Genomic DNA, 144,179 nt, shown 5'->3' on the forward strand with positions numbered 1-144,179 from the left:
CCCGATGGAACAGTAGGCACAGCTTTTTAGCTTTGCGCAGGTGGTTGGTTGCTACACATGTTCAACTTCAAACACCCCTCCCTGTTATTTGCATAGGTGAGCAGGAGGAAGACTTCCTGATGATGCACGATTTGGCAGATCCCATTTATTGATTTCGTTAAGAATCTAACCGCGAGCTAAAAATAAATAAATAGAATGCATAAAGACATTTTAAAAGGTAGAGGGAAACAACAGGAACCATATGATCTGTTCAATAATAATAATAACAATAATAACAATAATAACAATAATAATATATTAATTATACCCCACCCATCTGGCTGGTACTGAAGTCTCATATCGAATATAACTGTAGAAAGGACTTTATGATATGAAAGTAGAGGCGATGCATGTACTTCCGTAACTCAAGAAAATATTTAATAAAAACAATTGGGAAAAACAACATTGTCATTGTCATTGATGCTTTAGATGAGATTCCTGCATCGCAGAGTGATGGACCAGACTGAGGTCCCTTCCAGCTTTGCCATTCTATGTTTCTATGATTCTATATGACAGCAAAATATAATTAAGATTACAGAACTATGTAACATATATGTAGATGGATGAACTTATTGTTTCCCTCAAATAGACATTGATGCATGACTCACGATGGTTTCAATAAATACGTTCATTCAATTTGTCCATGCGTAATCTTCCTCCAAAAGCAATCTGTTCATTGGTTGCAAGAATTCCCATGTCATCTATCCATCAATCAAAAGAGATCATCTTTTTGTTCTTCCAATGTATCAGTATCAATTGTTTTGCAGATGTACAGGGTGTGTAGACTCTCTTAAGCGGTCTGTGTCATCCATTCTTGGCTTTGCAAAGTCCTAGGTAGATCTCGTTGCTCCCTGTTCTGCCTAGGCTGAACAGGACATCTTGAGCTCTCTCGCACACACAAACCCAACCATCCACATTCTTCTTTTAAGAACAAAGTTTGACAAACCCAAGCCCTTGGTTTTTTTCCAGGTAGCTCAAGCCTTCAGCATTTCCTTGCATTCTGATACAATCACAAAATCCCAATTCTTCAAACCATTCGACCTTTCCCTGGGCGACAAGTTCTGCTCCATACATCACGAGGTCTTCCTTCTTCTGTTACACCGGGGTTAGTTGGCCCACAGTCTATAGACATTGGGCGGCCCTTAGGAATTTGGTGGATATATATATGGATTTCTAACCATGTTTCTTCCTCCTTCCCACTTTTTATCCATTTGGAGGTATTTGTGAGTGAGAGAGCGAGGTGCAAATGTGTATTATTATTATTATTGTCATACCTCGGTTACAGATGCTTCAGGTTGCGTGTTTTGGGTTGCACACTGCGCCAAACCCAAAAGTACCGGAGTGGGCTGATTGAGGACAAGCAATAAGGTTGTCTCTGCACTGTGAACTCGCATCAGGGCATATTATTATCATCATTATTATCATTATTATTAAAAAATAATAATATGTCAAGGAGATAATTGCACAACTTTTAGAAGACATCTGAAGGCAGCCCTGTATCAGGAGGTTTTCAAAGTCTGCCAAAGTGGGGGGGATATTATTATTATTATTATTATTATTAATAATAATAATAATAAATGCCACTTGAAAGGCCATAGCTTCCCCTCAAACGAGCCTGAGAATTGCAGTCTGCTCACTTGCAGTGAAACTCTTTTAACACAGAGCCTTAGTCACAGCCCCCTGAGCCTTGGAAGAAACACGCACAAGAAACATTTCTGTCAAGGAACGAATAAAACTTTAATACAGAAACCAGGAACTTCTCAACATCTATATGGGGCTCTCATTCTCCAAAGAGGCAGAATGCTAAACTTCTGCTGTCTATTGCAACAGCCTTGGCTGCTATAGTAACTGAAAAATCTTTCTTTCAGACTGAGAAACTCAAAGTTCAACAGCTGTCTCTGTTTTTATTAATCCAACATCTTTCATTTAACTGTGGTCCGGCTCACGCTTAACGTGGCCCAAGGCCACATTTCAAACAACAACAACACCCCACCATCACCCAAGCGAGGACTGGGGACGTGAATGCCACAATACGATGAGGACTAGCCGCTTGGTAAGTACTCGTCAGTATTAAAACCAGGGTGGAAATGGTTATGGTTTGGGTGGCTTCTCCATAGCAATTGTGGGCATGTGCCCGCCCACCCCGCACTGTTCTCTCTTCAAATTTTAGCATCCTAGCACAATCCAACCGGGGGGCAGAGAGGCTTAACCCTTCAACTGCCGCGAGTAGAAAGGTCCTCATCCTCTTCCTGACCAACTTGAGGCTGGCACTGGGGACACCACCAGGTAAGTCTTCTCGGTCCATCTGGGGGACCAAAGGCTTCTTTCCTCACCTGGTGCCCTTCAGGGCATCTCTCTTTCTGGTAGATCTGCCAATGTTGCCTCCCTCTCTGCTGCTTGTTGATGAACCACTCCGAGGTGAAGCGAACAGCATGGTCAAGTAGGGACCTGAGTTCCGGGAGTGGCAGGAGGGATCCGAGGGAGAGTGGATGGATCTTCGCTAGGTACAGGGCCTCGTTCTTAATGATATTCCCTGGCATGAAATGTTTAAAACAGGGCATTTATCAACATCAAAACTTGCTAAAATGTATAGGACAATATCTAGTGAGTGTTGGAAATGTAAAGAAAAGGTATCTTTTACCATATGTGGTGGACTTGTAAAGGGGTAAAGATTTTCTGGGAAATGATATACAGTGGTACCTCGGGTTACAGACACTTCAGGTTACAGACTCCGCTAACCCAGAAATAGTACCTTGGGTTAAGAACTTTGCTTCAGGATGAGAACAGAAATTGCGCAGCAGCAGCAGCAGCAGCAGGAGGAGGCCTCATTAGCTAAAGTGGTACCTCAGGTTAAGAACAGTTTCAGGTTAAGAACGGACATCCAGAATGAATTATAGGTGAAACTCGGAAAATTAGAATATCGTGGAAAAGTTCATTTATTTCAGTAATTCAGTGAAGCACAGTGGACCAACACCAGCTGATTACATGGCTCCCCAAATCAACACAGACTGTGGAAACTTCACACTAGACTTCAAGCATCTGGCATTGTGTGCCTCCCCATTCTTCCTCCAGACTCTGGGTCCTTGGTTTTCAAATGAAATGCAAAAGCTGCTCTCATCAGAGAAGAGATTTGGGGAGCCATGTCATCAGCTGGTGTTGGCCTATTGTGCTTCATTAAGTCCAGGGTCAACACAGCTGCCTACCAGGAGATTTTGGAGCACTTCACGCTTCCTTCTGCAGACGAGCTTTATGGGGATGCTGACTTCATTTTCCAGCAGGACTTTGGCACCTGCCCACACTGCCAAAAGTACCAAAACCTGGTTCAATGCCAATGGGATTACTGTGCTTGATTGGCCAGCAAACTTGCCTGACCTGAACGCCATAGAGAATCTATGGGGCATTGCCAAGAGAAAGATGAAAGACATGAGACTGAGCAATGCAGAAGAGCTGAAGGCTGCTATTGAAGCTTCCTGGTCTTCCATAACACCTCAGCAGTGCCACAGGCTGATAGCATCCATGCCACGCTGCATTGAGGCAGTAACTGATGCAAAAGGGGCCCAAACCAAGTACTGAGTACATATGCATGCTTCTACTTCTCAGAAGTCCAATATTGCTCTATTTGCAGTCCTTGTTTTACTGATTTCATTTAATATTCTAATTTTCTGAGATTGTTAATTTGGGGTTTTCATCAGCTGTACGCCATGATCATCACAATTATAACAAATAAAGGCTTGACATATCTCGCTTTGCATGTCATGAGTCTATCTCATATATAAGTTTCCCCTTTTAAGTTGAATTACTGAAATAAATGAACTTTTCCACAATATTCTAATTTTCCGAGTTTCACCTGTAAGTTCTTAACCTGAGGTACCACTGTATAATGAGTGAAATAAAATGTTTAAAAACACTTTTGTTAAAAAAAAACCAGAAGCCTTTTTACTGGGTATAGTAGGCAAAGAGATACAAAAAAAAAAAAAAAAAAGACACTCCTTCAGGTATACTGGGCCAAGGTCATTTAGGGCTTTTAAGGTCAGCACAACACTTTGAATTGTGTTCGGAAATGTACTGGGAGCCAATGTAGATCTTTCAAGACTGGTGTTATATGGTCTCAGCAGCCACTCCCAGTCACCAGTCTGGCTGGCTCCGTATTCTGGATTAGTTGTAGTTTCCAGGTAGCCTTCAAAGGTAGCTCCACATAAAGTGCATTGCAGTAGTCCAAGTGGGAGATAACTAGAGCATGCACCACTCTGGTGAGACAGTCTGTGGGCAGTTAGGGTCTCAGCCTGCGTACCAGATGGAGCTGGTAAACAGCTGCCCTGGACACAGAATTGACCTGTGCCTCCATGGACAGCTGTGAGTCCAAAATGACTCCCAGGCTGCGCACCTGGTCCTTCAGGGGCACAGTTACCCCATTCAGGACCAGGGAGTCCATCATACCCACCCGCCTCCTTGCCCCCCAAAAACAGTACTTCTGTCTTGTCAGGATTCTACCTCAATCCATTAGCCGCCATCCATCCTCCAACCGCCTCCATCTCACACAGGACCTTCACCACCATTCTTAACCTGAAACTGTTCTTAACCTGAAGCACCACTTTAGCTAATGGGGCCTCCTGCTGCTGCCGTGCCGCCGGAGCACGATTTCTGTTCTCATCCTGAAGCAAAGTACTTAACCCGAGGTACTATTTCTGGGTTAGCGGAGTCTGTAACCTGAAGCATCTATAATGTGAAGCATCTGTAACCCCAGGTACCACTGTACATTTTTTTATTGCTTTCATTTTATGGATCAATGGTCTCCTTAGATAGTAAAATTCATGTCAAATTGTTTTACAGGTTGTTTTTAACAGTCTGGAATGGATTAATCCATTTTGCCTTACTTTCTATGGGAAAGCACGCCTTGGTTTCAGATGGCTTTGGTTTTGGAACGGACTTCCGGAACGGATTACGTTTGAGAACCAAGGTACCACTGTACTGGGAAGAAAACTAAAGAGATACTGCACAACCCGATACATACCAAGCCCTGAGAAATATCTTTGGTCCAGGAGGGTGTGGCATACAGGTACAGCTTTGCACAGAGCCCCCAAAGCACGTTCCTGATCAAACTCCAAGCTCAGGATGTCAGTAGCCGGCTCAGCAGTAGGAGAAGAACAGCTATGGATCCGGCAGTTATAAAAGACGAGAAAGCCCCCTCCATCAAAATGCAGAACGAGCCTGAAAGTCGAACGAAGAATATCTTATTATCTTAGAATAGGGGTGGGGAAACATTTTGGTCTCTATGATCCAGAGTCTTATTGTGATCTGGCCAAATATGAGAAGCAGGGACCACCTGCATGTCAATCAATTGGTGTCAGATGATTGACAGGGGGGTGGCTCCACTCATCTTTCCAAATCCCACGTGCAGCATCTCCAAGTATTAGGCAGACATTGGGCTGTTGGTAGTCCCTCTACTGTTTGCAAAGGGATTTTAAGACAATTCACCCTGCTCTGCTGTCTGCGTCAAAGGGGACCTGTCTGGAACCCCTTTGCAAAAGTACTCTTTGAAGCAATGTGCTCAGCAATGTTTAGAATAGGGCTTTGCAAAACTGCAGACTGAAGCATCCTCCCCTCAACTCCACCCCGCCCAGCCAATGTTTGAAAGAGGTGGGAAGACTGCTTCTAAGGGCCTTCAGAGGTTCAAAACAGAGCCCAGGGACTCTTAAAGAGCTCCACAAAAGCGCTCTTTGAAGCAGCTGCACAGGAGAGAGGACTCTCCTGCAACAGGAGAGAGGACACACTGTACAGACTCCTCTGAATCTGGCCCACCTACTTGCTTAAATTAGAAGTCCAAGCCAGACGGGGCAGATTTTGGTAATATGGCACCCTGAGCAAGGAGGAAATTTTGTGCCCCCATACCTAAATATTTCCTATTTACACAACAATTCTTTTTGGTAAAGTTGCATTTTTGTGTATCTTCTCAGTAGGTACTCATATAAATGTTGTTGTTGTTGTTGTTGTTCTGTGCCATCTTAGCTTGATGCCCGGTACGGGGAACTGCCTGCACAACCCTAAATCTGGCCCTGACCCAGCCAATCAGCTGATGGGTGGCTGGACGTGTTTTTGCAAAAAGATTAGCCCGTGAACCAAAGGTTCTGCACCTCTGGTTTAGAAAAAGTATAAACTGCTGCCTTGGTCTATTTGCCAGTGCTTGAAATCCATGTCACTGTAGGCTAACACTTGGATTAGGACTTATGACAGTTTTTGCTCACAACTCTGTGCAAAGAGGAAGCTGCTTGGGCCGATGTTTTCGTGGCATCTGCACAGCGTAGCACTTATCAAATTCGTACCTGGGAACCGGATCTTTCCAGTCCCCTCTTTTATTAGCCTTGTTGGCCCTTGCAAACTCATTGGCACGGACACTCCCATACAGCCAAAAGTGGAATCGTAGCCATTTCCAAGGGGGTCCGGCAGCGTCGTCCATAAATGACGGCAAATCAGCTTCATGCTTCTCCTGCAGGGGGCGCCGCGGACTCCCAGAATTGGCCTTGCCTCCTTCCCAACTCTGGAGAATGGGACTGCCTCTGCCACGCCCCATCCCTTGGCTGCTTGACCCGGGTTCGGAAGGTTCTGTAGACGAGTCCTCGCTGCTGGACGCTGCTTCCTGAACTCCACCAAAAGCCAGGAACAAATTCTTCCCATGGACCTGAAAAAAATCGGGGATATCAGAAGGCATCATTTTCTGTTTCACACTGTATTCATCATAGAGATGTAAAATTTCAGAAGCTGCGCCTTGGTTTTCAAACGCTTTGGAAGTCAAACGGACTTCCGGAACAGATTAAGTTTGGCGCTTTTGTTTTTGCTATTTATTTTGCGTTTTTGTTTCCAATGCCTTTTGGTTCATTTGTGACTTTGTGGGTGAAGATTTTTATCATCTACAATACTGCCTTATTTATTTTATAGTACAGTACATTGATTATTGCTTTCATTTTATGGATCAATTTAGGTAAAAAAAAAGGTAAGGTAAAGGACCCCTGGACGGTTAAGTCCAGTCAAAGGTGACTATGGGGTTGCGGCGCTCATCTCGCTTTCAGGCCGGGGAGCTGGCGTTTGTTATGTTGAAATTCTTAATATTTTTTTTTTTAAAAAAAAAGAAAGGGGAAAAAAATAATAATATTGCTGTAAGTTGGTGGGCACTAGATTTGACCTAAATTACTGGAATCAAATGGGTGCTAGAATTTAATTAATGCTTGGAGTATTAAAACTAGGTTGGCACACCCAATGTGTTTTTAAGCTGTTGGGCACGTCAACAGAGACTAAAGATAAGTTTCTTTGACATTGGTATTGGGTGTTTCTAAATCCTCTGAAATTAGCATGTACTGTATTAAGTTTTAATTAGCTCAAGATGATGCTTTGAGTGATGTAAAGGTAAAGGGACCCCTGACCATTAGGTCCAGTCCTGGCCGACTCTGGCGAACCAGAGCAGCGCACGGAAACGCTGTTCACCTTCCTGCCGGAAGTGCTTCAGGTTGTGCGTTTTCAGGTTACGCTCTGCGGCGACCCGGGTTGCGTTCCTTTCAGGTGGCGAACGGGCCTCCGGAATGGACCCCGTTCGCATCCAGAGGTACCACTGTACACAAGGTATTTGGGGGAGCCAAATGGGTGCGAGACTCACCTGAGTGTCCCGCAGCACCAGCCCCTTCAGATCATCCGGGTTCATCTGCTTCGTTCTTCCCCCTACTTTGGTCACGGCCTGCCCCACAAATGAGGAGCACTGTAGCTGGAACCTCTTCACAGTCGGGCCCTCGGGCATCGCTGCAGGAGAGAGAGAAAGTTGGGGGGTGGCAGCCGAGTCCCTGAAGCTGAAAGGGGCCAAGTTAAGCACTCAAAGACACAGCTCTTGTGCAATGGACTTTCCACCAACAGGGCCAACTCCAAGCCTGTACTTTTTCTGCAAAATTTTTCAGTAGGGGGCCAGTCCACTGTCCCTCAGACCTTGTGGGGGGCTGGACTATATTTTTTTGGGGGGGAGGAATGAATGGATTCCTATCCCCCACAAATAACCCAGAGATGCATTTTAAATAAAAGTACAAATTCTACTCATGTAAAACACCAGGCAGGCCCCACAAGTAACCCAGAGATGCATTTTAAATAAAGGGGCACATTCTACTCATGTAAAAACACGCTGATTCCCGGACCGTCTGCGGGCCGGACTGAGAAGGCAATTGGGCCGGATCTGGCCCCCGGGCCTTAGTTTGCCTACCCATGATGTACAGGCACAAAAAATTGTGGAATATAAAGAATAATAGAATCGCAGAATCATAGAGTTGGAAGGGGACCATGGGTCATCTAGTCCAACCCCCTGCAATACAGGAATCTCAACTAAAGCGTCCATGGCAGATGGCCATCCAACCTCTGTTTAAAATTTGCAAGGAAGGAGAGTCCACAACCTCCCGAGGGAGACAATTCCACTGCTGAACAGCTGTTGCCCTCAGAAAGTTCTTCCTGACGTTTAGTCGGAATATCCCTTCTTGTAACTTCAATCTATTGGTTCGGGTCCTACCCTCTAGAGCAGGAGAAAGCAAACTGGATCCATCCTCCATATGAAAGCTGTTTAGATCAGGGATAGGCAACACTCTGACAGGTGCAAACTGTTTCACATTTGCAAGAAATCTGCCTTTTGGTGCAACAGCGCCTACACTTTGGAACTCCTTGCTGATTGATAACAGGCAGGTGGCTTCACTGTACGCTGTTCAGCACTTGTTAAAAGCATTTTGGTTTCCAGAAGACTACCCAGGTACAGTGGTACCTCCTGTTAAGTACTTAATTCGTTCTGGAGGTGCATTCTTAACCTGAAACTGTTCTTAACCTGAGGTACCACTTTAGCTAATGGGGCTTCTTGCTGTTGCCGCGCCGCCAGAGCACGATTTCTGTTCTCATCCTGCAGCAAAGTTCTTAACCCGAAGCACTATTTCTGGGTTAGCGGAGTGTGTAACCTGAAGCGTATGTAACTTGAGGTACCACTGTATCTGGTATGTTGATGTGGTGTCTCAATCTGCTTTAAGTTTATCACTTTTAACCATTTCATTCTTTTTGCAACTGACACTCTGACAGGTGCAACCTGTTTCACATTTGCAAGAAATCTACCTTTTGGTGCAGCAGCGCCTACACTTTTGTTGTTGAGTTTTTAAAAAACAATTAAACGGTGAAGCTCGTGCGGCTTACATATTCCTGTATTACAGGAGGTTGGACTATAAATAATCCTCAGGGTCGCTTCTAACACTGCAATTCTATGATCCTATCATCTCCTCCGATTTAGCAATCAAGCTCTGGCATGCATAGTACGTCCGGAAAGCTTCCACGTCCAACACGTGTACGTGTTCACATCCCTCTACGATTGCAGAGGTCAGATAGCACCCCCACCCCCCGCGAACACAATGCTTTGCCGAAGGAAGCCGTGCACACGTGTACCCCGCGTGTCAGAGCCGCCACGCGCATAAGCGGGAAGCAACTGAACGTGTGAACGCTCCGTGTGCTCAGCCAACCTGGTTTCTCTCTGGCTCTCTCTCTTTTTTTAGGCTTCTGCGCTCTGATCATGGGATTTTTTGGGGGGAAGGAATCCGGACTCGATACCTTTCCAGGGATGCGAAACTAACTTTCTCAAAGCAGCTGCTCCGGCAGACCCACTCAGCAGAGCACCGAACTGCGCGTCTCCGGAGCAATCGATGTCAGAGCGCCCTGCTCTCTCCGCCCTGCCCCACCTCTTTTGGGCTACGCTCCTTCCTTGCAGCTGTTCATGGTGATGTCTCTCTGAGCAGCTGATTTCTGCCAAAATGCCACCTAGAGGTCAGGACAAGTCCCTTCAGGGTTGTTGTCCTCTTGGTGTGTTTTTTTTTAAAAAACCACTTTAGTACTTACCTTGCCAACAAAGGTCCGTATAGTTAAAGCTATGGTTTTCCCAGTAGTGATGTATGGAAGTGAGAGCTGGACCATAAAGAAGGCTGATCGCCGAAGAATTGATGCTTTTGAATTCTGGTGCTTGAGGAGACCCTTGAGAGTCCCATGGACTGCAAGAAGATCAAACCTATCCATTCTGAAGGAAATCAGCCCTGAGTGCTCACTGGAAGGACAGATCCTGAAGCTGAGGCTCCAATACTTTGGCCACCTCATGAGAAGAGAAGACTCCCTGGAAAAGACCCTGATGTTGGGAAAGATGGAGGGCACAAGGAGAAGGGGACGGCAGAGGACGAGATGATTGGGCAGTGTTCTTGAAGCTACTAGCATGAGTCTGACCAAACTGCGGGAGGCAGTGGAAGACAGGAGTGCCTGGCGTGCTCTGGTCCATGGGGTCACGAAGAGTCGGACACGACTAAATGACTAAACAACAACACTTTTGCACTTTGGGCTTTGTGCCTCTGAGCACGCACAGAGCGTCCCCCCCCCCCGCGTGGGAGAAAGGTGCTTTTAAAAATAACCAAGGTCCAAGGGATTCTGAGCATGTGCAAATTGCTTTTATTTTTTTAAGGAAAAGAACTTTTAAGGGAATGTGATGAGAGAGGGTTTTCTGAACATGTGCAGTGTGCAAAACAACCAAAACTGCCCACCCCTTTTGTCTGCCTTCCTCTCCTTTACAACCTCCTGTTCTGGAAGTTTTGCCCAGACCCTAAAACTTTGTCCCTTGGAGAATCTACGATTCATGTCCCCTCCGGCTCACCTGCTCGCCACAAGCTCACCTTCTGAATTCCTTCAACTGTTTCATTTCTAAAACAGGAATAGGGGAACCTCAGACCTGGTGGCCAAATGTGGCCCTTGTCTCCCTTCTATCTGGCCCTCGGGACGTTCCCCTAGCTATACACCCTTCCCAAGCCGCAGCCCTCATTGGGCTTGCCCATTCCCTCCTCAAATTCTGTTGTGACCAGCTGGAATGTAGCCTATTGCACAAAGTGAAGTCGAAGATCATCATCATCATCATCATTTTTAATTTGTATACCGCCTTTCTATCTTACAATACTCAAGGCGGTTTACAAGCTGAATAAACAAAAAATGTACATCTTATAACAATCTAATGCAATACAAAAATGTGATAATAAAACATAACTTTAAAACGGGCAACCTCCATCAAAAAAGGAACATCCAACAATCATTAGAATAGTATAAAATAATATCAACATACAAAACTTAAACAGAAATCCACTCAACAGTTACAATATCTAAACTATAATCAGTAAAACGGCAAGCCACAGTACATAAAACAATACAAAATAGCTGTCAAGCGTCCCTTATTTGGCGGAACAGTGCCTTATCCCAGCGCCATGTCCCACTGCTGTCCCTTATTGATGAGGCTTGGTTTGGTTGCTGGCTGGGCTTTCTGCCTTTGGCTCAGAGGGGCTCAGAAGTTGAACATACCTGTGCCCGGAAAATCCCTTATTTTGGCTGCTGATCCCTTATTTTCGAGGCTGCTGGCCCCTTATTTTCAAATCTGTAAGTAGACAGCTATGCAATACAATACCCATTGAGAAGTAGATAGTGGGGCATGGCAGCTGGAAGGAGGCCTTGCCTGGTGGAGTCTCTCCCCTCACACCACACCACACCACACCCCCATTATTTAATTTATCGCATTTACAACCCACCTCTCAGTCAATGAGCTCAAGGTAGCATACTATGTAGTAATAGTAATAATAATAATTTATTATTTATAGCCCGCCCATCTGGCTGGTCTTCCCCAGCCACTCTGGGTGGCTTCCAACAAAATATTAAAATACAGTAATGCACCAAACATTAAAAGCTTCCCTAAACAGGGCTGCCTACAGATTTCTTCTAAAAGTCTGGTAGTTGTTGTTCTCTTCGACATCTCTATGGTTTTCCATCCCTCATTTTACCCTCATAACAACCCAGTGAGGTTACGCTGAGCAACAGCAAGTGGCCTAAGCTCACCCAGTGAGCTTCATGGCTGAGTGAGGATTTGAACCAGTATCTCCCAGGTCTCAACCTACTACGCCACATTCGCTCTCATCATACAATTCATTCTGGCTATTTTGCACGATCTCATTCATGAAAAGTGGTGGGATTAGCTCAGGGGCCAGATTCCCTCCTGGAAACTAACCAGGGGTCGCAGGACAGTGGTGGGCGGGGCCTAGATGCAAAGTGGGCGGGGCAACCCAGACCCTAAAACTTTGTCCCTTGGAGAATCTACGATTCATGTCCCCTCCGGCTCACCTGCTCGCCACAAGCTCACCTTCTGAATTCCTTCAACTGTTTCATTTCTAAAACAGGAATAGGGGAACCTCAGACCTGGTGGCCAAATGTGGCCCTTGTCTCCCTTCTATCTGGCCCTCGGGACGTTCCCCTAGCTATACACCCTTCCCAAGCCGCAGCCCTCATTGGGCTTGCCCATTCCCTCCTCAAATTCTGTTGTGACCAGCTGGAATGTAGCCTATTGCACAAAGTGAAGTCGAAGATGTTGCCCCGCCCACTTTGCATCTAGGCCCCGCCCACCACTGTCCTGCGACCCCTGGTTAGTTTCCAGGAGGGAATCTGGCCCCTGAGCTAATCCTACCACTTTTCATGAATGAGATCGTGCAAAATAGCCAGAATGAATTGTATGATGAGAGCGAATGTGGCGTAGTAGGTTGAGACCTGGGAGATACTGGTTCAAATCCTCACTCAGCCATGAAGCTCACTGGGTGAGCTTAGGCCACTTGCTGTTGCTCAGCGTAACCTCACTGGGTTGTTATGAGGGTAAAATGAGGGATGGAAAACCATAGAGATGTCGAAGAGAACAACAACTACCAGACTTTTAGAAGAAATCTGTAGGCAGCCCTGTTTAGGGAAGCTTTTAATGTTTGGTGCATTACTGTATTTTAATATTTTGTTGGAAGCCACCCAGAGTGGCTGGGGAAGACCAGCCAGATGGGCGGGCTATAAATAATAAATTATTATTATTACTATTACTACATAGTATGCTACCTTGAGCTCATTGACTGAGAGGTGGGTTGTAAATGCGATAAATTAAATAATGGGGGTGTGGTGTGGTGTGGTGTGAGGGGAGAGACTCCACCAGGCAAGGCCTCCTTCCAGCTGCCATGCCCCACTATCTACTTCTCAATGGGTATTGTATTGCATAGCTGTCTACTTACAGATTTGAAAATAAGGGGCCAGCAGCCTCGAAAATAAGGGATCAGCAGCCAAAATAAGGGATTTTCCGGGCACAGGTATGTTCAACTTCTGAGCCCCTCTGAGCCAAAGGCAGAAAGCCCAGCCAGCAACCAAACCAAGCCTCATCAATAAGGGACAGCAATGGGACATGGCGCTGGGATAAGGCACTGTTCCGCCAAATAAGGGACGCTTGACAGCTATTTTGTATTGTTTTATGTACTGTGGCTTGCCGTTTTACTGATTATAGTTTAGATATTGTAACTGTTGAGTGGATTTCTGTTTAAGTTTTGTATGTTGATATTATTTTATACTATTCTAATGATTGTTGGATGTTCCTTTTTTGATGGAGGTTGCCCGTTTTAAAGTTATGTTTTATTATCACATTTTTGTATTGCATTAGATTGTTATAAGATGTACATTTTTTGTTTATTCAGCTTGTAAACCGCCTTGAGTATTGTAAGATAGAAAGGCGGTATACAAATTAAAAATGATGATGATGATGATATGAATCATGCAAAACAACATAAATGATGTACCTATGCTGAACTTCTGAGTTCAGTTTCTCTTGGTGCAAAATTTGAGTTTTCAACCTGCAAAATGTTTGAAACCATATCAGATCCTGCTTAGCATTGCAAATGTGCTCGCAGTTGCAGTACGTACTATGGAGTTTTGTTGCTTTCTAATGTTGCTTTCTAGTGTGCGTGTGCATGCGCAGAACTCCGGATTTTTGGCATCCTCACCTCATCGCTGCAGCAAAGAGATTTTGAGAAGCGAAAGGACAAAGAAGAAAGACGTTCTCGATTTGGAAATGAATGCCTGTCCATTTATTTCCGTTCATTCTAACAGGTGAAGTCAGTATGCAGATCGGTAGTCATATTGCATCATAATACAGAGAGAGATATTCACACGTATATATTATAACTTTAAATAATCTTAAACTTGTTCGGGCTCCTGCCTCGCCATCGACCATTCAAACAAGCATCTTCTTGGAACAGCACCTTTCCACAGACTCTTATGCTAAAAATACATGGATTGTTATTATTATTATTATTATTATTAAAGAAATGGTATGAACGTCACTTAAGGTTACAAACCAGTTTATAGGCCCAAAGATGCTGGTCATTTGCCCTAGCCTAACCATCCAGGGCTGCCAACTAGGGCGAACTACGTTCAAAGAAGTTCAACTTGTAGTTCAAAGTAGTTCAACTTGGAGGTGGTCAACCTGTTTCTGGACTCCAGCACTTCCACCTGCAGGTGGGGCTCACATATTCAAATGCTTCAAACTCCCTGCACGTAGAAAACTAGCAAGTCAGGGAGAAACATTCCCCTCCAGCCCTCTCCCTGATAAGCTAGTTTTCTAACTGCAGGGGGTGTCTGTTAACTTGTTTATTTACAGCACAGTGGAAGTCTTGCGTAATACGACCTCCCTCCTGCAGCCTGGCATGGTAAAGGCACAGGTTTGAATCCTCTGCAAAACTCCAGCATGGGTCACCTAGAACACATCGAAATTTGGCTGTCACTTTCTTTTGTAAAACAAAATACATGGAAATTCAACAGGTGTAGCATTTCTTGGCAGAGAGTGATGAAAACAACGGGGAGGGTCACTTCCCCTTTCGACATTTCTCCAGCGTTCTGCAGCCTACCTAGTTACCTGAGCTTCCGGATTTATTTATCTTTAAGAAAAGCCCCATGGAAAGAGTCACAGATTCATAGAATTCAAAGGGACCCAAAGGGTCATCTAGTCCAACCCTCTGCAATGCCTTACTTATGACATCTACCCCTGGGCATTAACTGAAGCATAGAAAACTAGGGAAGCCAGCTACCAAGTGCTGGAGATCAGGGTGCCTGCTGATTTTGTTTTTAAGGGCAGTCTTCCCCTTTATACTTTTTTTTAAAAAATCCACATGGATTTGTTTAAAAGTTAATAAAATTTCATGCAACCCCCCCAAAAAAGAGCAGTTCCAGAATAGAGAGTACCTGACCTTCTCGTGCAAATGCGACAGCCAAGTTGAGAATGCCGTGAGGTTTGGGGAAACACAGGCAAACAGCAAAGCTGAAGAGTCCAACACATTCTTTTGCAGAAGGAAACAAACCCCTCAGTTACCCTGAGAGTAAGGTAAAAAAGGTAAAGGGACCCCTGACCATTAGGTCCAGTTGTGGCCGACTCTGGGGTTGCGGCGCTCATCTCGCTTTACTGGCCGTGGAAGCCAGCTTACAGCTTCCGGGTCATGTGGCCAGCAGGACTAAGCCGCTTCTGGCGAACCAGAGCAGCGCACGGAAACACTGTTTACCTTCCCGCTGGAGTGGTACCTATTGATCTACTTGCACTTTGACGTGCTTTTGAACTGCTAGGTTGGCAGGAGCATGGACCGAGCAACGGGAGCTCACCCCGTTGCGGGGATTCGAACCGCCGACCTTCTGATCGGCAAGTCCTAGGGTCTGTGGTTTAACCCACAGCGCCACCCGCATCCCGAGAGTAAGGTATGCACAGCAAAAAGCCACGATAATTTCACCCAAGATTTTCTACCCCTTTCATAATTTCAGAAAGCAATTTCTTTCCCCCTGTAAACTGATGGATGGCACCTCCCTCTGGGGATGGATCAGGTCCCTGCCTGTCTTTTGCCTCCTCTCCAGGAGGAGGAGCCACCCCTCTCCCCAGACCAGCTGTCAGAGCAAGGACAAATCCTGCACCCCATAATAAGCTTCTGGAAATGTCTGGAGCTGGAACACGGGATAAATTTTCAGCGCAGCTGAATTTTAGGGCACACGTTTTGAGTAACGTACTATATTAAAAAGGAAAGGAAAAAACAGCCCTGCGGGATGAAAAGCGTATGCCCGTTCCGTCTCCGCAGATCTCGGCATGCTCCGCATATGTACAAAAGGAGGCTCCCTTAGTGAAGCATCTGAATGATGCAAAACATTATTTTTAAAAATGAAAAATGCAGCCAAACCCTGGCACTGTCCCCTGGGTTTTGTAACCAGCGTGCTCAACTCGAATTAATGCATGGAAAGATTAAGACCAGAGTGTATGCTGTCCTGCAAGGTTTGACAAGGTCACCTCAGCTCACATTCAAAGGAAGGGCTATCAAACTCTCGGTTCTCCCACTTTCCACCACACTTGTATCATGTGAACCCTTCCGGTAAGGAGACCGCGTGGCTTAAGCAAGCCATCTTTGTGTTTCTATACAATTAATTTGGGAACTTTCACCACTTTGGAACTAATTTTAAGTTTGACTGCCCGTGTTTTCTGACTGATGTATGGAAAAGCACATGAATCTAACCTTTGAAGAGTTTGTAAGTAAACCATTTTTTGACTTGCCAAATGTATGGTCTCTTTCTATGCTAAGGGAATTGGGAGACTTTGGAAGCAACTTAGAAGCGGATATTTTAAAGGCTCCGTTTCCATGCTTGACTTTGCTGCATGATTTTGTGATTTTAAATTTCTGCTGGGGCTCTCTCACCAAAGAGTACTCGCCCCAAACCTGCAGCTAGGCATCCAGGGAATTCTCCTTTCAGTTTACTGTATCTATATTTTATTCTTTTCTTTTAACCGAAAGACAACATACCGACAGGTTTATAAGTCTTAATTCCATTCAAAAAATGACAGCCAATGTTCTGCTGGACATTTGGGTTGAAGTGTAGATGTTTGAAGGCTGGTCTTCCCATTTTGTGCTTGCACATGTAAATAATTTGCAGCCTCCCCAGCTGCTACAGTTCCTGGAATGTTTAGCTGGGAAGAAGTTACACCATGAGTTCATCCTTGCAAGTGTGACAGCCACAGAGGCTGCAAAGGCTATTTTTTCATGTTAGAAGGAAGGGACAACAGCCCTCAACAACGTAAATGATTAAGCTTAATGCCCCTCACAAATGTCTACCATCCACACAAACATGGCAGAAAAAACTACTGTTTCTTTCAGGGAAGGGGAATGAGCTGCATGAAACTGGCCAGCAGGGTTTGGCAGAGATTTTACAAAAGCTGTGATGTGTTTTAATTAATGTTCATTTGGTGGCAGAAGGGGATCAGGTCTTGGGACTCCCTAGCGCCTGAAATATTGGAGAAAATGCAAGTGGGCCCTTTATGAAATGCATGGACCTTAGGCAAAAATCATATGCCTGCCTTCTAAAAGCGTTCCTGCCGGAAAGGCCTTTGCCACCATCTTGTCGTTTCAGCGCTGGGCACAAACAGATCTAACTTGTGGCTTGCTAACCAAACGCTGCCTTCAGATTGACGGGAGTGCCACTGAGGAAGAACGCCAGCCAGGGTTCGGCTGGGAGAGTCGCACAAGGTTTGCAGCCTCAGTTAAACATCCAAACCGTGGAGCCAGACAAAAGTTCTCTTCGAGGCAGAACTGAAGACTATAACTGGAAAGGTGTTTGTGTCCATCTAGATTAGTATTGTCTGATGGGCAGCAGCTCTCTAGGGCAGTGTTTCCCAACCACTGTTCCGCGGCACACTAGTGTGCCGAGAGATGTTGCCTGGAGGGAGGCGGGCGAGTCGGGCGGCGAGAGGCGGGGCGGCGGCGGCGAGGAGAGGCCGCCCAGCGCGGGGCTCTCGCCGTCTGCCTGCCTGGCTGCCTGCGAGCTCGGCGGCCAGCGCCTCCGTCCGCAGCGCCCGCCTCGCGGCTCTCATTCCCTGCCCCTGCCAAAGCTCACCCAGCCAAGCCGCGCTCTCCTTCCTGCCTCGCTTTGCTGCCTCCTCCCCCCCTCACCCCCAAAGCTTGGAGGTTCCCCGGCAAGGGGGAGGGGAAAAAATTGAAACTTACACTTTCGTGCGTCCCTCCCGGCGTGACGCTGCGCGCTGACGTCACGGGGCTGTAATGGTGGTGTGCCTCGAGATTTTTTTCATCAAACAAGTGTGCCTTTGCCCAAAAAAGGTTGGGAAACACTGCTCTAGGGCAGCGTTTGCCAAGGTGGTGCCTTGCAGTGGCTGATGGGAGTTGTAGTCCAAAGACGTTGATCCAGGGACTCTCATATCTTCTCTATCCCTTGCCATCTGATTCAGTTAACTAGCCATGCTGGGGATCAAATCTGGCTTCTTCTGTATGCAAAATATGCCCTCTATGACTGAACCACTTTAATCTAAAGATTGAGCTGAACCATCTTCTCCATCAATTGATTACAGTCTGAAGCCTGTAAGATTTGCAAAGGAGGGCCAAATCGAACGAGGTCAAGTGTAAAATGCACCGAAAAGCTTTGAGGATTAAGCTTAATAAAGCCATTCTGTTTGCTCTCAGATAGGCAAGGCTGGGCTTGCTTTTGTTTAAATCGGCTCAAGCGCTTTATAGCTCCTTGATGTTTGCAGGAGTGGGAATGCCAGCCTTAAACAGCAGCTTTGCAATATTGTTTTTAAACATGCCAGGATTAGCGTAGGTTAAATGATGGTAATCGTTGTGTCCAAACAAAGCTGATCACCGATCAAGCGAGCTGCTGTTTAAGGACTGCGCCACCTGTGACCTATGTTTCACCTCTTCCTTTCAAAAAAGCAAGAGCGTTTTGTGTGAGAATGAAAGAGAATTTAATTTGGGGAGGCCATAGCGCAAGGAGAGAGCATTTGCCTTGCATGCAGAAGGGTTCAATCAAGGTTCAAAGTCTAGTGTCCAGATCAAGGGAAGTCATAGTACCAATCTATTCTGCCTTGGTCAGACCACATCTGGAATACTGCGTCCAATTCTGGGCTCCACAATTTAAGAAGGATGTTGACAAGCTGGAACGTGTGGAGAGGAGGGCAACCACGATGATCAATGGTCTGGAAACTATGCCTTATGAGGAACGGTCGAAGGAGCTGGGTATGTTTAGCCTGGAAAACAGGAGACTGAGATATGAGAGCCACCTTCAGATATTTAAAGAGCTGTCACACGGAAGAGGGAACAAGCTTGTTTTCTCCTGCTCTGGAGGGTAGGACTCAAGCCAATGGCTTCAAGTTAGAAGAAAGGAGAGTCCGACTAAACATTCGGAAAAACCTTTCTGGCAGTCAGAGCTGTTTGGGAGTGGAACAGTCTCCCACCAGAAGTGGTGGGCTCTCCTTGCTTGGAGATTTTTAAGCAGAGGTTGGATGGCCATCTGTCATGGATGCTTTAGCTGAGATTCCTGCATTGCAGGGAGTTGGACTAGATGACCATTGGGTCCCTTCCAGCTCTTAAGATTCTATGATTCTATGAATCCCCAGCATCTCCAGATAGGGCTGGTCGAGACCCCAGTCTGCAGATCCTGGAGAGCTGCTGCCAGTCCGTGTCAACAGTACTGAGATAAGATGGAGCGGGGGTCTGACTCAGGTCCTGTGTTCCTAAGGGCGATAGGAAATCCCTCTTTCGGATCCATTCCTGGTGGGAACAGCTGCTATGAAAATAATAATAATAATAAAGATTTATTGATAGCAATGGGTGGGGAGAGGAGGAAGAGGAGGAGGCATAATCAAGATGTCAGAAAAGCAATTAAATTAACACTGGCACAGTGCAGGCAGTTGCAAAACTGCTGGATGCACGAGATTCCTCTTGTGACAGTCACTAGCCGTGGTATCCAGCCGTGGTATTCTGTCCCACGCTTTTCAAAACAGCTCTCATGTCTTTTTCCAGACCCTGAAGTCTCCCACTTAGTGTTTATCTGTGGCATTTGCTGTACAATGCATCTCCTTTTCCATCCTGGCTTATTATGGGATTGCAGTCCTCCATTCAGGGAAGGAGAAAACCCCAAATAAATCTTAAGTATTCATTCGGCGTTGCAGTCATCGGCGACGGTAACTCGAGAGTCCTGCCCAGCAACAAGTGCTCTTTTGCGTTGTGGGTGGGGACATTTTGACAATCGAATGGGGGACATGAAGGGATAATGCCCCAACTAGTCCCCCGTGAGTCTACTCACCCTTCGTTTCAAAGAATCGACTGCTAGCAACCGAGTAGGCAAATATCACCACTGAGAGGAGCCAGATTTGTGTATGGGGGTCGCCAGCTGCTGACCGCCCCCCCCCATCACTCGTAATATTGGGGTATTGTTTGGTCCACGTGTTCTCTCTTCTCCTCCCGCCTTCGCACAATTCACGTCCATCGCTTTGCTTTTTCAAGATTCGATCACTAAGCTGTGTGGAAAAACCTGGCTGCCTTTCCAGGGACATTGGGCAAGGTGAAAGATCCGTCGGAGGGGATAGATCTGTTGACAGCTCAGACACATAATCTTGCAGGTATCTGACCTTGGGTATTTCAGTGAGGATCAGATGTCTGGAAAACACATTCACACAGCCAATCCTGCCCCAGGAAGATCTTGGAAATGATCGTCATTCCTGCACTGCAGCGGGTTGGACTAGATGAACCTTAGGGGTCCCAACACTAAAATTCTCTGGTTCTAGGATTCTGTATTTCAGGGAATGCCAGCACAAGGGAATCTTCTCTTCACCTGCTGGGCCAGAGTGGGGAATTTAATAGCAAAAGCCGACAAAGACTGCAGGGCCAGATTTGTCCATGTGTATACATACTTTTAACTGGAGTTTCTGTCAGCTTTTCTGAAGGCAGTTGTCATTCGAGGCTCTGAAGCGACTGAAGACCTCGTTCGTTCCAAGCGTGGTGGCAACTTCACCGAAGTCTTTTTCAAAGCAAGCCCCCAAACAAAACCTTTCGACGGCACGATCTGGAACGGTTGTGTACACTTCAGTCACCTCCGAAGCACATTTGTCCCCCTCAAAGATTTTTGGCATGGTAGTTTGCCAAAGGTTGCTTGGAATCCAGAGTCTGTGAGGGGCGAACCACAGTACCCAGAATCCTTTGCGAGAAAGAATGCGCCTCAGAGAGGCTTTTGAGGGACGGCCTGCGCCCAGCCCTCGGATCGGGATCTACAGCCTTCAGGAAAGTGGCCGGAGAAAGCAAGCGAAAGGAAACGAAGAAAGCATCCCGGTGTTGTCTGATGGTGGAAAGACGCCTTTGTATCCCGAGCCTGAAGCTGCGGTGCAGAGACAGTTATGCTGTGATAATGTCTCCATGGCTTTCGCCCAGAACCAGACTGTTCCAGGAGTCTTGCTTGGAGCTGGGCTGCGGAGATTGGCTCATAGTTACCGGGTAGCTCTGTGGGGAAAGTTTGAGGCTTGGCATGGGAGAGTGAAGAGCAGGTCCATGTCCAGACATGGCAGCGACTGAGAATGCCTGATTTTGGGTGTGTGTGGAGGTGGAACAGAGAAAGAGAGAGAAAAACAGATTATCAATGGAAGCGCAGGGGAAGGAAGTAATTAGCAGCAGCAACTCGCAATTATACACAATAATATGCTTAATAGTGCAAGGGAAGCGGGTGGCGCTGTGGTCTAAACCACAGAGCCTAGGACTTGCCGATCAGAAGGTCGGCGGTTCGAATCCCCGCAATGGGGTGAGCTCCCGTTGCTTGGTCCCTGCTCCTGCCAACCTAGCAGTTCGAAAGCACGTCAAAATGCAAGTAGATAAATAGGTACCACTCCGGCGGGAAGGTAAATGGCATTTCCATGCGCTGCTCTGGTTCGCCAGAAGCGGCTTAGTCATGCTGGCCACATGACCCGGAAGCTGTACGCCGGCTCCCTCGGCCAATAAAGCGAGATGAGCACCGCAAACCCAGAGTCGGTCACGACTGGACCTAATGGTCAGGGGTCCCTTTACCTTTACCTTTACCTACATTCTGCATGTGCAAATGGCTTGAGATACCTGTTAGGTCCATAAATTACCACATAGCATATATTCAACACAAAAATTGTTATTGACAAAGGACAGCTGGACATATAAAGGGCCCCATTACCTTCAGTAGCTGAGGACCACATCAAAGCTGAATCTGGCCCTGTGGGTAGCCATCCATCAGGGTCTCTTTTAGGTGTCTTCCCGCATTGCAGGAATGACCTGCAGGGTCCCCTCTAATTCTACAGTTCTATGATTCTATAATTGCCGCACGAGTTGGGCCCACAATCTTTCCCTTTTGCCCCGCTCCTCCTGCAGCGGTTCCTTCCTTCCTCACCTGTGGAATGGGCGCCGGGTGCCCGTAATGAGGGGAGATCCCCGGTTCCATTTTGATGGGGTGCATTTTTTCCATGGCAGTTGTGGTGGTTGTCGTGGTGGTGCAGGGGGCAGAGCTGACGGACGAGGGGATGCTGTCGCTACTGGCAGACCCTGGACATGGCAGAAGAGAAGGGAGAAGACAACAATGTGTTAAACTAGGTCTGTCTTCAGACTGCGCCAGATTCTGTTGTGGTCAATTTTTTCATCCGGGGTGGGGTGGGGTGGGGAGCCTTCCGTTCTTTTGCAAAGATAACAAACTGGGCATCTGGTGGCTCTCCCTTGGGCTTTTAGCACTGCAGCTCAAGTCCTCTGGAATCAGCTGAAATTACATAAATTGCAATGTTGTGATGTTTGGAAAGATGTTTGTGTATCATTTATGGAATATTCATTGTGTGGCGCAATGGGTTTTGCTGTTAACCAGAAGGCTGGTGGTTCAAATTTTCTGTTTTACAATTTAGAATACTCATTTGAACAACCTTAAAATATCAATGACTTCCCTTCTTCTTTTTCCATGGTTCATTTGGCATGCCATAGATCCCTGCGCATTTTACATAAACTAAACCATTCAGTATTCCATTATTACATCCATCAAAACTTATTTACATGGTTGAATTTATCTAAATGCTGCCAACCTTTTTCAAGTGTACACAATCCCCACCCCCACTATACTCAATAAACATTTTCCAGTCTTTTCTAAGTGTATGTTCTTCTTGTTGACGTTTAGAAGACATCTGAAGGCAGCCCTGTTTAGGGAAGTTTTTAATGACTGATGTTTTAATGTATTTTTAATCTTTTGTTGGAAGCCGCCCAGAGTGGCTGTGTTAATTTCATTGTGCACAGGTTGTACATTGACAATAAAGGTATTATTATTATCATCATCATCATCATCATCATCATCATCATCAGATGGGTGGGGTATAAATAATAAACTATTCTTATTAGTATATTATTATATGTTGAGTTGGCAAGTTGCGCATATTCCATCAGCTTAAATTGCCATTCTTCTTTACATTGGTACCTCTGGTTGCGAACGGGATCCTTTCTGGAGGCCCATTCGCAACATGAAAAGAGAGCAACCCGATTTGCTGCTTCTGCGCATGCGTGTGACGTCATTTTACTCTTCTGCGCATGTGCGAGTGGTGAAACCCGGAAGTAGCCCTTTCCGGTACTTCCGGGTCACAGCGGGACGTAACCTGAAAGAACGTAACATGAAGCGGACGTAACTTGAGGTATGACTGTAGTTGGGATTAAAAATCTATGGTTCTGTGATCTGTACAAATTGTTCCATTGTTTCTGACTTGGGCTGTGAAGCTGTATATACATTTTGCAAAGCAAGCAACCCTGCAGTCACCTGATGGCGCCTTGGATTTGTTTAAATTCTTCGGTTTCCGCTTCCTGGTTTGGATTCCTTCCTTCCGCATTGCTAAAGGCCTCGGTACCTAAGGAGACACCAACCTTTTAGAGCATGCACAAAAACCCAGGAACATGAACCCCTCCCAATATTACAACAGTCCATGGCTAACGGGAGCTGGGCTGCAAATCCAGGAACTGAGGCAGAACTGTTTCGTAGCAGGTTTTCATCTGACTGCAAGGAAGACAATCTATGAACATCTGAACGTAAGAAGTGCTTGCAGGATCTGACCAAGGGCTCATCTAGTCCAGCATCCTTTTCCCACAAGGGCCAACTGGATGCCTGTGGGAAACCCACAAGTAGGATTCGAACACAATAGCCTTTTCTCCTCCTGTGGTTTTCAAGCAACTGGTATTCAGAACCATTGCTGCTTCAAACTGTGAATTGCAGAGCATGGTCGCCGTGTCTAGAAGCCATCAACATCCCTCTCCTCTGTGAATTTTGTCTAATCCTCTTTCGAAGCCATTCAGCTTGGTGGCCATCCTGTGGCAGGGAGTTCCACAGTATTACCATATTTATTGCTCTCTATAGGACGCACTTTTCCCCCTCCAAAAATGAAGGGGAAATGTGTGTGCGTCCTATGGAGCGAATGCAGGCTATCAGCAAGCCTTCGGAGCGCTCCGAAGGCTTGTGGATAGCAGCCTGCAGCCAACTGCTGCTGCGCTCCCCGGGCTTCAGGCAGGTATCCACAAGCCTTCTGAGCGCAGCAGGAGTTCCCGCTGCACTCGGAAGGCTTGCGGATAGCTGCCTGTTTTGGGGGCTGGGGTCGGGGGAAGCTCGGACTTCCCCCGCCCCAGCCCCCCGACTGGAGAGGTTGTGCGTGGCTAAAGAGGAAGCCAAGACAGCCAGCGGGATGGATCCTGCTCGCTGTCTTGGCTTCTTTGCCCTTTGGGGCTGGGGGGGGAAAATATTTTTTTTTCTTTATTTCCCCCCCTAAAAACTAGGTGCACCCTATGGTCTGGTGCGCCCCATGGAGCGAAAAATACGGTAACTGTGCACTAATTGAATAAGCGTTTTCTTTTCATTTTATGGCTGAACAAAATTAAATAGTTCCACAACGCATGTCACGCCACAGAGAAAAGCCAAGCACGGGCAGTAGTTCCATGGTGCCATGTACACTACATATTCCATGTTCCAGAGAGACTGCATGACGTATGTTCTTCTTTGGTGTGTCGCTCTTACCTCGTGGAGGGAGGGTGAGGAAACAAATGGAAGGACTGAACAAAATAAAATAGTTCCCCAACGCGCAGGAAAAGCCATTTCCGTACACTACATATCCCATGCTCCAGAAAGACTGCAAAATGAATGCTCTGCTTTGGCACGTTGCTCTTACCCCGTGGAGCTTCATGTATAAACCGCAGGCGTTACAGACCGGCTCGCCTTCTGCATTCCGGCGCCACAGCGTGGTCGTAGTGGTATGGCAATTGGCGCATGAGAGCCCGATCCGACGGGAAGCTGACTGCAGGAACAAGGGTCGGGAGCGAGAACAAATGGCTGTTAACTCACCAGTGGTCTTGGGCAAACCATTCTTATTTAAGAATACCTAAAGTCTGCAGAGGGACGCGGGTGGCGCTGTGGGTAAAACCTCAGTGCCTAGGACTTGCCGATCGTATGGTCGGCGGTTCGAATCCCTGCGGCGGGGTGAGCTCCCGTCATTTGGTCCCAGCTCCTGCCCACCTAGCAGTTCGAAAGCACTCTTAAGTGCAAGTAGATAAATAGGGACCGCTTACCAGCGGGAAGGTAAACGGCGTTTCCGTGGGCTGCGCTGGTGCTGGCTCGCCAGCTGCAGCTTCATCACGCTGGCCACGTGACCCGGAAGTGTCTTCGGACGGCGCTGGCTCCCGGCCTCTTAAGCGAGATGGGTGTGCAACCCCAGAGTCGGTTACGACTGGCCCATAGGGGGCAGGGGTACCTTTACCTTTTAAAGTCTGCAGAGATCGGGTTCCTGGCTGTGGTCACCCCTAGATCTTACAAAAACCCCTGTTCTAAAACAGCTGCGTCAGCTTCTGGTTTGTTTCTGTGCCCAATTCAAGGTGCTCGGGCCCTAAGCATCTGAGAGTCCGGCTCCTTCCCTACAGATCCCCTCAGGTATTAAGATCCACAGAGGGGGCCCCCTTGGTCGTTCCTTCACCCTCAGAAGCTCAGCCAGAGTGGCCTAGGACAGGGCCTTCTCTGCAGCGGCCCCTAAGTTGTGGAATTCCCTCCCCACAGAGGTGCCTCTGGCTTCTTCGCTACACGGCTTTTGCGAATGCTGAAGATGCAACCTGGATAGCTCAGTTGGTTAGAGCATGGTGCTGATAACGCCAAGGTTGCAGGTTCGATCCCCTTACGGGACAGCTGCATATTAATACATTGCAGGGGGTTGGACTGGATGATCCTCAGGGTCCCTTCTTACCCTGACCTTGGAAATCTGAGACATGTGTTTTCAGGGCCCACCCTATTCCTGTCCCTGCAACCCCTTACCAAATGCGTTGTTCAGAATGTCAGTTTGCACGACCCACTAACAAGGCAATAAAACAATGCAGCAACCATCAATTGCACGTTCCTCCAAAATCCAATGAAAACTAGATTAATTAATTCAACAAAACTGATGAACTTGATCCAGGGATGTTCACAGTCTTGATAGTCATTTACATCTCCAGCAACTGCCTACTGTCTTTTTTACTTTACTTTTTACTGTGTTCAAGCATCTTAGCGCCTCCTAGGTAATCCCACCGCCACTAGGGGGCGCTACTGTCCACGTTGGGAACCTTTGTATTAAATCGTGTCCTCCCTTAAATAGGGCACGTATTGTGGTGAGACCTGGACAACCGACTCCCTGTGTTGTGGGTGGGTACGATTGGTCAGCCACAACACCTCGTAGCTGGGTGCAATCTGGCCAATGGGATGCAGTTCAAATGGTTCGAGGGACCTATTTATGCCCATGCACGTGACCCAGAGCTTCCTCTTTCGGCACGTGCATCAGAACTCCCGCCCACCTCTCCCTACTTTTAGGGCTTTGCGCTTGACCTTACTATGCCGTCGTGTGTCGTCTGTCGTTGGGACAGGGGGACGGCAGGAATTTTCCCCACTTGGCTGATTGGCTGGTGCCATTTGGGTTTCGCCTGCCGCGTAGCAAATTGTCACAACTTGTAAGGTTGCGGGTAGGCTCTGGTTCAGGTGATAGGGATGGGAGAACGCTCTCGCCATCCCTATGTGAAGGGTATTCCATTAAAGGAATCCAGGGACTCGATGGTTTGGTCATCCCCTGAGAGGGGGTTGTGCCCGTGCCTGAGTCCAGGGGGACATTTGGGTGGTGGAGATAGCCCGTTCCCGGCTTTCCGCTTATCCAGGTGTTCACCCTTGGCTGACCTATGCTGGAACCCTGGGTCAGCACTACCTGCAACGGTGCAGGGAGCTAGTTGAACCAGAGCCTATGCAATCAGTCACTTTCTGTAATCAATAAAGTTGTGGCCTAAATTCTGCCAAAAACCAAAATTTGAGTCAAGTGTGAATTTATTTAGGGGGGAGGTTTCTGGTCTGAACATGCAAAAATATAACAAGCAATGATGCAATATCATAAACTAGGGAATGGGAATTTCTAATTGGCCACCAGAAACTGAGATCGCACTTCTGGGCTGAGTTCAGAGTCAGCATCCTAGGTTGGCCTAGGCGTTTCCTTACCAGCCTCCTCTGGGGTTTGATCAGCGGTCGGTTAATGCCGTTTATCTTGTGGTAGAGACCGCAAGCGTTGCACAGGTAATGGCCGGTCCCGTCTCTCCGCCACAGCGGGGTGGACATCGCTCCACAGTTGACGCATTCCCGGCCTTCGGAGTAATCGTCATAAAAATCTGCAGGAGCAAGAGGGAAAGGGGGAGAGAAAGAGGAAGCAAAAGTTGGTCTCGCAGAATCATAGAGTTGTGGCATTGCAAGGAACCCCCTGCGATGCAGGAATACAGCGAAAGTATCCCTGACAGATCCAACCTCTGCTTTAAAACCTCCAAGGAGTCCACCACCTCCTGAGGGAGACCATTCCATGGTCAAACAGCTCTTACTGTGAGAAAGCTTTTTCTGATGTTAAGTCGGAATCTCCTTTTGTGTACAGTGGTATCTTTGTTCTCAAACTTAATCCGTTCCGGAAGTCTGTTCCAAAACCAAAGCGTTCCAAAACCAAGGTGCGCTTTCCCATAGAAAGTAATGCAAAATGGATTAATCCGTCTGCGCACATGTGCGTTGCGATTCGGCGCTTCTGTGCATGTGCAAAGCACAATTTAGTGCTTCTGCGCATGCGTGACCCCCGAAACCCGGAAGTAACCCATTCCAGTACTTCCGGGTTTCGGCAGGTCCGTAACCCGAAAAAACGCAACCTGAAGAGTCTGTAACCCGAGGTATGACTGTAATGCAAAATGCATTAATCCGTTCCAGACTTTTAAAAACAATCCCTAAAACAGCAATTTAACATGAATTTTAGTATCTAACGAGACCATTGAACCATAAAATGAAAGCAATAAAAAATGTACTGCAGTCACACAATCAATCGATCAATCAGTAGCTGAACTGGGTTCCACACAGTCACAAAAACAAAACCGTAAGAGCGGCAAAAACAAAAACGCAAAATAAATAGCAAAAACAGGCAGACCTCAGCATGAACACTCAGAACGGAAGTGTGGCACTCAAAACAAAGCACATTCGGCTTCTGAAAAAAGTTTGCAAACCAGAACACTTGTTTCCAGGTTTGCAGTGTTTGGGTTCCGAGTTGTTTGAGTACCAAGGCGTTTGAGAACCAAGGTATCACTGTAATTTGAAGCTGTTGGTTCGAGTCCTACCTTCCAGAGATGGAGAAAACAAGCTTGTTCCATCTTCCATGGGACAGCCCTTAAGATATTTGAAAGGTCCGTATAGTTAAAGCTATGGTTTTCCCAGTAGTGATGTATGGAAGTGAGAGCTGGACCATAAAGAAGGCTGATCACTGAAGAATTGATGCTTTTGAATTATGGTGTTGGAGGAGACTCTTGAGAGTCCCATGGACTGCAAGAAGATCAAACCTCTCCATTCTGAAGGAAATCAGCCCTGAGTGCTCACTAGAAGGACAGATCGTGAAGCTGAGGCTCCAATACTTTGACCACCTCATGAGAAGAGAAGACTCGCTGGAAAAGACCCTGATGTTGGGAAAGATGGAGGGCACAAGGAGAAGGGGACGACAGAGGACAAGATGGTTGGACAGTGTTCTCGAAGCTACAATCATGAGTCTGACCAAACTGCGGGAGGCAGTGGAAGACAGGAGTGCCTGGTGTGCTCTGGTCCATGGGGTCACGAAGAGTCGGACACAACTAAATGACTAAACAACAACAACATCCAATCTCCTCTCAGTCTCCTCTTCTCCAGGCTAAACGTACCCAACTCCTTCAACTGTTCCTCATAAGGCTTGGTCTGGAAATGCATTTCCAATTCAGGTGATACGCAGAATAATAGGCAAATCTGAGTCGACTGACTCTCCTGCCCCGAGGCCAATCAAGGTTAAGTGCATATAGCTCCAGGAAGGAGGATTCAAAGGGATTACAGTTCTTGATTTCACTTTTCAATTTAAAAATCTATAAGCCACCTTTCTGGACCGGGTAGACCCGAGACAGTGACCAAAATATTGGCACGGAGGGGGACGGGATGGGACAGAATTACGATACATATATATTATAAAATACAACTATAATAAAACTGTATTGATATATTACAGGAAGGTATTCTAAAAGCTGAGTGCCACACAAGACCGGTTCCTACATTGTATGGAACGGCTATCCTGATAAGATGATGGATGCAGGAGTGCAGATGGGTACAACATACGGAGATAAATTTCAAAAAAGTAAAAATCAGTTGACCTTTTTTTTTTGAGCTTTTTTGGGGGGGTGGGGTGGGCAAAATTGTTGCAATTTTTTTTCCTTCAGAATCTCCCCCCAGAATGAAGTTTCCGCCAATTTATTTAGGAAAATTGCCCCCCGAAAATCAACACTTCCAATACAGACTGCCATATGCCTGGGTTTTCTCAGGCATTTTAATCGGTTTTCAAAAATTCCGCCTGAATGCCATTTTCCACAGAGCAAATCCCGGCTATGTCCAGGAAACTCTGAATGTATGGCAGCCTTATCTTAAGTATCCTGCTCCCAAAGCTGTACAGTGGTACCTCGGGTTAAGAACTTAATTCGTTCCTGAGGTCCGTTCTTAACCTGAAACTGTCCTTAACCTGAGGTAACACTTTAGCTAATGGGGCCTCCTGCTGCTGCCGCACGATTTCTGTTCTCATCCTGAAGCAAAGTTCTTAACCCGAGGTATTATTTCTGGCTTAGCGGAGTCTGTAACCTGAAACGCCTGTAACCTGAAACATCTGTAACCCGAGGTACCACTGTACAGGACTTCTTTGTGCAGTGGTACCTCAGGTTAAGAACGTAATTTGTTCCAGAGGTCCGTTCTTAACCTGAAACTGTTCTTAACCTGAAGCACCACTTTAGCTAACGGGGCCTCCTGCTGCCGCCGCCGCACGATTTCTGTTCTTATCCTGAAGCAAGGTTCTTAACCTGAGGTAATATTTCTGGTTTAGTGGAGTCTGTAACCCGAAGCGTCTGTAACCCGAGGTACCACTCAGGGACGCGGACTTAGAAAAAATATTGGGGGGGCCCGGGAAAGCTCATGAATAATAAATAAGCTCATGAATATGCAAATAAAGTGGCTCCGGCCCTAAATAGGGCAAGCCACGCCCCCCCAGCCAGCCGATTGGCTGGCTGGGAGGTGTGGCCAGTCGGGATTCCCCTGTTCTCGCGGGATTTCCGGCAGTGCCTCCGATTAGGGCGCGCGGCTGGCTGGCTGGCGAAGGAGCAGGTGAGGAGGAGGCGGGGGACGGCGGCGGCGCTCTGCTGAAAGGGCGCCCGCCCGAGATTATTGGGGGGGCTGAGCCCCCCCAAAAAATTTTTTGAGGGGGCTCGAGCCCCCTCAAGCCCCATGGAGTCGGCGCCTATGGTACCACTGTACAGTGCTGCCGGAGCCCAAATTCTGTTCTTATCCTGAAGCAAAGTTCTTAACCTGAAGCACTATTTCTGAGTTAGCGGAGTGTGTAACCTGAAGCGTATGTAATCTGAAGTGTATGTACTCCGAGGTGCCACTGTATAGAATCACCAGCACGAATTAACTTTGCCTGCTTGCTAACAGTGCAGCCACTAGGGGGAAGCATCATCCCAATCTAGGCCAGAAGACTGGACAGGGCAAGTTTCATAGGGAATCATAGAATTGTCAGGTTGGCAGGGACCCTGAGGGTCACCTAGCCAAGTGGTGGCAAACCTATGGAACGCGTGCGTCCAAAACCTGCAGCCCTAGTGCCCTAGCAGGCAGGTAAGGGATGTCGCCCCCATCCCCGCCTCCCAGCCAGCTCCACTTCTGAGAGATCCCCGCCTCCACTCCTGCTTGCAGGCAAGGCTCCAAGTCGTTCGAGCTCTAAGCTGTTTGAAAACTGAGGTACCAGTGCGAAAAATAAGTTTGTGAGAGACTGGTGGAGGTTTACTGCTTAAACAAATGTTTCAGACAGCAGGAGAAAAGTCTCAGGGGTGTTATTCCTAGGTGCAGATGTGTAAAAAGTCCCGTCCCCACCACTTTTTTGTTGTCTTTCTGCATTTATTAGAAAGTTTTCTGCACATAGAAGCTCCTGGTGGTTTTATGCATATTTTTAGTACCCAGCTTATTTCTGTAGTCATAAGTGGCTTTGAACAGCTCTTAATACTGAAACTGCGAGAGGAGAGACTGCTTTTGTGCTCCTGTCCTGTTTGCCAGTTTCCCGCAGGTATTTGGGTTAGTCCAACCCCCCTCACTGCAAAAATTGCAATTACAAAACCTCTACTTAAAAGCCTCTGTCTGTTCTATCTATTACAAGCGTCCCTATTTTCCAGGGACAGCCCCAGATTTAGAGAAGCCTCCCCGATTTCTGATTTGATTGCCGAATGTCCCCCTTTTCCTTTGTTGTTGTTTAGTCGTTTAGTCGTGTCTGACTCTTCGTGACCCCCTGGACCAGAGCACGCCAGGCACTCCTGTCTTCCACTGCCTCCCGTAGTTTGGTCAAACTCAGGTTGGTAGCTTCGAGAACACTGTCCAACCATCTCTGTCGCCCCCTTCTACTTGTGTCCTCCATCTTTCCCAACATCAGGGTCTTTTCCAGGGAGTCTTCTCTTCTCATGAGGTGGCCAAAGTTACTGGAGTCTCAGCTTCAGGATCTGTCCTTCCAGTGAGCACTCAGGGCTGATTTCCTTCAGAATGGAGAGGTTTGATCTTCTTGCAGTCCATGGGACTCTCCAGAGTCTCCTCCAGCACCATAATTCAAAAGCATCCATTCTTCGGCGATCAGCCTTCTTTATGGTCCATCTCTCACTTCCATACATCACTACTGGGAAAACCATAGCTTTAACTATACGGCTTTTCCTTAGGATGCCCCTATTTTCATTGGAGAAATGTTGGGTGGGTAGGGAGTTACGCAACCCCTGAGCCATGGAGATCTTTAGAAGACACCTGAAGGCAGCCCAGTAAAGGGAAGGGGCTTTCTTTTGAATGCTTAATGTTTTATTATGTTTTTATATATGTGGGAAGCTGCCCAGGGTGGCTGGGCTAACCCAGTCAGTGCCGGATTTACGTATAAGCTAAACAAGCTATAACTTATGGCCCCACTCTCTTGGGGGCCCCCAAAAAAATTAAAGGGAAAAAAAACCCTGGATGTACGTTTCCAAAATATAAGATAAAAAACAAATAAAATAAAACCTACATGCAGCAACAGTGTTTTGTGTTGTGTAGGCTCCCATGATGTAAGTCATGGGCCCAGCCTGCTGGCCTGCTCCCGAAAATATCACTGGTTTGCTCATTTCTATATATAGGGTGCCTACTGGTTGCACGGCAACATGTGCAAATGGCTTGAGATACCTATTAGGTCCATAAATTACCATATAGCATATATGCAACAGAAAAAAGTGACAATTGTTTCTTGACAAAGGAGAGCTGGACATATAAAGGGCCCCATTACCTTCAGTATTCAACTCTAAATCCTCATCAAACCTAAATCCGGCCCTGGATGGGTGGGGTATAAACAGTACAATAACAATAATGATAGAATAGGATGTCCCTATTTTCATCAGAGAAATGTTGGAGGGTATGCTCTTCTTACGTTATTAGGAAAATAATCCTAAGCGATGCCCCTGCCATCTGATATGCTGTGGATTTATATGCGGCCCAGGATTTATAGCCATGCAGCAACAGAGGGCTGTTTGTGCTGCACACTGCAATTCTTAGGCAGAGCATACATAACATCCAGGCCCAAGCTGATAAGAAACGCATTTCTTCTTTTCTTTGGAAGAAATTCAGCCTCAGTCCTGTGCCAGACAGAAGCTGGAATCACTTGCAAAGGTGGGGGGGGGGGGAATGGCTATGGAGTGGAATGGTTTAAAAATAACAGCTGCAGGCCTTGGAGCCGCAACGCATCAAATTCCGCCCTGCTAATTGTGCTGTTGGAATGGACTCCCTCTCCTTTCCAAGATGGTGCAAAGAAGAAGTTGAGGTCCACCAAACCAAACATTCACCCAGCCTAGGGCTACCAGACGTCCCCGTTTCCCGGGAACAATCTCCGGATTTGCAAATTAAGTCCCTGGAGAAATCCCATCCCCGGAATGTCCCCGGATTTCATCTAATGTCCCTGGGAAACGCAGCGGCGGCAGTCTCAGCAGCCTGGAGCAGTTGGCACTGTGTTATGTACTGAGTTGAATAGGATCAAAATTGCAGCAGTCTGACTGGTCCTAGAACAATAGGATTCAGAATGCAGCAGTCTGATTGGTCCTAGAACAATAGGATTCAGAATGCAGCAGTCTGATTAGTCCTAGAACAATAGGATTCAGAATGCAGCAGTCTGATTGGTCCTAGAACAATAGGATTCAGAATGCAGCAGTCTGATTAGTCCTAGAACAATAGGATTCAGAATGCAGCAGTCTGATTGGTCCTAGAACAATAGGATTCAGAATGCAGCAGTCTGATTGGTCCTAGAACAATAGGATTCAGAATGCAGCAGTCTGATTGGTCCTAGAACAATAGGATTCAGAATGCAGCAGTCTGATTAGTCCTAGAACAATAGGACCCAGAATGCAGCAGTCTGATTGGTCCTAGAACAATAGGATCCAAAATGCAGCAGTCTGATTGGTCCGCAGGAGCCACCCAATTCAACTCCAGGTGGAAGTGAATCCGCAACCTGATTGGCCTACAGGAGAATCCTGGAATTAGCCAATCACGTGGGGCCCATTGTGTAAATAATGTATACAAAGCAGACATTCTGGGGGAACTTCTATTCCTCACTACTATGAGCTGAATAAAGAGCATGGAATCCACTCTCGACTCAGAGTATATTTCACTCTGGCTGGTTTCAGGAGCTGCCATATGATGGTGGTGAAGGGACCCTAAGATGCAGCTTCCAGGCTGCCTCCACCTTCTCAGACCCCAGCAACTAAGCTGTGAAGGGAGGCTTCATGCTGCCTGTTGGAGCTTGCATGCAAGCAGGAGGGGCCAGGGATCTCTCAGTTAGGCAACGGGAAGCCTCCCTTACCAGCTGAGGGATCCCCGCCCCCTCCTGCTTGCACGCAAGTAGGAATGGGATTGGGGCTGTTCCGGTGTTGGAGCTGACCTTTAAAACCCTAAACGGCCTCAGTCCTGTATACCTGAAGGAGCGTCTCCACCCCTATCTTTCAGCCCGGACACTGAGGTCCAGCTCTGAGGGCCTTCTGGCGGTTCCCTCCCTGCGAGAAGCCAAGTTACAGGGAACCCGGCAGAGGGCCTTCTCGGTGGTGGCGCCCGCCCTCTGGAATGCCCTCCCAGCAGATGTCAAGGCAATAAACAACTATTTTACTTTTAAAAGACAACTGAAGGCAGCCCTGTTTAGGGAAGTTTTTAATGCCTGATGCTGTATTGTTTTTAATATTCGGTTGGGAGCTGCCCAGAGTGGCTGGGGAAACCCAACCAGATGGGTGGGGTATAAATAAATTATTATTATTATTATTATTATTATTATTATTATTATTATTATTATTATTATATAAGAGAGGCATCGTGCTGCCTGAGAGATCCCTGCCCCCTCCTGCTTGCACGCAAGTAGGAATGGGATTGGGGCTGCTTTGATGGGAAGGGAGGCATTGCGCTGCCCAAGCCTCGCTGCTGCTGCCGCTGCTCTCAGCCCCCCTTCTCCGCCTTCCATGCCTGACCCACTGCGCACCACTTCCCAACCACCACCACTGAAGAACCAACATCTCAGGGGCTGCCCAGGCTCATGGAGAAAGGAGACAGAAGCTTCGGAGGGAGGGGAAACATGGTGGTTGAGGTCAAGGCAGCGTCCACCCCTCTGCCACTGCCTTCGCTGCAGCATTCGTGTCCCGAACATGTAGTAATTAATTAATTAATTAATTAAAGTGTCCCCGAATTCATTGGAAAAAATCTGGTAATATGTGCATGGAGTCACAAACGAATAAGAAACAAATAAATGTTCCTTGAACAGGAATGGTAAGTCACTGTCAAAGATCACTGAAATGGAGGCAGAATGCTTTTCCACACTCAATATCCTGCACAGGTGAGATGATGGGTGCTCCAAACGTCGCAATAGGGTGCTCAAAGCACAGCAGCAGACAGTACAGTTCTTCCAGGATAATTAACTGTTTCAATACCCAAAATGACTTTAACCAACTTCCGATAACTTATAAACTTCTATACAATTCCCAAAGGCCCCATCTAGCAAACTATCTCAAAGTTCTAGACAATGCTAAACACCGATGGGCATTTTCCAGGGCCCGCTTTAACACTCTCCCTTCAGCTCTTCTAGAGGGAAGATACAATAAAATACCGATCGAACAAAGATTATGTCCCTGTAACAGCAACAAAATCGAAACCATTGAGCATGTCATCTTATACTGCCCATTATATCGAGACTCAAGAAAAGAGCTGATCGAACCGATTCTGAGGAAAATACCTCGTAGTACAGACGACACCTATATCAGACACCTCTTAGCTGACAAAGAGCCCGAAATTAACAGGTCCGTGGCAAAGTACTGTTACATTGCAACAAGAATAAGACGAGCAATGATGTCTACAAAGGAGTTCAAACTGTAAACATAGAAAGAACGATAATAAACAGTAGCGACTCCTGAATTTAATTTTAAAAACTTAAAACTCGAAACCTGGTCATAAATATAAGCACCAATTCTGAGAATTGGCCATATTTTTACTGCTACTTGCAGCACAATACTACTCTTAATGTCATATTTTATAAATTGCTTCTGGTCACTGACCGTATTAAAGATATTTGATTTTGAACTGTTTCAATGATAAATCTTCATCAGCCAATTAATAGTCACCAAAGGTACATCAAATGGCCATGGATCAGCTATCACTAAAAAGTGTACATTTTTTAGTGATAGCTGATCCATGGCCACGTACTGTCTACTGTACAGAGTGTTCTGTTTTGCAACACGGGATTTTCTTTGGTGTATATGTCCAGAAGTAGCTGGGATTGGCCTGTCAAAAATAGCGTCCGGGCATCAATCACACAAATAAGCATAAAACACCCCGGGAAACCTGGGCGTATGGCAACCCATGTCGGAAGTGTTCCTTTTTATCCCCCCCCCCAAAAAAAATAGCTCAAAAACTCAATTTCTTTTTGGAGAACAACTTATGTGTCCGGTTGTTCACTTTATGAAATATGGCCTTGCTGCTTCCAGCTGTGCAGGTAGAACATAGCCATTGCGATTAGTAGATGGTCTAATCATTGGGGATGCTCTTCTGTTGTTCTGATGCCTTCTCCACCACGCAGAATCCATCACATGACGTGGCACACACACACTATTTGAATGGCAATGGTGTTCAGATTTGGGGGGGGGGGGCGGCCCCTGCAGGGACCTCAGTCCCTAGGAGTTGACTCCTATGGTAGCAGGTGAGGATTCTTTTCATGACAAAGGACTCAGGTACATGGGTCAATTTTGGTTGTTGATTAGTCGTTTAGTTGTGTCTGACTCTTCATGACCCCATGGACCAGAGCACGCCAGGCCCTCCTGTCTTCCACTGCCTCCCGCAGTTGGGTCAAACTCATGCTGGTAGCTTCGAGAACACTGTCCTACCATCTCGTCCTCTGTCGTCCCGTTCTCCTTGTGCCCTCCATCTTTCCCAACATCAGGGTCTTTCCCAGGGAGTCTTCTCTTCTCATGAGGTGGCCAAAGTATTGGAGCCTCAGCTTCACATTCTGTCCTTCCAGTGAGCACTCAGGGCTGATTTCCTTCAGAATGGATAGGTTTGATCTTCTTGCAGTCCATGGGACTCTCAAGAGTCTCCTCCAGCACCAGAATTCAGAAGCATCAATTCTTCGGCGATCAGCCTTCTTTATGGTCCAGCTCTCACTTCCATACATCACTACGGGGAAAACCATAGCTTTAACTATACGGACCTTTGTTGGCAAGGCGGTGTCTCTTACAACGTTAAAAAATGCATTATAAAAATGTGACGCCAGAGGGCGCCGCAGAGCAGCAGTCCATCGCCAACGATAAACTGCATTTTTATAGCGTTCTTTCTATAGTGTTTTTCATATCAGCGCAGATCCATCCACAGCGCCAAACCCCTCACCTGCTTCTTGCAAATTTTAAAAGAGGAGCTGCAGAGGCCATTGGACTCAGAAGCCTGTTCTCTGGGCAAAGCGCAGCAGGCGAAGGCGTCTCAATTTATGGCTTTCAGGTTCTGGCAGCGGCTCTAAATCCTGTCATTATGAGGCCTTTTGACACCGATTCTTTCCCGTGGGTGTCCCAACAACTTGGAAAGGAAATGCTTATTCAAGGCAGCAAAGGGTCAGGAGAGCTCCTGCCCAGCAACAGAACAATAGCTGCAGCAGGCAAGCACATTCCATTCAGAAAAGATTTATGTTGCTCTTGGAGCTTTTTTTAAAAAAACCCTTTCTGTCGCAGGGAATATTTGCTCTCCCGCTAATTGATGCTTTTGAATTGTGGTGCTGCAGGAGACTCTTGAGAGTCCCATGGACTGCAAGAAGATCAAACCGATCCATTCTGAAGGAAATCAGCTCTGAGTGCTCACTGGAAGGACAGATCCTGAAGCTGAGGCTCCAATACTTTGGCCACCTCATGAGAAGAGAAGACTCCCTGGAGAAGACCCTGATGTTGGGAAAGATGAAGGGCACAAGGAGAAGGGGACGACAGAGGACGAGATGGTTGGACAGTGTTCACGAAGCTGCCAGCATGAGTTTGACCAAACTGCGGGAGGCAGTGGAAGACAGGAGTGCCTGGCGTGCTCTGGTCCAGGGGGTCACGAAGAGTTGGACATGACTAAATGACTAAACAATAACAACAACAACAACAACAACAACAACAACAGGAGAGTCAAGAACTTAACACTAAGTTTGTGGACATCCACAGATGTTGGAAGATACAGGATGGTTAAAAGAAAGGTTTTCTTCACTCAGCACATAGTTAAATTTTGTCTCTGAAAATTTTTACACACATCATTTGGGAAGACAGGTGAACTAATGCCAGTGTGCTGGAAGAAGCGAAGAACACCAGTTGTTGAAGCAATGATTCTTCAACATCAACCTTGTTGGACTGATCATGTTGTTCGGATGCCTGATTATTGTCTTCCAAAGCAATAACTCTACAGTGCTACCTCGGGTTAAGAACTTAATTCGTTCCAGAGGTCCGTTCTTAACCTGAAACTGTTCTTATCCTGAAGCACCACTTTAGCTAATGGGACCGCCCGCTGCTGCCGTGCTGCCAGAGCACGATTTCTGTTCTCATCCTGAAGCAAAGTTCTTAACCCGAGGTACTATTTCTGGGTTAGCGGAGTCTGTAACCTGAACCGTATGTAACCTGAAGCGTATGTAACTCGAGGTACCACTGTATTCCGAACTGAAAAATGGAAAGCATAATGCTGGTGGTCAGCAAAAGAGGTTTAAAGTCTCTCTCATGGCAAATCTTTAAAAATGTAGTATAAACACTGACAACTGGGAAACACTGGCCAGCGAGAGCTCTAATTGGAGAATAGCCTTTACCAAAAGGTGTCTTGGGCTTTGAAGACACTCGAACTCAGGACGCAAGGGAGAAACATGCTAAGAGGAAGGCACACTTGGCAAATCGACACTGTGATCAACTCCTGCCCGGAAACCAATGTCCCCACTGTGGAAGGATATCTGGATCCAGAATTGGCCTCCACAGTTACTTACGGACTCACTGTGGAAAACAATTTTAGCTACGAGTGATTGCCAAAGAAGAAACTGTGGAATTCTCTCCCACAGGAGACAGTGATGGCCACAAACATGGATGGCTTTAAAAGAGTACTTGAGTGATCCATTGATGGCTACTAGTCAAGAAGGCTGTTTAAAGCAGACACCGGAAAGAGCACAGTGAAGGCACCTGCTAAAAAAATATTGCTTAGACAAGCCTACCCAGATGTTTAGGAAGTTGATGCAATCTTCTAACTGTATATTATACCCAAAGTCTTTGGAATAAATATGTGAATTATTTGAAAAGCAATTGTAATCAACAGATTACGCTAGTAGGATTATGAGAATTTTGGTAAGGAGGAATATATGAAATATGGCAAAGAAGGTTATGAAGAGAGTTATTAGTTAAGATAATTAAAAGTAATAGTGAAATTAAGAAATGTAAATTAAGTGAAAAAGATTGGAAAATTTTCAGATGTGATTGATGGAAGTAAAAAAAAATTGTATAATGTATGAAATTGTGTTAAATGATTGTTGAAAATGATATGTTAAAAACTAATAAAAATATATATATAAAATAGAAAGTTGATGCAGGTTTAATAATAATAATAATAATAATAATAATAATAATAATAATGTCCATCTCACTGGGTTTCCCTAGCCACTCTGAGCAGCTTATGGCATATATAAAACAATTTTAATTTGGTTTTAGCCTTTTTTTTTTAAAAAAAAAACTTTTAAAAAAGTGTCAAAATTATTGTCGTTAATTTTTCTTATGGATGATTGTTATCATTTTATCTTTTTTTGTGTGTGTAAACCGCTTTGAGGTTTTTTCGTTTGGTTGGTTGGTTGGGGTTTTTTTACGATCCACCGTGGTACAAATGTTACGACATTTGTTAAATAATACAGATTGAATAAATAATAAAATGGCAAAAATGAGAAAAATAAAATAGAAATAAACTGCAGAACTCTGTGCAGCAACAGTTTTTATTTGAGGCCCTAATTGCTATTCTTTTCCAATTTCTTCTTAGCCACCCAAGAACCAGAGAAAAAGAGAGAGAAAGTAAGGTAAGTTTTGTGCAAAAAAAGGAATCCACAGTCCAGCCACAAGAGGGGGTTGGTGAGCTGCTTCCCAGGTACCCAGTTCTGGCACTGATGGGTGGAATCTGCCCGTTCCCCCATCAGTTATCTGGACTCCCTTTCATCATCCCAGCTGCTTTCATCTCCACCTCCTCCCCAATGCCAACGGGCCTTCCTTCATCCTCCCCCTGGCGCTCTGTTTACAGACAGAGGGAAATTTAATATCAACACACCCAGATGGGCAAATCGCCTCAGCGGAGGAGGGATTTGTGCTCTCCTTAAGAGGCTCCGTCTAAACAGATCTCGAGAGGAGCACTTCCAGAGTCCTCAGACCCCGAGAAGCTGCTCTTCCTTCGACAAATTGCTACGATAAGGGGGTGACTTTGGTGCAATGGTGCCCAGCCTTGCGAAATCCTGCAAAGATGAATGTCAAGCAAGGGCTGGGGGAAAGGGAGAGGAATGTCAAGGTCTTCCTGCAACGTGGAAAATATCCCGGCTGCAGAGCATCTAGTCTGTGCACACCTGTTCTCTGGCTGTTTTGGGTAACCTCCTCCGCCCCAGTTCCTTAGCTATCAGGCCTGGCGTGCAATTAACGAACTCGGTGCTTAAATTCTGCTGAATGCATATTGCATAAGTGTTGGTTTAAATGAAAAGGACTGGCGTATCAAGTAGGGCCACGTAAGCAGTGCAGGATTTACGTGCAGTGGTACCTCGGGTTAAGAACTTAATACGTTCTGGACGTCCGTTCTTAACCTGAAACTTTTCTTAAACAGAAGCACCACTTTAGCTAATGGGGCCTCCAGCTGCTGCCACGCCACTACTGCACGATTTCTGTTCTCATCCTGAAGCAAAGTTCTTAACCCGAGACACTATTTCTGGATTAGCGGAGTCTGTAACCTGAATCGTCTGTAACCTGAAGTGTCTGTAACACGAGGTACCACTGTATAAGCTAAACAAGCTATAGCTTAGGGCGCCACTCTTTTGGGCCCCCCAAAAAATATTTAAAGGAAAAAAACACCTGGATGTACATTTCCAAAATATAAGATAAAAAACAAATAAAATAAAACCTACATACAGCAACAGCGTTTTGTGTTGTGTAGGCTCCTATTATGTGCAAATGGCTTTAGATACTTCTTAGGTGCATAAGTTACCATATAGCATATATTCAACACAAAAAACAGCATCAATTTGTTGTTGACAAAAGACAGCTGGACATATAAAGGGCCCCATTACCTTCGATGGTTTAGGGCCTCATCAAACCTAAATCCGTTCCTGCACATAAGCAAGAAGAAGATGAGAGCTGGATCCATAGCTGTCAACGTTTTCCTTTTTTTAAGGGAAATTCCCTTATTCCGAATAGGATTCCTTGCAAGGAAAGGGGAAAGTTGACAGCTATGGCTGGATCGGGTCAAATTGGGTCCTACTATTCCAGCATCCGTTCAAACCATCCATTTAATGCACTATAGAATTGCAGAGTTGGAAAGGATCATTGAGTTCAAACCATGCAATACAGGAATACTGCAAATAATATAGGAATAATCTGAATAATCCATGACAGATAGCCACCCAACTTCTGTGGGGAATGAAGGGGAATCTGCCACCTTCTGAAGGAGGAGCCCATTCCACTGTCAAACTGACTCTTATTGTCAGAAAATTCTTCCTGATCTCCTTTCTTGTGGTTTGAATCCACTGGTTTTAAGTCCTTTCCTCCAGAGCAGCCCTCCAATAGCTCACTGGCAGAGTAAATAATGGTTTCTCATCATCCTGGAGAAAAGTGGGGTGCTCTACCTACAAAAGAAGAATGGCTGATAAAGATGATAGACCACGCCAAATTGGCGAAGATTACCAGGACGCGGGTGGCGCTGTGGGTTAAACCACTGAGCCTAGGACTTGCTGATCAGAAGGTTAGCAGTTCGAATCCCTGCGATGGGGTGAGCTCCCGTTGCTCGGTCCCTGCTCCTGCCAACCTAGCAGTTTGAAAGCATGTCAAAGTGCAAGTAGATAAATAGGTACCGCTCCAGCGGGAAGGTAAACGGCGTTGCTGTGCACTGCTCTGGTTCGCCAGAAGTGGCTTAGTCATGCTGGCCACATGACCCGGAAGCTGTACGCCGGCTCCCTCAGCCAATAAAGCGAGATGAGCGCCGCAACCCCAGAGTCGGCCACAACTGGACCTAATGGTTAGGGGTCCCTTGACCTTTACCTTTACCGGGAAAATCAGCAACCAAGAGGACAATAAATTTAATAAAGAATGGGAAATTTTTTAAAGTTACTTCAAAGAACACTGTAGACAACTGAAAACATTGGCAGGATTTTAAAAACACTTGCAATGAAGCAAGAATTATGATAAAAATTGAGTGAAGAAAATGTGGAGAATATGATAGGATGCAGTTTGAAAAGAATATCTGGGAAAACCATGGAGGGGTGGAAGGAAGTTCGGACATTCTGAGAATCCTGTTTGTAAAATGATTATAATTTATGTATGATGTCAAATGGTAGAAGTGAAAATGAATTAAAAAAAACTTTTATTAAAAGAAGAAGAAAAGTGGGGATCCGCAGGGCTCTGTCCTGGGCTTTTTGTTGTTCAACATCTTTATAAATAACTTGGATGAAGGAGTTGAGGGGATGCTTGTCAAATTTGCAGGTGACACCCAACGAGGAAGGGTAGCTAATGCCGCAGAAGACAAAATCAGAATTCAAAATGACCTTAACAGATTGGATAAGGTAAAAGGTAAAGGTGATGGGTAAAGACCCCTGGATGGTTAAGTCCAGTCAAAGGCGACTATGGAGCTGTGCTGCACATCTCGCTTTCAGGCCGAGGGAGCCGGCGTTTGTCCACAAACAGCTTTCCGGGTCATGTGGCCAGCAGGACTAAACCACTTCTGGCGCAACGGGACACAGTGATGGAAACCAGAGCGCACGGAAACGCTGTTTACCTTCCCGCCGGAGCGGTACCTATTTATCTACTTGCACTGGTGTGCTTTCGAACTGCTAGGTTGGCAGGAGCTGGGACAGAGCAACGGGAGCTCACCCCGTCGCGGGGATTCAAACCACCGACCTTCTGATTGGGAAGCCCAAGAGGCTCAGCAGTTTAGACCACAGTGCCTGTGAGGGCAAGCTAACAAAATGGAATTTCAACAGGGACAAAAGCACCCAAGGAGAATGTGAAGGGTGGGGCTTGGGGGAGAGTCCTGAGGGCCAGAGAAAAAGGTATGGACGGCCAGTTCCAGCTGAAGTTCTGCACCCCCATTATCTACTCTGCCTGCGAGGGGTGTTTTTTTGGGGGGGGGACTGGCTGGTCACCACTGGCAACTTAATATTGGTCCTGGTGACCCTCACTTCAACCCGAAAACGGAGCCCTACTCTCAGGATGGGCTCAGATGCTCAGCCTCCTTCCGTACGGCTTGGAATGATAATAATAAAAATCCACCTTTCGAATTCTGCAGAATTAAGTGCAAACGCCTGCCCTGGAAAACCCTGTGCCCTCCTTTTCTTCTTGCAACACTTTTGTGTTTGGAAACATGTTCAGAAAAAACACCCCCCATGCATGATTGATTTGGTCTGCTGGAGAAGAAGGAGCCTGCCTAGAGCTTTCCTTTTCAAACTATCCAGGCTGTGAGCTGGTTTTGACATTAAAAAATAAAATAAAGCTCATATGGTTCTGTTCTGTTCTGTTTTGTTTTAAATGATGGCTTAAGGCACTGTGTTGCAGGTATGAGTAAAGCCAGCCTAGACCAACTCTGTGCTCTCCAGATGTTCTGGGCTACCGTTTATTGTTTATTTGTTTCAAATAGATCTATCTGTATATATCTGATTGTTAGGAGAACGCCCCCCCTCCCACTAAACCTCAAAAGCGATTGCAAGAAGAATAAAACAATGAACTAAAGAATTCTAAACCTTGAAAGATCACAATAATTAAAATCAAGGATAAGCTAAAAACCAGATTAAAAGACACGTCTACATTCTATGTCGGGACATAAGAAGGTGCCTGCTGGGTGCGGCCAATGGCACATCTCGTTCAGCCTCCTGTTCAAAATACTGGAATAAATCATAGAATAGAATCAAAGAATTGAAGAGTTGGAAGAAGAGTTTGGATTTGATATCCCGCTTTATCACTACCCTAGGGAGTCTCAAAGCGGCTAACATTCTCCTTTCCCTTTCTCCCCCACAACAAACACTCTGTGAGGTGAGTGGGGCTGAGAGACTTCAGAGAAGTGTGACTGGCCCAAGGTCACCCAGCAGCTGCATGTGGAGGAGAAGGGAATCGAACCCGGTTCACCAGATTACAAGTCTACCGCTCTTAACCACTACACCACACTGAGGGTCATCTAGTCCAACCCCCCCTGTAATGCAGGAATTTGTAGCTGTCCCATACAGGGATCAAACTTCAAACCTTGGAATTTACATGCTTCACGCTCTAACCAACTGAGCTATCCATGGTGGAGAAAAAGAAGTAACCACTCTGAGGTTTGTCTGTCTACAATCCAGCGGTATAACCAAATTTATGAAATGAAAAGCAAACAAATGATACAAGCAGTAAAGCTCTGAAATCACAAGAAACCACTCTGAAATCACCAGAAATCAGTGCCAATGACTTGCAGTCATGCTTCGAGTCCAGAATCAAGAGTTTCGCCTTGGCGAACCTCAGCCCTGTAATCTTCCACCCATCTAAGGCTGAATCCCACCTGTTCTGTGTCTTAATTCTCATCATCAAAGGCTCACAATTCAGCGCTTCATCCTGCAGAGGGCAGTACTGAGCGCAAAGGCGATGTCCAGCGCCCACTGCAACCTGGGCGTTGAAAAAATCCCGAGCCTACCTTTAGAATCATGAGATTTCCACCCACCCCGCTTTTTTGTTTGAAAGAATGCTTTTAAGTCTCAAAGTCAATAGGTTTCACTTAAGCCGGCCTTATTTAGAGCTTTGTTCGCACAGCCTGGAAAAGAAAATACATGAAAGCTGACAATCGGTCACATAATCATAGGACTTAATGGGCCGGGTTGGCCGGGAGGTTGGAGCAGGAGACCAAAGTCTGGAAAAGTTGCATGGCAGCATTTTGAACCAGGAGCCCTTGATCCAAATCAATTGCCTATAGGATTTCTGCAAAGCTCCTACACCAGATGTCTGCAGAGCTACAGGGTGGGGCTGGGATAGGCAGTCTGGAGGTTTGAGCGGTTAAAATTTAACTAAGAGCACTCAGTGAGGAGACAACCCCAGCAAGAAGGAGGCTTCCTCATTCTGCCCCAGGACCAGCAGTTGAGTGAACGTGTAGGACACATCAGACCAGAGCTTTCCTTTGATACCAGCCCAGTCTTGAAGAATCTGGAGCCTTTGTGGGTTAAAACAAACAGGATTACTTTTGTGTCCGACTTGCCTTTGATGGCCTTATCAGGAATAGTTCACATATTTAGGTCTGTCTGTCACAAGACACCCTGGCCACCAATTGTGCATTTTGGGTGCTCCTACAGAATGTAAGCGCTGGAAGACAACTTGAAACTCTTCCCACAAGAGTCCACTATCGGGCCCATGAACCCCCAAATTTGGGATCCTCTCCAAATCCATGCCAAAGTTTTGCAGTTAAAATACTGCCGCCCCCCCCAAAAAAAACCTCTGCAAAACTTTGGCACAGGTTTGGAGAAGTCCCCAAATTTTGCTTCCACAATCTGCAGACACAGTCTGCACGTGCCTCACAGCCCTTCGATTCGGAGCATGTCTTGAAAAGAGTTCTGGCGAATGTAGAAATAAAATAAGTAATGTTTTTCACCGCTAAGATTAGATCAACACTTTCCAGAAGCTTACGACTGAACGAAAATTCAGCCATCACCCAATTATGGAAAACATAGCTGATCGTATGGGCAGATGTGTTTTTCTTAAAACAGCAACAAATTGGTCTGAAGCCAAATGCACAGAATTTTATTTTTAAGAACACAAGAAAGGTAAAGGACCCCTGGACGGTTAAGTCCAGTCAAAGACAACTATGGGGTGTGACACTCATCTCGCTTTCAGGCCGAAGGAGCCGGTGTTTGCCCACAGACAGCTTTCTGGGTCATGTGGCCAGCAGGACTAAACCGCTTCTGGTCCAATGGGACACCGTGACAGAAGCCAGAGCGCACGGAAATGCTGTTTAACTTCCCGCCACATTGGTGCCTATTTATCTACTTGCACTGGTGTGCTTTTGAACTGCTAGGTTGGCAGGAGCTAGGACAGAGCAACGGGAGCTCACTCCATCACGGGGATTCGAACCGCCGACCTTCCGATCGGCAAGCTCAAGGGGCTCAGTGGTAGACCACAGCGCCACCCATGTCCCTAGAACACAAGAAGAGCCTACTGGACCAGTCCAATGGTCCATCTAGTCCAGCATCCTTTTCCCACAAGGGCCAACCAGATGCCTGTGGGAAACCCACAAGCAGGATTCGAACACAAGAGCCCTTTCTCCTCCTGTGGCTTCCAGGCAACTGGTATTCAGAAGCATTGCTGCCTCCAACTGTGAGGGCAGCACGCTGCCATCACGGCCAAAAGCCAACCATAGCCCTCTCCTCCATGATTTTTGTCTAATCCTCTTTCAAAGCCATCCAGGTTGAACCCTGCCTCCTGTGGCAGGGAGTTCCACAGTTCAACTATGCACTGCGTGAAGAAATACCTCCTTCTCTGTCCTGAGTCTTCCAGCCTTCAGAATCCCCACACCGATCCATGGACAGTCTGGGGGCCGGATCCTGAAGGCAATTGGGCCTGATCTGGCTTGCGAGCCTTAGTTTGCCGACCCCTGCCCTAGAACACCCCCCCCCCCAGAATCCTTTGCAGAATCCACAAAGGGGTTGCTTGGTAGACATGCAGGGGTCCATAGGGAGTTGAATCTACATAGAAGATTGTTCCCTGAAAGTAGACTAATTGGGAGCAGCTATCGCTGTGGGACGCGGGTGGCGCTGTGGGTTAAACCACAGAGCCTAGGACTTGCCGATCAGAAGGTCAGCGGTTCGAATCCCCATGATGGGGTGAGCTCCCGTTGCTCGGTCCCTGCTCCTGCCAACCTAGCAGTTCGAAAGCACGTCAGAGTGCAAGTAGATAAATAGGTACCACTCCGGAGGGAAGGTAAACGGCGTTTCCGTGCGCTGCTCTGGTTTGCCAGAAGTGGCTTAGTCATGCTGGCCACATGACCCGGAAGCTGTACGCTGGCTCCCTCAGCCAATAAAGCGAGATGAGCGCTGCAACCCCAGAGTTGGTCACGACTGGACCTAATGGTCAGGGGTCCCTTTACCTTTATCCTACTTTATTCCCAGAAGACACAGGGCAGCAGTCCTGCTTCAGAGAAGTATCTCAGGCTCAGCTTCTTCATCTGCAAAATGGGGGGCCATTAATGGCTGATTTCACTGTGTTGTTCTGGGGCAGCAAAAGCTGTTCATCTGCTTTACACCCTATAGACCAGGGGTTGGCAACCTAAGGCCCATGGGCCACAAGAGGCCCATGGGGGTCATTTAACCGGCCCATGGATCCCTGCCGCCCGCTCAGTCGGCTCCCGTGCGCCACACTACACTGGCGTGGAGCACAGTGGAGACCGCCTTCTGCAACGAGGGCCTGCAGCCAATGAGAAGCTGTGCACGCCTCCTCCGCGCTGGAAGGTGCACCGGAAATAGCGTTTGCGCATGCGTGCATGTACACTCCGGCCCACCGCGGTGTCTGTAGAACCGTGAACCGGCCCAAGCCACAAAAACTTTGCCAATCCCTGCTATAGACCATCGCAAAGCGGAAGGATCAGCTAAAAGGACGATCTGGTGCTTTCAGTCACGTGGAGTTACTCTTTCAAGACAGCACATATTCTAAGAGCCAGCCCTTTTAAGGATCAAGGCAAAAAGATCACATCCTGTTGACTTCCTGGGACGGGAGGAAAAAACATTTCCAAGAAAACCATCCCTCCTCCTTTCGCACGGCTGCCCTTGAACTTTGGCCACAGCATTGCTGGAGTGTTTCCTGTGCAGGAAACGTGGAAGGAAGAGCAAAATAAGGGGCGTTGTCTTGCCAGAGAGCCTGGGCGGGGCTTGCTGAGAAAGTGGGTGGGGCTGAGGAAGGGAGGCGTTGCGCATTTTGAGCAGCCAGCTTTTCTCATGAAATGCAAGGAAGTGAACAGGAGCTCCAAACTTCCCTTGAGTTATAATCCCCAGATTTGCACGGCTGCATAAGATTGAAGTGTCTTAAGCAAGCATGAGAGAAACCTGCATCCGGAAGCATCAGCTGCTAAGGGCCTAAATCCCAAGGTGTTTAGGGCTTTGTAAATGAGAGGTAGAGGGAAACGGGTGGCGCTGTGGGTTAAACCACAGAGCCTAGGACTTGCCGATCAGAAGGTCGGCGGTTCGAATCCCCGCGACGGGGTGAGCTCCCGTTGCTCGGTCCCTGCTCCTGCCAACCTAGCAGTTCGAAAGCACGTCAAAGTGCAAGTAGATAAATAGGTACTGCTCCAGCGGGAAGGTAAACGGCATTTCTGTGCGCTGCTCTGGTTCGCCAGAAGCGGCTTCGTCATGCTGGCCACATGACCCGGAAGTTGTACGCCGGCTCCCTCGGCCAATAAAGCAAGATGAGCGCTGCAACCCCAGAGTCGGCCACGACTGGACCTAATGGTCAGGGGTCCCTTTACCTTTAAATGAGAGGTATTTGAGCATATGTTCAGCTGTCCCACTAAGGCATGGGTAGGCAAACCAAGGCCTGGGGGCTGTATCAGGCCCAACAGCCTTCTCAGTCTGGCCTGCGGACGGTCCAGGAATCATTGTGTTTTTACATGAGTAGAACATGTCCTTTTATTTAAAATGCATCTCTGGGTTATTTGTGGGGGATAGGAATTCGTTCATCCCCCCCCAAAAAAATATAGTCTGGCCCCCCACAAGGTCTGAGGGACAGTGGACCCTGCTGAAAACGTTTGGTGACCCCTGCACTAAGGTTTATGGGATGCTGGACTACATGGGTCAATCCAGCCTCCTCTCCTTAGGTTAGTCCACAAAAGAAGAAATGAATAAATGTATGGCTCATGCATTGCATCTGTTCACAACTGGTGCAAGGCTGCACCTATATTAACATTATTAATAACAACAGCAACATGCATTTTTTTGCAGCAGCTGACAAGTATCTGCAGGGGTCAGTTCCAAACTCCGCAAATACACTGACCTCCCCGTTAAAATAGCCTGGACCGGAGTTATCAGAAGGAATTTCGGGCTCAATTGATTGGGCTTTTTATCTAAAATAACAGACATTATAAGATAGGGGGAAAGGTTTTCGATAAGGAAGAGAATCAAAGCAGTCTTGAACCCAGATCAGATCGGGCCAGGAGAGGGAGAGAGAGAGAGGAGCGCAAGGCAAGTTCAAACTCCTCCACCCGATCGATGAAATCCTCGTGGCTCGGGTCATTTGGTTATGTGTGTTGCCAGGGGGTTGGGGGGTGGGAATCCGAACCGCTGCTAAAGTTGGGTGAACTTTGAAACACCAGCGTTTATTCTGTGATTATCATTAACTTGGTAAGCTGGTCCCTATCGATCAAGTGTCAGAATGGAGGTGCCAAAGTTTGAATGAGCTGTTTGGAGGAGAAGTGTGGGAGAGAAGAGAGAAGGCAAGAGGGGAGGAAGGGATGAAGAAAGATGGCAGAGGATGAGAGCGAGGGAAAGGAGAGATGGACCTTCCTAAAGGTAAAGGTACCCCTGACCGTTAGGTCCAGTCGTGGCTGACTCTGGGGTTGCAGCGCTCATCTCGCTTTATTGGCTGAGGGAGCTGATGTACAGCTTCCGGGTCATGTCGCCAGCATGACTAATCCACTTCTGGCGAACCAGAGCAGTGCACGGAAACGCCATGTACCTTCCCGCCGGAGCGGTACCTACCGTATTTTTTGCTCTATAAGACTCACTTTTTCCCTCCTAAAAAGTAAGGGGAAATGTATGTGTGTCTTATGGAGCGAATGCAGGCTGCACAGCTATCCCAGAAACCAGAACAGCAAGAGGGATTGCTGCTTTCACTGCACAGTGATCCCTCTTGCTGTTCTGGCTTCTGAGATTCAGAATATTTTTTTTCTTGTTTTCCTCCTCGAAATACTAGGTGCGTCTTGTGGTCTGGTGCGTCTTATAGAGCAAAAAATACAGTATTTATCTACTTGCACTTTGATGTGCTTTCAAACTGCTAGGTTGGCAGGAGCAGGGACCAAGCAATGGGAGCTCACCCCTGGAGCTTCCCAAATGGAACATTCCGTAGAGAAAGACGGCCCTGATTGGCTGATGTCACAGAGAAGCGGGGCAGGCAGAAGGCCGCCATTGGCTGAGCTGCTGTGATTGCAGAGGAAAGAAAAACAAGCAAAATGGAATAGGAAAGGAAGGAGGGGGGAGGAAAGATGCAGAAGACTTAAAAGGCAGTAGAGTGGTCCAAAAATTGGCATAGACCATGGTGCAGGTGGGAGATGATGCTGGAGAGCACAGATCCAGGACTCTTTTGAAGAGCAGCAGCAAATGATGCCATCTTCTGCAGCAGACTGACAGACCTCACTTTCCCTAAGCACTGAATGAAGTGATAAAGAAGCTTTCAAGCATTATTACTGTTCGAGGCAGATTAGCATAGAGGAAGTGAAACAGTGGCGTAGCGTGGGTTGTCAGCACCCGGGGCAAGGCAAGTAATTTGCGCCCCCTGAGAGAGAGTGAGTGAGCCAGGTAGGGGCAGAGAGCTGCGAGTACGAGTGCGCCCCCCCAGATGTTGTGCCCGGTGCGGCCGGCCCCCCTGCACCCCCCCACGCTACGCCACTGAAGTGAAAGGAAAATAATCAAGCAGAGGCTGGGTACTTCTTTCCTTTTCTTAAAGGGGGTTCCATCTTCACACTAGCGGTTTATAAAGGCTACCCATTCTTTGCGGGATTGTTTGCATTTCTGATAAAAGCTAATGGGTAACATTGCAGCTTAAACTAAGTGGCTCCAGCCTGCTTTCCAAGGAGAACCTATGCAGTCAGAAATAAGCATGACTGATCAAAGGAAATTAATGCCGTGACTTGGGAGAAATGGCAGAGAAGAGGTCAGAAGAATAGTCTGGGTGGAGAAGGAAAACTGGAAAGGAGGAGAGCTGAAAGTAGCCAGGAACTGTGGAGGTGAAAAGTAGTATTTGTTTGTAGACAAATGTTTGGGGATATAGATCTTCCCTTCTCAAAAGCTCCAGGAAAGTAGATTTCTATTATACCCATTTGACAGATTAGCAAACTGGGTTCATACAACTTTAGATGGCCCAAAGTTATACTGAGAACATTGAGGTCCAGGTTTGAGGGCTTTCTGGCAAATTGCGAGAAGTGAGATTACAGGGAACCAGGCAGAGGGCCTTCTCGATAGTGGTGCTGGCCCTGTGGAACACCCTGCCATAAGACGTCAAGGAAATAAACAACTACTGTATCTGACTTTTAGAAGACATCTGAACAGTGGCGTAGCGTGGGTTGTCAGCACCCAGGGCAAGGCAAGTAATTTGCGTCCCCTAACCCATGGATTTGCGCCCCCTAACCCTAACCCCCAGATGTTGCGCCCGGTGCGGCCGGCCCCCCCTGCACCCCCCCACGCTATGCCACTGCATCTGAAGGCAGCCCTGTTTAGGGAAGTTTTGAATGTTTGATGTTTTATTGTGTTTTTAATATTCTGTTGGGAGCCGCCCAGAATGGCTGGGGAAACTCAGACAGATGGGCGGGATATTATTATTATTATTATTATTATTATTATTATTATTATTATTATTATTATTATACAATGAGCTTTTGTGCTTGAGTGGGAGTGCTTCTTTTTTCTTCTTTATTTTCGCTCTCCCCTTTTCTTTTTTATTATTTTGTTCTCTTTAGATATTAGCTTTGTTTGGTTTTTACTGTATTATATGTGATAGATGATAGATAGATAGATAGATAGATAGATAGACAGATATAAGATTTACTTAGTTTTTATTGTATTATATGTTGAAAACCTTTAATAAAACTGAGTTTTAAAAACCTGATGAACTTGATCCAGTGATAACCAGCTTCTCAAAGTCCTACAGTGCTAGACAACACTCTATAGCTGTTGCAACACAAACCCCAGGTATCCTCTGAAGCTGTTCAGGAATTCCTCTATGAGAAGATTGGTTCTTCCCCCTACTTCCTTGCGTTTAAACTGCACTGAACTTGGGACCTTCTTGCGCGCAGAGCACTGAGCAGAGATCATTCGCCGCCCCACCTCACCCCTTGCAAACACCCGGTAAATTCCAGCGGTTGGCATTCAGCTACGTTTTACTCAGCATAGACCCACTGAAATTAATGAACATGACCTGTGCTAGATCTATTAATAGCAGCATTAATACCTAGTTGCATGCCAGCCCTGGAGTCAATGAGTTTGCACTGCAGGACTTCCAGTGATAAGGCATAATTCTATGAAAGATGCACACACAATTCTTTGTTTTCCTCTGCCTTCTATTTAATCGACCCATCTTTGCTTTGCTGGCATAATCTAAACAGATAACAGAACTTAGCTGTTTTTCAAATGCAGAATGCAAGTTCCTCCATCTCTGCTGTACTCGAGCTTCTGCCACTGTTTTAATCCACCACTTCCTGCCTCTCATTGTTCCTCCTTTCTCGCTCGCTTGCCATGCTGTTGTGCAGGGGTCAGCAACCCAAGGCCCATGGGCCGGAAGCGGCCTGCGGAAGTCGTTTAACCGGCTCACGAGCCGCCCCCAAACCAAGGTGCCTGCTCTTGCACTGTGCTAAACCGGCATGGCGTGGGGACTCGCTTCCGTGGCGTCAAAAATCGCGTCTGCGCAGACGCCGAAAATCGCAGGTGCGCGCACTCACACACACTCACGCACACTCACGGAGGGATCTCCTCAGGACTGATCCGGCCTAGGCAAGATAAACCTTGCTGACCCCTGCTGTTGTGCAACCTGCCTTCTTTTTTGCTCCCTTGCGCCACCCTGACTTCAACCAAACCCAAGATTGTGACATGACACTACAAAAACCCTCCAATGGAGGTTGCGTGACGACAGCCTTACATTTTTATGCATGCGGAAGAAAGGCTGCATTGCAGATAGCAGGCATTTCCATGTAGCCATTAGCAATGTACAGTGGTACCTCGGGTTACATACGCTTCAGGTTACAGACTCCACTAACCCATAAATAGTGCTTCAGGTTAAGAACTTTGCTTCAGGATGAGAACAGAAATCGTGCTCTGGCGGTGCTGTGGCAGCAGGAGGCCCCATTAGCTAAAGTGGTGCTTCAGGTTAAGAAGAGTTTCAGGTTAAGAACGGACCTCCGGAACGAATTAAGTACTTAACCCGAGGTACCACTGTATATACCATATAGGCCTTTCTGATGTATCATATATCGTGTATATAACACTATATTTCAACAGAAGCATAGTGTCCAGATCAAGGGAAGTCATTGTTGTTGTTGTTTAGTCGTTTAGTCGTGTCCGACTCTTCATGACCCCATGGACCAGAGCAGGCCAGGCACTCTTGTATTTCACTGCCTCCCACAGTTTGGTCCCCCTCACGACAACCCTGCGAGGTAGGTGAGTGGGTAAAGGTCATCCACTGACCTTACATGGCTGAGTGAGGATTTGAACCCTGGACTGTGGCCTCCCATGTCGGACAGGCCACCCCCCCTTTTGAGACAGGGTCCTGCTTTCAGTGCCACAGTCCAGCCAGAGAAACTGAGAAGTAGGTGAAAATACAGCTCGAATGGCACCTGAACATGGCAGATGTCTACCAGCTTCATCTGGTACTCAGGATGAGACCCTACCTGCCCACAGAGTGTCTCTCCAGAGTGGTGCATGCTCTGGTTATCTCCTGCTTGGACTACTGCAGCGCGCTCTACATGGGGCTACCTTTGAAGGTGACCCGGAAACTACAACTAATCCAAAATGCGGCAGCTAGACTGGTGACAGGGAGCGGCCGCCAAGACCACATAACACCAGTCTTGAAAGACCTACACTGGCTCCCAGTAAATTTCCAAGCACAATTCAAAGTGTTGGTGCTGACCTTTAAAGCCCTAAACGGCCTCGGTCCTGTATACCTGAAGGAGCGTCTCCACCCCCATCGTTCTGCCCGGACACTGAGGTCCAGCTCCAAGGGCCTTCTGGCAGTTCCCTGCCTGCGAGAAGTGAGGTTACCGGGAACCAGACAGAGGGCCTTCTCGGTAGTGGCACCTGCCCTGTGGAATGCCCTCCCATCAGATGTCAAGGAAATAAACAACTATCTGACAATTAGAAGACATCTGAAGGCAGCCCCGTACAGTCATACCTTGGGTTGAAGTAACTTCGGGTTAAGCATTTTCAGGTTGCGCTCTGCAGTGACCCGGAAGTAACGGAGCACGTTATTTCTGGGTTTCGCAGCTTGTGCATGCGCAGACGCTCAAAATGACGTCACACGCAAGCACGGAAGTGGCCAATCGCGACCCGTGGACGCGGGTTGCATTTGCTTCAGGATGCGAATGGGGCTCCCGTTCGCATCCAGAGGTACCACTGTATAGGGAATTTTTTTAATGTTTAATGTTTTATCGTGTTTTTAATATTCTATTGGAAGCCGCCCAGAGTGGCTGGGGAAACCCAGCCAGATGGGTGGAGTATTAATATTTTAAAAAGAAAAACAGAAAAGTTTTCCCCATCCCCAGTGAGCAACCTGGATGCTTTAGCTGAGATTAAACTAGTTGACCCTTCCAACTCTAAGATTCTAACCTTTAGCTACTCAGGTACAACAACCAGGAAGAACCACCAGCCCCAGATCCCAGCTGCTCCTCCTCTCCTTGAGAATTAAGGCCTGCTGTGTACCCATTAGCAGTTTACATTTAGGATTCCCACCTCCAGGGAAGCTAAACGCAGAAGACTTGGCGCCTGCCTCTTAAATTAGACTGGCACCTTGATCCCAAACATTCACACTGGCTCAGCAAACCTCCAGGTCAGGTTTGGTCATCAACACTTGGAGATTGACTGTCCTCATTAGCAAAACCCCTTTCCATCTCCTGCTGGCTGAAGGCAAAGGGCCATTTAAATGTCAAGAAATGCAAGAAATGCAGGAGAGAGCGCAATTACTGCTCCTTGGTTGCAGAGGACTCTGCGTACTGAAAACAAGCACAGATATCCTGCAAAATGATGAGATCAATCCCGTTTCCCAAGGAACTCTAGGAACTGTTGTGCTCTGTCTCCTAACAATGCCTGGTACCTTTTAAAAGCTACAGTTCCTGGGGTTCTTTTTGGGGAAACTGTGACTTGTTAAAAGTGGTGTGTGATACAATGTAAATCAGGGAATGTAGAACTTGCTTTTTTAGCAGAAAAAGAAAACAAACCAGATCCTGGCGCAAAAGAGAGCACTTTGAGTGAAAGAACACTAGTTTAGCTATTAACCCCCTTTCCCAGGGAGCTCTGGGAATTGTAGTTCTTTGGATCCCTCAAACTGGGAGACTGAGGGAAGGGGGCGAGGCAAGGCTCCCAGGTGAGAGCTGGGCAAGTTCAGTCTTCTGTATGTGGAATAAAGATGCGAAGAGCTTGATATTATTATACTCTTTTCTCTCTCTCTTTTTCTCTTTCTTTCTTTCTTTCTTTCTTTCTTTCTTTCTTTCTTTCTTTTTCTCTTTCTTTCTCTTTCTTTTTCTCTTTTCCGGTTCCTTTCCTATTTTTCTTTTTTTTACATTAGTTTGGCTGTTATTGCATATCAAATGAAAAACTTTCAATTCAAAAATGATTTTAAAAATAGATAAATAAAAAGGAATCATAGCTCTCTGAGGGGAACAGTGGGAGAACACTGTCCAACCATCTCGTCCTCCGTCATTCCCTTCTCCTTGTGCCCTCCATCTTTCCCAACATCAGGGTCTTTTCCAGGGAGCCTTCTCTTCTCATGAGGTGGCCAAAATATTGGAGCCTCAGCTTCAGGATCTGTCCTTCCAGTGAGCACTCAGGGCTGATTTCCTTAAGAATGGATAGGTTTGATCTTCTTGCAGTCCATGGGACTCTCAAGAGTCTCCTCCAGCACCATAATTCCAAAGCGTCATTTCTTCTGCGATCAGCCTTCTTTATGGTCCAGCTCTCACTTACATACATCATGACTGGGAAAACCATAGCTTTAACTATACGGACCTTTGTCAGCAAGGCGGTGTCTCTGCTTTTTAAGATGCTGTCTAGGTTTGTCATTGCTTTTCTCCCAAGAAGCCGGCATCTTTTAATTTCGTGACTGCTGTCACCATCTGCAGTGATCATGGAGCCCAAGGAAGTAAAATCTCTCACTGCCTCCATTTCTTCCCCTTCTATTTGCCAGGAGGTGATGGGCCCAGTGGCCATGATCTTGGGTTTTTTGATGTTGAGCTTCAGACCATATTTTGTGCTCTCCTCTTTCACCCTCATTAAAAGGTTCTTTAATTCCTCCTCACTTTCTGCCATCGAGGTTGTGTCATCTGCATATCTGAGGTTGTTGATATTTCTTCCGGCAATCTTAATTCCGGCTTGGGATTTAAAACCTGCTAGGAAGGAGAAAGGTACATCCCACCTGGTGTAGGTGGAATGGACCCCTTAATAGAAGATATCTTCTATGTCAGGCATTGAAAATCCAGCTATGAGGTTCCACCTATTAGCATGCAAGAAATTTTAGGAATATAGGGTCAGATCAAAGGCCTGTGACTCACAGTGTTCAAGCAGATGTCTTGTGCTGCGGTTATTTGACTTTTTAAATAGGAAGTTAGGCAGAGGTGCTGTAGAGATTGCCACAGGAAAAGGCATTCCTCTTGTTCAGTTGCCTTAGGAGGATTTTTAAAAAAGCACACAAGCAGGGTAAATGGAAAAAATGCTTCTTTCCATATGTTTGCTGTCATTTGATTCCCTAAAATCACTCCAGGGTTCTTTTTGCACCTTTCCTTCCCCACAGCTGCTCGATTTTCTCCCTTAATGACCACCATTGGCCTTCCAACACCTTGAGAGTCAGCCTTGGGGCTGAGAATTGCAGCGATGCTTGTAAGCACATCCAAGGGCATGGTTTGTTGTTTTCCTGGTGTAGCAGTCATAGAATCACAGAACCGTAGAGTTTGCAAAGGGTCGCAAGGGTCATCTAGTCCAACCCCCTGAAATGCAGGAATCTTTTGCTCAACGTGGGATTTGAACCCTTGACTCTTTGAGATTAAAAGTCTTGTGTTCTACTGACTGAGCCACTCTGAACACATATGTACACTCTGAACGTACAATGCCCATTTGCAGCTGAAATATCCTGGTTGAATAATGATGATAATAATAATAATTTATAATCACACATTTCCACCAGACCAGGACTCAAAGTAACTTACAACACAGATAAAATACAGAAAGCTAAAAACATATAAAAAGAAAATTGGTTCGCAAGTAATTAAAAATACTTTAAAAATCTATTAAAATATACATGATAAAAACAGCACAGCACTCTTTGTGCCAGTTGGTGACGCGTTACTCAAAGAAGCCCTCCAGGTCTAGGAGATTAGTTTTGAGTCTTCTTTTGGAAGGGAAGTCCTGATGACTTTTAAAAGAACAGATTCTCCAACACTTGCAGGGGGCAGTATGGTACAGTGGTTAAAAACAAAAAAAGTATGACGACTTTATTGAATTGTATTGGTTGCCTTGATGATTTTGTTGTTGCTGTTTCCTTTATTTATGAGCCACTGTATTTGATATTATCATGATTCCTACGTTTGTTGTTTTTAATGCTACTGTGATTATCACGAGCTGCTTTGAGCTCAAGCTGGATTCAAACATTAAAATCAAATCCAAATCAAATATTTTATTGTATTTTAAATATGTTGTTGGAAGCTGCCCAGATTGGCTGCGTAAACCCAGCCAGATGGGTGGGTTATAAATAATAAATTATTATTATTAATTATTATTAAGAAAGAAGAAAAGCCCAATTTCACTGTTGGGCAGAGCATGTTGCCCCTGCTCAAGAATGTACAATTGGAGCAATTTCATTGTGCATATCCCTGCCTCAGTTCATCTCCACTTTGTCAAATTTTGGATTGCAGGTTCCTTGGGGCAGAGACCTGACTTCCCTCCTATTCTCAGCAAAATGCTATGCACGCTGATGCTGTATTGACAACAAGGACCAGCTTTTAAAAAGCAGCTCTAATGCATGGATGTGTGTACTAATGCGCTTTTAAGAAGGGACCCCCCCCCCAAAGCAAAATCAGGACAAAATAGGAGCAGTGAAATGGATTAGAAGCTATTTGAGATCGCCTTGGACCACCATAGAAATTTGGATTGAAAGGGAGATTCACAAGTGTCCTTGCAAATATAAGACCTTGAAAAGGTTTATTGACTCACATCATAGGCACGTTAAAAGCCCAAAACATTTTTAATTTTTTTTGCAATCTGCGAAGAGTGGTCTCCTTTCATTCTCATCCCGTTTGGCTTGTGTATCTCAAACGTATCTCTGGCAGTGGCATATAAAAAGTGCTGGCAATTGCAACATGAACAGGACTTCATTGTTGTTATCTGCAGAGCTGAACCCTCGCCTAGAATAAACTGTTTCCAGCCAAGGAAAGCTCAGAGGTTTCCTCGACTGAAAACAACGCTCAGGCAGACCCCCGGCCCAACCCCCACTCCCCAAAGCACAGAGAAACATGGAGAGCACATGTAATGGATGCAAAACAATGAGGACTACAAATCAATAAGTACTTGATTTGTTCCGGAGGTCTGTACTTAACCTGAAACTGTTCTTAACCTGAAGCACCACTTTAGCTAATGGGTCCTCCTGCTGCTCCCGTGCCACCGGAGCACGATTTCTGTTTTCATCGTGAAGCAAAGTTCTTAACCTGAAGCACTATTTCTGAGTTAGCAGAGTCTGTAACCTGAAGCATATGTAACCTGAAGTGTATGTAACCCGAGGTACCACTGTAGCTGCTTGTCAAGGATGAGTGTGGGACTGTGTGTGTTGCAGCAAGTTTCACATTTCTTTCAGAGCTACAATGTCACGCTCCCTGCTTGCTTGTGTATTGATTCATTTGCAAAATTTGCTGGTAGCTTTCTCTTTAACCCAAAGCAACTAGAACCAAACAGCAACCTAAATGTGATTCTCAAGAATTCACTGGGGTACATCTCTCTGCCCCCTCCCCACAATTAAAAGTGGAGGCGTATATTCATAAAACTGCTCTGGGGTTGCTTATAATTCACACGTGAGCTCTGAAGTTCAGTGGACTTTGGGTAGCCACAGAGGTGTATGAGGTAAAGGTAAAGGTAAAGGGACCCCTGACCATCAGGCCCAGTCATGGCCGACTCTGGGGTTGCGGCGCTCATCTTGCTTTATTGGCTGAGGGAGCCGGCGTACAGCATGACTAAGCCGCTTCTGGCAAACCCGAACAGCACATGGAAACGCCGTTTACCTTCCCGCTGGAGCGGTACCTATTTATCTACTTGCACTTTGACATGCTTTCGACCTGCTAGTTTGGCAGGAGCTAGGACCGAGCAACAGGAGCTCACCCCATCACGGGGATTCGAACCGCCAACCTTCTGATCGGCAAGTCCTAGGCTCTGTGGTTTAACTCACAGCGCCACCCGGGTCCTTGTGTATGAGGTACTAGAATGAAATAGTATTTACAGCAGTGCACAGGTGTCTTAACTTGAAATATCTGGACTTATTCTGCCCTCCCAGTCCCCCAATATTTTAAGAAGGCTCATTTTAAACAAATGAAAAATTGGCTGGTGAGCTGATCGTGGTGGCTGCCGAATTTTGTGGGATGCACAACTAGAAGCAAGAAACAAGCAGCTTTCCCTCTACCCCATTAGTCATGATGAGCACGCCCCACTTATTTCGGTAAAATGGGGAAGGAGAGCCTATGCCCCTCCAGACTCCCAACTCCCATCAGCCACAACCAGTTTTACCAATGGGGTCCAGTCACAAAAGACACAAAGCACTGCTTTGAAAAACACATACACATAAAATATTCTATCTTACGCTGAAAATATCAGGAAGTACGAATTACCGACAAAAGAAGAGTGGCAAATGAAATTAATGGACTATGCAGAGTTAGACCAAATTGACAGGAAGGATTCGAAACCTGCGGGACCAATGATTCTTAGAGGACTGGAGTAAATATTTGAACTATCTGAAAAGCAGATTACGCTAGTAGGACTGCAAGAAGTTTTGTAAGGAGGATTATGCGAAATATTGCAAGGAACATTAAGAAGAGAATATTAGTTAAGTATAATTAAAAGTAATAGAGAAATTAAGAAATGCAGACTAAGTGATAAAGAATAGAAAATCTTCAGAGGTAGTTGACGGAAGTCTAAAAAAATGTATAAGATAAAAATGTATGTTAAATGACTGTTGGAAATGATATGTTAAAAAATTAATAAAAATGTGTATATATATGTGTATATATATATATATATATGCAGGTTTTGGTGTCTTCGGGTGTCTTCCCGTGTAAGAGTTGGGGTGTCTAGGCGACGTTTCGACGAGGTCTCACTCGTCATCTTCAGGCTGGTGCTTTCGGCTTCTTGTTACTAGAACAGAGCAGGATCTCAGTGTTTGAGTTCCTATAAATACTGTTGAGGGGGTGTGGTGTATAGCCTCCAACGTTCTGGGCAGAGAGGAAGTTCCCAGGTTAGTGTGCCTTTTCTTCTTTTGTTCATTAATTACTTGAGGGATATCTTGAGTGATTTCTTGAGTGATATTCTGAAAAGGCACACTAACCTGGGAACCTGACTACCCCCTCAACAGTATTTATAGGAACTCAAACACTGAGATCCTGCTCTGTTCTAGTAACAAGAAGCCGAAAGCACCAGCCTGAAGATGACGAGTGAGACCTCGTCGAAACGTCGCCTAGACACCCCAACTCTTACACGGGAAGACACCCGAAGACACCAAAACCTGCATTCCTGTACCCGTGAAAATCTACGAAAGCAAATATATATATATATATATATATGCTTTCGTAGATTTTCACGGGTACAGGAATGTAGGTTTTGGTGTCTTCGGGTGTCTTCCCGTGTAAGAGGTCTCATCGAGATAGAGAAACACTCTCACAACATGAACAAGCGTGACGACACGTCCCGCCTGCCAGACATCTGGAAATTAGCCCTCCCCACAAAAACCGACACCAGAACCAGAGGCACACAGAACGCCATCTCCAATCAACCACACCAGACCCAAACCCAGACCCTCTCCACAGATAAATTACAGACACCATCCAGTAGCCAAACCATAGTGGCACCTCCGGATGCTGCACCCCCCTGCAATCCCTACACAGATCTGGCTGGCACAGGGCACAAAACCACAGCTCGCCCCTATACACGAAGCCAAGCCAGAGCACAACTAAGTGCAGTACAGCCATCTTCTCAGAAAAACTCTTTACAAGGTCAAGAGGTCAAGACACGAAAGCTTTAGCAACTAATCCACACCTAATGACCCTCCTAAGTGGTACTCAGAATATCACTCAAGTAATCACTCAAGATATCCCTCAAGTAATTAATGAACAAAAGAAGAAAAGGCACATTAACCTAGGAACTTCCTCTCTGCCCAGAACGTTGGAGGCTATACACCACACCCCCTCAACAGTATTTATAGGAACTCAAACACTGAGATCCTGCTCTGTTCTAGTAACAAGAAGCCGAAAGCACCAGCCTGAAGATGACGAGTGAGACCTCGTCGAAACGTCGCCTAGACACCCCAACTCTTACACGGGAAGACACCCGAAGACACCAAAACCTACATATATATATATATATATGAAATACCCTGCAAAGTCTGCCCAGCCACGTACATTGGACAAACAAACAGACGAATAAATGCACGTATCGCAGAACACAAGAATGCCGTCAAAAAAGAAGAAAAAACTTCCTCTCTTTACCAACACATGAAAGAAACAGGACACGAAATTAATTTTGCAGATTCCAAATTGCTCTTTAACATGGAACATCACCACAAGAGAATAATCATGGAAGCCATCGAGATAGAGAAACACCCTCACAACATGAACAAGCGTGACGACACGTCCCGCCTGCCAGACATCTGGAAATTAGCCCTCCCCACAAAAACCGACACCAGAACCAGAGACACACAGAACGCCATCTCCAATCAACCACACCAGACCCAAACCCAGACCCTCTCCACAGATAAAGTACAGACACCATCCAGTAGCCAAACCATAGTGGCACCTCCGGATGCTGCACCCCCCTGCAATCCCTACACAGATCTGGCTGGCACAGGGCACAAAACCACAGCTCGCCCCTATACACGAAGCCAAGCCAGAGCACAACTAAGTGCAGTACAGCCATCTTCTCAGAAAAACTTTTCACAAGCTCAAGAGGTCAAGACACGAAAGCTTTAGCAACTAATCCACACCTAATGACCCTCCTAAGTGGTACTCAGAATATCACTCAAGAAATCACTCAAGATATCCCTCAAGTAATTAAGGAACAAAAGAAGAAAAGGCACACTAACCTGGGAACTCCCTCTCTGCCCAGAACGTTGGAGGCTATACACCACACCCCTCAACAGTATTTATAGGAACTCAAACACTGAGATCCTGCTCTGTTCTAGTAACAAGAAGCCGAAAGCACCAGCCTGAAGATGACGAGTGAGACCTCGTCGAAACGTCGCCTAGACACCCCAACTCTTACACGGGAAGACACCCGAAGACACCAAAACCTGCATTCCTGTACCCGTGAAAATCTACGAAAGCAAATATATATATATATATATATATATATAGGGGTAGTGTGCTTCCTGATATATATTTAGGGGTAGTGTGCTTCCTGATACTTTCATACACACACATATATATATATATATATATATATGTATGAAAGTATCAGAAAGCACACTACCCCTAAGCAAACCACATTTTAAAAATGATTTATGTCTTTATTTTAACCGTAATGGCAGCAATTTAATTATCATTGAACATCACACATAGAAACCTCCCCAACGTATATCTGAAAATGACTCTATTCAGTTGAAATCTGCTCTTAGAACAGCAATCTTCAACCTTTTGTGATCCAGACCTGCCTTTACCCCCAAACATGCACCCAGGGACCCGTTTCTTGATTTTTCATCATATATCTGCAACATGGTAGTGCCACTGTTGCAGCTCACTTGAGATCCGGTCCAATGCAGCAGCCGGTTCACACTGAGGACTAGTGCCTTGGATTGAATTTGACGTCTGTGCTGAAACACCAGGAACAGAAGAAGCAACAATAATATTGACAATGCACCTCTTGAATTTAGGAATTTGCTCTCTGGCCAAAGAGTGTTGACTTCAAATCCTGGCAGCTTCCATTTTTAAAAAAATTCATCATGGTCTTGCTTATTTTCTCCCAGGGAAGGAACATTCGCATGAACCAAGCTGGACATGAAGGCAGCTGCAGCTGTAGCAAAAATTGAATCTGCCACAACCAAGGGAACTGTGTCAGGGACTATTTTCAGATTACGGTCTTCTGTTGACCGAATCCTAGAATTCTGCTTGTAGAGGAAGGCGATAGGAACCGAAACCAGAGGCTGGTTATTTGAAAAACGTTCAGAGCCAAGGCAAACAACAACAACAACAACAACACTCTGAGTTGAATTTGCGCTGCTGGCTTCCATTGGACTTACTGCAGTACAGAAGAGGAGATCTCATAGATGCCAAACAAATAACACTCATCTGCCTTTAAGAATTATGTATATGACAAAGCCCTCCACTAGCATGCTGTCGGCATTTAGGACGACCACTTCTAAACCTCCTAAATCATGAGCCAGCCTGATGATCTAAAGGTCTTTAGTGGGGATGCATACAGTGGTACCTTGGTTCTCAAATGCCTTGGTTCCCAAACACCAAAAACCTGGAAGTAAGTGTTCTGGTTTTCAAATGATTTTTGGAAGCCAAACATCTGATGCGGCTGTCAGCTATTGTTTCTGGGGCGCCTGCACCAATCAGAAGCTTGTGCGTTGGTTTTCAAACATTTCAGAAGTCAAACAGACAAATTATTATTACTATTTGGGCCACCATCTCACCTCACCAAAATGACCTTGTATGGGGTGTTTTGAAATGGCAGCAAATGGTTAGTTATTTAATCTCCAACTCCTTGAAAGATTCTATCAAAGGTGTCTCCGAAAAAATTTACATATCACTTGGGAAGATAGGCGAACTAATGCCAGTGTACTGGAAGAAGCAAAGATCACCAGTGTTGAAGCAATGATTCTTCAACATCAACTTCACTGGACTGGTCATGTTGTGCGGATGCCTGATGATCGTCTCCGAAAGCAACTACTCTATTCCAAACTTTAAAATGGAAAGTATAATGCTGGTGGTCAGCAAAAGAGGTTTAAAGACTGCCTCAAGGCAATTTTTTTTAAAAAGTACAGTAGTATAAACACTGGCCTGCTAGCACTCCAGTTGGAGAACAGCCTTTACCAAAGGTGCCGTGGGCTTTGAAGACGCTCAAACTCAGGATGCAAGGGAGAAACGTGCTAAGAGGAAGGCACACTTGGCAAATCCACACCGTGATCAACTCCCATCCGGAAACCAATGTCCCCACTGTGGAAGGACGTGTGGATCCAGAACTGGCCTCCACAGTCACTTACGGACTCATTGTTAAAACCGTGTTTATGGAAGACAAACTTACTCGGCTACGAGGGATTGCCAAAGAAGCAGCAGGAGCTAGACAGACAGACACAGAGATGCAAAGACAGGATAATTTCCAGTTGGCTTGGATGTGCAATTCTGCCTTCAGAGGGTGGAAGGGAGCGGAATGGTCAAGGTGGATCCAATATGGGTTTCCAAATTCCGATTGACACAGAAAGCTGATTTTACCACTGGCCCATCTAGGCCGGACACTCGTTCTACCTGGAGACACCCAGGGATGGAACCTGAAATCGTCTTCTGGCAACCCTCTACCACCAAGCTAAGTCCCTTGCCCACAGCTCCCGACAAGTGAGAACCTATAAGAAGTGCAAATTGGTAGCAACTGCAGGCTTAAAGACTCTTTAAGTTCAAAGCTTAAGTATCTCTGGATCCTCCCATTTAAAAAGGGAGAAAAACCCAACTCCTGCCTTCCTTAAATCCCTACTAAGGAGAGCAGCCAAATCCAATTGCAAGCAACACCTCCTGCCTACCAGTTAGAGGTTCCTGGAGTTGCTATTTGAATGACGTATAATTACAGAAGGAAAGGAGCCAGGTTTCAGGGGGGTGGGTGGGTCCTATTCTCCTTCTCAGCCGGCCCAAGCAAACATTTGCATGTTCCTTTTACAACTCTGCCAGCTCTTTTTCCAACACAAGCCAATAAATTGTCCTTGTCACATCAACAAAAGGCCATGATTGAACGCAGTGTGTTTGTGTTGCATATTTGGGTACGCTTGGAAGGGCTGACCTATCAGGCCTTGCAGCAAAGTACAAAGTCACAGGCATTACCTGAGCATTGAAGGCCAGACCCAGGAACAAACAGCTGCATCCCAGCAGAAAATCGGCACGGAGCCTGAAAATTAGGAGGCAGTGATGTCCCGGGGATCGCGCCTAAAGCCAAAATCGCATATAGTCAAAACACATTGGGCGCAACTGTGGGTGGGACTGCCAAAGTCTCCCCCCCCCCCCGCCCCAGACAACAGCTCCTTTTTATTTTTAAAGTTTGCCCAGCACATAAAGCTGAATGCACACAAGTTAAATGCATGCAAGCTGCGGGTTTAATGTATACAGTGGAACCTTGGTTCTTGAACGGATTAGTTGACGAACTAATTGGCTTCCGGACACCAAAACCCCAGAAGTGTTACGGTTTGCGAACGTTTTTCGGAAGTTGAACATCCGACGTGGCTTCCGTTTCAGTACAGGAAGCTCCTGCGCCAATCGGAAGCCGTGCCTTGGTTTTAGAACGTTTCAGGAGTCAAACGGACTTCTGGAACGGATTAAGTTTGAGAACCAAGGTACCACTGTATACACGTGCATCTGTAACAGCGAAACTGGATGACTTTGTCTGCTCCAGGTGCAACATAAGCATGCCTCTCCCGTATCAGTCTCTACAGTCACAGCAAGTGCTGTAACTCTCCAATTACTGACTACTGTAATTCGCTCTACGCGGGGCTGCCCTTGAAGCTGTCCCAGAAAATCCAGCGGGTGCAGAATGCTGCAGCGAGGCTCCTCACAGGGTCTCTGCCATGGGAGCATATTCATCCAGTGCTTTTCAAGCTGCATTGGCTCCCGGTGGAGTACAGGGTCAGATTTAAGGTGCTGCTTTTGACCTTTAAAGCCCTTCTCGGCCTAGGACCCTCGTACCTACGGGACCGCCTCTCCCGGTATGCCCCACAGAGAGCCTCAAGGTCCATAAATAGCAACACCCTAGTGGTCCCGGGCCCTAAGGAAGTCAGATTAGCTTCAACCAGAGCCAGGGCCTTTTCAACTCTGGCTCCGGCCTGGTGGAACTCTCTGCCTCATGAGACCAGGGCCCTGCAGGATCTGATTTCTTTCCGCAGGGCCTGTAAGACAGAGTTGTTCCGCCTGGCCTTTGGCTTGGAGCCAATTTGATTCCCTCCCCCTCTTTCTTTTTTCTTTTTCCTTTCTCCTCCTATGATGAGGCTGCATTTTAATATTTTAATGTTTCAATATTTAATGCTGTATTTTAATCTTGTTTTTAAGTTGCATTCATTCAACTTGTTTTTATTATTGGTTGTTAGCCGCCCTGAGCCCGGCCTTGGCTGGGGAGGGCGGGGTACAAATAAAAATTATTCTGATTATTATTATTATTAATAGTTTGACTTCACCCCCAAAGGCACACTCCTGCACTCAGACAGATGCCAACCGTGTAGGAAGCTATCATATAGCAAGCCAGTCCATTGGTCCATCGAGTCCAGTAGCATCTACACTGATTGACAGCAACCTTCAAGCATTTCAGGCAATGGTCTCCCCCAGTTCTACTTGGAGATGCCAGCAGGATTGAACCTTCATGCAAAGCAGATGCTTAACCACTAAACCATGGCCCTTCCTTATATCAATTGCATTTATATCACACCTCTCCCCCAAGGAGCTCAATGGGACGTACATGTTGCTCCCCCTCCCCATTTTATTTCACAACAACCCAGCGAGGTGTGTTAGGCGGAAAGTTCATGATAGGCCCATGGTCACCCCAAATATCCAAGTGGATATTTGAACCTTGGTCTTCGGTGTCATTTACTCCAACACTCTAAACAGCAGAGATGTCTGAGGGTATCCTGGGAAGTCCAACCCACTCTGAATACAAACCCCATCCAGTCCCGGATTTACATATAAGCTATAAACAAGCTATAGCTTAGGGCCCCACTCTCTTGGGGGCCCCAAAAAATTTAAAGGGAGAAAAACTAGATGTACATTTCCAAAATATAAGATAAAAAAACAAATAAAACCTACATGCAGCAACAGTGTTTTGTGTTGTGTAGGCTCCTATGATGTAAGTAATGGGCCCCACCTGCTCCCTAAAATATCACGGGTTTGCTCCTTTCTATATATAGGGTGCCTACATTCTGCATGGACTGGTCGCATGGCCACATATGCAAATGGCTTGAGAGACCTATTAGGTCCATAAATGACAACACAAAAAAACAGTGACCGTTTGTTGTTGACAAAGGAGAGCTGGACATATAAAGGGCCCCATTACCTTCTGTAGCTTAGGGCCTCATCAGACCTAAATCTGGCCCTGACGCCATCAGAACTGGAACAGAACCTAAATCCTATTGAAATGTTTCTGAGCATTTGGGATCATAGAATTGTAGTAGAGTTGGAAGGGACCGTGAGGGTCATCTAGTCCAAACCTCTGCAATGCAGGAATCTTTTGCCCAGTGTGGGGTTCAAACCCACGACCTTGAGGTTAAGAGTCTCATGCTCTCCCAACTGCCCTAAACACAGCTATTGGCCCAGACACTAAGCGGTCTTGAGTGTTTTCATACGCACCTAAAAATGTAAGGAAAACCCCGTCAGATCATGCCACAGGCTCAAATTCTCCAGCATCTTGTGTAGCTAACCACATGCCTACAGAGTCCCACAAGCAATAGTGTTCTCCCCACTGGGGATTTCCACAAATGGCACTCAGGGTCATCGTGCTTCCGACATGGGACTGGGAACATAGCCATTGTGGCCAGCATCCATGGACAGCCTTATCCTCAAAGATAAAGGACTGACCACACTCAACTACTGCATCAGCCTGTCTAAATGATTAGGAACATAAGAAGAGCCTTCTGGATTCGAACACAGGAGCCCTCTCCCCTCCTGGGGTTTACAACAACTAGTATTTGGAAGTATCTCTTTGAGGCAGAGCATAGGTAAAGGTAAAGGGGCCCCTGACTGTTAGGTCCAGTCATGACTGACTCTGGGGTTGTGGTGCTCATCTTGCTTTACTGGCCAAGGGAGCCGGCGTACAGCTTCCGGGTCATGTGGCCAGCATGACTAAGCCGCTTCTGGTGAACCAGAGCAGCGCACGGAAACGCCATTTACCTTCCCGCCGGAGTGGTACCTATTTATCTACTTGCACTTTGACATGCTTTTGAACTACTAGGTGGGCAGGAGCTGGGACCGAGCAACGGGAGCTCACCCCATCACGGGGATTCGAACTGCTGACCTTCCGATCGGCAAGTCCTAGGCTCTGTGGTTTAACCCACAGCTCCAGCATAGCAATCATTAAAACCTCTCTTCCGTGAATTTGCCTAATCCTCTTTTAAAGGCACCCAAATTGGTGGCCATCCCTGTCTCAAGGGAGTTCCACAGTTGAACTCCACCACTGTGCAGAGAAGTGCTTTCTTTTATTATTATTAAATTTTTCAAAAAAGAGAAATTAAACAAAGAACAATACATAACACTATAAGAACATTTTCCAAAATGAAAACTAATAAAAATAAAAAGAAAGAAAAGGAAAAATAAAAAATATAAAGACAAAAGAAAAGGAAAAATACTTTTCATAACCCGGAATATTACCAAATTCTTGCTTCAAATACTGCAATACATAAATCTTAGTTAAAATATTATAAAAGACTTCCACCGCATTCACCGCATGTCTCTTAGTTGTCTTACTCGCATTTACATCTGTTCTTCAATCATTTCCCTTCCTTAGATTCTTTCATAATTGTCAGGGGTTCAGGAGCAGAGGCAAGGGCAAGGGAGGAAACAGAGAGCGAGGGGGAGGAGGCAGAAGAAAAGATGAGTGATGACGACGACCCGAGATCTCCGAGTCTTTCCAGTGAATCAGAAGATTCACAGAAAGGAGCACCAGTGGTCAGGGCAAGGGGGGAGCCTAGGGGGACACCCCAGGAAGATAGAGCCAGAGGGGACTCAGAGGAGAGCAGTTGGAAATCGGGACCAGCGTCACAGCCAGAGAGCAGGGAAGAGGAGGAGCGCCAGAGATCAAGCGCTGGCAGCTCACAACAGGGGGGAGGGCACGAGTCAGGAGTGGCCACACCTCCATCGGGGAGCGAAGAAATGGTCAGACGGAAAGTGGAAGGTTGGGCGCGCGCGCCAAGTTCAAATGCACAGGAAAGTGGCGCAGTAGGCAGCCAGGAAAGGGAGCCAGGTCCTAAAGCCCGGCGCAAGGAGACAGGGAGTTCCGGGGGGTCGGCGTCAGAAGAATCCCGGAAGGAAGAGACCCCGGGGGGCAGAGGGACCCAGAGGAGAGCAGTCAGGCGGAAAAGGTGGAGCAGGGCTAGGATATTAAGTTGGTGCACAAGGGGCGGAGACTCAGACGGAGCTTCGCCGATCTAGCCATCAGACGTAGAGTTGCACGCAGCAGCTTGGGAATGGAAACTGTAACTCAATAAAGACTTTTACTTAATGACCGCTGGCTAGCGTGATCCTCTGTGAGCTAGGATCTTGAAGCAGCTCTGACAGTAAGCTCCGTCTCTAAAATTGTGGGCATCTACAGCCTCGAGGAGAGGAGAGAAGCAGGTGCCTACTAGCTAGCTCACGAACGGCAGACAACATGACGGCTGAGCAGCAGATAGAGGAACTCAGAAAAGCAGTGTCACAACTGAATGCCGAGGCTCTCGCATCCAGGAAGAGAGAGGAGGAGGCAGCTGCCGCCTGCAGGGATCTCCAGGTCAGGTTGGACATGCTTACGAAGCACGGGCAACTGACACCCAGACAGGAGGGAATTGGGTTGGCGAGACGAACAGGCGGTCTGGTCTCTCACTTCGATGGGAACCTGCAGCAGTACCCCAACTTTAGAGCAGATGTAATGTGCGCACTGGAACTGCTGAAAAAAGACTTTAGAGATGAGCAAGAGAAAGTGGGGTTCATCATGTCCCATTTGCATGGGGAAGCTAAAGCATGGCTGCGCAATTTGTGGAGGGATAAGGATCCGGCGCTCCAAAATGCGGATGCCTTTATTAAAGCGATGGATGGGTGTTTCTTATCAAGCATTGACGTGGATCTTGCTCGGCAGCAGATACATGGACTGAAACAAGGGAGGGCCAGCGTAAGGCAGTATCATGCCCGCTTTTTCGCTTTGGTCAGTGCTCTGGAATGGGACAGGGATTCGGCTCCTGTAAGAGACCTGTTTTGGGAGGGATTGCACGGCTCTGTTAAAGATGAAATTGCGAGGGGGGAGAGACCCCGGACCACGCAGGAGATCGTTCAGAGGGCGCTAGCCGTGGGGGTGCGGCTGGAAGAACGTCCGTGGAGCAGGGACGAGGGGCGTGGAGGGCGCGAACCAGCCAGGGGCTCCTCCTTCCTTCCCAGAGAAGCAGCGCGTGCGCAATCCACGCCTCCGCCAGGAGGAGGAGTGGAACCTATGGAGGTTGGAAGTGCAAGGGCTCAATCAGCAGCCAGAGCCCTAGCACCGACAACAGTGAAAGCGAAGCCTCCTAGAGGGAACAGGAAGTGTTACATCTGCGAGGATCCAGGGCATATGGCGAAAGAGTGTCCCCGGAGGCTCCACAAGCACACTGCAGCCTCAGCAATGGTAACTGCAGCAACGCAACAAGGAGGACCACAGCAGGGAAACGACGATGTCTGGCTGGAGGAAGAGGCAATGGGGCCCAGCCAGACGTGTCAGTGAAGAAGTCCCCGGAGATTTCACAGCCCATGGACCCCCTCCCGCCCAAACCAGTAGTGAGGCTCACCGCATCGCTCCAGCTGCCCAATGGAATCACCATGGACGTGCCGCTCACCATTGACTCGGGAAGCAATGCGGACTTTATAGGGCAAGACTTTGTAGACCGGCACGCTATACAGTTGCTGCCGGCCACGCTGCCCCTGCAGGTGGTCACGGTGGATGGCAGGGAGCTGCTAGGGGGGCAAGTGGTGAAGCAGACGCCACCAATGGTGATGCGCCTTGGGAATCACAAGGAAATCATCAGCTTCAACGTCACTCAACTATCGGACACGCCCATTGTATTGGGCATGAGTTGGCTGGACAAGCACAGCCCAACGCTGGCTTGGTACCAGAGGCAGCTGACCTTCGGCTCTTCCTTTTGTGCCGAACACTGCATCGTCCCCCGGCAGGAAGGAGAGGAAGAGGAGACACAGCTGCTGCTAGGCACGCTGCAAGCGATTCCCCACAAGTACGCAGAATTTTTGGAGGTTTTCTGCGAGAAGGAGGCAGACAGGCTACCCCCCCACAGACCATATGACTGCAAAATTGACCTGCTGCCGGGGGCGGCGCTGCCTAAAGGGAAGCTGTATTCCATGTCTGAGGACGAACTGCAGGAACTCAAAGAGTTCATAGATCATAATTTGGAGCGCGGTTTCATCCGGGAGTCCAAGGCAGCGGGGGGCAGTCCTGTATTCTTTGTTAAGAAGCGGGACATGCCCCAAAAAAGACTTGTGGTGGACTATCGCATCTTAAACAGTGTGACCAAGCCATCGGACTTCCCCATGCCCCGAATCGACGACCTCCTCGCAAAGGTACGGAAGGGCAGCGTGTTCACCAAGTTAGACCTGCGAGGGGCGTACAACCTCATTCGCATGCGGGAAGGGGATGAGTGGAAGACAGCCATGTTCACACCGCAGGGCACCTACGAATATAGAGTTATGCCTTTTGGATTGCAAAATGGCTCCCACGTTTTTCAAGCGTTCATGCATCACGTGTTGGCGGGGCTCCTCTACAAGACGTGCGTCTGTTTCTTAGATGACATCCTCATCTTTTCGGAATCGCAGCAGGAGCATGACAGACACGTCAAAGAAGTGCTAAGCAGGCTACAGCAGCATAGGCTCTACGCCAAGCTGGAGAAGTGCCAATTCGACGTGACGGAGGTGGATTTTCTGGGCTACAAGTTGTCTGACAAGGGGCTCGCCATGGACAGTGCCAAGGTTCGAGCGGTGTTGGACTGGAAGAGCCCACGCAACCGGAAGGAGGTCCAACGGTTTGTCGGCTTCGCGAACTTCTATCGCAAGTTTATCAAAGGCTTCGCTATGCAGACAGCGGCCATCACGGACACGCTTAGCTCCAAAAAAAAGAAGTTCATCTGGACAGAGCAGGCAGAGCAGTCCTTTCAGGCACTCAAGCGTCTCTTCGCGTCGGAAGAGCAGCTGCTGCATGTCGACCCCAGCAGGCCGATGAGGGTGGAGACAGACGCCTCGGACAGAGCCGTGGGAGCAGTCCTGCTGCAGAAAGACCCGCAGGGGGTTTGGCGGCCGGGAGCGTTTTACTCCAGGAAGCTCAGCAAGTCCGAACAGAACTACACCATCTGGGACAGGGAGTTGCTGGCCATTCATGCAGCATTCAAAGCATGGAGGCACTTCCTGATCAGCGCCAAGCACACGGTGCAGGTCTGCACGGACCACAAGAATCTGGAGCACTGGCGCACGGCACAGTTCCTGAACCAAAGGCAGATACGTTGGGCTGAGTTCTTTGTGAACTTTAACTTCCGAATAGAGTATGTCCCGGGGGACACCAACATCATGGCGGACGCTCTCTCTCGTAAGCCACAATATCTGGAGGATGCCAAGCCAGCGGCCGCCATGCACATCTTCGCACCAACAGTGTGGGCGTGCGCTGCAGCAACTGTGGACCTGGAGGCGGTGCGGCGAGCGTTGCAGGATGACTCCTTCGCGCAAGCGAAGATGGCAGAGGTGCACAGGGGCACGGCAGCGACCGACGAGTTCCAGCTGCGAGATGGATTGCTCATCCGTAAAGGGGCCATCTACGTGCCGGGAGACGAACTTCGCGCCAAGGTACTGCAGCAGCTGCACGACGCGCCCACTGCCGGGCACTTTGGCAAGGAGAAGACGGTGGAATTAGTCGCCAGGGACTTCTGGTGGCCCGGAATGAGAGGGGAGGTCGCGGACTACGTGGCGAGGTGTGACACCTGCCAGAGGGCCAAACCGGTGCACAAACCACCGGCCGGACTGTTGGAACCGCTGCAAACTCCGGTCGAACCATGGGAGAGGGTGGCCCTGGACTTTGTCACGGATCTGCCCAGCTCGAGGGGCAAGACGGCCGTGCTGGTGGTGGTGGACTTGTTCTCCAAGATGGCACATTTCATTCCGTGTGCCAAGGTGGCCACGGCGGAGCAAACCGCCAAACTGTTCATAGACCACGTGTTCAAGGTTCACGGTCTGCCACGGTCTATTCTGTCCGACCGGGGGCGACAGTTCATCTCGAATTTCTGGCAGAAGCTGATGGGCTTCCTGAACGTCAAGATCAACCTGGCGTCGGCGAGACACCCGCAGACCAACGGGCAGGCGGAGCGGGTCAATGCCATCATGCAGCAGTACCTGAGATGTTATGCGAATCAACAGCCTGCGACGTGGGTGGATTACCTGCCACTCGCCGAGTTTGCCTACAACAACACGAAGCACGTGTCCACGGGGGTCACGCCGTTCTTCGCTAACAACGGGAGGCACCCCAGAACCTTCCCGGGACTGGAAAGGATGGGGGAGGGGGAGCCGCAGACAGCAGATGCGTTCGCGTCGGAGTTGCAGGAGGTCCACGATCAGCTGCGGCGACACCTGGAGCTGGCCAAACATGCATACAAGCTGCAAGCGGACAAACACAGAAGGGTTGGCGAAGAGATCCATGTGGGAGACTGGGTCTGGTTAGCAGCCCACACAGTGCCGGCCAGGTCGTGGGCCAAGAAGAAGCTGGGGCATAAGCAACTGGGGCCCTACCAAGTCGAAGAGCAGGTCAACGCGGTGGCTTTCAGGCTGGCGCTTCCGGAGGGTTCCAGAATGCATCCGGTGTTCCACAGATCGGTGCTCACCCCCTACAAGGCACCGCACAGGTTTCAGGAACCCGGAACGGCACCGAGTCCGCTCAGAGAAGGAACCGGGCACGCGGGAGTGGCACAGAAGGAACGCATCAACGAAGTCACGGAGATTTTGGACTCCAGATGGGGGGAAGAAGGGGTAGAATACCTTCTCGCCAAGGAGGGCACCCCGGCCAGTGCGAACAGCTGGGTGCCGGGCTACGCCTTGGACGAACCTCTGCTCAAAGACGAGTTTCATGCCCTCTTCCCACATAGACCAATGCCAGCAGAATTTTTCGACGACTGGCTTTTCACGCCAACGCTTTCTGCCAGCACGTTCCGGGGGTTCGACTCGGACGAGGACCCGATATGAGACGCCCGTTCCCCGGAGGGGTCACCCTCGGGATCTGCCTCAGAACCCTCGTATTGGTGGGACGATAGACCAGAGGAGCAGTGGCGCAGGAAGTGGCAGGAAGGTCCAGGACGAGCAACGCCGCCAGGAGGAAGTGAGGGAGAGACGGACATGGACGTTTTCGGGGACGACCCTGGTTTCGAGCACGGCGGCACAGAGATGGAAGCGGAGGTGACCGTCGTCGACGAGAGCAGGGAGGCAGAACCGGGAGACTTCAGATGGAGGCCCGCCACGGGAAGCGAACTGTATCCGACGTTCGTCCCTCTGACACAGCAGCACCCAGTTCCCGCACCGGAAGGAGGGGAGGGGGGAACGGGGGGCTTCGAGGGGGGGATGGATGTCAGGGGTTCAGGAGCAGAGGCAAGGGCAAGGGAGGAAACAGAGAGCGAGGGGGAGGAGGCAGAAGAAAAGATGAGTGATGACGACGACCCGAGATCTCCGAGTCTTTCCAGTGAATCAGAAGATTCACAGAAAGGAGCACCAGTGGTCAGGGCAAGGGGGGAGCCTAGGGGGACACCCCAGGAAGATAGAGCCAGAGGGGACTCAGAGGAGAGCAGTTGGAAATCGGGACCAGCGTCACAGCCAGAGAGCAGGGAAGAGGAGGAGCGCCAGAGATCAAGCGCTGGCAGCTCGCAACAGGGGGGAGGGCACGAGTCAGGAGTGGCCACACCTCCATCGGGGAGCGAAGAAACGGTCAGACGGAAAGTGGAAGGTTGGGCGCGCGCGCCAAGTTCAAATGCACAGGAAAGTGGCGCAGTAGGCAGCCAGGAAAGGGAGCCAGGTCCTAAAGCCCGGTGCAAGGAGACAGGGAGTTCCGGGGGTCGGCGTCAGAAGAATCCCGGAAGGAAGAGACCCTGGGGGGCAGAGGGACCCAGAGGAGAGCAGTCAGGCGGAAAAGGTGGAGCAGGGCTAGGATATTAAGTTGGTGCACAAGGGGCGGAGACTCAGACGGAGCTTCGCCGATCTAGCCATCAGACGTAGAGTTGCACGCAGCAGCTTGGGAATGGAAACTGTAACTCAATAAAGACTTTTACTTAATGACCGCTGGCTAGTGTGATCCTCTGTGAGCTAGGATCTTGAAGCAGCTCTGACAGCTCTTTTCAAAAAAGAGAAATTAAACAAAGAACAATACATAACACTATAAGAACATTTTCCAAAATGAAAACTAATAAAAATAAAAAGAAAGAAAAGGAAAAATAAAAAATATAAAGACAAAAGAAAAGGAAAAATACTTTTCATAACCCGGAATATTACCAAATTCTTGCTTCAAATACTGCAATACATAAATCTTGCACTTTGACATGCTTTTGAACTACTAGGTGGGCAGGAGCTGGGACCGAGCAACGGGAGCTCACCCCATCACGGGGATTCGAACTGCTGACCTTCCGATCGGCAAGTCCTAGGCTCTGTGGTTTAACCCACAGCTCCAGCATAGCAATCATTAAAACCTCTCTTCCGTGAATTTGCCTAATCCTCTTTTAAAGGCACCCAAATTGGTGGCCATCCCTGTCTCAAGGGAGTTCCACAGTTGAACTCCACCACTGTGCAGAGAAGTGCTTTCTTTTATTATTATTAAATTTTTCAAAAAAGAGAAATTAAACAAAGAACAATACATAACACTATAAGAACATTTTCCAAAATGAAAACTAATAAAAATAAAAAGAAAGAAAAGGAAAAATAAAAAATATAAAGACAAAAGAAAAGGAAAAATACTTTTCATAACCCGGAATATTACCAAATTCTTGCTTCAAATACTGCAATACATAAATCTTAGTTAAAATATTATAAAAGACTTCCACCGCATTCACCGCATGTCTCTTAGTTGTCTTACTCGCATTTACATCTGTTCTTCAATCATTTCCCTTCCTTAGATTCTTTCATAATAAATCAATTCTTTATGTTCCCTGTATTCTTCACAAGGTTAGTCTAGACACAACCAAACTTTCGTATTTGAGCTTTGCTTAATCATTTAAACATTTCTATTGTTTCTGAATTAAAACTGTTGACTTATGCCTTATTAAATCCGTCAATTTTGCTAACTCCAGGTACAGTGGTACCTCGGGTTACATACGCTTCAGGTTACATACGCTTCAGGTTACATACGCTTCAGGTTACATCTTTAAATCTGCAGGATGGGAGTAATTGTATTAAAATGGGGCCAATACAGGATCAGGCCCGGGGTCCATCTAGTCCAGGATCCTTTTCTCACAGTGGCCAACCACGTGCCTTCAGTGGGAAGCCCAAATACAGTGGTACCTCGGGTTACAGACGCTTCGGGTTACATATGCTTCAGGTTACAGACTCCGCTAACCCAGAAATAGTACCTCGGGTTAAGAACTTTGCTTCAGGATGAGAACAGAAATCGTGCAGCGGTGGCGCGGCAGCAGCAGGAGGCCCCATTAAGTAAAGTGGTGCTTCAGGTTAAGAACAGTTTCAGGTTAAGAACGAACCTCCGGAAGGAATTAAGTACTTAACCCGAGGTACCACTGTACTCACAAAGTTTACTTAACCATTTCCCCTTTGTTATGAAGTGCTTTCTTTTGCCTACCCAGCTTCATTGTATGGCCTCTGGTCCTAGTGTTATGAGAGAGGGACAAATCCTTTCTTCTGTTCCCTTCCTTCGTGCCATGCATGACTCAGAAACTTCTATCATCGTGCCACTTCTGAATCACCTTTTCTCCAAACACAAATGTCCCATTTGGAGTCTAGGCTCTCCACCAGATCCCCTCCGTTCTCTGAAATCTTAAATCTGGGGATATGTCTCCGAGTTCCTTGAATATTTTAAAGCAAAGGTTGGATGGCCATCTGTCATGGATGCTTTAGCTGAGATTCCTACATTGCAGAGGGGGTCCCTTCCAACTTTTCAGTTCTGTGATATCATCTGAGAGATGGACCTCCTTCATTGATCACTGGCCACAATGAACCATACAACGGTCACCTCCAGGCTTGATTATTGCAACTCGCTCTGCGCGGGGCTGCCCTTGAAGCTGACCCAGAAACTCCAGCGGGTGCAGAATGCCGTGGCGAGGCCCCTTACGTGGTACTTGCTATGGGATCACGTTCATCCAGTGCTTTACCAGCTGCAGTGGCTCCCGGTGGAGTACAGGATCAGGTTTAAGGTGCTGGTTTTGACCTTTAAAGCCCCATGTGGCCTAGGACCCACGTACCTACGGGACCGCCTCTCCTGGTATGCCCCGCGGAGGACCTTAAGGTCCACAAATAACAACATTTTGGAGGTCCCAAGTCGCAAGGTGGTTAGATTGGTCTCAACTAGGGCCAGGGCCTTTTCAGTACTGGCCTCGACTTGGTGGAACACTCTGTCACAAGAGACTAGGGCCCTGTGGGACTTGACATCTAGCACCAACTACAATGTTGTCCTGCCATACAGGGAAGAGATATATTTGCAACATGCCAAGTTTTAAGGTGCTGCAAGTTTGTTGCTGCTGCCTGTTTGAAAACATGATTTCCTATTCACTTTTTAATTTTGTTACATGTACCTCTCACATTTTCTCCAAGCTGCTCAAGGTCTCCCGCTCCCCATTTTACCTTCACAACAACCCTGAGAGGTAGGTTAGGACTAGGAGTTAAGGTAGGTTAGGAATGGCTTGAGGTCCTCCAGAATAGCGATTGTGGAATCCAACCTTTGTCTCCCAGGTTCAGACACATCAGAACCAGAACCACATCAAAATGCTTAGTCTCCCTAGTTTATTTCACTCCCAATTTCTTCCTTTGCAACAGGATGTTGTGGTGTGTTTGTGTATGGGCTGGATTTCTTGAGCAATCTGGTAACCTTCTTATTGCTAACAAAGTCTCCTGGGATTAGAAACCTACCTGTCAAATAGTTTTAATTCATTTCAACAAAAGCTCCAAAGTTAAAGGAGAGAGGGGAAAATACGGCATCTTTAGCAGCAGATTTAAAATCACCCTATGGCCTCAACAAAGTGTTTAGTTGCTTCCATCCTTACAGGGAAAGAAACTCATCACTTTCCCTTTGTGTCCTAAATCAAGCAGGAAGCTTGCTTTTTTCCAGCCTGGAGCTACCGGATCAGGGCCCCACCCACAGACTGCTGGGTCTTTAGCAGCCTTAAGGCGAGGCATGCTCAAGTTCAGTCCCTCTGCATTTAAAAGAAATAACAGTAGTGATGTATGGAAGTGAGAGCTGGACCATAAAGAAGGCTGATCGCCGAAGAATTGATGCTTTTGAATTCTGGTGCTGGAGGAGACTCTTGAGAGTCCCATGGACTGCAAGAAGATCAAACCTCTCCATTCTTAAGGAAATCAGCCCTGAGTGCTCACTGGAAGGAAAGATCCTGAAGCTGAGGCTCCAATATTTTGGCCACCACATGAGAAGACTCCCTGGAAAAGACCCTGATGTTGGGGAAGATGGAGGGCACAAGGAAAAGGGGACGACAGAGGACAAGATGGTTGGACAATGTTCTCGAAGCTATGAACATGAGTTTGACCAAACTGTGGGAGGCAGTGGAAGACAGGAGTGCCTGGCGTGCTCTGTCTGGTCCATGGGGTCACAAAGAGTCGGACACGACTAAACGACTAAACAACAACAAACATATGCATATAAAAAAACCTTTGAAACCTCATAGCACTGAATCAGGTTTCCCCCCAAAACCAACAACTGAATAGTATTATTTGTAAGTGATAAAACGTGAAGATTTTTATGGTTAAAGTAAGCGTGATTTTTTTAAAAAAATGGTTAGAAATTTTGATATATGTAAACTGCTAAAAGATGTGGTAAAATGAAAATCAGATAGGGGGGACTTGGGGAAACCCGCCTTACAATGTTTAGAAAAAATGAGTATAAGACAAGAATTTGTTTGTATTCTTTGTTTTTCTGTTTGTGTTGTCTATTTGTGTTATAAAATGAATATTTTTTTTGAAAAAAACAAAAAACCAACAACTGAAGGAAAGGCATTCTCTCTGAAATCAGCATCATTCAGATTTTTGTTTTTACTTAGCAAGATAGATGGATCCAGAACTTTAAAAAAGAAAGAATTAGCTCTGTTTATATTTTCTTAAAGTGGAATGTACGATGTTCCCAATTCTTTTCCTAGAGTAGCCTTTTAATTACTATTCATGGTTAAGTTAACTCACACTCAGGGAAAAGAAAGATATTTTTTTAACGTCCTCATTTTCAGAGATAACGTTTTTCAAATAACCAGGTAGTAGAATATTCAGAGTTCACCTAAATGTATGAGCGGGAAATAGAAAGAATCACGATAGCTAAAAACTGAGGGACGGAGAGTACATTGAATGCTTTCATAAAAGTTTGGTCTATAGTAAAAATGACTAACTTATTTCAACCCAGCAAGTTAATAGAAAGATGGACATTTATCGTAATGATTTGGAACAAGAAGTTTAGCAGCAAAGCTCAACCTTATGCAGCCTTCCATTTCAAGAATCAAAGAATCACAGAGTTGGAAGGGACCCTGAAGATCATCTAGTCGAACCCCAGCAATGCAGGAATAAGAAGCTGTCCCTCATGCAGATCAAGCCTGCAACCTTGGAGTTATCAGCATCACACAAACGTTTGTGAACAGATGCTTTCATTTGCTTCCTTGCACCTTATTTGTTCGCATCTACGATTTTGCCGTTAAGCATAAAAGTATTATTTCAAAACGCCCTCTTCTCCAGATAAATTTTTCAGTTTGTTAATTGGTTAGATGCTGGTCAGTTCAAAATCAACATACCTGGAACCTGCTTAGCAATGTAGCTTTTTTCTTTCTTTCTAGAAAGACCCCAACTAAAGAATCTGAGAATCCTCTGGAAAAATAATCACTCAAAGGAGCTGTTGATGGCATTTTACCATTGTACTCTTGAGAGTGTATTAACTTATGGTCTGTGTGTGTGGTTTGGGAGTTGCATGGTCAGGGGAAAAACAATGCTGTCCAGGGTTGTAAAGACTGCGGAGAGAATAATTGGGTGCACTCTTCCCACCTTGGATCAAATCTATGCTTCCAGGTGCCATAAGAAAGCTGCAGAGATAGCGCAGGACAGTGCGCACCCCGAAAATGATCTCTTTCAGCTTCTGTCTCCTGGAAGAAGGTACAGGCTTATAAAGACTAGGACTAGCCGCCTGAGAAACAGTTTCTATCCAAATGCAATTTTCATTCCAATTTAATGCAAGCCATTCCAATTTAAACGCAGTGTAAGGTAGTCTTTATGTGGATATATTGTATTCAATTATGGGGTATCAGAGTTTTTAGGGGGCTAACCAGCCTGGGATAGCTGGGATAGCAGCCTTGTTGGCTTTTGAATGTCTGATGTACATTTTTTCAATTTCGTTCCTCTGTATGGGACAATGACAATAAAGATTATTGTATCGTATCGTAAAGCTAACAGAGAGAGCGGATCTTACCTAGGTTGGGGTGTCTAGTCCCTCCTGGGGTTCCCCGGTTCTGGAGGTTATGGAGCATGGGGTTGTCGAAAGGCGAGGAAGTCCAAGTGGCCCCCAGCTCCGGGGTCATGTAGCTGGCTGGGTAGGGGCTGGAGTAAGATCCACCGAAACTGCGGGCGTATTGTTCCCTGCTGTTGGCCGTGATGCTGAGGGGGTTGCTGTAAGTGGCCCCCTCTCTGGAGGTGGTGGTCGGGATGGGGGAGCCGGCAGCAAAGGAGAACCTGGGTGAGACGGACGGGTGTGTCGAGCCGGGGTTATATGAGGCGCTCTCGGCTCCGGGCTGAGTCCAGATGGAGTGGCCGGAGGGGCTGCCTTGCTGTGATGAGGCAGACCCCTGGAGGTAAGGAAGGCTGGGAATCATGGTGCCGACCCTCGTGGTCGGGATGTAGACAGGAGAAGTGGCAGCCGCGCCGTGCATGAAGCCACTCGCACCTTCGTAGGCCTGAGGGCAATGGTTGGCAGCCATGGCTAAGCTCTGGTACATCTCTGGAGGAGCAGGCGAGATCCAAGTGGGCTAGAGGGAGAGAGAGTCTACCTCCAAAATCAAGACAGGAGGTGACCCTGTCGTTCCCAATCAGGTCCAGGATGAGAGGATAGGGTGGGGAAGCAGTTTTCCGGGTCCTAACAGGTCCTAACCTTCAAGGTGGTTCCAGGCATCAGGGCCAGCAGTGGCTTCCGTGGTCTGGCATCCTTCTCTCCCTTCTGGGCCTGGTTCACACCTAGAAAGGAAGGGGAGACAGAATGAGACATGCAGGTAAAGTGTGGGTAGGGGGGAGGAGAAAGAGGGAGAGAAAATGTGGTTCAAAAAGGCTCCCTTCCCCACTTAAGGCAGGAATAATAAACTTAGGGAAGGTGAGAGACAGTTATAGGGCACCATCAGCACAGCAAAACCTTTGTCCCTGGGGGTATAAAGGTAAAGGAACCCCTGACCATTAGGTCCAGTCGTGACCGACTCGGGGTTGTGGCACTCATCTTGCCTTATTGGCCGAGGGAGCCGGCGTCGTGACCGACTCGGGGTTGTGGCACTCATCTCGCCTTATTGGCCGAGGGAGCCGGCGTACAGCTTCCAGGTCATGGACCAGCAGGACTAAGCCGCTTCTGGCGAACCAGAGCAGCACATGGAAACGCCATTTACCTTCCCGCTGGAGCGGTACCTATTTATCCACTTGCACTTTGATGTGCTTTCAAACTGCTAGGTTGGCAGGAGCAGGGACCGAGCAATGGGAGCTCACCCCGTCGATTCGAATCGCCAATCGGCAAGTCCTAGGCTCTGTGGTTTAACCCACATTGCCACCCCGTCCCACTTAAGGCAGGTATAATAAACTTAGGGAAGGTGAGAGACGGTTAGAGGGCACCTCCAGCACAGCCAAACCTTTGTCCCTGGGGGTATAGATGCTGCTAATTGGAGCAAGTCTGGCTGTTTGATCTGAAATCACATCACAGCAGCAGGCTGTCCTTTTGGGAAAGGGAGTGAAAATAATAAAGGATTGAAACTGGAGCCTAGAGTTAGGTAGGTTAGGAATGGCTTGAGGTCCTCCAGAATTGTGATTGTGGAATCCAACCTTTGTCTTTGGTGGGGTGGGAGAAAATGGAAAAAAATTGTTTTGGGGGGAGGCAGGCAGCAGAAAGCAGATGAGCAAAGGTATAAGACGGTTTGCACACAGAAAGGTGGGAGTCAGTTAGGTCCCTGTGTGCTGTGACATAGGTGCATACTTTTCCAGGAAGGATAAAATTGTAGAGTTGAGAGGGTACCCCGAGGGTCTTCTAGTCCAACCTTCGAGGGAGGAATCGCCGCTCTGTGAACCAGAGCTCCGTTTGAGGCTGACTTCAACACAGAAATGGGACGTCTGGAAACTGTGCGCATGCTCAGGGATGAAAATGCCACAGGCCACAATTCCTCCCAGGTTCATGACTTCTGTGCGTGCTCAGAGGGCGAGGAATGTTCATTACAGAGCTATTCCTTGCAGCCTTGAACAACACCCCTCTCCCTGCTTGTCAAAATGCACATTTGTGCACACATCAAAAGGCAACGATAATGAGTCATGATTTCCTCCTTTGCAGTTAAGATCTGCCAGTTCTGCCCAACCACACTTAGAAAGGCAAGCAGTAGGACCCATGTGGGATGTGCATACTGCATAATTGTGCACAGGAGCACTGCAACACATGCATGGAACACATGTGTGACCCCCATCTTCAATGCATGTACATCTACATGTTCAAAACAGCAGCAGGAAACTCAGGACAGGCTAACTAACATTAATTGCTTGTCCTTCTGTTGACACAGGAGAATATGAAGGTGTTGTTTTCCTGTTGTTCTTAACCTCCATGTCCTACCATTCCTCCAAGCCTCTTGCATTTCATCCTCACCACAACCTTGTGAGGTGGATTAAACGGAGAGGGTGCAATCGTCACCCAGTGAGCTTCGTGGCTGTGGGGGATTTGAACCCATAATCTCCCCAGCCTAAGTGTAATCACAACTCTAACCACTGTGCCACAATGTCTCTCCAGGGCCTTTGGAAGCCTGCCCCGCAACACAAAAAACCAGTCCCCTTCAGCAGTCTGCATTTTGCATGCAGGCACCAAGGGAGAGAGGGATGCGGGTGGCGCTGTGGGTTAAACCACAGAGCCTAGGACTTGCCAATCAGAAGGTCGGCTGTTTGAATCCCTGCGATGGGGTGAGCTCCCGTTGCTGAGTCCCTGCTCCTGCCAACCTAGCAGTTCAAAAGCACATCAAAGTGCAAGTAGATAAATAGGTACCGCTCCAGCGGGAAGGTAAACGGTGTTTCTGTGCGCTGCTCTGGTTCGCCAGAAGCGGCTTAATCATGCTGGCCACATGACCCGGAAGCTGTATGCCGGCTCGCTCAGCCAATAAAGCGAGATGAGCGCTGCAACCCCAGAGTCTGTCATGAATGGACCTAATGGTCAGGGTCCCTTTACCTTTACCTTTACCAAGGGAGCGAGGCCACCTCTACTCCCTTCTCAAATGGTCTCCTCAACCTATAATGCCTGAAACAGAGAGGACTAGAATATTTTAAAGGGCAGAAGTTGATGGGGTCACTGAAAAGGATTGCATGGACAACCCATTAGGAGACACAGGAACTAGCAACCTACTTCGAACACAAACACAATCTGCTTTCCACGCTAGGGCTGACTCTTGCGCAAGGCGATGGGCCTGCAACCTTTGGGCATGTGCAAAGCGTCAGCCCCTGACTGCTGAACAATCACTGCCTGGCTCTCCAGCTCCCCACCCCCACCATCTAAGCACGTGGACTTTGATAGCCTGACTCCCAAGGACTGCAAGATCCAGTCCCTGAAACCTCTCTGAAAAGCTTCTTTCCCAAAGAGATGGGCCAGCCTTCATGTCTAAAATCGAGCTCTTCTCAAAAATACACTGAATTCGATTTGAATTTAGAGACCGGTTCCTTCGCCGCCCTCCCCAGTCTCACTCTCCTGCCAATCGGCCCCAAAGGAGATTCTCGTGGAAATGAAACGTAAACGGAGTTTAGGGAATTTTTATTTTTATGGATAAGGGTGGCTTCTCTTTTAAATCGGATCATACGCGGTCTCAGCTCCCCACCCCCCAAAAACTGTTCCCAGCATGCCCGCTGGTTTTGCGCCATGGTGAAGCGAACAAACCTTCTCTTTCCAGATTTTCCAGGTTAATACGAATTAACACTCCCCCCCTTCCCACTCCTTATTCCCCGTAGGTGAAACCGAATTCAAGCGTCGCGAAGATTCTTCCCCAATTATCCCCTGCTGCTCAATAACTGCAGAAATAAACTTAAGTGGGGAAAGCTCCCCCCCCTTTTAAAAAGTAACTTGAAATTAACACAAGTCAGTCTGTACGAAACGCCCGCAGCATTTGTTCAAAGTTTTAGCCGTTTCTGTTCCAGATTTATCAAACAGATAATTAGAAATCGGCTGCCAGCGTTCCTTTTTAAAAAACAAAACAAAAAACAACCCCACACTTTTTCCTTTAAAAAAAATAAATCATATCCTTATATTGATTCACTCATAAATCGGATTGATCTAATATATTTTAGCAATCTCCTCCAGAAAATGTTTGTAGAACTAAACTCTTCAAAATACAGTAATGAATATTTTCTGACGACGCAGGAGCAAATCTAAATTGCAACGTGCACAAATATAAAATCTGTGGACGGCGATCGTGCAATTTACGCACAAAATAATGCGGCTTAAGGCATAACCTTCAGCGTTGCATTGCAGCCTTGAGAAGCGTACAGTTGTGATCACACAAAATAGCATGACGAGCAGGAAACACGGACACGCTCCAGCCAACTTTGAACACTTCAAAACTGAAAGCAGGAGGTCGACTTAAAACTTCCTAGCAAACGAATGTGTGTCCCAGTACATTTCTCCCAGCGGGGTTTAAAAAAGGTGCTTTTGCAATTCTGAAATTCAATTAACTCCAACCCAGATGTAAATAAAGAGACCCCCACTTTATATGTAGATGCAAATGGTTGGCAGAAGAAAAAGTGAGTTGGGTTGAAAACTTTGCAAAATTTAAAGGTGTGTGTATGGGGGGAGAGAATCCAAACAGGATAAACATACTAGAAATATTTGGAATGGTTGTGTTTTTTTAATCTATCCTTACAGGGGTCCCCCCCCATCGTTTCCATCTCCCTCTTTTAAGAACGGAATGTTTTTATTATTACATTTTACGAAGGAGATTTGAACGTGGGGAATAAGCGGAGGTTTATTCACTCACTTGGCCCCCGGGGTTTACTTGGAAATACTGCAAGAGCGATTTACTCGGAACGGAACCCTGTTTTTACGCGGAAATCATAGTAAAAATAAGAATACTGAATCAGATCCTCTGAGTGGCTCCGTCCCGCCCTCAAAAGGGGTTTTTAACTTCCGCGCTTAAAATCAGATATTTGTTGCTCCCTGCTTTTAAAAAGCGATCACAAAAAGCAGAGACTGTTTAGGAAATAATAATTAACTATTATTATTATTTTTTAAAAAAATGTTTCTTATTGCCGCCCCCCCCCAAAAAACACCCCTCTTTGAGAAGCGAGAGGGGGAGAAAAATCACCTTTTGAACAAGAGCTCCCCTTTAAAAACGAAAATCCTCCCCGTTCAATGAGAATCTCGACCAGCAAAACCTGGGGTTTACAAAGTAGCCAATGATGATCTAAGGCCGCTTGGATATTTTATTGCAAACAGTTTAGAAGTTTTATTACTCCCGAGCGGCATATACGGTAGGTTTTGTTACACAAATCTTTTAAGTAAGTAAGTAAGTAAGTAAGTAAGTAAGTAAGTAAATAAATAAATAAATAAATATAGTAGCAAGTAGCTAAAAAGAAGGCAAATAAGGAAGACTTTCAAAACAGCAAGGAGACCTGGGAGAATATTAGAAGAATAGCAATAATAATTCCTATTACGCACAGTTCAGCCCCATCGATTTCTACACGACAACTATCAATCCAGCTGAGATCGGAGTTTAAAAGTTTTCACGTTTGACTGAATCAATCCTGCATCAACCACTACTAACTTTAAGAGGGGGGTAACTAGAGGTATAGGAGATTTGCGCAAAAAAGAGAGATAAAATCCTGCCGAAACTACCGCGATGGGATTATTTATAAAAAATGGGTAGGATTTAAGAAGCTTAATTTTTCACTTTTCTAAAAAAGGGACCCTCGTTGCGTTTCCAGTCGCTGATTTATTCTCTTTTTTAAGCGAAAAGAATGTCTTCTTCGTGGGAAGCAAGGGAATGATATAAAAATAAAAGCGAACGAAGATCTAGGGAGCTGGCGAGGAGGAGGAGAAGGAGCGAGAGAGAACGAGAAGGGGCGAAATGAAATTGGAAAGGAGAAAGAACGAGAACGTGGAAGCTGGGGGTCGTGGAATCCTCGCAGTGCGATCCTAAGCTCGTTTTACTCGCCTCGTTGGGTTCAGCGATCCTCAATCCCGGGGGAACCTACATGGAGAAGGTTACAGTTTCAGCTGGGAAAGGAAAGGCCGGGTTGGCTGCGGAGAGGGAGAGACTGGAGAAAAAAAGATATCGGAACCTATCCAAAGGAACAGTGGATCCTGCGCAAAGAGGCAGAGACATGTGCTGCCCTAAGAATCGAGCGTCAGACGAAGAGAAAAACGACCAGATTTTCTCGATCCGCGTACCCAAGGAATATATCCAAAGAACAGTCTTTCCCTCAAAGAATTCTGGGCACCGTAGTTTTCCCCTCGCAGGGTGACAATTGCCAACCGCCCATCCTAAACTACAGAGCCCAGAATTCTTTGAGGGTGGGTAATGTTCTTTGGGCGTCCTTTCACTGCGATTCCTGCGTGGCAGAAGGTAGACTAGATGAAACTTGGAGATCCCTTTCCACTCTACAGGTCTACGGTTCTATAAATGTCCAGTACGCGCGCGCGTAACATATATATATATCTGGGAACCGTTGGCGAGGAGAGAAGCGGTGGCGGCGGCGAGCAAGGGGGAAAAAACCAAGAAAAATGGTCTGCAAGAGAGAGAGAGAGAGATCCAACCGACCTGCTTTCTTCCGTCTCCGTTTGCCTGCTCCGAGTCGGGCTCTCTTCCCCGCGAAGCCGGTTCCACTCCGGAGCAGCGCCGAGGCGCAGCGTGCTGTGTCAGCGCCCGCGCTCCGGGGGCCAGGGAGCCTTGATCACACTGGTCACCCAGCTGAAAAAGCCCGCAAGTGGCCCGCGGGAGGCTCCTGGCCCGTCTCTGCAGGCTGCCTGCCTCGGGCGGCCGCAGGAGCAACACGCCTCGCTCCTGCCGGGAGAGAGAGAGAGAGGCGCAAAGGCGTCAGGCACCTCCGGCCCAGCCCCCTCGGCCAGGACCTCAAGCAGCGCTTCTGCTGACGCTTCCCACCTCTTCCCTCCTCCTCCTCCGGTCCTCCCCCTCCTCTTTCCCCACTTTCTTGCCTCCTGGCCTCGCCACACCATAGGAACACACAGGGAGTTGCTTTCCCATGACTCAGACCATTGGTCCAGCCAACTCAGTAGCGTCTGCACGGGCCGGCAGCAGCAGCTCTGCAGGGTTTCAGGCAAGGAGGAGGCACCCTGCTAGTGTCGCAGCAACGGAACAGCTGGCACGTTTGCAAAGCTCAGAAGGGTCTGCTCAGGTTTCACATTGGATGGGGGCACGTCGGGTTGAGAGGGGGTTGGACTAGATGACCGTCGGGGTCCCTTCCAACTCAAAGATTCTATGATTCCCAGCCCTGCCTGGAAATGCCATTGGGAACTGAACCTGACACCTTCTGCTCCTCCACTTCTCCAAAAGATGCGTTTTCGACGAGGGAGTGTATCTGCTGCGCAACTGAGCCAATCTTCATTCCTTTGGGGGCAGGGGATGGAAACTGTGTCTTTGTGTAGATAGATAGATAGATAGATAGATAGATAGATAGATAGATAGACAGACAGACAGGCATTAGGGGCAATATTATTAGGTAATACAGTATAGCACCCTGAACAAGGACAAAATTCCTGCCCCCCTACCTAAATATTACTTATTTTCACAAGAATTCCTTTTAGTACAGTTGCTTTTTTAATGGATATTCTCATTAGGTCCCTGAATAAATAAAGGTCTTATTATTGTTGTTGCTGGCACCTGTCTGTCTTGGCAGAGACCATTACGGGAGAGGCATGCTTTGTTGCAGACAGAGGTGTCCCATAGTGGTTTATTCCCTCTAATATTAATAATAATAAATTTTATTTATACCCCACCCTCCCCAGCCAGGGTGGCTAACACCCGATATAAAAACAAATTGATTGAAATACAACTGAAAAACAAGATTAAAATACAACATTAAAACATCAAAGCATTAAAATACAGCCTCATTTCAATGGAAACACAAATCAAAAACTTTTTGGGGGATGAAAATGTCAAGTCTTCAAGTGGTCTTCCCAGTGCTCATTCCGCTGCTGGTCACTATTACGGATGAGCAACCTTACTGGTTGTCTCCAGCCTTGGCTATGTGGCATTCCCACACAGCCAGGCCAGCAAGTCCTTGGGGATCCCGAAATTTTCCATTCTATGGACATGACCAAGCCAGGATAGATGTCACTGAGACAGGAGTGGGAACATGCTGTGAGTGTGGACCTCAAAAGGATATTGTGGCATTGGGAAAGATCCAGAAAAGGGCAACTGAAATGATCAAGAGGTGGAACTTTCTTTAAGAGATCACCCAAAGTCCTTTATCTTTTCTTAGGAGATCAGCCAGAGTTGTTAAACTGAGTTTTTTGGGGGAACATCTCCAGAACTTGCTTAGCTATCTTTTTGAGGGAAGGACAGCGCCTGTGATGGCGTGGGACTCAGGCTCGGACTCAGAACCAGAGGAGACTCAGTCTGCACCGGATCCTTTGCCTCAGGCATCATCTGAAGTCTGGGGCCTGATCCTGAAGAGTCAGAGTCTGCACAGGTTCCCCTGCAACAAACACCAGCTGGTCCGAGTCAGGGGCCTGATCCTGCCCTGGCTCCAGATGCGGGGATTACCTAGTTGCCTTCAGCTGGGCCATCACTTACAGCTGCTCCACTACCAGTTTGGTCAGAAGAGGCTGAGGCGGCCCCTGGGTCTAGTAACCCACCGACGTCTCCCGAGCTGCAGAGACTGAGGTCTGAGAGAAGGAGAGACCTGAGCACTCGCAGGAGGAGTGCTCGCCTTCGGGAGAAACAGGGAGGTGAGACACCAGGGGATCAGGACCGGCCACTACCCCAACAAAGATAAAAGGCTGTTGGACCCCGCCCCAGGTTGCGGGAGCAACTTTGCTGTATGCCAGATCCTGCACCTGTCCTTACCTGGTTTCCTGCCTTGTGTCCTACCTTGACCCTGTTGGACTGACTCCTAGTGGAACTTTGCTGTATGCCAGATCCTGCCTGAGATCCTGTGCTTGACCTTGCCTGGTTTCCTGCCTCATGCCCTGCTTTGGCCCTGTTGGACTGACTCCTTGCGGAACCTCCGGATTCTGAACCGGTCCTGGACTGCGTTTCACGGGTTACCCCTGGGCCCAGCAAAGCACCTGTGCCATCTTGCAGCTCCCCCCCCCATGTCACCCTGAGAACCCCCGGTGTGCCCCTCCCACCTTGTCTCTGCTTTTCTATGCTACTGAACTGGATGCTGGGAAATTCAGGACAGATAAAAGGAAGTCCTTCTCTTCATACAGCGCATAGTTAAACTATGGAACTCACTTCTACAGGAGACAGTGTTGGCCACCAAGCTAGATGGCTTTTATAGAAGATTAGGCAAATTCATGGTGGCGCTGTGGGTTAAACCACGGAGCCTAGGACTTGCCGATCAGAAGGTCGGCGGTTCGAATCCCCGCGACGGGGTGAGCTCCCGTCGCTCGGTCCCTGCTCCTGCCAACCTAGCAGTTTGAAAGCACGTCCAAGTGCAAGTAGATAAATAGGTACCACTCCAGTGGGAAGGTAAATGGTGTTGCCGTGCACTGCTCTGGTTCGCCAGAAGCAGCTTAGTCATGCTGGCCACATGACCAGCTGTATGCCAGCTCCCTCGGCCAATAAAGTGAGATGAGCGCCACAACCCCAGAGTCAGCCACGACTGGACCTATTGGTCACGGCCCGCTTTACCTTTACCTTTTAGGCAAATTCATGGGGGAGAGGGCTAGAGATGGCTACTAGCATAGAAGCCAACTCCTAGGGGCTGAGGTCCCTCTACCCCCACCCCCCTGGTAAAATATTTGCGGGTGCTGGGGTCCCCCAAAAGTTGATGGTCAGCATTGCCATTCAAATGCTGTGTCTTGTGATCCATTTTGCAGGGCAGGGTTATTAAATACATCCAATTTATAAAGCTTGATTTGCAAACCTGGATCACACCTTATTTCATCCGGACTGATCCAGAGCCTAATCCACAAAACATACAGTACTGAAAGTTTTCAGTGAGGAAGTGAAAGAAAAGAAGGAAAGCAACTAACAAAGAAAGCTTGAAATTGTGATCCAATACAATATAGGGGTCCGAAAGTAATACAGTTATTCCAACAAAATTATGAGCAAGTCATTATACTATTTATAAATGAATTCCAAACGTTGTTATATTTATCCATGCACATTCTGTGTCCATTTGTATGTTGCAAGAGCTGTCATGTCTTCTAGCCATTGGTGGAAGGGGGCCATGGTATTCTTGTAGAATTATGGAAGGGACCACCAAGGTCATCTAGTTCAACCCCCTGGAATGCAGGATTTTTTTTGCCCAGAGTGGGGCTTGAACCAACAATCCTGAGATCAAAAGCCTCATGTTCTACTGACTGAGCTATACGTTTCCAATGAATTGATATCTGGGTTTTTTAAGGGCGGAGGAAGTCCATCTACGTGGACACAAGTCTTCAGAAATCCCATTAATAGCCATAATTTTCTTGTCCATGAGATTTGCAGACTTGCCAGCCTAGCTTCCTACTTGGGGGTTGAAATATACTCGGAGTCGAGAGTGGATTTCATGCTCTTTATTCAGCTCATAGCGGTGAGTTCCCCCAGAATGTCTGCTTTATATACATTATTTACACTATGGGCCCTACATGATTGGCTAATTCCAGGATTCACCTGTAGGCCAATCAGGTTGCAGATTCACTTCCACCTGGAGCTGGATTGGGTGGCTCCTGTGGACCAATCAGACTGCTGCATTCTGGACCCTATTGTTCTAGGACCAATCAGACTGCTGCATTCTGGACCCTATTGTTCTAGGACCAATCAGACTGCTGCCTTTTGGATCCTATTCAACTCAGTACATAACAGAGGTTTAGCCCTGCTAACTTGCAGACAGGAGTTTGGCATTTTGGCGTGTAAAGCAGCATATAAATTAATTTTTTATAAAAGTGAGACAGAATGCATTAAGATAGCAACTTTTCATTTATTTTTATTTTTTTTTTAAAAAAACCCCAGTATATGAAAACCAGCAGTAAGGAAATGATAAATCATGGTTGCCCAGAATCAAGGGCTGTTTTTTCCTTTTATCAGTCTTGAAGGCTGCAGAATAATGGATGATATCCCTCCCTCCCCCTTTTTTTTTAAATGCAGCAATATTGCTCTCTTATTACTCTATTAACCTTTAGACCCTTCTGTCTGCCTGACGTATAATCACATGCACAGGTCCAACTAAGGACGACAGAGAACAGCCTCGTGGCACGTGATACCAATCCCTTGCTGAAGCAAAGTGAGGGGCTGCGGGGTCATGGCCTGGATAAGAGACTGCTGAGGAGTGGAGCCCCATACCCCCACCCCCCCAATGACTCTGAACTTTGTCTCCTGGGATAGCCAAGATTGGTAGAGTTGGAAGAGTTCTGGAGGAGACTTTTGAGAGTCCCATGGACTGCAAGAAGATCAAACCGATCCATTCTGAAGGAAATCAGCTCTGAGTGCTCACTGGAAAGACAGATCCTGACGCTGAGGCTCAAAGACTTTGGCCACCTCATGAGAAGAGAAGACTCCCTGGAAAAGACCCTGATGTTGGGAAAGATTGAGAGCACAAGGAGAAGGGGACGACAGAGGATGAGATGGTTGGACAGTGTTCTCGAAGCTACTAACATGAGTTTGACCAAACTGCGGGAGGCAGTGGAAGACAGGAGTGCCTGGCGTGCTCTGGTCCATGGTGTCAAGAAGAGTCGGACACGACTAAATGACTAAACAACAACAACAGAGTTGGAAGGGACCCCTGAGGGTGATCTAATCCAAGTCCCCTGCTTCAACTCAACCTCAACTAAAGCACCCATGACAAATGCAAACTCAATTCTCTGTGTGCTGGTTCTTAAGTAGCCCCAAAGGCATCATCCACAGAGGGAGGGATAAGCAAGCTGGGGAGTGGAACCCCCAAATTTTGTAGAAGGACAACAGAATTAAGTAACTAAGCAGTCCAGCAAGGGTTAAGCCATGGGTAGGCAACCTAAGACCCGGGGGCCAGATTTGGCCCAATCGTCGTCTAAATCCGGCCCGCGGATGGTCTAGGAATCAGCATGTTTTTACATGAGTAGAATGTGTGCTTTTATTTAAAATGCATCTCTGGGTTATTTGTGGGGCATAGGAATTTGTTCATTTTGTTTATAGTCCAGCCTCCCCCCCAAGATCTGAGGGACAGTGGACCGGCCCCCTGCTGGAAAAGTTTGCTGACCCCTGGGTTAAGCACTCGCTATGGGCACAGAAGGCACCAACAGACAGTTGGAAGAGGGGAGAATGCAGAAAACCAGGAGTGGGGAGGTGGAATGGCTGGGGGACTCCATGCTGCAACATTCTCTTGCAGCTCCCAGTGGTTGTAGAGTGGTACCTTGGGTTACAGATGCTTCAGGTTAGAGACGTTTCAGGTTACAGACTCCACTAACACAGAAATAGTACCTCGGGTTAAGAACTTTGCTTCAGGATGAGAACAGAAATCGTGGTGCGGTGGCGGCGGGAGGCCCCATTACCTCTTAACCTGAGTGGTACCTGAGTGGTACCTCAGGTTAAGAACAGTTTCAGGTTAAGAACGAACCTCCAGAATGAATTACCGGTAAGTTCTTAACCAGAGGTACCACTGTAATGCGTTTGTTAGAGCGCGGCACCTCAAAAAATACAAAGGAGACTGCTCTGAAGAAAGAAGTAGCCTTTGTGTGATTCATCAATCCAGATCAGACCTGATTTGGACTGGACCCAATCTGGCCTGCGCCGGAACTGAATCCAGATCACAGTCCAGAAAATGCAAATCCTTGACATTCTCTGGGTAGCCAAAATGGCCACAATATTCTGTGAACCGCTCTGAGATTTTTGGAAGAAGAGTAGTGTATACAGACAAACAAATAAATACAATAAATTGGATGGTGAATTTTGCAGATGTGCTAGTCCCTACATAAGGGATTAATCCTGTGGTTGTTGCTTTTTGACAGCTAGGTCAAGGAATTTTCATGCTAACAACTTTAAACTTAAAAATGTTTCAAAATGGCCATAAAGTGTTGTTTCTGTCCCCCCCCCCCATATGGGCCATGGTATTAAGTGCGCCACACTGCAGGCAAGTAGTTATAGGGGTTTCTGTTTTGGTGGCTATCCCCTTTTAATTTTTTTAATTAAAAAAGCCACAACTTTTTTTGTTGTTTCACCTAGGTGGATGGAATCTGGAGACACGACAGGACCTCAAGAGTACATTAACCCTGCCAAACTGAAAACAGGTAGCTCAAGAGTGTGTGTGTGTTAGACACTCTTAAAGGTTTCTCTTTTTTCAAGTGCGAATAAAGACAGATGTGGAAAACAGCTGTAAATAAACCTAACCTAAAAAGAAGAGCCTTTTTTTGAAGGGGGGCAAGAGGACTATTAAGACAACAAATTTAAAACAAGGGTGGGACTAGGATTGATTGGGAAACGATGGAAACAGAAAGATATATACTGTGAAGGAGACAAAAGACAGGCTAAACAAATGCCATCAAACTTTTTCCACAAGACAGAACTTACAAAAGAGTTCTGTATTTTAAGATTTCCCCATTTCTGGAACCCCCATGCCCTGTGAATGGAGAGGGTTGGGTCTCTTGATAGCTCTCTAGGCTAGCCCTACAGCTCTCATTAAGCAAAGTCCCTCTCCTCTCCTCCCCCTCTCTCCTTACCCTGGCATTCTCCTTATATAGTGTTGTAATTGCAACAGTTTGGAGACAGTCTGTCTGGGTTTTTTAAGAGATCATATTTATCTACGATGGGCACAAATCATTACACTCAATAGTGATCTGCAGTTGCCTTGGCCTGACCTCGACAAGGGCCCAAATTGGGCCAATTTGGTTTGGGATTTGGCTGAATCTGGTGCTCAGCCCTTATAAATGGGGTGTGTGTGGAATGGATGGGCAGAAGCAGCAACTCTGAGGAAGGTCATTATCTCATTATCCAATTTATGTACAGTCCTTTATCAAAATACCCCGGAGAGGTATACATCATAAGCCCATGCAATGGGCTGGAGAAAGTAAACAGGTTGGAAATGGTTCCTGAACCACCTTTGAAAATCAGAATGGTGTGGGGGAATGGCCATAGCTCAGTGGTACAGCTTCTGCTTTGTATGCAAAAGGTCCCAGGTTGAATCCCCGGTTTCTCCAGATAGGACTGGGAAAAACTTCTTGCCTGAAACCCTGAAGAGCTACTGCAAACCAGTGTAGACAAAACTGAGATTGATGGGTCAATGATCTGACCTATTATGTGCAATAATTTCTAGTTTTTGTTTTTTTATACAACATGTGCAGTTTGTGCATAATGCCCGAGGAGCCTGTCTGTTGCCACATCAGGTCTAGAACTGTCAGGTCAGGAGTGCCTGAGACCTAGAGGCAGGCCCTGGTGATGTCATGGGGTGGGTCTCCAGTGATTTCATGGGGGCAGGGGCAGCCCCTGGTGATGTCATTAAGCATATCACATGAACCATTAGCAACAGGGAGGGTGGAGAGCAGACTCTCCAAAGGGTCTATGTAATAATTTGCAGCCTGAAGCTTGCAATCTGCAGGCAGTTTTCTTTAAAAAAAATTGTTAAGGTGCTCTCGCCCACATTCAAACCCTCCCACTGCCACCTGGAGACTCCAGGTCAACCCTGAAGGTCTAGCAACCCTAATAAGGTCCTTCTCAAACAATTCCTATTATCTCCTCTGGGAGGTACCCAAGTCACTTTGTTGGGGGTTGGGGGTGGATGCCTAGATCCTGATTCTGATCTACCCATTGACTAAGTCAAAATCATATATAATCCCATCATCATGGCAGAGGCCATCCCTAGACCAAATGACGCCCTAGGACCCTAGCATCTTCAGTATCACCTCTCCCCCCTCTGTTTGTTCAGCATCTGATGAATACCCTCTGTCCCAGGGTATTTTGCAACCGACACAGGATTCTCATGCAGGCTTGCTTACAAGTCTGTGTAATGGGCTCCAGAGCTGCAACAGTTTCTTCTAAGTAATAATAATGCTTTTTTTAAAAAAAAAATAATAGAATAAGAATATTAATGCTATTCTGGCTGTGCACAGTCACTATCTCCATCTTTACAAGTGAATATGCACTGCTTGCTTCAGCTGTTGAGCGGAAATTTCAGTAAATCATCTGTGATGGGGAAACCCTAAACTCCTGAGCCCAGTGTAGAATTAGCCTGCCCATAATTCTGGCCCCGATCTTGCCTCATTCTGTACTGTTTTATCATTTATGCATCTCTCCAAATCTTCTCAGTAGCTAAAATATAAGGGCGTTTTCTGTGGCGGCCCCTAAGTTGTGGAGACCCTCCCGACCGAGGTTCGCCTGGCCCCTTCATTGTACAGACGCCAGCAAATGCTGAAGATACACCTTTTTACCCTGACTTTGGACACTTGAGATTAAAATGATAGAAATAAGGTAGGTCCTAAAAACATGGATGCATTGACCAAAAAAACCAGTCAAAAACAGGTATTTAACATTATTCAAAATGTGATTAAAATCAACAGTAGCCAAAAAGAACTAAAACACACCTGACTTCTACATGCCTGTAGAGGCCTGCCTAAACAAAAGCTTTTAAAGTTTTTAATTATTGAAATTAATCCACACTGGCTATCCACACTGCCTGGATAGCTCAGCTGGCTACAGCGTGGTGCTGATAATGCCAAGGTTGCATGTTTGATCCCCGTATGGGACAGCTGCATATTTCTACACTGCAGGGGGTTGGACTACATGATCATCAGGGTCCCTTCCAACTCTACAATTCTATGATTTAATGCTTTCCTTCATTTTTGGTGTACAAGTATCAGTACAGTGGTACCTTGGGTTACATACGCTTCAGGTTACATACGCTTCAGGTTACAGACTCCACTAACCCAGAAATAGTACCTCGGGTTAAGAACTTTGCTTCAGGATGAGAACAGAAATCGTGCTACGGCGGCAGCGGGAGGCCCCATTAGCTAAAGTGGTGCTTCAGGTTAAGAACAGTTTCAGGTTAAGAACGGACCTCCGGAACGAATTAAGTACGTAACCCGAGGTACCACTGTACTGTATAAAACACATAACAAAGGAACAAGAATTGCATCAAAACGTTATCTACTTAGAAGACCACGATCCACCTAAACAAATCAACTGAAAGTAAATCGCTCAGCTATAAAAAAGATTTATGTAGAAGTAAATTATTTAAGACCAGGGTCTGGAAGCTCATCAATACTGAAATCAAATGCAAACTGTGATCTAGCATGGGCTGCAGATATGATACCTTCTTTTAGTTTATCTTTGATTTATTTCCTAACCTGAAACCAAACTGACCTGCTGTTTATAAGATTGTAAACAGGTCTTATGCTTCTCCACCCCCAACCCCCCAACCCCCCGTTTACAATTGTATTTAAGTGGATTGTTTGAATTGTATTAACATCCTGGGACCCTCAAGAGTCAATGAAATCCAATAAGGCTGTGGTTCTCAACACCCCCTACTACGGATTACTTGACAGCTGCTAAGAGTTTTGGAGAACCACCTAATGACTTTTCTCTGTCCGCTGTAGCAATTGTAATGCACTGTGCTTCGTGCTGTATTAAATTGCATTTTTATTCCTTCCCTTGTCTCCTATAATGCATTTTATTGTATCGCAGTTTGAATCCCATAGAATAGAATTGAAACCACAAGTTTTCTTCACAGACATGCCCTGGACCACTTCCAAGTTCATGATGGACCACAGTTTGGTAACTCCTGCTATAAAGTTCAGCGCTCTAGGCTGGGCTACAGCACCCTCCTTTACTTTGGGTAAGTTGACACCGCTTGGTCTCAGTTTGCTCTTTCTGTGAAATGGGAACAGTTGCATTCTTCATAGGAGAAAGAATCACTGTGGTTCTAAAGCACATTCATATCAGAGCTGTGACATTAATCATGGAGCTGCAGAATGCATTATCTATGACTTAATGGTGTCTGATTTGGCTCCAGTGCCAACATTTTGCTTTGCAATTGAAGGGAGAGAATTAAATGTTGGGTTTTTTAAATGGTGGTTTCTGCTCTTCCAGGAGGCAGTAATTTTTTTCTTCTTCAAGGAGAATATCGAGGCTTGCACAATATAGTGTTCAACGCAGAGTCTGGAAGAATTGCACGCGGTGATTACGGTGGTCGGCTTCTGTTGCGTATGAAGTTTAGCGCGGGTGTGTTAAAAAAAAGGGGGGAGCTACAATCTTTTCGAGATAAACAGGCAGAGAGTAGAGAGTCGGCTGTGAAATTAAGACAGACTTTTTAACAACAGCCAAGAAGAAGTGGGGGAAAGTCTGCGATCGTCTCGATGTCTAGCTGTAGGTTGAAGGAGGCAGAGATGAAGGCGCAAAATTACGCACACATACTGTATATTTTTCAGAGCGCGGCGTCGAAAGAGCGGCTGGATCTGTTTGAAACGTTGCAATGAGCAAAGCTTTTCTGACGCTCCAGGAAAATGGGTGAATTTCCTATAAACTGTAAGAGTAGTCTTTCATTTTCTTCGAAGGGAATCCTCCGTCCTCGCGGAACGTGGCTGTAAGAATATAAAACATATACACACACTCGGCATTTTTGCTCTTAAGAAACCTAAGGGCCTGATCCATCCATACTATATGCTTTTACTCGGAAGTTAACTTCATTCCACTGATGATTTCTCGGTAGGGTTGCGCCCGGTTTGCCTGCCGTCGGATTACTCCGAAGTAAGTCCAGTTGATTTCTATGGGGGATTCCCATGTTTATCCGGGAGGAGGATGCGTTGAAATCAATGGAACTCCCGAGTAAGGATTTATACGGTGTGACTGTAGTTTCTTATGGAACATTCAATAAGAAGAGGGTTTGTTTTTGTTTTTTTTTAAAAAAAGAAAGAAATGAAAGAACGCCAAATACATTGAATATGCTTTAATTCTATACATTTTAATAAGATAAAAGCAAACTAGTCTTAATATATTTGCTGAATATAAAGATACGTGGGAAAAATAGATTTTTAAATGCATTCGTTAAACAAACAAACAAACAAACAAACAAACAAACACACAGCCGTAGATATTTCATAAGGAAACCTCGCTATTATTATTATTATTATTATTATTATTATTATTATTATTATTTTTTTTTTTTTTTTATATACCGCCCTATACCCGGAGGTCTCAGGGCGGTTCACAGAACAAAATCAAAATATAAAACCACAAAATATATAATCAAAATAAAATCAATAACCAAATAACTCCCGTAAATGCAAATTTACCCGGGTAAATTTCGTGAATGCAATGGAAAATAATGACTTTTTCCGTTTTTGGCCCTGCTGCTTAAAATTTATTCCAAAACTTCCTCGTTATTAATTTGTTTTTTAAGGGGAAATGCTTCTTCCTTTAGAGGTAATATTTTTACAACATGACACACGCACGAAACAGTGTAAAATCTGCAGCGCTGGAGGTTTTGTCGCCTTTTGCAGAAGAAGGCTTCTCTTGACACCGAGGAAAATGAATTTGGACTTCGCCCAGTCTTGTGTAAAGAAGGGGGGAAATCTTACGGAAAAGCTGCGGGAAAGATATACACCACGTATAGGAAGAGATCGAGTTGATTTCTGCTGGGAAAGTAAAGAATCGAAGAAAGTTAAGTGGAGTTAAGAAAAAATGCCAATTGAGAAAGGACAAATTATGAAAAAGAAAGAAACGTTTACTTGGAAGCAAATTCAATTGTTTTTATTATATTTTATTGTATGTATGTATGTATGTATGTATGTATTTATATTATCTAAAAAAAGTCTGCAAGCGATTTACATTTAGAAGCACAATCATAAATACATCATACAAGAAAAGAAAACAAGGAAAGTCATATAAAACATTAACATTTCTATAAGTAAATTTAATGTGTTTTATGGGACTTGCTTTCAAGTAAGATTGCATCCAGAGAAACTGCCAAGGGGGCAGTCTCATGCCTTCTGATTCCCAGCGCAAGCCGTGGGGCTTACTCCCGAGTAAACGTGGCCAAGATGGTGGTGCATGTTCTATTTATTTCAAGGGGGGGAGGGGAAATATAAGCACCTGCTTAAACCTCTCTCGCCGAGATCAGTGGCACATTAAGCTTAGTGGAGAAATGGCTTTGCAAAATCTGTATGTTTAATTTACAGGCGCGTTGATGGTGGTTGCTCGACATTAAAAAAAATTAATCATAGTAAAAACGGCGATATGTAGGTCATAAAATACGCTCATTGAAATCAATGGAGTTGTGTAACTTTAGTCCATTGGTTTCAAAAGGTCTACTCGGGGCATTACTGATACCACCGTATGGCAATTATAAAATAGTATCCAGTCTGATGAATTTCCCAACTTTCCCAAGAAAGAAAGAGTTCAGGCTTTGTGATCCTTTCCAGGTTTACTTGGGAGTAAGTCCAACTGAAGTTAGTGGGCGGTTATCACTGAGAAAACGTGTATAGGATCTTTCTGAGACTTCAGCGCAGTCCTGTCCTTTGAAAATTAAACCCCACTGAATTCCAGGATAGGTGGGTGTAGAATTGCAGCTTTCGCTTTCTAAGAAAACGGCACAGGATTTGAGGGAGTGTTAGGGTTTAATCCGCTGCACACTTTCTTGGGAGGAAAGGGGGCAGGATCCTACTGCGGTACTTCCTACGGAGTAAGCACCATTGAACACAATGGGTTTTACTTTGAAATAAACTGTGCAGAGTCTCGTTGAGCTTAGCGGGGTTTACTTCTTGGCAAAGAGACACAGGATCAGTTGGGATGCCTTTGTTTGATCTTTCCAAAATCAAATATTTAGCATCAGGCTGTAAAAATGTTTATCTGCCCTAATGCATTTGAAAAAACAGACAAACAGATCATCTGGAGCCGCTGCGGGATTTGCTACTTCGTATAATTCACGTTTATCATGTGAATTAGTGAGTTTGGGGTATATCCAAATAAAAGAGAGACTCTTCATTTCTTGAAAGTAAATCTCTGCTGATGTCAATCATTTCAAGTGCTCGGCATCAATAACTATGGCTCTCCACTAATGCAATCCTAAACATATTTACTCAGAAGTAAGTGATGATTGAATTCAGTGGAAACTTAACTAAGTGTGATGGCAGCCCACATTTTATTTGTTATTTACATTTATTAATATTATTTTTATATCTTGTATTTTTTTTATTTTTTATTTTTTATAAAGATTTTTTATTGCGTTTCTTTTCATAGATTAACAAATTTGTTTACATGGCAACATACAAGAAACATTTTTTATATATATATATAAGGAAAAATAAAAACAAGAAAAAATGTTATGAAACTTTCCTTAACATTTTTCAGCAATTCACTTTTGGACCTCCTCACATCCTCTCAGCATTGCATTCATTGTTCTAGCCAGTTCAGCAATTTGTTATCTTGTTTCCCATCTTATTATACCTTTAAATGTATTATGTTACCAATTTCAAAAAATTGTAATTTAGTTTTGACATACTTAATAAACATAATAATTTGTTTCAAATATTTCTCGTTTTTTCTATCAATACTTACTTTATCGTTTCTTGAAATAAATTGCGGAAACATAACATTTCTTAATCGTGCACTATCTTAACATTCAAACAACTTATAATGTTTTTGCAAATAGTCCTTAAATTTTTTCCAGTCCTCCTCCATAGTTTCTTCGCTCAGATCTCGGATTCTGCCAGTCATTTCTGCCAACTCCATGTAGTCCATCAACTGCGTCTGCCAGTCCTCCAGTGTGGGTAAATCTGGTGTTTTCCAGAACTTAGCGATGAGAATCCTAGCTGCTGTGGTTGCATACATAAACAAGGTTCTGTCCTTCTTTGGCACCTTCCGGTCCACCATGCCCAAGAGAAAGGCCTCTGGTTTCTTAGAGAAGGTATATCTAAATACCTTTTTCAGCTCATTATGTATGATTTCCCAGAAGGCCTTTACTTTCGGGCAGGTCCACCAGAGGTGAAAGAATGTCCCTTCTGCCTCCTTGCATTTCCAACACTTATTATCAGAAAGATGATATATTTTAGCCAACTTGACTGGAGTCATGTACCACCGGTATACCATTTTCATAATGTTCTCTTTCAAGGCACTACATGCCGTGAATTTCATACCGGTGTTCCATAACCTTTCCCAGTCTTCAGACATAATGTTGTGTCCCACATCCTGTGCCCATTTTATCATAGCAGATTTAACTGTCTCATCCTGTGTGTTCCATTTAAGCAGCAAGTCATACATCCTCGAAAGTACCTTAGTCTTTGGTTCTAGCAGCTCCGTCTCCAGTTTCGATTTCTCCAACTGGAAACCCACTTTTCTGTCCATTTTAAATACCTCTTGAATTTGAGCATAATGTAGCCAATCTCGCACCTTACCTTTTAATTTGTCCTGGCTTTGGAGCTTCCAGTTATCTCCAACTCTTTCAATCAGTTCCCAATACTTTGGCCAGTAGGCCTCCATATTGGGCTTTTTTTTAGAAATCTTGGCTTCCACAGGTGATAGCCACCTCGGGGTCTTGCTTTCTAATAAATCCTTGTACTTCATCCAGACGGCAAAAATTGATTTTCTGACAATATGATTTTTAAACAATTTATGAACCTTCGCCTTGTCATACCACAAGTATGCATGCCAACCATACACATTATCAAACCCTTCCAGATCCAGGACATCGGTGTTTTCCAACAGGAACCAATCCTTCAACCAGCAGAAGGCTGCAGCTTCATAGTACAACCTTAGGTCCGGCAGGGCAAACCCCCCTCTTTCTTTTGAGTCGGTTAGTATTTTAAATTTTATTCGGGGCTTTTTGCCCTGCCAGACAAACTTAGAAATATCCTTCTGCCATTTTCCAAAACATTCCATTCTGTCCACGACCTGAAGGGTCTGAAATAAAAATAGCATTTTAGGCAAAACACACATCTTTATAGCTGCGATTCGGCCTGACAAGGTAAGTTTCAATCTTGACCAAATATCCAAGTCTTTTTTAATTTCCAACCAACATTTTTCATAGTTATCTTTAAAAAGGTTTAAATTTTTGGTGGACAAGTATACCCCCAGGTATTTCACTTTTTTAACCACACTTAGCTCTGTCTCTTTCTGATACTCCTCTATCTCTGTAGGTGTCAGATTTTTGACCAAAACCTTAGTTTTTTGTTTGTTTAACTTAAATCCCGCCACCCGACCAAACTCCAAAATAAGTTCCAAAACTCTTTTTGTACTAGATACTGGCTCCTGTACTGTCAAGACTAGGTCATCTGCAAAGGCTTTCAGTTTGTATTGTTTCGCTCCGACCTCTATACCTTGCACCAGCTGGTCCTCCCTAATCATATTCAGCAATACCTCCAGAACAGAAATAAATAGCAGAGGGGATAAGGGGCACCCCTGTCGTGTCCCTTTTTCAATTCGAAGTTCCTCCGATACCACATTGTTCACTATCAGTTTAGCTTTTTGTTCTAAATAGATTGCTTCTAATCCATTTTCAAACCCCCGTCCCACTCCCATCCCTTTCAAGTTCTTCTTCATAAACATCCAAGAAATGTTGTCAAATGCTTTCTCCGCATCAATAAAGATTAAAGCAGCCCTTGTATTTCTAATTCGCAACAGCTCCAAAATATCAATAATGTTCCTGGTATTGTCCGACATGTGTCTACCAGGGAGAAAGCCTGCTTGGTCCTTGTGAATTACTTCATTTAATACATTTTTAAGTCTACTTGCTAAAATGTCTGCAAAAATTTTGTAATCCACATTCAGGAGTGAGATGGGACGGTAGTTCTTAAGCTGAGTCTTTTCCCTTTCTGACTTGGGAATCAATGTGATAAATGCTTCTTTCCACGTTTCCGGTGCCTTCCTCCCCTCCATGATCTGGTTACAAACCTCCAACAACGGTTGTATCAAGAAATCCTTCAAAGTTTTGTAATATTTGGAGGTGAGTCCATCCGGGCCTGGAGATTTGCCCAGCTGCATGTTTTGGATGGCACCTTCAATTTCCTGTTGAGTTATTTTGCTGTTAAGAATTGATCTTTTATCTTGACTTATTTTAGGTAGTCCATTTGTTTCCAAAAATTGGTCCATTTCCGATTCTTTCTGAGGCCCCTGTGCGTAAAGCTCTTTGAAATATCTGTGGAAGCACTTTCTTATTTCTTCTGGTTTCTGAACTATTTTTCCTTGAATCTCCAGGTTTGTAACCGTATTTAACTTTTGTCTTTTTTTCAGCTGCCAAGCCAGCAACTTTCCACATTTATTTGCTGATTCAAACGATCTCTGCTTCATTTGTTTGATTTTCCATTCAATCTCTTGATTGATCAGTTTCGAATATTGTGCTTGATGAAATTTGATCTCTCTTAGCACCTCTTTAGATTTCGGTTTGATTCTCAATTTTTTCTCTCCTTCACTTATTTTCTCTAAAATTTTTTCTTTTTTTCCATTCCAATATTTTCTTTTTATCGAATTCTGTTGAATCAGAAACCCTCTCATTACAGCTTTACTTGCATCCCAGATTGTTCTTTTCTCCACCGTAGTGTTCAAATTTATTTCAAAGTAGTCCTTTAGTGTTTTTTGGGCCTTCTTCACAATCTCTTGGTCTCTTAACAAGGTGTCATTCATTCTCCATCTGAAGGATCCAGTTGGGAAAAGTCTCAGTTCCATTTTTATGGCATTGTGGTCGGAGCAGGTTTTTGGGCAGATTTCCACTTTTCTCGTTTTCGGAGCCAGCCCTCTAGATATCCAAATTTGGTCGATTCGTGTCCATGACAAGTGGGCCTCAGAAAAGAAAGTTCCTTCTTTACCCAAGGGGTTCCTTGTCCTCCAAATGTCAATCAAGTCCATATTGTCTGTCATTTCAAAGAAAGTTTTAGGGAGTCTGCCGTCTGTTGTTAAGTTTTGATTTTGGGATTTGTCCATATTTGTAGACACCACCCCATTCATATCTCCCATCACAATAATATTAGCATAGTCCAAATAGTCCATCATTGTCTCATGCAGCTTCTTGTAGAATTCTGATTTTCCATCATTTGGCGCATAGATTCCTAATATCAAAATCTTTTCCCCTTGTGTTTGGATTTCAATTGCGAGGATTCTTCCATGATCATCTTTAAATAAAAATTTTGGCGACAGGTTCTCCTTTGCATAAATTACAACACCTCTTTTTTTAACTTTGTCTGATGAGATAAATTCTTGGCCAAGTCTTTTATTGATTAATACTTTCCTGTGGAGCCTAGTCACATGTGTTTCTTGCAAACATATTACATCCAATTGTTCTTTTTTTAGGATATGAAATATCCTTCTCCTTTTTTCCGGAGAATTCCCGCCATTTATGTTCCAACTAAGTAGCTGCAGAGACATCCTGTTCTATTTAAGATGTTCTTAAGATGGGGTGTCTTCCTTTTGTTCAGATCCCGAAGGTATAGGCGTTGGCCCACTTCCGGGCGGTGCTGGTGCTGGTAAAACTGGAAGCCAATCCGCTCCTTTTTGGAGATCTTCTCCGTGGTCGTGAAGGAACCTTTGGTTATCTTCAGGTGTTCTTATTTTAACCTTCCTTTCTTTGTAGGTGAAGGATAATCCCTGTGGAAACTCCCACCTATAGGGGATTGCGTTGTGTCTCAGCAATTTTGCTAATTCTGTATAGGTGGCTCTAAGGTCCAGCAGCTGCCTCGGGATATCTCTATAAATTTCCACTCTTTTGTCTTGTATTTCAATTGCTTTTTTGAAGTGAAGGCCTAGGATCTTGTCTCTCTCTTCCTTTGTTCTTAAAATTATCAAGCAGTCTCTGGATCTGTCTTTCCTTACCAGTCTTCCCAATCTATATGCCGAGACAATCCTAAAATCCGTGTCTTCCTTTAAACCCCAGAACTTCGAGAATTCCTGTGTTAAGTATCCAATCAAGTCTCCTTGCTCGAGTTCTGGAATACCTCTCAATTTGATGTTGCTCTCACGATTTTTCAGTTCCACCATTGACAGATAGACTTGTTGTTCACCCACCTGTTTGTGCAGGGGCCTAACTTCTCCTTTTATTTCTTCAACCTCTTTTTGTAGGACTCCCACTTTCTGGATTGCTTCTCCAGCTAATTCTCGATTTTCCGCTGTTGCTCCTTGCAATTTCTCTATGGCTTGCGTGTGCTGGGAAACTTGGTCAGTCAGTTTTTGGATCGAGGAAGTTGCTTTATCTATCTTCACAGACTGATCGTCCACCTTCTGATTTAAACTTGATAGTTGCTCCAATATTTGTTTTAATAGTGTGTCTGACCCACCTGCTGCCATATCTTCCTCAGTGGACTTCTCAGTTATTTCCCCTTGTTCTCTATGAGACACCAGTACAGCTGGAACCGACGAACGGCGTCCTTGGGTCAATGTTGTTTGTACAAATTGTGCTGGTCTTCTTTCCTTTTCCTTTTCTTTTTCCTTAGCCTCTTTAGTTTCCTTTGCTTTAGACGCTCTTGTTCTCCCTGCACCACTCATTACACATCTGTCAATGTTCAAGGTCAAATTGTCTATTGTTCCATGGGAAAGACAAATTCAGGAGTAAACAGCCAGTGAGATGGAATTCAAAACAAAAGTCAGTTCCCAGGATTTTGTAATCCGAAAGCCCTGTAGGGGGAGTGCCACCCGATTTCAAAGACAAGGAAGGAAGTAATCCGCCATTAAAGTTCCAAATTGTTTCAAAACAGTAAATTCGTTAATCCAAAAGTCCCTTCATAAATTCAAGATCTCCCAAAGCACCTTTTATAAATCGACAAAGTTTCACGAAAGGTGCTTGTAACAGTATCCCAATCAGTCTTTTCTGCTCAAATGTAACGATTACTTTCTAGCACAGTTTGCAACTGTTTCCGCAGTTTGGCACAGTCTCTCTCTCTGGCAGCCCGACAATCTGGCTCTTTAAAAATACAGCCCAAAGAAGAAAAAAGATAGGAGGAAAGTCACCATCTGCTGCTTCTTTAAGTCAATGTCCGTTTCCACCTTCAGCTCAATAAAATAAGCAAATTTTATGGCACGAAAAAGTTTAAGCTTCCCAAAGTCCCGTTTCAAATGCTTCCGTTTCTAAAAGCTTTGCTTTGATCTTGTCAGCAATGTCGGAAGACGGACTTCCCTTTTCTCGTCTCCCGCTTTCAGCCAAATTAACCGAATTTCTTTGCCAAATTTTAAACCCCTTTACTCACGGGTATGTTGCTTGCAGTTTAGCGTTGATTTTAGGAAGAAGGATCAGCGCTCATCTGTAACAGCCGCGCGGCTTCGCTTCCGCGGAAAGAGCGATGAACTCACAGCACCGCTACCCCTCCTTCACTCCGGGTCTCCTTACGGGGTCCCTTCTGTGCTTTCGGAGCAGCTTCTGGTGCCCGCCGAGTCCCACGGCCACGGGCTCACTCTACCCGTGGTTTATCTTGATGGGTCTTCGCTATGCCGCAGCGAACGACCCTTTTCCGCGGAGCCCCTCTTCAGAGCCCGAAGAGGACCGCCATTACAGTTTCGCGCCGCCCCCGGAAGTCTTATTTTTATATCTTGTAAAGGATACTTTGTAAAGGGTTAGGGTTTACAAAGTATCTGAAGACGCAACAAAGCGAACTGGACTCCCTGGCAGGTTTTGAATAAACATTCACCAACTTTTTATTGATAATAATCAGCTAAATAGTTTGAGGATCCATACAACTTTGTAACATGCAGAAAACAGCATTCTTAGATAAACCAAAGACTGGAACTGAGGGAAGTCGGGGTGGGGTGGGTGGGTTTTGTGTGGGAGGGGGGAGGGAGGAAAAATGTGTGTGTGGGGGGGAACAAGGATGATATGTTTTTGGATAATATGTCTTGTTATAATTTTGAATAATAATAAAAAATATTATTTTTATATCCCACCTTCCCTGCAAGGAGTTCCGCTGGCACATTTGACTCCTCACAACAACCTTGTGAGGTAGGGACTGTTCCAAGGTTAATCGGGGGCTTCATGGCGGAGTGGGGATTTGAAGCCTCGTCTCCCAGGGCTCTAGCCACTAGACCTCATGCTGACTCTCATTTTCAAGAAGAATATCCAAGCAGAACGCCACGGACATAGTTGCTCTCTCCCTCTTCCCCCCGCCCAAATACTCATTCTTTTATTTGTTTGTTTGTTGACACTATGCGCAGACCACCTTTCAACAGAGGTTCTCTAATTTGTTCCCAAGACAAATATGCTAAAATCCTGAGTAAATCCTAAGCAAATTTACCCTTGATTTCAGGGGAGAATTCCTTGCAGCCGGTATGACGGGTCTGCAAGCACGTCTACTCAGAGCGAAGCCCTATTCAGTTCAATGGGACTGAAGATGCTTTCATTTTAAACCTCAGCTTACTTAATGCATAAATTGTGCAATTAGTGGGGCATTTTTTTAAAAAAAGCCAGATCAATCGCCACTCTGTCGAGCTCTCAACATCTTGCTCCAAACTCTTTCGTTCTTTTGCAGCTTTCCTCCCAGTTAAATGACCCAGCCACGTTCACACAAGAAACCGAATTAAATCCGAAGCGCACAACAACAGAGTAGCAGCAATGCAGTACTATAAACGACACTAGGTGTTTCCCCTTCTCCTCCTCGCCATGTCCTCCTTAAATCTTCTCTCGGGGTTCTCCCAAAGGACAGTTTTGGGGGAGGGAGGAGGCGCACCCACGGAGGAGGGAAAGGAGAGCGGGCAAAGTTCCCTGGCACGCGCAAAAATCCTTGCTCTGACGGAAGGAGGCAGCTGGATGCGGCTGCCACCTTATTATTATTTTCTTTTCAAACACATTTGTATTTTTATGCATAAATCTTATTCTCGTGCCTACATTACGCCCACACATCTCTGTTTGGTTACAATCTGCATTCGGTAGCGTGCCTTCGAATTTTCATTTTTGTTTTCCTATGGAGAACATTTTGGCCACCTCATGAGAAGAGAAGACTCCCTGGAAAAGACCCTGATGCTGGGAAAGATGGAGGACACAAGGAGAAGGGGACGACAGAGGGCGAGATGGTGGGACAGTGCTCTCGAAGCTACCAGCATGAGTTTGACCAAACTGCGGGAGGCAGTGGAAGACAGGAGTGCCTGGCGTCCTCTGGTCCATGGAGTCATGAAGAGTCGGACATAACTAAACGACTAAACAACAACAACAAATGGAGAATCTCAAAGCAATTTCACAACACGACAAACAGGCAGATGCAAAATTACTGCATCTATAGGAACAGTTTTAAAACACTGGCATATTAACACACACACACACACACACACACACACAATTTAAGCTCTGGCCAGCTGAGTATCAAAACAGGAAAGAGAATTCTGCGCTCGGGATTGGCTACAGCTCCCGAAACCACTTTTCTTTCAAGAGTGACCCGGATAAAGTCAATGGGGCCACTTCAGAGCGCCTGATCTGAGACTCTGACGCACCCCTTGCTTCCTCTGCCTTGATTTTGATCTCAGGAGCCCAACTGGGTCGCCCAGTGAAGTGGGAAGCTGGCAGATTCGGGGAAGGTGATATAAAACACCACTTCATCCAAGAGAGTTAAACTATGATGGTCACTGCGGGAGATGGAGTGATGGTCACCAGATTGGACCAAATAAATTCAATTCAATTCAATTGCAAATCTCTCGGTGATCTTTGGATGAAGGGCGTATAGAAACGCCATGCAATAAAATAAAATAAAATAGAGAAATTCATGGAGGAGAGGATTATCAGTGGTTATGCCTTGCTTTACTGTCTGAATGCTAGAAATCACCAGCAGGAAGATTTGCTCTTCCGCTCACGTAGCCAGGATTTATGGGTGGGGTTTTTTTTGGGGGGGGGAACCTCGTTTACTTAAATATTTTTATTCATTTATTTGATTTCTGGGAGGGGGAAGCTGCCCCTCTACTCCCCCCCAGCCACACCCCCGTCCAGGTCCTGTACAGTGGTACCTCGGGTTAAGAACTTAATTGGTTCCGGAGGTCCGTTCTTATCCTGAAACTGTTCTTAACCTGAAGCACCACTTTAGCTAATGGGGCCTCCTGCTGCCGCTGCGCCACCGCTGCACGATTTCTGTTCTCATCCTGAAGCAAAGTTCTTAACCCGAGGTACTATTTCTGGGTTAGCGGAGTCTGTAACCTGAAGCATATGTAACCCGAAGCGTCTGTAACCCGAGGTACCACTGTATTTGGGCTTCCCACTGAAGGCACGTGGTTGGCCACTGTGAGAAAAGGACTAAATGGACCCCGGGCCTGATCCGGTATTGGCCCCATTTTAATACAATTACTCCCATCCTGCAGATTTAAAGATGCGCCTGAGCCACCACTGACGCTACCGTATCGTGGCTTGGTCTGGTTTAATGGGACAATCTCCCCTCCACCCCCTGCATGGCTGTCAACGTTTCCCTTTTTTTAAAAGGGAAATTCCTTATTCCGAATAGGATTCCTCGCAAGGAAAGGGAAAAGTTGACAGCTATGACCCCCTGCCCTATTCGCTCCTCTCAGCTCCCTCTCCTGTAAAACGCAATGATTTGCCCCGTTCCCTTTCTGCGCGCTCCCCAATCGCTTCCCGCTCCGTCCTCTTCCGCCCCGTGTAAACGGCGCCTGCTCCGGTTTCCCCTCCTGCGCCGGAGCCAGGCCGCCCTCCCGGGGGGATATTAATGAGGTGTCTGCTGATAGGAAGCGCGCCGGGGTCGCCGGACTGTCTCTGCCGCTCGGGCGCAGACTCCCAGGCGCTGGCTGGGGGCAGAAGCCAGGCGGCCCCGATCCCCTCGCTTCTCTCCGGACTACGGGGAGAGGAGGCGGCGGAAGAGAAGAAGGGCTCCTGCCCAGCGGAGAAGAAGCGGACCCGCTCTTGGCACGGCTTCATTCCGGACATGTCTCACCATCGGATAAGTGTGTCTCAGAGCATGTGCAGAGCGCATTCCCTCTAAGCAGGATGCCGCAGGAGAAATGAAGGCGAGGCTTCTGTGGCAACAGAACCTAAGCATGCTCTTAGGATATCTCTCTTATATCTCTCTTATATCTCTCTTTGGCCATCACTTGTAGCGGAGTCAGATTGTCTTCTATAAACACAGTTTTGCCAATGAGTCCGTAAGTGACTGTGGAGGCCAATTCTGGATCCACACATCCTTCCACAGTGGGGACATTGGTTTCCGGGCGGGAGTTGATCTTGGTGAGGGTTTGCCAACCGTGCCTTCCTCTTAGCACATTTCTCCCTTCCCTCCTGAGTTTGAGTGTCTTCAAAGCACATGACACCTTTGGTAAAGGCAGTTCTCCAACTGGAGCGCTCGCAGACAAGTGTTTCCCAGTTGTAGGTGTTTATACTACATTTTTTTAGATTTTCCTTGAGACAGTCTTTAAACCTCTTTTGTTGACCACCAGCATTACGCTTTCCCCTTTTAAGTTCTGAGTAGAGTAGTTGCTTTGGAAGACGATCATCAGGCATCCGCACAACATGACCACTCCAACGAAGTTGATGTTGGAGAATCATTGCTTCAACACTGGTGATCTTTGCTTCTTCCAGTATACCAGTATTCGTTCACCTGTCTTTCCAAGTGAAGTGTAAAATTTTTCGGAGACCCCATTGATGGAAGCATATCCTGCCCTCTTATGAATGCGTGTGTGTGTATGCCTACGAACCTATAGCACAAAATCATAGAACTGTAGATTTGGAAGGTACCCCCCCCGGTTCATCTAGTCCAGCCCCCCGCAATCAGCGGCGTAGCGTGAGTTGTCAGCACCCGGGGCAACGCAAGTAATTTGCGCCCCCTAACCCGGGGCAAGGCATGTAATTTGCGCCCCCCCCCTAACCCCTAACCTGCGAGTTGCCGCTGGCGCTGCTGCCCAAATGACGACGCTTGCCCGGAGGAGGAGGGGGGCAGAGAGGCGAGGAAAATGCAACGGCCCAGCAGCTGCAGCAGCAGCGGCGGAGCCGGGGCTGTGAGGAGGGGCTGCCTGGCGCGTCCTCCGCGGCGAGCGCTGAGAGCCGCTGCCTGCCGGGCGCCTTCAGCCGGGCGCCGCGAGACATGCGGCTCTGCTACAGCCTGCGCCCGAGGCTCTTCAGCGACTCCGGAGGCAGCGAGCGCCCCCCCCAGATGTTGCGCCCGGTGTGGCTTGCACCCCTTGCACCCCCCACACTACGCCACTGCCCGCAATACAGGAATCTCAGCTAGCCTATACAAGAAGAGCCATAGTGGCCAACCAGAGGTCTATGGAAACCCCACAAGTACAAGAGCTCCCACTCTCCATGGGCGTAGCCAGGATTTATGTGGGGGGGGGCAAGGCACCCACCAGAAATCCTCCTCAGTCTAGCTAGCAGATTGCGAATGAAACGTCTCAACAACAGTTGTATTCATTCAACTTGTTGCTTGTTAGCCACCCTGACCCCGGCCTTGGCTGGGGAGGGTGGGGTATAAATAAAATTTATTATTATTATTATTAACAGTTCTTTCAAATTGCTTAGAGAAATCTGTCAAAATCTTTCTACAATTTCTACTTAAGTATTTTTATTGATTTACTTGATTGAATGGCTAAGTAGACACCTAGCAGGCACTATGAATTTGTCCACCAGTGCCGGATTTACGTATAAGCTAAACAAGCTATAACTAAGGGCCCCGCTCTCTTGGGGTCCCCCCAAAAATTAAAGGGAAAAAAGCTGGATGTACATTTCCAAAATATAAGACAAAAAAACAAATAAAATAAAACCTATGTGCAGCAAGAGTGTTTTGTGTTGTGTAGGCTCCTCTGATGTAAGTCATGGGCCTTAAGTCTAGCCTTTTCCTGAAAATATCACTGGTTCAGTGGTGAAGCTGCATGCTCTGCTACTCGGGGCACGCATCCCGGAGCGTGGCACGCTGCCCGTGGGGTGTGGAGTGCACATCCTGGGGCATGGTACGCCGCTTGCGAGAGTGTGCTGCGCCATCCACAAGGGCGTGGCATGCATTCTGGGGGCATGATGCGCCGCCTGTGGGGGCATGGTGTCTGGTGCGTGCACAGAAGGGTCACAGCACATGTCTGGGGAGGCCGCTGCAATGGCACCCTACCAGAATAGTGGTGTCGGGGGCGGCCCACCCCCTCTGCACCCCCATTCCTCCACCAGTGCACTGGTTTGCTCCTTTCTATATATAGGGTGCCTACATTCTGCATGGACTGGTCGTATGGCCACATGTGCAAATGGCTTGAGAGACCTATTAGGTCCATAAATGACAACACAAAAAAACAGTGACAGTTTGTTGTTGACAAAGGAGAGCTGGACATATAAAGGGCCCCATTACCTTCCGTAGATTAGGGCCTCATGAAACCTGGTCCAACCCCCTTCTAAAGCTATCTAGGTTTGTGATCGATCATCACTGCTACTTCTGGGAGAGAGTTCCACAGTTTATATTATGTGATGTGTGAACGAGGTTGTTCCAAATGTCGTCACACCATAGATATGTGTAACGGCATTATGATATTGGCAGCTTTATTTTCAATTATTTTTCTAATGAAGATGTGTAAGCTAGGGGCTGTTGGCACGCCCTACATGTTTGACGTTTATGTTGGCCCCACTCACTACTGGCATGTGGCCCCTGATGGTTGACTAAGCCTCAAATGTGGCCCCAGGGTGGGTTGAGCTCTGCACGTGCTTAGTTTAATGGGGCTCCCTGCCTCCTAAGTGTGTATTGCATGTTGCTCTGGAAGAAGGCTCCAGTTTTGGATTTTACGAACAGGATTGGCTTCAAGGCTCAGCCCTGGCGTTGGTCAGGCAATAGCGAAGGCAAGAGCACCACTGGGCATCTGCAGAGTTGCTTTCCCTGCCTGGCAGTGTGGCTGTCCAGCAATTCCAGACGGGGAATCTTTCCCAGCCCTACCAGGAGTTGTTCGAGTCTTTCAGCTGGAAGGGATATATATATAAACACATGCAAGGAAACAAACCAGCAAATACACACTTAAACCTTTCATTTATTTCCTCTCCCTCTTCTGCAATTGCCCACAATGTCTTCTGTGTGCCCAACGAACGGTCCGTCCTAGGTAAAGAAGACATCGTGACTGGAGTCTCTCCTTCGCAACCTCCCCCAGATGAGCTCAGCTTTCCAGGAATTTGGAAAATGCTACAGACTGAGATTCCTAAGTGGTTATTGGACCCACCGGGTCTCCAAGCTGCTCTCTGCGCAAGGTCTCTTACTGCCGGGCTGCTGTTTTGGGGTGTGTAGCAGGAGCCTTGCAAGGACTGAGCAACCCTTACCTCTTTTTTAATCCAATGCACAGATTTTGTTGTTGTTTAGTTGTTTAGTCGTGTCCGACTCTTCGTTACCCCCTGGACCAGAGCACGCCAGGCACTCTTGTCTTCCACTGCCTCCCGCAGTTTGGTCAAACTCATGCTGGTAGCTTCAAGAACACTGTCCCACCATCTCGTCCTCTGTCGTCCCCTTCTCCTTGTGCCCTCCATCTTTCCCAACATCAGGGTCTTTTCCAGGGAGTCTTCTCTTCTCATGAGGTGGCCAAAGTATTGGAGCCTCAGCTTCAGGATCTGTCCTTCCAGTGAGCACTCAGGGCTGATTTCCTTAAGAATGGATAGGTTTGATCTTCTTGCAGTCCATGGGACTCTCAAGAGTCTCCTCCAGCACCAGAATTCAAAAGCATCAATTCTTCGGCTATCAGCCTTCTTTATGGTCCAGCTCTCACTTCCATACATCACTACTGGGAAAACCATAGCTTCCTAATCCCATCACATGCTGGCAAGATGCCCACGAAACAGAAGGCAGAGGGTTGGTGGTAAAGACAGGAACAGGCTTAATTTGCAGTCATGCCCCTCCCTCCACAACCACCACCATCATTAATTGCATTTACACCCCACCTTTTTCTCCAAGGAGGTCGAAGTGGCATACATGGTTCTCCCTCATTCGGTTCCCACAAGGTAGGTCAGGCTGAAAGGCAGTGATTGGCCCAATATCACTTAGCGAGCATTGCGTGGTTGAGTGCGGATTTGAACCCTGGTTTCCCTGGTCCTAGTCTGACACTCTTAAGCCAGGGATCAGCAAGGTTTACCTTGTCTGGGCCGGTTCACTCCAGTGGAGATCCCTCTGTGAGTTGGATCGCACACAGGCATCTGCGTCTGCGGAAGCGAGTCCCCGTGCTGCGCTGGTTTAGTGCAACATGTGGGGACTTGCTAAGTGGGCGGTTCAGTTTGGGGGCAGCTCATGGGCCGGTTAAATAATCCCTGTGGGCCACTTGTGGCCCACGGACCTTAGGTTGCCGACCCCTGCTCTAAGCAATGCAGTATACACTGGCTCTCAAATGCAAATTCAGGGCTTGTCTACACTTCTGCTTGTTCCATTCCTAAAAAGTACAGGCCTGAGAGGTTTTCTGTGTGTTTGGTGCTTTCTAGATACACTCTTTGTTTTGTTTCTCCTGCTGCTTTCTCTAGGAAAATGCACTGTTTACCGCTGATTTGGAACAAATCCATGGGAAAATAATGATTGACATTTCTATCCCACCTGTATCCCAAGGGAAAGAAGTGGCCACACATGGCTCTCCCTCTTTAATCCTCACAACAGCCCTGTGAGGTAGGTTGTCCTGAGAAGAGGGTGGCTGCCCTAAGGTCACCCTCAGTGAACTTCATGTCTGAGCAGAGATTCGAACCCGGATCCTCCAGGTCCCTAGCCTGACATTCTAAACCACGACTACACCATCCTGGTCATGAAACAAACTCATCTCCTTTCTGCCACATTCCACCCCACAGCATGCTCCAGTTAGTGGCAATGTCTGGGTTAGACATCAGAGCACTAAGTAGACCTTGAGATGTCTGGCCTTGGTAGAAGAAAGTCTGCAAGGGCCTTCAAACCAGATTTGTCTTACTCTCCACCACCACAGTTCAGCCACCGTCTCTTTGTCTAGACTCTAGACAGAACGATTTGCGCATTCTACAGTACAAGACCGGGGGGGGGGGGGAGCTGATTTTCCCCCTCCCTCTCTGGTTGATTAAATGCAAATCCTTCCAAACCCACGCAGAGGATGGAGACCACCCTACGGGACTGGGATCCTTTGCCTTGTTCAGATAGTCCAAACAAAAGATAAACAATTGATTGCAACAAGCAACTCCACTCCTACACCAATGTCAATAGCACTGAGAGATATCTCTTGAGTTGGTTAGTGACTGGTGCCCTCCTTGAAGTGGTCCCCCTCCCCCTGGTTAAAAGGAGAGTAAGAAAGGCCACAGGCATCTAATTGATTGTTGAGGTTGTTATACAGATTAGATAACAAGAATCCAGCCAAAAGAGCTTATCAGGGGCTTCGTGATAATGGTAGAAGCCCTGGAAGCAGTTTGATGAGATCTAGGGAGATGAGATCTAGGTAGCTGAGCCGGGAGATAATGGTTGGAAGGATAATGCATTGTGAGGGTCCAAGCCTCATTCCTAGAGAGGCGATTAGAGAAGCTCATCAGCTCTGCCAGGAAACCCTGCTCTTCTACACTGATGGAGTGCAGGGTGGGGACCAAAGGTGGACAGACTATCCCAGAAGGAGCACAATGTGTCCCCTGTCAGAGGTTTTTCTTCTTCTTTGACGACCACTCATAGCCGAGTAAGATGGTCTTCCATGAACACGGTATTAACAGTGAGACCGTCAGTGATTGTGGAGGCCAATTCTGATGCACATGTCCTTCCACAGTGGGGACTTTGGTTTCCGAGTGGGAGTTGATCATGGTGAGGGGTTTGCCAAGCATGCCTTCCTCTTAGCACGTTTCTCCCTTTCTCCCTGAGTTTGAGCATCTTCAAAGCCCATGACACTTTTGGGAAAAGCTGTTCTCCAACTGGCCAGTGTTTCCCAGTTGTCAGTGTTTATACTACATTTTTAAAGATTTGGCTCGAGAGAGTCTTTAAGCCTCTTTTGTTGACCACCAACATTACGCTTTCCATTTTAAAGTTGGAATAGAGTAGTTTGCAACCACTGCAATTTATGCTGGTGCTCCAGCCCCACACTCAGTCAGGGCCTACCCTACCATTGGGCAAATTGATGCAGCAGATTTGTGAGGTGCATGGAGGGGCAGGAATTGTTTAGCTGGGTTATTTTCATGTTCTTACTCCTCAGGGAGGGGAGAAACACTTGTGAAATGTTCTGCTGGAGAACACCAGAAGACCCTGGCTGCTGTAATAAAGGAAAATCTGCCCTTATTCCCTTATGGGGGACAGAAGAGCCCTTATAGAGTCCTTTGTAGGTTCTCCATTGGTCAGAGAAAAGGACAGAGGCCAACCAGAGAATATTGAGAAGCAAAGCAGCTCGTAAGCCTGATCTTTATTGATCTGTTGCAACAGGGTGCTCCCCTCACACGCAGGAGGACAGAGGAGGAGGTGTGCCTGCCCTTATATAGACATTTTAAATTGCCTTCCCTGGAGCTCAAGACCACCCCTCCATACATAATACATACATCACAGAAGGGATGTAACCCAAGACCACCCCCCACAAACATCATACCTACATCACAGAAAAGGTGATGCAACAGAAATTTGAATATTGTTGGTTTTCCTGTCTGCCAGGTTATCTGATACAGTGGTACCTCGGGTTAAGAACTTAATTCATTCTGGAGGTCCGTTCTTAACCTGAAACTGTACTTGAGGTACCACTTTAGCTAATGGGGCCTCCTGCTGCCACAGCACGATTTCTATTCTCATCCTGAAGCGAAGTTCTTAACCCGAGGTACTATTTCTGGGTTAGTGGAGTCTGTAACCTGAAGCGTCTGTAACCTGAGGTACCACTGTAATGCCTTATCTGATTGCCTTTCCTGGTAGTCTGCCCATTCCTTTGATATGGTGATTACCCACTTCCTGAGACAATGGAAAGGTTTCCTCACCTTCCCTCCTTGCAGAGAAAACATTTGGTCAGTTTGGGAGTCAACATGGTTTCAGGGTGGTCTTCCTGTGCTGCTCCAGACATGTGGTCCACATATATATGTATGTGCTTGGTTGGTACATTTATGAACATTTATTATTATTATATTATAAGACCTAAAATTTTTTGTTTCACTGCTGAATCAGGCCAAAAGCACATTTAATCTAGCACTATGTGGTGGACCTGTGACAAGGTCAAAATTTTTTGGGAATCAATCTACAGTGAACTGAAAAAGATATTTAGGTATACCTTTCCCAAAAGACCGGAAGCTTTTCTGCTAGGTCTGACAGTAACTTCCTGACAGTAAGAGCTGTTCGACAGTGGAATTTGCTGCCAAGGAGTGTGGTGGAGTCTCCTTCTTTGGAGGTCTTTAAGCAGAGGCTTGACAACCATATGTCAGGAGTGCTCTGATGGTGTTTCCTGCTTGGCAGGGGGTTGGACTCGATGGCCCTTGTGGTCTCTTCCAACTCTATGATTCTATGATTCTATGATTCTATGATGGGAAGGGAGATTAAAATAAAAGATCAGAATTTGTTTATGTATGCCACGGCTGCCGCGAGAACCCTACTGGCCCCCAAATAGAAAACAAGATATACCAACCATCCAGAAGTGGCAGGTGAAGATGACAGATTTTGCGGAACTTGCCAAATTGAGGGGAGGATCCGGGATCAAGAAGACCAGAGACACAAGAACAATTGGAGTAAATTCATTTAATATTTAAAGGAGAACTGTAAAAACTTAAAGACACTAGCAGGACTGGAATACTACCTTCAGTGTAAAATAGTAGAGATATAAGAATAATATACGTGTTAAGAATGTGAAAAATATACCAACTAAAGGGAGGGAGGGAAGTCAAGGCTCGGCAGATTCAAAGGGAGTATATTGTGATGATAAGGATTGTTGAAAAAAGAATATTTAAAGAAAATAATAAAAACTTACTTGGAAAAAATAATAACAATCCAGCACTCTGTTCTCATGTGGTCCAACCAGGTGCCTCTGGGAAGTTCTCAAGAAGCAGCTTTCTGACCACTGCCTTGCAACTGGTATTCAGAGGTAAATTGCCTCGGATAGTGGAGGCATCAATAAATACCCATAACTAGCTGAGGTCCTGCCCCCCGCCCCCCAATCCTGGCCATAAGTGGAGGTAGAACACAGTCATCGTGACTAGGCATTGGCATCTGTCTGTCTCTTGAGACAATGCAGTGTGCCTCTGGGGGCAAAGTTGGAATCTCCTTTCTTTTAATTCCTATCCATTGGATTGGGACCCACCCTCTGGAGCAGCAGGAAAACAAGTCCTTAGCTAGAGATCGAACTTTGAATGTTCCACACAGACCCTCCCAGTGCCCCTATTTTCCAGGGACAGTCCCGGATTTACAGAAGCCGTCCCAGTTTCTGATTTGATCCCAGAATGCCCCGCTCTTCCTTAGGACTTCCACTGAGCGATGTGGCTCCTCTCATTCCATTTATCAACGATTGCTGCTTCAGACGCATGAGAAGGGGTTGGGGTTGGGCAGGGTATCATTTACAAGACAAATGAGTCTCCTTATCTGCCACACGTTGACGCAGTGGATTATGAGAATGAACATAAAAATTAAAAGAATCTAATAAATGGGCTTTCTGGTGGACTCAATTTACTTTCCCCCTTTTCTTCTTTTTTTTGCAGAGTCTCCTGGTTTAATTGCAGACAAGGTCTGGCCATTTTCACTTTCGACTTCTCCCACCTTAGGGAAGAAAAAGAGAGAGCCAGAGAGAAGAAGCTATGACTGGGGCTGCAAGAATTGTATGGCAAAAAAACAGACCATCTACTAAAGGGGTCAGCAACCTTTTCCAGCCGTGGGCCGGTCCCCCGTCCCCCAGAGCATGTGGTGGACAGGACTATATTTTGAAAAAATAAAATAAAATGAATGAATTCCTATGCCCCACAAATAACCCAGAGATGCATTTTAAATAAAAGCACACATTCTGTCTGTGTAAAAACACCATATATCAATAAACACACAAGACGTAACCAGCTGTAAAGGGACCCCTGATCATTAGGTCCAGTCGCGGACGACTCTGGGGTTGCAGCGCTCATCTCGCTTTATTGGGCGAGGGAGCCGGCGTACAGCTTCCGGGTCATGTGGCCAGCTTGACTAAGCCACTTCTGGAGAACCAGAGCAGCGCACGGAAACACCGTTTACCTTCCTGCCGGAGCGGTACCTATTTATCTACTTGCACTTTGACGTGCTTTCAAACTGCTAGGTTGGCAGGAGCAGGGACCGAGCAATGGGAGCTTACCCCGTCATGGGGATTCGAACCGCCGACTTTCTAAGCAGCAAGTCCTAGGCTCTGTGGTTTAACCCACAGCGCCACCTGCATCATAACCGGATGAACTTTAGAATAAATGAGGAATACTATTCATTGTATCAAATTGTAGATTTCAATGGAAGTCTCATAAACTTCAACGAAAAAGCAGAAGACCCAGTGGATCAGTTCATTCTCTAGTCAGTTCAAGCGTAAGGTCCACACATGTATAAGTGTCTTTATACATTATGAGACTTCCATTGAAATCTATAATTTGATACAATGATACTATTCAAAAGTACAGCCGGTTACGTTTTGTGTGTTTATTGAGTATGTTTCACGTAACCATAGGTTTGTTGTTGTTGTTTTGCTAATGTGTAAAAACACCAGGCAGGCCCCATAAATAACCCAGAGATGCACTGTAAATAAAAGGACACATTCTACTCATGTAAAAACACGCCGATTCTGGACCGTCTATGGGCCAGATTTAGAAGGAAATTGGGCCGCATCCAGCCCCCAGGCCTTACATTACCTACCCCTGATCTACTTCCACTGGAAAAAGCCACACTGGATCTGAATGCCTTAAGACCAACTGCCCATGCAGTGAGGTGGAAAAATCCTGAAATGACAGGATGGAGTCTACTACTTAGGATTGCAAGTGGGGAATCGCTTTTCTGAGTGCTCCCCAATGTATCCAAGCCAGTAACAACACCCAACATTTTTTTTTAATTAAAGAATTATTATTTTTATAATTTTTTTAATTAGTTTTCAATTACAGTCCAATAACAGCCTCATTATAACAATGCCAAATTACAATACCGTTACTAACACCAATCATTCTGATACCAAATTATATAATTTATGTGGCCACCCACATGCTAGAATTGATGCTTTGACGATTTTCTCTATTTCTGCATTCCCAAATCTTATTAATTTCAATTACACTCCAGTCAAGATAACAGCCTCTACAGTTCTATGATTCTGTGAAGCCATAGCTGTTTAAAATGGTATAATGATGCAATGTGGTGTAGTAGTTAGAGCTAGGACACTAGGGTTCACATTGCCACCTGGTCATGAAGCTCACTTGGTTGACCTCACAGGGTTGAATGAATGAATTTTATTGTTTCGGTCACAGACCAGTTCCAGCCCACACAACAACAACAACAACAACAACAACAACAACAACAACAACAACAACAACACAATTTTTTATTTATACCCCACCCTCCCCAGCCAAGACCAGGCTCAGGGCGGCTAACAACCGATATAAAAACAAATTTATTGAAATACAACTTAAAAACAAGATTAAAATACAACATTAAAACATTACAATGCAGCCTCATTCCAATGGAAACTCAAATCAAACTTTTTTGGGGATGAAAACATCAGGTCTTCACCAAGGCTAACTATCCAGACTGGGTCCATATCCATACTATCCATACAATATCAAGGAAGTCATAAAACACGATAGGGATACATTTGAATTTGCAAATAGGTATACCAGGGACAATACAGATATAGCAACAGTTAAAAATATATATAAATTAAAAATTAGTCACTAACATATAACCTTAAATTATCATTTAAAACCTTAATGATTATGATAGCACAGCTTGTTCCCTAAGTTTTATGGCAATTGCACAGAATTTGGCTACCCTTAACGAGATCTCAGGATCCTTGTCCTCTACCAGGGATTTTAGACATTGAAGTTTGGATTCTGAAATATATTTGGAGTCGAGTGTGGATTTCATGCTCTTTATTCAGCTCATAGTAGTGAGGAATGAAAGTTTCCCCAAAATATCTGCTTTATATACATTATTTACACAATGGGCCCTACGTGATTGGCTAATTCTGGGATTCTCCTGTAGGCCAATCAGGTTGCAGATTCACTTCCACCTGGAGCTGGATTGGGTGGTTCTTGCGGACCAATCATACTGCTGTATTGTTCTAGGACCAATCAGACTGCTGCATTCTGAATCCTATTGTTCTAGGACCAATCAGACTGCTGCCTTTTGGATCCTATTCAACTCAATACATAACAGATTCATTTGGAGATTTTTGCATAGCAGGGGTAATAAATACAGAGGGTATATCCCTGTAGAAATGGCAGTGTAACAAGGCATGAGAGACAGTTTCTACCTCCATCAAGCCGCAGGGGCAGACTCATTCAGCGTACCCTCAAATCTGCCCTGTAATAAGGCAGGTGACAGCACAGGGTTGTTCTGTGGATTAAATGAGGAGGGGCAGAACCATGCAGTGGCGTAGCGTGGGGGTGCAGGGGGGGGCGGCTGCACCGGGCGCAACATCTGGGGGTTAGGGGGCACAAATCCACGGGTTAGGGGGCGCAAATCCACGGGTTAGGGGGCGCAAATTACTTGCCTTGCCCCGGGTGCTGACAACCCACGCTACGCCACTGGAACCATGTAGGCCACTTTGAGCTCCTTGGAGAAAAAGCTAGGATAGGCAATAAATAAATAAATTTATTTGGCGTGCTAAAGCAGCCCTCTGGATGGCAGCCACAGCTGAGAAACTTTAGCTAACGAATTTGCACTGTTTCCTTAAACTGTCCTGGGGAGTTTTGCAGGAGAGGAGAATAATGGAGGCCAAAACATGGAAGTGGCTTTAAAAAAAAAGATCTGGATCAGATTTACTTAAGAAGCGTGTTGTTTGCATTTGGGGGAAACAGACATGTTGTACAATGAAAAGCCAGAGAGAAACATTAATCCCAAGCAAACAGTGACGCCCAGTGTGAAGACAAAGGCAGCATTGCCTCTCTTGGCATAGTTACGGAGAACCAGAGAGTGGCAGGAAGCCTTCTGCTCAACAAATAAGAAGCGTGAACATACGTCTTGAACCAGAACTGTACTCCCTTTAGTTCAGTGTTGTCTACACTGACGGAGCGCAGGGTGGGGACCAAAGGTGGACAAACTATCCCAGAAGAAGCACAACGTGTCCCCTGCCAGAGGTTCTTCTTCTTCTTCGGCAATCACTCGTAGCTGAGTAAGATGGTCTTCCATGAACACGGTCTTAACAGTGAGTCCCTAAGTGACTGTGGAGGCCAATTCTGGACCTACACGTCCTTCCACAGTGGGGACATTGGTTCCCAGGCAGGAGTTGATCACGGTGTGGATTTGCCAAGCGTGCCTTCCTCTTAGCACGTTTCTCCTTTTCATCCTGAGTTCGAGTGTCCATGACACCTTTGGTAAAGGCTGTTTTCCAACTGGAGTGCTCGCAGGCCAGTGTTTCCCAGTTGCTGGTGTTTATACTACATTTTTTTTATATTTGCCTTGAGAGAGTCTTTAAGCCTCTTTTGTTGACCACCAGCATTATGCTTTCCATTTTTAAGTTTGGAACAGAGTAGTTGCTTTGGAAGACAATAATCAGGCATCCGAACAACATGACTGGTCCAACGAAGTTGATGTTGAAGAATCATTGCTTCGACACTGGTGATCTTTGCTTCTTCCAGTGCACTGGCATTAGTTTGCCTGTCTTTCCAAGTAATATGTAATTTTTTTCGGAGACACCGTTGATGGACTCTTTCAAGGAGTTGGAGATGGTGTTTATAAGTGGTCCATGTTTCACAAGCATACAGTAAGGCTGGTAGTACAATAGCTTTGTAAACAAGCATTTTGGTTTGTGAATGTTTTGGTCCTCAAGCACTCTGTGCTTCAATCAGGAGAAAGCTGCACTCGCAGAGCTCAGGCGATGCTGGATAGTTCCAGATGTACTATCTCTCCCCTAACACCCCATACACCCTAGGAGGAGAGGTAGGGTATAAATCAGGCTTCCTCAACCTTGGCCCGTCTGATGTTCTTGGCCTACAACTCCCATGATCCCTAGCTAGCAGGAGCAGTGGTCAGGGATGATGGGAATTGTAGTCTCAAAAAACATCCGGAGGGCCGAGGTTGAGGAAGCCTGGTATAAATAAATAAATAAATACATGAAATACAAAGCCAAGACTAAGGCTGAGGAAGAGGAAGCTGACATCCAGGGCCACCCCATGGACCAGTTGTCACGAGGAAGGTAAGGTAGGCCAAGGAGCTGGCTGAGGTCAGACTGAGCTTCATGGGACTGTACCCTGTTTGCCCTGTGCTAAATAATGGTGTTACACAAGAGTTTTGGGAAGGGCTGCAGCTCAGAGGTGCAGTATCTGCCTTACATGCAGAAGGTCCAGGTTCAAAACCGGGGCATTTCCAGGTAGGGCTGGGAGAAGCCCTGTTCTCTGAAACACTGGAGAGATGCTGCCAGTCCGTGTTGGCAGTACTGAGCTAGATGGACCAATGTTTTGACTCGGTACTATAAGGCATCTCCCTACGTTCCTGCTTTCACCTGGGAAAATCCAGGGAGCGTGGAAATTCCCTTGTTTGGCTCCCAAGCGTTTTTTTCCCCTGCTGGATGGACAAACCGTGTACAGGGGGCAAAGCTTTTCATCCACAGCTGGGGTGAAGCTGAAGTTCAACAGAGCCAGTGAAATGATCCCGAGATAACGGGCCCCGCATATCTAAGCAGGTAACACCCAATTACAGCCGCAACTCTGTTGACTTACACTTTCCCTTATCGGAAAGCATCGGGGTATTCGTGTAAATGGCAAAAAGCATTTTGACGGATGCTTGCCAACTCGCTCGGACCCAAGAGGCCGGGAGGTGCAGCTCCACACAATGTGTGCGTTCCTTATCAGGAAGCCTCGACTGGAGCTATGAAATTAAAACTATAAAAGGCAGGGCCTTATCAGCAATTCCTAATTCCCACAGCGTTCATTAGGGGGCTGCTCGGGTCCATGAACTGCACTCCTGGGATCGTTCTTTTGGGTTAAGTTTGGAAGACTTGGTAGACGAGGGGAGCGTTATCGTGCGTTGCCTTGGCAATTAAGCAGTCTCTTTCTTAAGACGCCTGTTTAGACTAAGTCCAGAGGAGGATTAAAAGGCACTTTCCTGGAATAAAAGACATGGGTTGGCGGACTTTACTTATATGCTGCTTTGCCACAATGATAATAATAACTAGTGCTTTTTTTTCTGGGGGTACGCAGGGGTACGCAGATGCCTAAACATTTTGTGAATCTAAGTTTGGCCTCTTTGAGGGGCAGTATTTCAATATGAGTAGGAAAATTAGAGTACCCCTAAACTTTTTTTTTAGAAAAAAGCACTGATGGTGATGATGATGATGATGAATTTATATCCCACCCATCTGGCTGGGTTTCCCCAGCCACTCTGGGCGGCTCCCAACAGAATATTAAAAATAGAATCAAACATTAAAAACTTCCCTAAACAGGGCTGCCTTCAGATGTCTTACAGCAAAATACATCAAAATACAAACATACGAAATGCGGAGCATGCCAGTATATTAAAAAAAAATCACCCAAACTCAACAATTTAACAAATGCAGAAGAAGTTCAATATTGCAAAAAACAAAACAAAACAAAAACCACGAAAGAAAACCCATCACTCTAGGTTTGAGTACAAAGCAAAACAAGAGTTAACTGACAATCAAGTTCCAGGTACTGGTCCCCTTCCACTTCAAGCCTGGCAAAGAGGCAGTTCAGAGGGGAGAGGTCCTCTTACCAGGTTTGATGGCATATCCTTACTGCAGAGGAGGCTGGTAGCAGAAAAAAAAAAGACAAAGTAGATCTAGGAAAGATGATCAGCCTCAGCCCAGTATACCTGTAGGAGCATCTCCACCCCTATCGTTCAGCCCGGACACTGAGGTCCAGCTCCGAGGGCCTTCTAGCGGTTCCCTCCATGTGAAAAGTGAGGTTACAGGGAACCAGGCAGAGGGCCTTCTCGGTGGTGGCACCCGTCCTGTGGAACGCCCTTCCATCAGATGTCAAGGAAATAAACAACTATCTGACTTTTAGAAGACATCTGAAGGCAGCCCTGTTTAGGGAAGTTTTTAATGTTTGATGTTTTATTGTGTTTTTAATATTTTGTTATCATGCAAAAGGCTGGGCTGGATGAATCCCAAGCCACCTCATGAGAAGAGAAGACTCCCTGGAAAAGACCCCGATGCTGGGAAAGATGGAGGGCACAAGGAAAAGGGGACGGCAGAGGACGAGATGGTTGGACAGTGTTCTCAAAGCTACCAGCATGAGTTTGACCAAACTGCGGGAGGCAGTGGAAGACAGGAGTGCCTGGCGTGCTCTGGTCCATGGAGTCACGAAGAGTTGGACACGACTAAACAACTAAACAACAACAACAATATTTTGTTGGGAGCCGCCCAGAGTGGCTGGGGAAACCCAGCCAGATGGGCGGGTTATAAATGATAAATTACTATTACTATCTTTGCCCAACTCAGGTTTCGAACAACACAGAGCTGACCCTGTTATCCGATGAGCCATTGATAGGCTCCAATGAGAGCAGATGCGCAGAGACAACAGGTTAAAACGTTCAAAATGTTGGCATTATGATGAATCTGAGGGGGCACAGAAGAGACCAGAAAGAGTTAACTCACCTGTGTTTTTTTGTGTTTTTTTTGGTGGGTGCCGTCCTTTAGCAGGTGAACAAATATGGTGCGGTGCAGATGTGGCGTATCAACATCTCTTAGCAACAGGGAAAGCGAGAATCGACCAGGTTTATCTTGTGACCTCTTGAACTGGACAAAAAGAGAGAGAAAGGAATCCAACTACTGGAATGCAGAATTCATGAACCACCCATCCCAGCCGCAGACCCCCTTGCTATCTATAAGCTTATTATAAGGCGAAGACAATTTATTTATCACGTATAAAGCTCACCTTCCCTCCGCAAAGTAGCTCAAGATGGTTTCCATCACACCACCTCATTCTTCTTTTGAAATTATTTTTTATTTGGTTTTACAAATGCAAAGTTATAGAAATCCAAATATATATCCCTATACAGAGATTCCTCTGAATCTTGCGACTCCCCCCCCTCCATGGGGTTCCTGCTCCGGTACCTGGAGCAGCGCTCATCCCAGGGGGTGTGGTGCGCCACCTGCCGGGGGCGAGTTCCAGAAGTGTGGCATGCGTCCCCCCCCCCGGAATGGCATCCGGGGCGTGCCACACGCACCCACCCGGCAGTGCCTTGGAATGCCCCTGTTTCTGCCTGCCTCACCCCCAGCAGGGTCTTCTCTGAGTGTACTTGAGCTACCGTATTTTTCGCTCTATAGGACGCACTTCTTCCCCTCCAAAAATTAAGGGGAAATGTGTGTGCGTCCTATGGAGCGAATGCAGGCTCCTTGGCTTCAGCGATAGCAACGCGAAGCCTCTGAAGCACAGAGGGAGGCTTTGCGTTGCTTTTGCTGAAGCCTGGAGAGCGAGAGGGGTCAGTGCGCACCGACCCCTCTCGCTCTCCAGGCTTCAGGGATAGCCGCCTGAAGCCTTCGGAGCGCAGTGCGAGTTCCCGCTGCGCTCCGGAGGCTTCAGGTTCCTTTTGCTGAAGCCAGGAAAGTCTTGCTCCGGAGGCTTCAGGCGGCTATCTGGGAGCTCCCGCTGTGCTCCGGAGGCTTCGGGTTCCTTTCGCTGAAGGGTAGGTGCCCCTTCAGCTAAGGCGCAGCGCCCCTTCAGCTAAGCGGGAGGAGAAATGAAAGGGGCTCCATTTCTCCTGCCGCTTCGCTGAAGGGGCGCTGAGCAGAGAGGGGGAGAATTTTTTTCTTGTTCTCCCCCTCTAAAACAAGGTGCGTCCTATGGTCCGGTGCGTCCTATAGAGTGAAAAATACGGTAGTCTCAATCTTTCAACCTAATCTGGGTTGTTGTGAGGTCAAGAATGAGGCGGTGTGGAAAACAGATTTGAAATTTACAGCATGTTGTGCACTGAAAGAAAATTATATGAAAATGATGTACCGGTGGTCTTTGACTCCTAGTGAGTTGGCAAAAAATGTATAGGACAAATACAAATATCTGCTGGGAATGTAAAGAAAAAGAAGGTACCTTTTATCACATGTGGTGGACTTGTAGGGTAATAAAAGCTTTCTGGGAGATGATATGCAATGAAATGAAAAAAGAAATATTTAAAATCTTTGTTAAAAACCCAGAAGCGGTTTTTATTAGGAATTAGAGGTACCGACATTCCAAAGGAGCAGAAAGTATTTTTTAATGTATGGAACAACAGCTGCCTGGATGTTACTAGCCTAGAGGTGGAAAGAAGACAAGGTCCATACCAGAGAGGAATGGCAAATCAAGGTTCAACACTGGTGATCTTTGCTTCTTCCACTATACTGGCATTAGTTTGCTTGTCTTCCCAAGTGATGTGTAGAATTTTTGGGAGACACTGTTGATGGAATCTTTTGAGGAGTTGGAGATGGCATGTTTAAGTGTTCCATGTGTCACAAGCATACAGTAAGGTTGGTAGTACAATAGCTTTGTAAACAAGCATTTTGGTTACCCGGTCCTCAAACACACTGCATTTGAATCGGGAGGAAGCTGCACTCGCAGAGCTCAGGCGATGCTGGATTTCAGCATCAATGTCGGCCCTTGTGGAAAGATAAGGATCTCTCAGGTATCCTGGTCCCAGCACCTTGAACTTAGCAAATTGGCAGTCATCACATTAGCTGTTCTCAACTTTTAAAGGGGAGAGAGAGATAGAGAGAGATTTATCAACCTTTTTCACTGGCTATTTCAGCCTGAAAGTGGAGATAGAGGGAATACCCAAATCTTTTTCTTGACTGGCTGCAAAGCGTGGGTGCTGTCATTGAAAGCGAAGCATCCTGGATGCCTCCCAAGGTTTGTTATATTTTGGATTAAAAGAAAGGAGATTATAGGATTCTCCAAAGATAAATTCTCAGGCTTTCGGTGGAAAAAAAGACCCCAAAGGTCATTGGAAAGCTGTGCTTCCAAACACCCCACTTTTACACTCGCAATTCCGAAATGTCTGCTGTGGCTTTGACATTTGGGGCTATTTTCTATTAAATAAATATTGCCCGTGCAAGCAGTTTTAAAGCCCGCCTTCGTCAAAAGAAAGAAAGAAAGAAAGAAAGAAAGAAAGAAAGAAAGAAGGAAAGAGAGAGAGAGAGAGAGAAAGGGAACAAGTGAACAGAGAGAGAGAGACTGGACAGTGAGAAGCACGGGAAGAGAAATAAAATTACAACAATGGTAGTCTGTATTAGACAAATGAAGAACAGTCCCCACATTATTGCAGCCTTGCGGCATTGCAAGGTCTGATGTGGGCATCTAGTTTTCACAGCCAAAGAGGAAAGTTATGCATCCAATCATACAAAACTGGGTCAGAGTATTGGCCCAGATTTGAACCCTGGAACTAGCCCTGAGCTACATGTCGTCCCATGGTAGTCGGAATGCTTAGCAAAGTACAGTGGTACCTCAGAATTTGAACGGAATCTGTTCTGGAAGTCCATTCGACTTCCAAAACGTTCAGAAACCAAGGCGCGGCTTCTGATCGGAAGCTGTGTAAGCCGTGTCGGACGTTCGGGTTCCAAAAATGTTCACAAACTGGAACACTCACTTCTGGATTTATGATGTTCGGGAGCCAAAACGTTTGACTCGCAAGGCATTCAGGATCCAAAGTGTGACTGTACAGGTTTCAGAGATGCCCAATACCCAACTCTTTGGTCCTGGAAGCGCTGCTATGCTGCTCCTCAGATATCTGCTTTTCCAAAGGGCTCGCTTGCTCCTGGCAGCCCTCCAGGTATGCCTGGGAGTCTTGCTTTCTCTCTTGCGGGACTCCCACATTTGACATTTTGAAGCAGTGCACATGACCAGGCAATGAAAGAAAGCAAAGCCCAGGATGGTCATGGCAAGTTTCCGAGCATGAAAGCTGTCAGCTCACAAGTGTGAATTCCTAGAAACCCAACTGTGCTTGTTCTCCAGAAGAAAACACTCGTCAGATGCACAACTGGGGTGTCTTTGCTTGCAGGCTTGCTTCCATGCTGAACAATCAAGCCCTTCTTACTCAACTTTTTCTTGAACAGGACATCCCTATTTTCATCGGATAAATGCAATTGTTACACTGCCCTCTGCATTTACCTTGTCAATATTTCCACCGTGACAAGTCCAATTTGATCAAACCAGTCTTTGTTCACAGGCCTGGCCAATCCTGTCTAGCACCCTCTTTACATATCTAAAGAGGCATAGAAAAAGAACTAGCAATGTTTCCAGAATGACAGGTATGCCTTGCCCTGCTCATGTGGCTGGAGGCCACTGTCACCAGGAAAACAATGCAGCAGGTTTTAGATTTTGACCCGTCTCCTCTGGACCTGGGAACATAGAGAGACATGACCTGCATTGGTGTATATCAGGCATAGGCAAACTCAGCCCTCCAGATGTTTTGGAACAACAACAACAACAACAACAACAACAACAACAAATTTTATTTATACCCTGCCCTCCCCAGCCAAGACCGGGTTCAGGGCAGCTGACACCAGGTATAAAAACAATTGATTGAAATACAACTTAAAAACAAGATTAAAATACAACATTAAAATGCAGCCTCATTTCAGTAGGAACTCAAATCAAAAACTTTTTTGGGGATGAAAACGTCAAGTCTTCACCAAAGCCAGCTATCCAGACTGGTCCTACGTGGGCCAGAAAAAAGCCAGGGAAGTCCCCAAATAGGAGTTCCATCACAGAAGTAGAAAGGAAAAATGAAAGAGGGGGAGGGGATCAAGTTGATTCCAAGCCAAAGGCCAGGCAGAACAACTCTGTCTTACAGGCCCTGCGGAAAGAAATCAGATGTTGCAGGGCCCTGGTCTCTCTCTCTTTTTTTAAAAAAATAATATTTATTAAATTTCCAACAAATTAAACACAACACTACAAAAAGCCAAAAAAGAAAAAACATACAATACAATACAATACAATACAGTGGTGCCCCGCAAGACGAATGCCTCACAAGATGGAAAACTCGCTAGACGAAAGAGTTTTCCGTTTTGGAGGTGCTTCGCAAAACGAATTTCCTATGGGCTTGCTTTGCAAGACGACAATGTCTTGCGAGTTCCTGCTGGTTTTTTTCCCTTCCCCCCCTTTTTTCTAAGCCGCTAAGCCGCTTATCAGCCGATCCGACAGCAGATAAGCCGTTAAAAGCTGCTAATAGCGCTAATCCACTAATCCTTCAATGGGCTTGCTTCGCAAGACGAAAAGACCGCTAGACGAAGAGAATCACAGAATGGATTCTTTTCGTCTTGCAAGGCACCACTGTACAATACAATACATAATAATAAAAAAACAAACATAAAACAAAACAAAAACCATTGAAAATTTCAATTTCAACATCTTATCTTTCTTTCCCTTATTTCCTCGACCTCCTCACACCTCCCTTTTTGTATTCCACTTCTGTTAATTGTTTCAGCAATTCCTTTCCATCTTCCTCTGTTTTCTATCCTATAATTGTCTTAACACATTCTAACCATATTTTTCCCTTTAAAGCTCAATTAATCTATTTATACTTAATTCCAATTCCTATCCATCTTCCCCTGTTTTCTATCCTATAATTATCTTCACAAATTTTAACCTTATTTTCCTTTAATACTCTATTAATCTATTTATACTTAATTCCTTATAACATTTCTACTGAAGCCATATAACTTCATTCCAACGTTCTTCTAACATTCATTAATTTTACAATATTTCTATAAATAATCTTTAAACTTTTCCCAGTCTTCTTCCACCGACTCTTCTCCCTGGTCCCGGATCTTGCCAGTCTTTCCCGCCAATTCTATCTAGTCCATCAACTTCATCTGCCATTATCCAACACTTCTGTGCTTCCAGGAGACAACCATTCTCTCAGCCAGCAAAAAGCAGATGGTTCACAACAAAGTTTAGGGGTCTGGCAGGGCAGGTCCACCTCCTTCTTTAGCATCCGTCAATATCTTAAGCTTTACTCGAGGCTTCCTGCCCTGCCAAACAACTCCAAAAACATCCGTCTGCCACCTCCTGATACAATCCATCCCATCCAAAACTTGCAGTATTTGGAACAAAAGCAACATCCCCGGCATCACAGCAACCCTCATCCCCGCCACAACAACTCAGCCCAACAATAGCAACTTCAGATTTGTCCATATTTCCCAATCCCCCTTCTCTTCAATCCAACGTCCTTCACAGTTACCCTTAAATAAATTCACATTTTTGGCGGTCACCAAGGTATAAAAACAATTGATTGAAATACAACTTAAAAACAAGATTAAAATACAACATTAAAATGCAGCCTCATTTCAGTAGGAACTCAAATCAAAAACTTTTTTTGGGATGAAAACGTCAAGTCTTCACCAAAGCCAGCTATCCAGACTGGTCCTACGTGGGCCAGAAAAAAGCCAGGGAAGTCCCTAAATAGGAGTTCCATCACAGAAGTAGAAAGGAAAAATGAAAGAGGGGGAGGGGATCAAGTTGATTCCAAGCCAAAGGCCAGGTGGAACAACTCTGTCTTACAGGCCCTGTGGAAAGAAATCAGATCCTGCAGGGCCCTGGTCTCTTGAGACAGAGCGCTCCACCAGGCCAGAGCCAGTGTTGAAAAGGCCCTGGCTCTAGTTGAGGCTAATCTGACTTCATTAGGGCCCGGGACCTCTAGGGTGTTACTTAAGGTTCTCCGTGGGGCATACCGGGAGAGGTGGTCCCGTAGGTACTAGGGTCCTAGGCGGTGAAGGGCTTTAAAGGTCAAAACCAGTGCCTTAAATCTGACCCTGTACTCCACTGGGAGCCAGTGGAGCTGGAAAAGCACTGGGTGAATATGCTCCCATGGCAGGGACCCCGTGAGGAGCCTCGCTGCAGCATTCTGCACTTGCTGGAGTTTCTGTGACATCTTCAAGGGCAGCCCTGTGTAGAGTGAATTACAGTAGTCAAGCCAGGAGGTGACTGTCGCATGGATCACTGTGGCCATCCCTAACAGGAGCAGTGGTCAGGGATGATGGGAGTTGTAGTCCCAAAACATCTGGCGGGCCGAGTTTGCCTATGCCTGGTGTATATACGGTACTCAGCCAGGAGCAAGCTTCTTCTCGCCTTGCAAAGGATCTTGGGCAACGAGTTGAGAGGCGCAAAATGGCACCCACCACATGACTTGTCCCTGGCAACCTTCTGCGACAGCAAAACCGCAAACTGGTTGAACTGAAGCAAAGCCTGGGCACCTTTTTTTGCCCCTCTGGACAGACGGGAGTCCGCCTACGACCTGGGCTATTGTGTTCCTTCCTTTTCCTAAACAGAGCGGGGGGGGGGGAGAGGGAGGAGAAACCCCCTACCCCACCTTGACAGAGCCTGATTTTCTCACCCAGGGCAGCAGCAGAGAGCTTGCCAGTTAATATCCTGCCATCTCTGATTGCGCTTGGAGAGGTGTGATGTTTGATAAGCTCCATTTAACTTGGCTGTACTACATTGTTTAAATAATTCAAATACAGATTGGTGCTCCAAGAGGATTTCTGCTCTATTGACCTTGCTGGTTGCATGTTACTAGGATAAGAGGGAGCCCCTCCTCCCCACTAGTTTGACAGCTTCTCCCACTAGTGGGTTAAGGAAAAAAAAATTAGTTCCAGCTTTACGCTACCCCCACCCCGGCATCCCATTATTTTTTTTAGCTAATTGAAAAAGCAACCAGCTGTTAACTCTTTCAGAGTAACACCTTTCCAGCAACATTGCTGAAAATAAAAATAAACGCAGAAGGTATGTGTGAATTCCCTAACAAGCAACATTTGGTTAATGTGTTCAAATAGATGCCTTCCATTTTATTTCAGCCAAAATTAATCCAGGTGCTTGGCGCACGTTCTGCCATGCAAAGATCTGGTTTTAGCACTGGCCCATTTGCAAATTACGGGCTGTTGGGTGTCTGAAATCAACCTCTCTTTTCGGAGAAAGGCTGGTATGTAGCCCTATCTGAGAAGCTGACCCAGCAGCATAGAGTTTGGCAGGGAATAGTCCACCTTGCCAACAAAGGTCTGTATAGTTAAAGCTATGGTTTTCCCAGTAGTGATGTATGTAAGTGAGAGCTGGACCATAAAGAAGGCTGATCGCTGAAGAATTGATGCTTTTGAATTCTGGTGCTGGAAGAGACTCTTGAGAGTCCCATGGACTGCAAGAAGATCAAACCTATCCATTTGGAAGGAAATTAGCCCTGAGTGCTCACTGGAAGGACAGATCCTGAAGCTGAAGCTCCAATATTTTGGCCACCTCATGAGAAGAGAAGACTCCCTGGAAAAGACCCTGATGTTGGGAAAGATGGAGGGCACGAGGAGAAGGGGACGACAGAGGACGAGATGGTGGGACAGTGTTCTCGAAGCTACCAGCATGAGTTTGATCAAAATGCAGGAGGCAGTGGAAGACAGGAGTGCCTGGCGTGCTCTGGTCCATGGGGTCACGAAGAGTCGGACACGACTAAACGACTAAACAACAACAGTCCGAGATGATAACTTGACTCACATCTTCGGCATACATTTAAAGACCATTGCTTCCCACAGAGAATTCTGGGAACTGTAGTTTACCCTTCACAGAGCTACAATTTCTAGAGAGTCGGCAGGAGAGGGGAAAGTGATTCTTCTTCTTCTTTGGCAATCCCTCATAGTCGAGTACGATTGTCTTGCATGAACAAGGTCTTAACAGTGAATCCGTAAGTGACTGTGGAGGCCAATTCTGAATCCACACGTCCTTCCACAGTGGGGACACAGGTTTTCAGGTGGGAGTTGATCATGGTGACGGTTTGCCAAACGTGCCTTCCTCTTAGCACATTTCTCCCTTTCTTCCTGAGTTTCTATGCTTCTTCAAAGTCCATGGTGCCTTTGGCAGAGGCTATTCTCCAATTGGAGCACTCTCAGGCCAGTGTTTCCTAATTATCCATATTTATACTACTTTTTAAAAGATTTGCCTTGAGAGAGTCTTTAAAACTCTTTTGTTGACCGCCAGCATCACACTTTCCAGTTGTAAATAGAGTAGCTGCTTTGGAAGACGATAATCAGGCATCCGTATAACATGACCAGTCCAATGAAGTTGATGTTGAAGAATCATTGCTTCAACACTGGTGATCTTTGCTTCTTCCAGTACACTGGCATTAGTTCACCTGCCTTCCCAAGTGATGTGTAAAAGTTTGCCCCTCACAGAGCTACAATTCCTAGACCATGGGTAGGCAAACTAAGGCCCGGAGGCCCAATTGCCTTCTAAATCCGGCCCGCGGACGGTCCGGGAATCAGCATGTTTTTACATGAGTAGAATGTGCCCTTTAATTTAAAATTCATCTCTGGGTTATTTGTGGGGCATAGGAATTCGTTCACCCCCAAAAAAATATAGTCCAACCCCACACAAGGTCTGAGAGACAGGGACCAACCCCCTGCTGAAAAAGTTTGCTGACCCCTGTCCTAGAGAGTCGACAGGGGAAGTGAAAGTGCTTTGCTGTTCCTGATGCCACATTTTGTTCACCTTCCTATACAGTGGTACCTCGGGTTACATACGCTTCAGGTTACATACGCTTCAGGTTACAGACTCCACTAACCCAGAAATAGTGCTTCAGGTTAAGAACTTTGCTTCAGGATGAGAACAGAAATCGTGCTCCAGCGGCGCGGCAGCAGCAGGAGGCCCCATTAGCTAAAGTGGTGCTTCAGGTTAAGAACAGTTTCAGGTTAAGTACGGACCTCCGGAATGAATTAAGTACTTAACCCGAGGTACCACTGTATTGTCAGGAAAAAGCACCAAGGCAAAAGCCAGCTCCAGATGGCTGGAATGCAAAACAGGATGTTGTGGTTTGCAGATGTACTGCTGGAGAAAAGGTGGAGCCTATTCTCTGTACTGAGCACTGGATGTTAGCTCAGAGTGTCATGTGACCTGTGCTGGAAGTACAGGGGAGGAGTTTGTGTCTCTTCTGATGGAGTCTGAAGGGAACAGTCGCATTTCTATGTATTGCTGAGTGACAGGAATAAATCATGTAAAAAGGACTCCTGTCTGTCTCATTTCCCCTCCCTGGGGGAATGCAGGGAGGGAGAGAAGAACAGGAAAGCAGAGGGTGTGTTCTTTCTCACATCTAATGAGAAGAATTGCGGGGTTTGTTTACCTAGCCTGCCGGGGGTCGCAGACGGATGGTAAACACAGTATCTTGCTCAATTGCCTCGGGGGAGGCCAGGTACCTCTGCCTGTGAGCGAAGATACTAACACGAAGTACTTAACCCGAGGTACCACTGTATATGGAAAGGAGAGTCCTGCTGGATCAGGCCAGTAGCCTATGTAGCCCACCATCCTGTTCTCACAGTGGCCAATCAGACACCGATGTGAAACTGGCAAGCAGAACTGGAGGTAGCACATAGTTTTGATGACTGTTAGCAGTGGATAGGCTTTTTCCCCATGATTTCGTAGAAGTCCCTTTTAAAGCCATCCATGTTGGTGGCTATCCAACTACTCTTGGACTCAGCCAACTTAACCAACTTAAGTTGTTTATGCATGCTATTACAGCAGCCAGAATCCTTTGTGCGCAGAAGTGGAAAGAAGAAGTGCCAACAAAAGAAGAATGGATTTTAAAGGTCATGGACTATGCAGAGATGGCGAAGTTGACAACAAAAATAAGGGACCCTGTCAGGGAACCTGCCATCGGAGCCAGAGGGAGAGGGAGGGCTCCAGAGGGATTCCGGAGAGTGTCCCGGGAGGGAGAGAAGCAGCACATCTTCTGGGGAAGGAAATCAGTGTAACACCAGTGGAGAAGGGGGGCAGATGGGGGAATCGGCGAGGTGGCTCCAAGACTCTTCGCTGGGAACCAGTGGGGAGAGCACGGGTCCTCCGATGCCCACGCCCTCCCTGCGCAGAAGCTTCCGCACAGGGAGGCTATGAGGAGACTAAGCGTCAAAGAGCTTCTTTGCTGGAAGAAGTTCAAGAAACGCCCACTAACGGATTCTGCCAGCGATTGAGACAGCCACGGGCGTGTGGCTGTCCAGACAGAAAGGGTTCATTCAGGCAACCAGCCAAGAGTGGCGTCGATTTACACACAAGCAACCCCTAGAACCATTACAGACCCAAAAGACGAGAACTCTGTCGCAGAGTGGAGGTTCTTTTCAGACTATTTGAGGGAAAAATGAGTGAATCAAATGAAATTGCGAGCAAGATTTGAATAATGGGCAAGGAAAGGAGAATAATAATAATAATAATAATAATAATAATAATAATAATAATAATTTATTATTTATACCCCACCCATCTGGCTGGGTTTCCCCAGCCACTCTGGGCGGCTTCCAACAGAACACTAAAATACAATAACCAATAAAACATCAAACATTAAAAGCTTCCCTAAAAAGGCCTGCCTTCAGATGTCTTCTAAAAGTCTGTAGTTATTTTTCTCTTTGACATCTGGTGGGAGGGCGTTCCACAGGGCAGGTGCCACTACCGAGAAGGCCCTCTGCCTGGTTCCCTGTAACTTCGCTTCTCGCAGCGAGGGAACCACCAGAAGGCCCTCGGCGCTGGACCTCAGTGTCTGGGCAGAACGATGGAGGTGGAGATTATATAAATGATTGTAATATGAGTTATAACGCAATGGAAAATAAAAGGCACTTACGACAGCAGATGAAGGAAAGAACAGGAACACCACGGACGCAAGGATGGGAAGTCAGAAATGTAAGAAATTGTTATATTGAAAGTGAATTGAATAATGACAAACTTTGTGTAAAAAAAACTAATAAAAAATTATTACATTTCTCTCACAACGCTAGAACTCATGGGCATCAAATGAAGCCAAACGGTAGAAGGATCAGCACAGATTAAACAAAAGACTTCTTCACACAGCACATAGACAGCAATGACTACCAACCTGGATGGCTTCAAAAGAGGATGAGATAAAGTAGAGAGGGCTATCAGAGGACACTAACCACAATGGCTCCACGGTTGGAGACAGCGATGCCAGTTGCTGGAAACCACAAGAGTTTTCTTGGGCTCATGTTCTGTTTTCCCAAAATGGGCATCTGGTTGGCGACTGTGAGAACAGGATGCTAGACTAGATGGTTCCCCATCCTTGTTCTCCACTTGATTCCAGGCCTTCACTGGACCATTGACTCACTGTTGTTGTTGCTTAGTCGTTTAGTTGTGTCCAACTCTTTGTGACCCCATGGATCAGAGCACGCCAGGCACTCCTGTCTTCCACTGCCTCCCACAGTTTGGTCAAACTCATGCTGGTAGCTTGGAGAACACTGTCCAACCATCTCGTCCTCTGTTGTCCCCTTCTCCTTGTGCCCTCCATCTTCCCCAACACCAGGGTCTTTTCCAGGGAGTCTTCTCTTCTCACGAGGTGGCCAAAGTATTAGAGCCTCAGCTTCACGATCTGTCCTTCCATTGAGCACTCAGGGCTGATTTCCTTCAGAATGGATAGGTTTGATCTTCATGCAGTCCATGGGACTCTCAAGAGTCTCCTCCAGCACCATAATTCAAAAGCATCAATTCTTCGGCAATCAGCCTTCTTTACAGAACCATAGAATCATAGAGTTGGAAGGGACGGTGAGGATTATCCAGTCCAACTCTCTGCAAGGCAGGAATTCTTTGCCCAACATGGGACTTGAAACCACAATACTGAGATGAAGAATATCATTCTCCTCCTCCTCCTCCTCCTCCTCCTCCTCCTCCTCCTGCTCCTCCTGCTCTTAAGAACATGAGAAAGTAGGTAATACCCTGAAGAGTTCTGGTCACATATGGGGACTAGCCAGCCCGCAGTCCAAAGCAGCCCTGGTTTTCTTTGGAGAAGCCATTTTCCCTCCAAGATGAAGGTCCTGTGCCACATTCCTCAGCGTGATACCCACACGGCTCACCTCGCTTGCCCCACAAAAGGGTTAAGGGGTGGTAGCCCGGTTTGGTTAACAAGACGGGGCAGTGTGAACCTGCCCATTTGCATTCCTGGGTCTTTCGGTTTTTCCTCTGCGATAAGGAGAGGGCAAAGTCCTCTCGTGGTGGCCCGAGAGGACAAACAGGGTTCCCTGCAGAACAATTATTAATACAAGGCCTTTGGGCCTTGTGGACCGTCGCCCGGCAACCCGACAGTCTTTCACACGCTAATCGATAGCGCCTCAGCCTGCCTGGGTAAGGGAAAGGCTTCCAAATCTGCTTGGCGGGCATGATCCGTGCTCCTGCGCTGCAAGAGCGATGCCTCTCAAATATTGACACTAGCAAAACATGAGTCACAATATAACCAGTGACGTAAGCAGAAAGAGAAAGAAAAATCTCTCCATCCTGTAGGCCGTCCACGCACTCCTTGAGCAAGACTTCCCATCCAGTTTGTTCCTTTCACAGAACAGGTGTGCATAAGTATACATACCATATTGGCCCACATATAAGCCATGCCCCCCCCCCCAATTATGACTGTGAAAAGTTGAAGGTAAAGTGCAACCTTACAAAAATTCGCTGTTACGATATCGCTGCTGAAAAAGACACACGGTGAAACGGAACGAAAAAGTGTTTTATTGCCGATTTGTGAGCTTGAGACTGTTGTGCAATTAATTCTAATGTCGTTCATTGCTTTCCCTGTATTTTACAGTGCACTATTGATTTTTTATTGCATTTACGGTGCTACGGTGTTTAACCCACTTGCGGGTCCTCTCTAATACATGTAGGGTTTTCTTCTACATTTGCCATTTACGGGCGTGAGTGCCTGTGGAATTTTAAGGGAGCAGCTTATATTCGGGTACGGTGGTACCTTGGTTTAAGAAAAGCTTAGTTTATGAACAACTTGGATTAAGAACGCTGCAAATCCAGAAGTAGGTGTTTTGGTTTGTGAACTTTACCTTGAAAGCAGAACATGTTCCGCTTCCTGTTGAGTGTGTTCCATTTGTAAATTGAGTCCCCCGCTGCTATGGGAAAGTACACCTTGGTTTAAGAACACTTTGGTTTAAGAACAGACTTCCGGAATGGATTAAGTTTGTAAACCAAGGCACCACTGTATTCCTCCCCCCCGCCCCGAATTTTAAAGGTGCGGCTTATTTGTGGGTGCAGCTTATATTTGGGCCAATATGGTAATTAAAAGTAACCACTTCTTTGCACATGCAGAGTACTTTCCTCATAACCCTCTTAATTATTACTCCGATATTACATTTGTAGTCCACCTTTCCTCCAAGGAGCTCGAAGTGCCATACCTGGTTCTCCCCAGTTCCCAATTTTATTTTCACAACTTCCCATGTAGGTAGGTTAGGCTAAGAAACAGTGAGGGGTCCTAGGTCGTCCAATGAGCTTCATGGCCAGGTAGACATTTGGCCTTTGACATCCCCATTGCACTCCATTATGACACCCCAATTCACCTCTCAAGCTTTCACGTTGGACCAACACCAGAGTGAAATGATCTCTGACTCTACACGCTCTAGTAATAAACAAAAATCTGACCTTATTCCCTCATGGGGGACACAAGAGCCCTTATAGAGTCCTTTGTAGGTTCTCCATCGGTCGGAGAAAAGAACAGAGGCCAACCAGAGAATATTGAGATGGAAAGCAGCTTGTAAGCCTGAGCTTTATTGAAACTGTTGCAACAGGGTGCTCCTCTCACACACAGGAAATGAGGAGGACCCAGAACAAAGGTGTGCCTGTCCTTATATAGACATTTTAAATTTCCTGCCCTGGAGCTCAAGACCACCCCTCCATACATCTTACCTACATCACAGAAAAGATGGTCTACAACAGAAATTTGAATGTTGTTTTTCCTGTCTGCCGGGTTATCTGATAGTGCCTTATCTGATTGCCTTTCCTGGTAGTCTGCCCATGCCTTTGAGATGATTACCCACTTCCTGAGACAATGGGAAGGTTCCTTCACCCCCTCCCTCCTTGCAGAGAAAACATTTGGTCAGTTTGGGAGTCAAAATGGTTTCAGGGACCAGTGGTTTGGCGATAGATGGTGACCTGGAGAAGGGCCACAGGTCCATTCCTTAGTATCTCCAGGTTGGACTAGCAATGCTCCCTGCCTGAAGCACTGATGCTGACCATCGCAGTAGGAAATACTGAGCTAGGACCAACCACTTTACCTGGTTTAAGGTATGCTTCCTATGTTCCACTGGGAGCATTGCAGTGCATGGATGTCTTGCACACGCTAGCAAACTAAGGCACTGAAATATACTTGGAGTCAAGTGTGGATTTCATGCTCTTTATTCAGCTCATAGTAGTGAGGAATGGAAGTTTCCCCAAAATATCTGCTTTATATACATTATTTACACAATGGGCCGCACGTGATTGGCTAATTCTAGGATTCTGCTGTAGGCCAATCAGGTTGTGGATTCACTTTCACCTGGAGCTGGATTGGGTGACTCCTGAGGACCAATCATACTGCTGCATTGTTCTAGGACCAATCAGACTGCTGCATTCTGAATCCTATTGTTCTAGGACCAATCAGACTGCTGCATTTTGGATCCTATTCAACTCAATACATAACAGGCACACTTGTGAACGAAGGCCAGGGAAGTTGCTGCGCTTTGGTTCACGATCCTTCACTCGCCTCTTAATAACGCGGATTCACAGAAGCCCCTGCGTGTTTAACCCGGAAATGCAGAAGTCATTTCCCCTCCTCCTTTGCAAAAAGAGCGAAAAAGCGGTTTGCCAAAGATCAACAAACAGGCTGTGATGCTCCCAAGCAAAGTGGCAATTTCAAACCCGAGCCTTAAATTCGGCTTTGACCTCGGAGGTGGCCCAGATGATTCGGCCTTGTGGGGGGTGGGGTGGTTTTTTTTTGTTTTTTGTTTGAAAAAGCTTGCTGACTCTAGCCTGCACCCTCCCGCTGTTGAATAAAGCAGAACTAGAGAAGCCACTTCCAAGACAGGGCATTACATCAGCCCTGGGAGCTGATAAGAGGGAAGCACAATGGAGTGTTAGACTAATAGAAAAACATTGCTGGATAAGGGAAGGATAAGGCGGGCTCCTGATAGCCTGGGATGAGGTAAAATGGCATTGTCTCTCCTGCTGTCAGCTGAGCCGCTGAGCGATGGGGGGGGGGGGATGGGATGGGTGCCTGAAGGCACAAGGAATGGGAGGATCAAAATGTGTTTGTGTGATGAGGGCCTCCAATGCTCATGCTGGAGATGGAGACATTGATGGACGGCCTGATTTCACTTGGCAGACAGATCCACAGGAAGGATGCCTCCAGGATCCCAGATGAGCCATATTTACAGGACGACGGAGCGCATTTTCATTTCCAGTGCAGCACGACCGCTTTCTTGCACGGGGGTTACATTCGGGGAACGGTGTATTTAGGCAAAAAAGTGCATATATGAACCACACCCTTGCAATTGCATTCCCCACACAATCATCACTCCCTTTCTAAAGCTGTGAGCTGAGCAGGCCTTGTTTCCCCAGAGAAAGGCAGAAAAAGCTCCCACTAAATATCGTGAGTTAGGGGTACAGATAACAAATGATATATGGGAGTCAAGTATAAAATCAACAGATATAGCCTCTACGGATCTAAGACTAAGACTTATTGAACAGAAAATACCGGTAATATTCAGAGTCCACTGGACTCCAGCAAAACTATACCAGAAGAAAATAACAAGTGCAGACAACTGCTGGAGATGTGGGAGTAAAAATGCGAACTTAGTACGTATGATGATTAAATGCCCGATGATAAGATCATTTTGGTGCGAGGTGAGGATATTTATAGCAAGAGTAATAAAAAGAAATTGTTATTTAGGGGAATTGAATTTAATTCTAAATTATATTCCGGAAACGTGGGAGATTACAAGGGGTCAAAAAAAAATTGGATGTACTGTGCTGTATTAGAAGCAAAAATCTTGTTTTGATGAATGGGAAGAGCCACAGAAAGATTCCATTGAGCACATGGATTGATAATATGAACAGATTAGCTACATACGAACGAATTGCATGTCGATGCAAATTAAGAATAGATAAATATGAAGAAATCTGGAAGGAATATTTAAGCGATAAGGCGGATAGTGGTGGGAAATAGGGGGAGGAGAGAGAGGTGGGAAAATATTGTTAAAAAGGTGTAGTCGTAGGTATATCAGTGTATTCAAATCTGAATTGTCAAATTGTGTTATTAGTGTTATTATGGTTTTTGTTGTATGTGTCTTTTGCGGTTGTTGTTTGTATTGAAAAAAATGATTATTATTATATATATTTTTAAAAAGCTCCCGCTAAATATCGGAAGAGCATCCCAGAGCCCGGTAAGCAAGGTGGAGAGCTTTAATGTTCTTTCCACGCCGGGAAAACCCCCTGCAAAAAGAGCTTTTAAGCTCTCCACCTTCCGTGCATCTAATTTGTGTGATTTCAACCAGGCGGCCTTCATAGAATCATAGAACTGTTGAGCTGGAGGGGACCCCAAGGGTCATCTAGACCAACCCCCTGCAATGCAGGAATCTCAGCTAAAGCATCCATGACAGATGGGCACCCAACCTCTGCTTAGAAAGCCTCCAAGGAGTCCACCAACTCCTGAGGGAGACCGTTCCATGGTCAAATAGCTCTTACTGTCAGAAAGCTTTTCCTGATGTTTAGTTCAACTGCATAAAGCTGACATCACACATGTGAAACACACGTAAGCTGTGATGACACTGTATTTCAAAGATGCTTTTCAAGGCAATAGCCTTCCCAAGGCAGCTCACATTCATAATATACAATTTCATTAAGAAACAATAAATGATGCGCCATATAAATAAACTGTATACGGTATTTCTGATTTGTTATTGAGTTGGAAGGCACCTCAGAGGTCATCCAGCTCAGTTCATGAGTGTCCATTGAGGGAGGGGCAAAAAGGGGCAGTTGCCTGAACCCTGATGAACCATATCTCCCAGATGTTCAGCTTCCATTTTTCTTTTTAAAAAGAGGGATGCAGGTGGCGCTGTGGGTTAAACCACAGAGCCTAGGGCTTGCCGATCAGAAGGTCAGCGGTTCGAATCCCCGCAACAGGGTGAGCTCCTGTTGCTCAGTCCCTGCTCCTGCCAACCTAGCAGTTCGAAAGCACGTCAAAGTGCAAGTAAATAAATAGATACCGCTCTGGCAGGAAGGTAAATGGCGTTTCCATGCGCTGTTCTGACTAAGCCAGAAGCGGCTTAGTCATGCTGGCCACATGACCCGGAAGCTGTACACCGACTCCCTTGGCCAATAAAGAGAGATGAGTGCCGCAATCCCAGAGTCGGCCGTGACTGGACCTAATGTTCAGGGGTCCCTTTATCTTTACCTTTAAGTTTCTAGCATTTGTAGAACTCAAGATACGAGACAAAAATGTACAGGTACTATTCTCATTTTGCTGTGAGAGATTAGCCTGCTTCTGGCTGCACCTTCAGTGCTGAATATATCCTTCTCCATGGGGTAATTGATGCCTGCTTTTAACACTTTTAGCTTTTTAATGGTTTTATTGTATGGTTTTTATGTATTATTGCTGCAAACTGCTTTGATATTTTTTATGACAAGGCGGTATAGATTTTTTTAATATATAAACCAACCAACCAACAAAAATGTCTGCAAGGAAAAAACAGGCTGGAGGGGTCTGAGCTTGAGACTGGACTACTATTTCGGACTACAGGTTGTTGCTGTTAGTGATGGGTGCGCTATGATACCAGATTTTCTTTCCCCCCTTTTGCCCACAAAGCATCTCTCTAGTCTGCTGGTGCTCCTGTTTGTCTCTGGTTTTGCCTCTCTCATCGTTTCCATCCTTATCTGCCCTCTTCCGAGCTGGTCCAGGAAGG

General features: G+C 46.3%; 2 protein-coding genes across 5 annotated transcripts; both read right to left on the minus strand.

Moving 5' to 3' along the window:
- Positions 1 to 1,751: 1,751 nt before the first annotated feature.
- Positions 1,752 to 9,707, minus strand: NEIL2 (nei like DNA glycosylase 2). Of its 4 annotated transcripts, none has more exons than XM_081188769.1 (5): positions 9,643 to 9,707; positions 7,685 to 7,824; positions 6,360 to 6,715; positions 5,051 to 5,247; positions 1,752 to 2,572 (listed from the first exon to the last, which is right to left on the minus strand). In XM_081188769.1, exons 2-5 carry the CDS (start codon positions 7,820 to 7,822, stop codon positions 2,253 to 2,255), a joined length of 1,011 nt encoding a protein of 336 aa, XP_081044895.1. In that variant the 5' UTR covers positions 7,823 to 7,824; positions 9,643 to 9,707; the 3' UTR covers positions 1,752 to 2,252. The 4 variants fall into 4 exon arrangements, with proteins under 4 accessions (XP_081044895.1, XP_081044892.1, XP_081044893.1 ...); XM_081188766.1 differs by having other exon boundaries at positions 9,555 to 9,697; XM_081188767.1 differs by having other exon boundaries at positions 7,685 to 7,871; positions 9,643 to 9,685.
- A 4,258-nt stretch (positions 9,708 to 13,965) lies between these two features.
- On the minus strand, positions 13,966 to 87,562 carry GATA4 (GATA binding protein 4). The gene is made up of 8 exons (XM_081188730.1): positions 87,282 to 87,562; positions 80,732 to 81,489; positions 27,232 to 27,398; positions 24,902 to 25,027; positions 23,509 to 23,596; positions 22,117 to 22,268; positions 18,051 to 21,287; positions 13,966 to 17,577 (listed from the first exon to the last, which is right to left on the minus strand). Exons 2-7 carry the CDS (start codon positions 81,252 to 81,254, stop codon positions 21,105 to 21,107), a joined length of 1,239 nt encoding a protein of 412 aa, XP_081044856.1. The 5' UTR covers positions 81,255 to 81,489; positions 87,282 to 87,562; the 3' UTR covers positions 13,966 to 17,577; positions 18,051 to 21,104.
- Between the last annotated feature and the right edge of the window lie 56,617 nt (positions 87,563 to 144,179).

This window comes from Podarcis bocagei (assembly GCF_964188305.1).
Source record: "Podarcis bocagei genome assembly, chromosome: 3".
In the NCBI taxonomy this organism is placed as follows: Eukaryota; Metazoa; Chordata; class Lepidosauria; order Squamata; family Lacertidae; genus Podarcis; species Podarcis bocagei.

Bases quoted from the DNA above. Each gene is read 5' to 3' on its own strand.
- NEIL2 (XM_081188766.1), bottom strand. From the start codon at position 9,606: ATGATCAGAGCGCAGAAGCCTAAAAAAAGAGAGAGAGCCAGAGAGAAA. The intron at 7,825-9,554 runs GTTGGCTGAGCA...TCTCTCCTGCAG, and splicing joins GAGAGCCAGAGAGAAACCAG to CGATGCCCGAGGGCCCGACT. The intron at 5,248-6,359 runs GTACGAATTTGA...TTCGACTTTCAG, and splicing joins TGGAAAGATCCGGTTCCCAG to GCTCGTTCTGCATTTTGATG.
- GATA4 (XM_081188730.1), bottom strand. From the start codon at position 81,254: ATGTACCAGAGCTTAGCCATGGCTGCCAACCATTGCCCTCAGGCCTAC. The intron at 25,028-27,231 runs GTAAGGAAACGC...TTGTTCCTGCAG, and splicing joins TCAAACCCCAGAGGAGGCTG to TCAGCTTCCCGTCGGATCGG. The intron at 22,269-23,508 runs GTGACTGCAGGG...TGCCATGTCCAG, and splicing joins CAAATCCAAGGCGCCATCAG to GGTCTGCCAGTAGCGACAGC.